The sequence below is a fragment of the Oryzias latipes genome, chromosome 2, assembly GCF_002234675.1.
Source record: "Oryzias latipes chromosome 2, ASM223467v1".
NCBI classification, from domain to species: Eukaryota; Metazoa; Chordata; class Actinopteri; order Beloniformes; family Adrianichthyidae; genus Oryzias; species Oryzias latipes.
In genome coordinates this window covers 2216640-2327305 of record NC_019860.2, presented here as the reverse complement: position 1 = coordinate 2327305, position 110666 = coordinate 2216640, and the positions used below count along the sequence as shown (strand labels likewise).

At 40.6% G+C, this 110666-nt stretch overlaps 5 protein-coding genes and 8 non-coding genes across 14 annotated transcripts; 4 read left to right on the top strand and 9 right to left on the bottom strand.

The window, feature by feature from the left end:
* Positions 1-13847: 13847 nt before the first annotated feature.
* On the bottom strand, positions 13848-39552 carry LOC101172057 (collagen alpha-2(V) chain). The gene is made up of 55 exons (XM_011481336.3): positions 39278-39552; positions 32971-33189; positions 28245-28469; positions 28147-28163; positions 28034-28066; positions 27932-27964; positions 27711-27764; positions 26315-26407; positions 26148-26222; positions 26027-26071; positions 25874-25927; positions 25731-25784; positions 25586-25639; positions 25458-25511; positions 25332-25385; positions 25104-25148; positions 24966-25019; positions 24829-24873; positions 24116-24169; positions 23088-23186; positions 22814-22858; positions 22597-22695; positions 22435-22488; positions 22240-22347; positions 22110-22163; positions 21932-22030; positions 21681-21734; positions 21519-21617; positions 21354-21407; positions 21208-21261; positions 21071-21124; positions 20079-20132; positions 19913-19957; positions 19724-19822; positions 19542-19649; positions 19411-19464; positions 19277-19330; positions 19089-19142; positions 18946-18999; positions 18753-18860; positions 18571-18624; positions 18415-18468; positions 17337-17498; positions 17150-17257; positions 16940-17047; positions 16630-16683; positions 16419-16526; positions 16288-16341; positions 16071-16178; positions 15867-15920; positions 15685-15792; positions 15169-15526; positions 14896-15086; positions 14582-14824; positions 13848-14504 (listed from the first exon to the last, which is right to left on the bottom strand). Exons 1-55 carry the CDS (start codon positions 39369-39371, stop codon positions 14358-14360), a joined length of 4770 nt encoding a protein of 1589 aa, XP_011479638.1. The 5' UTR covers positions 39372-39552; the 3' UTR covers positions 13848-14357.
* A 2748-nt stretch (positions 39553-42300) lies between these two features.
* Positions 42301-52148, top strand: pjvk (pejvakin). The gene is made up of 6 exons (XM_023963717.1): positions 42301-42892; positions 44320-44515; positions 44839-44980; positions 46076-46193; positions 51177-51227; positions 51344-52148. Exons 1-6 carry the CDS (start codon positions 42682-42684, stop codon positions 51700-51702), a joined length of 1077 nt encoding a protein of 358 aa, XP_023819485.1. The 5' UTR covers positions 42301-42681; the 3' UTR covers positions 51703-52148.
* A 670-nt stretch (positions 52149-52818) lies between these two features.
* LOC101167684 (periodic tryptophan protein 2 homolog) lies at positions 52819-63088 on the top strand. The gene is made up of 21 exons (XM_004066366.4): positions 52819-52836; positions 53107-53219; positions 53292-53386; positions 53461-53560; positions 53643-53786; positions 53865-54000; positions 54078-54298; positions 55183-55326; positions 55389-55459; positions 55539-55675; positions 55753-55901; positions 55977-56124; positions 58390-58540; positions 58619-58799; positions 58874-59021; positions 60425-60533; positions 60612-60677; positions 60758-60976; positions 61057-61207; positions 62684-62758; positions 62841-63088. Exons 1-21 carry the CDS (start codon positions 52819-52821, stop codon positions 62992-62994), a joined length of 2730 nt encoding a protein of 909 aa, XP_004066414.1. The 3' UTR covers positions 62995-63088.
* Positions 63089-64435: 1347 nt separating this feature from the next.
* eed (embryonic ectoderm development) lies at positions 64436-73471 on the top strand. Of its 2 annotated transcripts, none has more exons than XM_011481195.3 (12): positions 64436-64591; positions 65309-65461; positions 65550-65648; positions 66123-66188; positions 67307-67432; positions 67505-67586; positions 67691-67782; positions 69271-69404; positions 69469-69574; positions 69656-69814; positions 69893-69966; positions 72972-73392. In XM_011481195.3, the coding sequence occupies exons 1-12, from the start codon at positions 64469-64471 to the stop codon at positions 73096-73098; spliced, it is 1341 nt and encodes a 446-aa protein (XP_011479497.1). In that variant the 5' UTR covers positions 64436-64468; the 3' UTR covers positions 73099-73392.
* Positions 73472-73686: 215 nt separating this feature from the next.
* LOC101171807 (copper-transporting ATPase 2) lies at positions 73687-104310 on the top strand. Its single transcript, XM_004066382.4, has 21 exons — positions 73687-73939; positions 83083-83851; positions 92500-92712; positions 92780-92943; positions 93012-93173; positions 93244-93317; positions 94370-94553; positions 94655-94888; positions 94976-95067; positions 95133-95260; positions 95336-95490; positions 96300-96434; positions 98039-98233; positions 99119-99301; positions 99374-99548; positions 100528-100668; positions 102281-102423; positions 103035-103238; positions 103309-103426; positions 103606-103708; positions 103944-104310. The coding sequence occupies exons 1-21, from the start codon at positions 73775-73777 to the stop codon at positions 104131-104133; spliced, it is 3927 nt and encodes a 1308-aa protein (XP_004066430.1). The 5' UTR covers positions 73687-73774; the 3' UTR covers positions 104134-104310.
* Positions 77573-77645, bottom strand: trnar-ucu. The gene has a single exon. It is a non-coding gene; the product is annotated as a tRNA-Arg (tRNA).
* Positions 78644-78716, bottom strand: trnar-ccu. The gene has a single exon. It is a non-coding gene; the product is annotated as a tRNA-Arg (tRNA).
* On the bottom strand, positions 85941-86013 carry trnar-ccu. The gene has a single exon. It is a non-coding gene; the product is annotated as a tRNA-Arg (tRNA).
* On the bottom strand, positions 87126-87198 carry trnar-ccu. The gene has a single exon. It is a non-coding gene; the product is annotated as a tRNA-Arg (tRNA).
* Positions 88107-88179, bottom strand: trnar-ccu. The gene has a single exon. It is a non-coding gene; the product is annotated as a tRNA-Arg (tRNA).
* Positions 89669-89741, bottom strand: trnar-ccu. The gene has a single exon. It is a non-coding gene; the product is annotated as a tRNA-Arg (tRNA).
* On the bottom strand, positions 90343-90415 carry trnar-ccu. The gene has a single exon. It is a non-coding gene; the product is annotated as a tRNA-Arg (tRNA).
* Positions 94258-94330, bottom strand: trnar-ccu. Its single transcript has one exon. It is a non-coding gene; the product is annotated as a tRNA-Arg (tRNA).
* Positions 104311-110666: the final 6356 nt, after the last annotated feature.

The window sequence follows — 110666 nt, the reverse complement described above, 5'->3', positions numbered from 1 at the left end:
GCCTTTTCCCTTCTCTCTCTGGCCACGGGCCCTTCTGCCTCCCCTCTTTCTTCGACCAACAGTAGTCAAATTTCCACCGACACCCTGTAGGTTAACAGCATCGGTGGCGGTCGTTGTTAACCCGGGCCTCGACCGATCCGGTATGTCTAAAGTGTTGTGGATGATTCGCATGGTTATTTTGGCAATTTTTACGCCGGATGCCCTTCCTGACGCAACCCTCTCTATTTATCCGGGCTTGGGACCGGCACAGAGGCAACTGGCTTGCAACCCCTGTGGCTAACCTAACGAAACTGACCAATAGTTAAGCCGTTAAACTAAAAATTAATTCAACTCGGCTTGACAAAATGTAAAATAAACAAATACAAATGAGGACAAAATATCTTATTTCTAAGTCAAATTTCTTTGGAGACTTAAATTTGTATATGTTTGTACGATTGCGCGACGTTAGCATCAACCTTAACATAGCCTATGTACTATTGCACGAGGAGTAGAGGACTTTTTAATTATTTTTGCCAGTTTTTGGTTTTTGTTTTTTAATTCCCAATGCTGGAGAAACAAAAATGATTCTGGTTTGAATGTTACAGTGGGAAAGACCCGCCATCGCAGCCAATAAAAGTAACCGTGCAAACAAAGCTAAAGTAACTCTACAACTTATAAACAAAATAATGTCGCAACTAGAAAGAAGCGCTGCTGCAAATAAAAACAGCCAAATTCACATTCTTTCAGCTTATTGTTACCCACGCCTTGGATTATTGTTAGCATCATTATTAATGATAAATGGTAATCAGCTGCCATAGGCATTTAGTTGTTGGCTTTTCCAACCTGATGTGTTTTGGTTCTAGGCTCTCACGGAACAGTGTTTTACTCCGATATGCAGCAAAACAGGAAAAGTAGTTGTTTTGAATATCGTTAGCCACAGCTAACAATAAACCGGCATCTTCCAGTTTATCTTCAAGCCTGTGGCTACATGGCCGAACCAAATACACATTAAATAGTGACACTGAATACTAAAGACCGTGTGTCGCACATTTAGAGCATTTTCCATTTATGAAAATTAGGTCTTTTTCGATAAATGCGTGATTAGTGTTTCTTGCTTCTGTCATTCGCCAACGTCCGCAGATGTCCGTCGACGGTTTCGGCCGACGGATCTTTACATGAATTCGGTTTTGAGCTTTTCAAAAAAAAAATCGAAAATTACGCAGCTTAAGCATATTTTACGTAGTTAAACGCAGTCAAATTTGTGTCTTTCCACGACCGTTCCAACTATGTCTAACAGACTTTTCACGGATGTACCACCAATGTATAACTTTTATATCGCGTACACGGCGCACACATTGGTTAAAACTATGTATTTGATGCCCGAATCACTAATGAGTTGCATGTAAACAGCACAATAATCACTTACGGTTCATGTTCTACGTTTACATGTTCTTTGCGTGGTTTATTCGTGATACATCTGGGAAAATTTCACGGAAAGACCACAACTTTTCTGACTTTTTCTACAGAGATGCACGTATGATCAATTTGTGCAATATGCACAAATTTGCGCGATCATTCCTTTTATATTTGCAGTTTCTGTTTACACTGTTACTTTTTTTTTGCCGCTATTCACTGATTTATGTAAATACATAAATATATCTAATTGATTGTGTAAATATGTAAATGGATGAATTGTATGATTTTGTATATAATTTTATTTTATATTTTTCGTAGGTTTTTATCACCTACACTACATTACTAACACATAAACACACATAAGACATATAACAATAGTCCACTGTTATTTTGACCCACTCTTCCCCAAATTATTGATGCAAACTCTAAATGCAAAGTTATTTAATTTTGGAATAAAGTCAAATTGGGAATAAATTGCCTTTTAATGGCCAGCCTTTCTAACCTATAGCATTTTGTAGGTCTTCGGTTGTGTGTAGGGGTGTAAGCAAAGGAGAAAAGAAAATACAATATTAATAATATTAATAAAATGCAGTAATAATACATATAATGGTTTACATTGGGATTAAAAATTACTTTCTAAAGCCGGAAAGTGTCAGTCTGATCTTAATGTTAACCATTACGATCATAAAAGCTAATTGCTAGCCTTCATCCCAGATCCAGGGACCTTAAGCTAGCAACATGCTAAAAACTGTCATATCTTTTTCAACATATATTTATTAAAAATGTTTAGCTTAAGTAGGCTAATGACGCACTTCAAAGATATAGCTAGCAGGATAAGCTAACATAGATAGTGGATATTTGGAAATAACTGCTGTGTCTACATAAAAACATAATTTAAGGATAATTGTTTTATCAGATTTTTTCTAATGTGATGCAGCTATTGTTATGCTAAGCTAACACCAGCTAGCTTAAAATGTTTTTTTTCTAGAAAGTGGGTTTTTGCAAATAACTGCTGTCTCTAAATAAAAATTTCCTCTTGAGCTTTTAATTTTTTCCTTTTTATTCAGACTTTTTTAACATAAGATGTGGCCACCAGGTGTTATGTATAAATGCGATTTCCGCCTCTACAACTGCTTAAAAATCTACTACTGCTTAATCAAGATATTCATATTTTTGCAGAGATACGGCAGGAAGTTATGAAGGAAAGTCACGTCTAAATTCTCATTGTTTGGTAGTAAAATATTGTCAGAATCTCGTTTTTTTTTTTTGTCACAAAATTTTTAGGAACTGTTTTTTGAAAACACAAGTGATAAATTGCTAACTAATTAATCGATAGAAAATATGACTTTTTATTTTCTGTCTTTGGCTGTTCCCCCATGAGACAGGCTGTCTTCATTGTCTCTCCGACATATTTATGGTCATTTAGGGTGGGACTTCCTTCTCTGACCCGAGAAGTTGTTAGCCGGTGTAACGAGGCTAATTTCTACACAAAGCAGGGTGGGTTTGCTCGTCAGCCAGAATCTATATGCCTCTAAGAAGCAGGTACTGCTGGGAAATCCCACAGGAAAACAGCTATCTATATCAGTCAGTTCAAGAGGACGCCAATGAAACTGTTGGCGGATACCACGTGTGGCTTTTCTCCAACACATCTGCCACCAAAACTAATAAAAAATATGCAACGACTGCCATTGCAAGTTAACTTCCCTATCCACTTTTATGGTTTCCAGCCATAACCTCCATCTGCTTGGGACAGTCCTGTCCCCCGTTTTCCCCTTTGTCCTGCTTCATCTGTGTGACAGCTGGCGCCACTTCCTGTGAGGATCACAGTGGCACGGGTTTCCTTTCACAAAAAAGAAGTCGTTCAGCTATCGCAACACCGTCCATCGCCTGTTGTTTACCTCAGCCGAAACCTGGAGCAGTGGACGAATCGCAAGTTTCCTGTTTCTAAGAATACATTCCCATTGAACCCTTGGTCCGTGGACTCCAGTGCACCGGGTTGCAAACACTTCCTCAGCCTGGTGACTAACGTTTGTTTACTGCTTTAGCTTCCGCTGAAAGCCTAAAACGTTTAGCCGATGCCGCCATATCCCAGTGGATTTTAAACAGGCAAGCCGGTAGCAATTCTGTGAAATCTGTCAAGGCTATTTCCACAGGACGCCACAGAATAGGACCAGCCATGTACTCAGCTGCTCAGGGGCAGTCCTACAGATCCCACAAAGAAGTGATATTTTTGACTTTTTTGGAAAGGCTTTAGACACCAGGATGTTTCGTAGACAGATTTTAAGCATATTTATTTCAACTTATTGCTGAATAATAATAATGAGTATTGTGACTTTTTTGGATCAGACGTATAAATCATTATATCATCTACAAACATTTTGCGTTTTTAAGTTTTAAGATTTTGACACATGACATTCATGACATATATATATATATATATATTCGTGGATTTCTGGCTGGCTTGATCGTGTTACAGAAGCATAAAAGAGTTAATGTTAATTTATGAGGCAAACTATCAAAGAAGTTGGTTTTAGATGAAAGATACTTCCAAAGACACAATTAAAGCATAGCTAATTTACATTTCAATTTATGTGCACTAACTTTTGCTTAATTAGGGTATGTTTTGCAACGTAGGACATCTTTAGATCAGTAGAATAAATCATTATTTCATCTGCAAATGTTGACACTTTGAGATTTTTCTGTTCCTGTTACCTTGATGTTTGATACTTAACAAGTTCATCTGTCGCATTTCAAATCTTCATTTTTGTTGACAAATGACATTTATGGATTAGTAAATAAAAACATTTCTGGCTAGCTTGATCATTTTACGAGATCATAAAAGTTGCTTATGATAATTTGTGAGGTAAAATCTTATAGATGTTGGTTTAAGATCAAAGAAGCTTTAAAATAGTCCCAAAGATATATTTTGAGAATATTTAACTTATAAAAATGAATGTATGTGGATTGACATTTGCCGACTATTGACTATAGATCAGAATTATTGTCATATTGTCAGCAAACTTTGACACTTTGAAATTTGCTTGAAGTGTGTTACTTCTCAAATTGAACTATAACTTTTGTTAAGAAGTGACTTTTGTGACTTCGGAAGGAAAAAACCTAATAGATTTGAGTAAAAATAACAATTTTTTAGAGTGCCATTTCTGTATTTTTATTTTAAGTGTTAAAGATGTTGTCATTTCTGGCTAGCTTTATCCTGTTACAAGATCATAAAAGTAATCATAAAATGATAATATTGACTTTGGTTATTTATTGCTAAGTGAGTGTTGTGCTGTCTTTGGATCAGAGATAAATAACTATATCATCTGCAAATGTGGACACTTTGGGACTTTTCTGTTTGCTGAAAGTTTGTGATTTCGCAAATTAGACTTTATCCGTCACATTCGATTTTTTTTTTGTTTGTTTTCCTAACTAATGATATTCATGACTGTGATGAAAAAGGACTGATTTTTTTCATCTCAAACATTAAAGGCGCTTCAGAATTTCTTGATCGCATTACAAGATCATAAAAATGTTTACAACAGTTTACAGGCTAGTATATCAAAGAAGCTGGCTTCAGATGAAGTGGTGTTTGGGTTTGCGGCTCATTCCTTTTGCACTTTTGTATCCTGTGCAGGGAAACTCCCTTTTTCCCCTTTGTCTCTTTTTAGAGCATCCTCAGAAACCTCCTCCTTTTTGGTAGCAAACTCTGAGATCTGTGGACAAAAAGACAAAAATCTGTGATGTGTTCAAACTAATGTAGGAATAATGAGTTGAGCATCTATTTAGAACTGTAGTCAAAGCGAGAGTTTCAGTTCCATACCACATGTGTAGGAGGATCTCTTAGCATTCAGAACAATGGAATGAGCTCTTGGCCGCAGCTGAGGGTGTGGATGGCGAGCGGTTGAAGGGTTCTGCTTGGATTTGACACAGGCTTGGGTGGGACGAGGGGAAGTCTGCGATTCCCTGCACTGTATTTGTGGCCGCTGAGGGGTCGTGAACCATCTGGGCTGCTAATCGTCAACATTCAGCCGTCTGCCTTGGTGGTTTGGTGATGAAACCTGAGGATGCATCACGTGGGATTCAGCCAAAGCCAATACAGGAGAAAGTCCTCAACAGTCCTTCTAAGCTTTCAGTTTATTGCAAAACGTTTAAAAAAAAAAAGATACATTTTTGATGGCTCCTGTTTAGGATGTCTCAAAAAACAAAACGTGGACTTTTCTAAGGACCATGAGAGGATCCATGTATGGAGGGTTGACTAGTGCAGGTGCTTAGAGTTTTTTGGTGGTCCAGGCCTTTGGGGGGCTGTAGACAGGAGTGGCCACATTTTAAGGGGTCTTGCAATTCCCTGGAGGCATGCAGGGACACCTCAAGGGTCTTCACAAAAACGGAGTGTACCACTGTCGCGTGTGTGGTAGGTGTATCGCAAAGTATTCGTGAGGCTAATGAAGTAGTGCTTACTTAAGACATATGGGTGATGCTGTCGTACAGTGTCCTTACACCGCACTCTGGTGGTTAGTAATGATTTAGTCGCGTGGATCCACACGGTGGTTGACGGGGGTGCTGCAGGTTTTGTGGTATTAAGGGGCACACAGGTGTGCTTTGCGGTTCATCGTGAAAATGGAGCGTACCATTGTCGTACGTGTGGTAGGTCTATGGTAGGTATATGATAAAGGATTAGCAAGGCGTAATATAAGACTTATGATGTACGGGTGATGCTGTTGTAGGGTGCCCTTACGCCACACTCTAGTCCAGTGGTTCTCAAACTGGGAGGCGGATTTTTTTTTTTGTGGCGGAACATAAACATACCGCACTTTGCGGGTGTCTTGCGTCACTTACATAAACCTAATCCTAACTGTGACATTTAAAGACAAAATCATTGTTGTTAGGGGTGGTTTTAACGTCTTAAAAGAACGGTAATGCCGCCGTTAACAGCAATAATTAAGTCTTCAGACGGTAATCCCGTCCGGACGTTGACGCATGCGACCGGTACGGATTGGATACCTACACCTGCCTTTCTCTGCAACTGTGATCAGATTTGTTGAAGAATGGAGAAATGCATGTCTAATGGATGTAATGCCTCCCCCCACCCCCAGGGAGGCGTGCCCCACAATTTGAGAACATGTCAACTGAATGATCCTTTATTATTTAATTTATTTATACTTTACAAAGGATCCTTCCCTTTGCACATGTCTTCCCTGCGAGGATTCTTTCTCAAATATTTCCCAGACATCAGAGCTCAATACAACTGGCTGAGAGATCCATTTAATACAGCAGCATCTGCTGATGTGAGCTCTGCTGAGGAGGATCAGTTCATTGAAATCACGTCAGACTCCACCCTGAGGATGAGGTTTACAGCTCAGACACTCCCTGAATTCTGCTGAGAGTGGAGAGGGAGAATCCACTCATAGGGCAGAGGGCTGGGGGCATTCTGTTTCCATTCTACGTCCTATCTTTGTGAGATTTTCTGCCGTTGCCTCTTTGAAAACAAAGAACAGAGCCAGGCTCAGTATTGAGCAGGACTTGAGAGTTGCAGTAACAAACCTGCAACCTCGTTTGAAAAGATGTGCAGCACAAAACAGACACATAGCAGTCGTTAACACAATTTTGTGTTTCTTTTTGCACAACAAATCCTTTATTTAAATTTTTTCTAGTTTCGAGCAGCAGGAATGTTTAAGATTTGGTTTAGGGTTAGGGTTTGTAGCGTCTTTGGATCAGAGATATACATAACTATATCATCTGCAAATATCGACACTTTGAGATTTTTCTGTTTGCTGAAAAGTTTGTGATGTCGCAAAATAGGCGTCATCCGTCACACTTGAATTTTTTTTTTTTTTTTGCTAGCTAATGATATTCATGACTGTGATGAAAAAGGACTGATTTTTTTCATCTCAAACATTAAAGGCGCTTTAGAATATCTTGATCGCATTACAAGATCATAAAAATGTTTACAACAGTTTACAGGCTAGTATATCAAAGAAGCTGGCTTCAGATGAAGTGGTGTTTGGGTTTGCGGCTCATTTCTTTTGCACTTTTGTATCCTGTGCAGGGAAACTCCCCTTGTGTCTCTTTTTAGAGCATCCTCAGACACCTCCTCTTTTTTGATGGCAAACTCTGAGATCTGTGGACAAAAAGACAAAATCTGGAATGTGTTCAAAATAATGTAGGAATAATGAGTCGAGCATCTATTTGGAGCTAAACATTTTCCCGCTACGGGTGTGCCCCGTTCAGGTTTGACCATTATTCACCTGCAGACAGCCCGTATCCAACTTTAAGTGCAATTGTGACTTATGGTACGTTCCCACCCGCCTCGGCAGCGTGCGTATTGCATCATATTCCGCCTTCGGAACTCTTGTGCTTGCAGAAACGCAAAGTTTGTAAGTCCGTTTTGGGCTCTACGTACAAAACGCGTAACCATTAAACGCACTTCGAAAGTTGAACCAGTGAAACTTTGACCAATCAGGGACTTGAATTTGGTAGTGATCCATTGGCAGGGTTAGCCCTTGTGCTATCTTGTGGGGTCAAAATGACCCCACCCTTACATTGACGTGTTCTCCCTGACAAAGGTGGATAAAGGTGAAAAGATTTCATGTAATCCATGGACACCAGTGAGGTTCACAAATCATTGAAGAAAAAAAGTTCAGAGCGCTGTCTAGTGGGTCTGGATGACCCAACTCCCAACATTAAAGTGTCTTGGATAGCACAAGGATTATAACATTGATCGCTGAGGAGAAATTAACGATTTGAAAAGAAAAAGAAAAAACAATCATAACATTTAAGTGGTGGTGAGTGGATCAACCATTTATGCTCAGTTTGAAGCCAACTTAAATGTTTGACTTTAAAAAGTCAATGTCCTTTAGCCGTCTTCAAAACATGTCCAGTAAGAGGCCGCTGTACCAGTTCTGAAGTGCCCAGTTCCTCCTGGCGAGGGCGGCGGGCGGCTCTTCACTTGTTTGAGGCGCGCCGTGGCTCTCGTCTTCGGCGTCCTCCTGCCAACAGGAATTGACTCGCTCCTCTCCCAGTTTCCTGGCATTGTTCTGCTCGCTGCCAGCAGGCCCAGACCCCTCCCAGGATCTGGGGAAAGGTGGGATGTTAAAGTTCCGCGTTTCCCTTTGATCAGCCTCAGCCTCAACCGGCGGGGGAGGGGTGCGTGTGAAAGAGACGGGCAAAACTGTGTGATGCAATTCTGGGAGTCTTTATCCCATCTTGTGTGACACTCGGACAAGGAGAGGATGGTTACGTTAACAAAAACATACAAAAACAATTTTAAAAATTTCACTCCCTGTTATTTTACTGAATTGCTCATTCATTTACGGCTTTTCCAAAGAAAATTGTAGAAGAAAAAAAACAGTAAAGGACCAAATCAAATCCTGTCCCATCTTTCCCACGTTTGTGCATTTTATCTATTCTGTTCTTTATTCTGATTAGCATGTCTTTAACATTAGCTAGTTGAACACATAAAAAACTAAAAACAAAAAAACACCCCTCTCACCCTCTGCGGGTGGTTTCTCCTCCAAGATCGGGTCCTCTACCAGAGGCCTGGGAGTTTGAGGGTCCTGCAGTATCTTAGCTGTTCCTAGCACTGCGCTTTTCTGGACTGAGAGGTCTGAGGTCTTTCCAGGTATCTGTTGTAGCCACTCCTCCAGCTTGGGGGTTACTGCCCCGAGTGCTCCAATCACCACTGGCACCACTGTCACCTTCACTTTCCAGGCTTTCTCCAGTTCTTCTCTGAGTCCCTGGTATTTCTCCAGTTTCTCATGTTCCTTCTTCCTGATGTTCCCATCGCTTGGTACTGCCACATCCACCACAACGGCTTTCCTCTGTTCTTTATCCACCACTACAATGTCTGGTTGGTTTGCCATTACCATCCTATCAGTCTGGATCTGGAAGTCCCACAGGATCTTTGCCCTCTCATTCTCTACCACCTTCGGAGGTGTTTCCCATTTTGACCTTGGGGTTTCCAGTTTATATTCTGCACACATGTTCCTGTATATTATTCCAGCCACTTGATTGTGGCGCTCCATGTATGCTTTCCCTGCCAGCATCTTACATCCTGCAGTTATGTGCTGGATTGTTTCAGGGGCCTCTTTGCACAGCCTAAACCTTGGGTCTTGTCTGGTGTGGTAGATCTGAGCCTCTATCGCTCTGGTGCTCAGGGCATATATATATATATATATATGTAGTGACATGAAAAGTTGCAGAGGTCTATTATTTTCATATACCTCAAGTGGCCGGATTCACTGATCTGATTTTTATTGGTTGCACCACTGAAAAAGTTCCGTTGCTTTTGCTACTAAATTGGTTGCCCTCTCGAGCCAAGGATCAGAAATCAGGAGAGACTCTGAATAGTTTTTGGAACGGTCATTGTCGACATCCAATTGAATTGGTTGTTTTTTTTTATATCAGAATCAGAAAGCCTTTATTGTTATTGTTACACAAGAAACTTGTGACAACGAAATTCCGGTGCACTCCAGCTGCTTAAACAATATAAATAAGTAATGTACTAAAGAACAATAAAGAATTGTTTAACTGATACTAATATACATATGTACATAGCTACATAACTTTCTATATTGCACTACATTGCACATGGGAACTGTTTATATTGCATATTGACTTCAATATTGCATGAGTTACAGATTTTTGTGGGATTCACATTTGTTTAGGATATTATTCTTTCATTGAATTATCATTGTCATTATTGAGTTTTATTAATATTTGAATAATGGTGCTGTTAGTTCTCTCAAACAAAAACGTGTCAAAATTACTTTGAAAAACCCAAAAAGGCTATTGGTTTTGGGTTCTTTTAGGTTAACAGTTATTTTGTGTTTGGGTCAAAATGAGTAAAAACGGGTCAATTTTGACCCAAATGCTATATGAATGTTAAATTTTGTAGTTGTTACTTAACCATAAAGAACCAAGAGGGTCAAATTTGACTGTTGATTTTTTTATTTTTTTTTTATTTTGTTATATATTATTATGAATGTATTAATATTATTGTAATTGTTGTTATTAGTTAACCTTTTTAGCTGTTGTTAAGTCTGAAAAAGTCTGAAAACGGGTCAATTTGGACCCCAAACCCGTTTTCACACTCGAAACAGGTATTAGTATTATACTATTATTTATATTGTAGTATTGTTTAGTATTGTAGTATTATTTAGTTTTGTAGTATTGTATTGTATTGTAGTATTGTTTAGTATTTTAGTATTGTTTTGTAACCAGGTTACAATACTAACCTTTCCACACTTAAAAAATGGGTCAATTTGGACCCAAACCCGTTTTCATACTTGAAAACAGGTATAAATATTGTAGTATTGTTAGCATTGTAACCAGGTTAGCATGCTAACGCTTTCACACATGAAAACAGGTCAATTTGGACTCAAAAACAAAATAAGGCTTAAAATGGCAATACATTAACCCAAAGTTAGGGTACAAACAGTTAATCCACTGTGTCTTGATGAAGTGAGCGGCACCAGCGCATTAATCTGAGAACGAACAGATAAAAAATATAGGATAAGAAACCCAAACAACGTTTGTCACTTTCTGACACGATCCTCCACTCGAGTGTTTCTTTCCCAGCTTCAGGGATGATAATCCAGGCCAGCAGTTAGATCTTTTCTCATGATTGCCTGATCGTCTGCGTTCGTTAAGTGTTTTTCGAGGGCCCTCGTGAGGTGGGGTTGCAGGGTGCACAGGAAGGAAAAGGTGTAGCTGGGAAATCTAATGGAGGCTCCTCAGTGAACAAGAGACACCCCATTCAGGATCTGGGCGTCGCTGCCAAGTCATCTCAGGGTCGTAGACAGCTGTGGCACGGCTTTGTGTTCAGAACAACGAGCGCAACCCGTCTTAGAATGTTATAAAATATGCCAGGTTTGTGGAAGGCGCTAGCAAAGAGGACACAATTTTATGTTTGTTTTCTCAAACAAAGACGTTTTTTTAAACCGGAAATACTGAGAGGTAATTAAAGTGAAGAGCCCCCAGGCAGACCTCTTCTGTGTAGCAGCTCCCCCACATGTTCATCTGCAGCAACAACAACTTTGACACGTGTAGCTGTTAGCCACATCGACCAGGTCTTTGATCATTTTCCTTGACAAGTTTTCTTAAATCTCATTTTTTTTACAATAAATATGACCAAAAACCTTTATTATTATTATTTTAGCATGGTAACCAGTTTAGCATGCTAACACTACATGCTAGTACGTCAATGGCGCATATTAGTATGCTAACAAAGCTTGTTATACTGAAAATAGGTGACTAGCGTAATGCTATATGTATGATTCAAAAACAATTGCATGTTTTCAAACCGCACCAAAGATTTTGGGTTTTGTTTCATTTTTTTTTGCCACTCACTGCTTATTATGAAAATAATTTTAAATCAAACTATTAGTCACAGAGGGAAAAAATAAGTGACAATTGTTTTTTTTGCATTGTAATCACAATATGGTAGCATGCTACTAGCATGCTAACTATGTATATTATCACAAAGACATGAAGAAACTTGTTGCTCTTTCCATGATCATAGTAAGTAAATAAACAAATATCTCTATCTATATAAATATAGATATATATGTATCTATAGACAGATAATTTTAGGTCAAATCCCACAAAGATTTAGCGACACACGTTCTGTCCGTCTTGTAATTTTAAGCATTTGCAAACTTTTGAAATACAATTACTCACAGATTTGGACTTGAGGTTTGGTTTTAACCCTTATAATGTGTCGGAGTTAGGTATATTATTATTCCAATAATTCCATAAATGATAAGATTTTGAAATGGTGCAGAAAATAATTTTAAATAAAGGATCATTTTATCCAAATTATTGAATTTCCATTTTTTTAATGCCTGGACAGTCGAACCACATGATAATTTCACACTTGAAATAATAGAATAATTATAAATAATAATAATATAGCAAAAGAAAATGTCATTTATGTTTTTTATAGAATAATTGCTACATTCTTTGTTATCTCTTTATGTATTTAAACATTTATGAACTGTAATAAATGACGATGTACAGAAAAGAGGTGTCATGTCTATGTCCCACATATGTCAAACATTCATTTAATTATTTATCACTGTACTGTCAGGATTGTATCTTTTTTTTTTCAATATGGTCTTTAACAGGATAAACCAGATCCTAAACATTACTTGATAAATAGCACAAAATCCTTCATTTTTACAAGCACAAGCAATAAAGCTTTTTTATAGCTTTTTTTTTACCTGTATAAAGAGAACAAATACATGACACCGTCATAAATTTAAATAATATCCCTCGTGCTTTGGTTGTTCAATTTTTCCAGGTTCTAAAATAGAAGCGGCGGCTAAAAATGACACCACTCCACAGATGTGGGGCGAGCTCGGCCTGTAGGAAACGGCGAGAGTGTCACGTCTCTCAGCGAGCGGGGAGCGGGGCCGACCCAGAAACATGTGCTGCTTGAACTCTGACTCATTTTCTTCCTGAAGCGACTACAGCCTTTTCTTTTCTTTTTTTGGTTCAATCTCACACCCATCAGCTGCACTGAAACACACGATAATAATTAGTCAAATAAAAGAAAAAATGTCACGCAAATTTGATTTGATCATCTGCATAGTTTCTGTTTAACCCTTGTGCTATTCTAGGCACTCTAACATTGGGAGTTGGGTCATTTAGACCCACTAGACAGTGCTCTGAACCTTTTTTCTTCAATGATTTGTGATCTTCACTGGTGTCCATGGATTACATGAAATCTTTCCACCTTTATCCACCTTTGTCATGGCAGGGAGAACACGTCAATGTAAGGGGGGGGGTCATCTGAGATAGCACAAGGGTTAAGGCAACAACATCTCTTGTCCAAGAGCCACTGTGTACTTTTTTTGCATATTACACGGATGAAAATTGATCATACGTTAAAACCACGGAAGAAATAATAATCAAGCACGCAAGGAATCAACATATAACATGACCATGCGTGATTATTGCGCTGTTTATATGAATTTCATTAGTTATTTGTGTGTCAACTACTTGATTTGAATGTGATCTGTGCGCCGTAACCACGATCTAAAAGTGATTCATCTGTGGTTCGTGCGTCAGACATACCTAGAACGGTCGTGGAAAGCCACAAATTTGTGTATGCATCTCGCAAAAATCACATACAATTGAGTAACATTTCCTTAATAATTGCATATAACTATGTAAAATACATGTAAACTGCATAATTCTCACACTTTTGATCGGCTCAAAACCGAATTCACGTAAAGACCCGTCGACTAAAACCCTTGCAGACATCTGATATCACGCATGTGTCACGAAAGACTGACTTTTCAGACGTGGAAAACGTGCAAAACATATATAGTGGCCGTTTGACACGGCCTTAAGGTCATCTGACTTTAGTTGAAATGATTGGACACCTCAAATGAAGCACCTTGTCTCCCTCTAGTGGCGACGTTCGGTAAAGGAACTGTTAAAGCAAAATCTGGTTTGTAGAAGGAATTGTACCCAAGACAAACGTTTATTCCACAACAAACAAACAAACATTCAATTTACAGTCGTGTTTTTAATTTACAGTTTAAGCGTTAGAGGATACAAGGTCTTTATTTTATTAATAATTTAGGTTCAAGCTTGATGGTTTTTCATAAACTAACAACCACGGTCGCTTCTTTGTCTTCTTTTGCTCCGTCGACGTAAAAAAACAAGCTTCTATTTAATACATAACATTGAACACAAATGGTTGTGGTTTTTCTCCGGTTGACTAAAGTCCATCAAAAATGGGCAACTCTAGGCCCTGAGGGCAGCTGTGTCTGAATGATTTCCAGATACCCAGCCTCTACTCATGACTGATGACCTGTTTCAGGTGTTTTCAGCCGATTACAATACTCCAGCCAGAGCGGGGTTCATTGGCAAACATGCAGTCCTCGACGCCTGCAGTTGCCCATTCCTGCATGGGTGTACTCTGGTGTGGTTGTTCCGAGCTTTACTCTTAGATTTTATAAAAAGCAAACCGGCCCGATGTCAAGGCCGAACTCTTGATCTGCTTGTCCAATGTCCATGGGGGCCAAGTCCACGATGGGGAGCCTGGTAGAAGTTTGAGTCCTGTATTCGATCACTGTCTTGGCCCATTGTCCATTTGATTTCTGTAGAAAAGAAAAGTAACTAATTACAGCTATTAGTCTTTTATTAAACAAATCGGTTGGGCAGGTGGAGGACTTACCGAACAACCATCCTCGATGACGGTGTATCGCAGCCGGCTGTTGCCGTGCGCTTTAATTTCTTGGCCGTTATAGCCTTTAAGGACGAGAGCCTTCTTGAAGTTGCTGCTTTTCTCATCTTTGACGGCGACGCTGTTCTTGCAACGGTAGGTGACGTTCTGGTGCGACTCCCTGGACAAGAGCTGTAGCAGCTTCAGCTGCACCGTCACTGCGTTCTGTCGCTCCTCTTTGTTGCCGTAGAGGAACTGCACACGTCACAAACCAGGGTTAACGAGAAATGTTTGAGTCAATAAAAGTTTCCCGGACGGACTCTTACTTTAGTTCCGCCGTTAATGTCTGCGCCGAACCAGACTGGTTTGTTGGGGCTCGGGCTGGATTTTGTCCACCAGGCCTTCCCGGGAATGACGGCCTGACTGGCGGAAATGCATGTTTCATCAGATTCCATGTTGCAGAAAACCTTGATGGCATCTTTCGTGCTTCCTTGGTTTGGATCCAACCAGTACTCCCCTGTGTCAAAAACAAAAAGACGAGGTTGCAAACGTTTTACAAAAAGATGAGGCGTAAAGGAGGAACGGGAGGAGCAACAAACCGCTTTTCTTCTCGGGGTAGCACTGTTTGATGTCGCGGCATGTTTTGGCAGGGTTCTCCTTGCTTCCGTCTGGACTGCGCATGACTTGTAGGTTTCCGTTGAGAGCCTTCAAGGTGACCTTGATGCCCATGTCTGCGTTTAGAACTGCCAGGTTTTTGTTGGGCAGAGCCTCATCTCTGTTGAACTTTGGCGACGCAGGAGGATCAGCCGCCAGATCATATTCTACGTTCCCGTCTGATTCTGGATCAACAAGGTTCTCCTCGTAGTCGACTGAGTGACTAAAGAGGTCGTTCACGTTTGCTGAAGGTGGTCCTGGAGGACCGGGAGGGCCTGGAGGTCCAGGTTCACCAGATGGACCCTGATAAAGAAAAAGATTTGAATTTGTTGAGCTTTCTTCTGATCATTTCTACAAATTTTTCCTTGTCACAGTTGACCCTTTATGAATGAAAGGGCCCCACCAAGACGAACCAATCAATGGAAGTTGAGCAACTTAGACTTCAAAGAATACTAATTCACCTGTTCTCCGAGGTCTCCGCTGCTTCCTCTGCTCCCTGGAGGACCCATCGGTCCAGGTTGTCCAATGATGCCCTCATTTCCTGGAGGACCTGTGACTCCTGGGGGCCCCTGTGTGGAAATAAGAAAATGGATTTATTTGAAGATAAGTTTTTTGTGGGTTTTAGTTTTTTTTGATGAATTACCCTAAGTCCAGCTGGTCCGACTATTCCTTTTTCTCCTGTGTCTCCTGTAGCTCCCTGAAACAGAAAAGTTTCCATTTTGATACTTTGACACAATGTTCAAATGCACTAATCTAACCGCTCTGATCAAGAAGAGATGACCAATACAAAAAAGTAACTAAATTGAACATGTCTGATATTATGTGTCAGTTAAAAAAAACGTCTTACAGTTATTCCTGGCAGACCTTGAAGTCCAGTGAAGCCTCTGTGTCCTTTCTGACCTCTTTCTCCTTGCTCTCCCGCTCCTCCTTTCTCTCCCTGTGGTCCTTGAGGGCCCTAGAAGCAGACAGTTTGGTCAGAACAAGATCCTAGTTTAACCTTTAACTACAAAAAAGAAGGAATTGTCTTAGAAAATTTGTTTAGTTAGAAAAGAAAACTGACTTACCACTTTGCCCCGCACTCCTGGTTGCCCCTGGGATCCAGGAGGGCCTCTGGGACCCTAAATAAAAAAAAAACATGGAGATATTTAACTGACAGTTCACATGAATACACAAAAAAAGGGATTTGGAAACATACTTTTTCGCCTCTTGAACCTGGACCACCGGTAGTTCCCACTGGTCCCTCGTTACCTGGAGATCCTGGACCACCAGGAAGACCCTCTGGGCCAGGTTCCCCTCTTTGTCCCTACAAAAGTATCAATTATCAATACATGTAGGAGCAAACCTAGTGTTGGAAGGGAGTATTAAAGTGAAAGGAAAGGTATTTATAGATCACATGCAGGCCTCACCCTTTCTCCTACGAGACCGTCTTTACCAGGGGGTCCCTCTGCACCAGCAATACCCTGTATGAGCATAAACGCCATCCAAAATTTATCAGATGATCATCATCTAAAACATCACAGCACAATTATCTGTAAATTATAGATAAGAATCTTAACAGTAGAGTGCTGTGTCATCTGCAAAAAGGATTTTCTACATTTTTCAAGCTAACGTAGGTAAATGGGTCAATTGCTCCATGCATGGGTCACAGGTGTCCCCGAATTATGTGCTTTATACCTTCACCAAAGCCTAGGACCAAGCACATTTGAAATTTCAAACCTCAGAGCCAGCGTCTCCTCTTGGTCCACTAGCTCCAGGTAAGCCGATTCCACCAGCTGGGCCCTTACCTCCTGATGCCCCAGGAGTTCCTGGTTTTCCTGGAGGACCCTGACAGGCAGATAAACAGAAAAGTTTTCTCTCCTACTTAATTTCAATGATGAGTTGAGATTGAGATGTTTTCTGGAAAAAAATATTCGACAGAATACATACAGCAGGACCAGGCAGTCCCACTAGACCTTTCTCCCCTCTGGGTCCAGGTTGACCTACAACTCCTCGCTGACCTGTGGCACCAGGGGGACCTGGAGGCCCATCAGGGCCCTGACATAAATAGACATGAGCAGATGAGTAATGGAAAATGTACTTCCTGAATAAAAGTTGCTTCCTTTCTGTGTTTTACCGGAGGTCCATCTTCTCCAGACTCTGCTTTTTCTCCTGGGCTGCCCGGTAAACCTGGAGTTCCACTCTCTCCCTTACGTCCTGGAGCTCCATTTTCTCCTCGAACACCTGAAGGACCCCTTTTTCCTGGTTCACCGATTGGTCCTGCTGCACCAGCAGCACCCTAAAACACATAAATGCACAGAACTCAGCAGAGTTAATGATTGAGTTTGAACAAGAGTTGGTAGACGAAGATGCTCTTGGCAGCAATTTAGCTTTATGTCATAAACTGCACCAACACTCCTTGTGTGCATGACCTGTTTGTATTTACTATGATATAGATGTTTGTTTTTTACCAGTCATTTTTCAAGTCCAAACCCAAGTGTTTGGTTGTAAATTAAGTCTCTAGTTTGGGCTCAAGTCAACTACAACCAAATACCAAAAGAACTAGTATGGTTCCAGGAAGGTCTCAAGTCTTAGGTCCAAAGTTCAAATTAAGTCTGAAGTTGTGAATCTAAGTCAAGTCTCTGGGTTTTATGTCATAAGCCTAAGTCAAGTTTGATGTCCTTGGTTGTTAGTTCAAGGGAGGGGTCTTAAGTCTTGGGTCCAAGTCCAAACCAAGTCTCAAGTCCAGAGTGGTAATTGTAATTCCAGTCTGGGGTAATTGACATAAGATTGAATCTCAATTCTAAAGACTTTATTTGTTGGTGTAAAGTGGTCTCAAGTCTTGGTTCTCAAGTCCAAACCAAGTCTCAACACTTAAGTAATAATTCTTGAGTCATAGTTCTAGGTCATAAACTCAAGTCAGGTCTCACATCTTTAGTTGTTGGGTAAAAGAGGATCTCAAGTTTGAGCCACAAGTCATAACCAAGTCTAAAGCCTAGAGTCCTAATTTCAAGTCAAGTCTCCGGGTTTCTTTTTTTAAATAATAAACTCAAGTCACGTTTGAAGTCTTTAGTTGTATGTTCAAGGGGTCCCAAGTCCTAACCAAGTCTAAAGTCTACTTGCTGACACCAATTTTTTAGAAAATGTTCCTCTCCTAGAATAGTTCGAACATGAAAGGTAAGACATGTTCTGATCTAAGTTCCAAACCAACTCACAAGAGCACCGGGTGGCCCAACTCCTCCAGGCAACCCAGGGAAACCAGGAGATCCCTGTAGAAAGACCACACTTGTGTTAGAGTAGCCAGGACCATAACATTTGTTTGTGAAAATGTCCTAGAACTGGACTGTTCAGGGCTTCAGGTGGAAACTCACAGCTTGACCCTGCGTGCCTCTGCCCCCTTTTAGCCCCGTCACACCAACAGGTCCCTTAAAAAAAACAAAAGAACAGTTTCATTGGCAAAATTAACGTGTCTTTCCTTAATGTTTCTTTTAAACAATTTTCAACAACTTGTGATCCATAAGGGGAATTGGGTACTTTTGAGTTTTTGATCTACCTGAGTCCCTGGTTTCCCAGCCATCCCCTGTGGTCCAGGTGCTCCTGCTTCTCCCTTTAGACCAGGCTCTCCTGTTTCACCTTTCACACCAGGTTGACCATCCGGACCCTAAAAAAGGAATAGAGTAAGAACTTTTTCCAATCCTTTGGTTTATCTTTTTTATATTCCTTTGGATTCTTTGTCTTTTACTTACAGGAGGTCCAGGGAAGCCAGCTGGGCCAATTGGACCCGGTTCACCAGTAGAACCCTGTTTATTTCACACAAATGATGAGACTCAAGAAAAGGGTGGAGATAAGATAAGCCACTAATATTATTGCAAATTCATATTCTACTGACAGGAACTCCTCTTGTGCCTCGACGACCTGTAGGACCCGGTGGACCTGTTTCCCCCTAAAACAAAAAATGAAAAAACCCAATAATATGGTTTTAGTGTTTCAACCTCACCTAACGTGTTTCAATGAGATGAAAAATAACTGCTATGTCTTTGCGCTAACACTAGTTTTTACTCAGGGTTGAAGTCAAACCTTGTCTCCGTTTGGTCCACCAGGGCCAATAGGACCGACAGAACCAGGAAGACCCTATTTTAAGGAAACAAGTGCATGAATGTTATGACCAATTTGGAGAAATAGAAATGTCTTAATAGCAGGAGTCAACTCACTCTTGGACCATCAGCGCCTGCTTTTCCTTCAGGTCCCTTTTCTCCAATAGAACCCTGTTGGAGAGAAAATTATTTTAAGTCCCTATTTATCTTGTCCACCTATGAAAAAGCTGCTCTTTTCTCAAACGAACCGCATCTCCTTTTGGACCTGAGGATCCTGGTATCCCTCTTTCCCCTGACATCCCCTGAAGCCCCGGTGCTCCTGGCTCTCCATCAGCCCCCTTGGGACCTGGGTTACCCTGAAGTTGAAAGAAAACGTGTTACAAGACTCAAGTTTTCCTTTACTAAGTCAGTGGTATCATCGCTGTGACACCTTTGGACCATCTGGTCCTGGTCCCCCTGGACTCCCTTTGGGTCCCTGCAGTCCATTAGGTCCAGTTTCACCTCGTTCCCCTGATGGTCCTCTTTCTCCCTTTAAGGACAACCAAGATGTAAAGACAGAATTGCACAAGGAAGTTTTTCTATCCTGATGTGCAAAAACCATAAAGTTGAGTTGACTTACTCTTGGACCAGTGGCCCCTACAGCACCAGCTTCTCCAGCAAGACCCTAAAAAATAAACAAAATTTAGCGTAAGATGAACTTCAATCCATTGGAAGACAATTGGATGATCAGTGGGACCATTTAAATGAAAAGAAAGACAGGATTGATATGGGTTACTGCATTTTACCTGATCACCAGGTTTTCCAGACTCTCCAGGGGGTCCTGGTGGTCCAGGCAAACCCTAAAAAATATCAACCAAATTTTAGCGAAATAATTTGATCTTCGTATTAATCCCACTGATTTTTTTTTTTGACCATAGGATTGTAGAGCACGTTAAGCAAAACAACTGTCACAATATGTGTTATAACTACACTACCCAAAATATCAAGGGACCTCCTAACTCCTCAAACATCATTGGGAAGCTACTTGGGAAAAACTGTTGGTATTAGAAGTGTTAGATTTTGAAACGCATTAGCATCGCAAGCCCGCAAAAGTGACATTTCTCTGTGGTTTGTACATTTTTTAGCCAGAACATTGTGACAAATTAAATACATGAATGAAACGATATAACATATGATATGACTATATAAGGAAAATGGGCAGGGTTAACAAAACAGCCCCGTTGTCAAGGAAATTCAAAAATTTACTTTTGCTGATTGTTCTAATGGTGACACGGACCTGTTCGTTACCCCTAGGTGACCAAAATATAAAATGGTTGCTATGGAGATAAAACCAACAGAAAACTCGCCATTTTGAAAAAAGTACTTTTTTCATGAATTTGTGACATGCAGCTCTGACCAGGGTGGCAAAGGCAGGGGGGTAGAGTGAGGGGCCTTAAGCAGCCACTCAGCCGGTGAGGGTGTGGTAAAGGGGGGGTGGCAAAGGTGGGGACTGGGGCCATTTTTTTGTCTTTACTAAACAATTAATGTTATCATTCAATTCAGCTAATCTAATTGACGTTTTTTTTATCCTTTTTTCAGTTTCTTTAGGTTTTTCTGATTTAACTCTTTGATTATGCCTTATTTGACATGACTTGGGTTCTAGTTTAGTTCGAGTCAGTTAGTTCTGAGGCAAGATGATAGTCATTATTCAGTTTAACATCTCATTTGTTTGAAATATTCCTGAAAGGGTGATTCGAACTCCAATCGGCGACACCTTGAGCTCAAGAGGTACGTCTACCTGGAAACCGCTGATCCCTTGAGGTCCTTGTTCGCCTCTTTTTCCCGCAAGGCCCTGGCCAAAAATAAACATGGCATAATGTGAGCAGACCATTCCAAATTTATATTAAAGAGATGCTCTAGCTTGGTAGCACTTACAGCAGGACCAGGTGGACCAGCGGCACCTTCCTCTCCATCTTTTCCATTTGGTCCCTTAAGGAAATAATCGATATTCAGTACGTATTGGTATGTTTTTATGTTGGTAATAGGAGCAAGACTAAGAAAAACCACTGAATGTGAATCACCCTTTGACCTGGAGGTCCTGGACTTCCAGCTTCTCCAGCCTTTCCGGCGTCACCCTACATTAAAACAGGTTCATGGACACGGAAGTCTTTCTACAGCCTTTTTGAAAATATTACCCCCAAAAGGGAAATTTGAAAGAATCTTAAACAGTTATCCTGTATACTGACTGCAAAGCCCTTTGGTCCTGGCAGGCCCATCGTTCCAGCAGAACCTCTATTTCCAGCAGCTCCAGCCGGGCCTGGTTTACCATCTTCTCCTGCCAAACCCTGAAAGATGGGAGTCGGAATAAAGGACACTGAAAAAATCTCCTGGCAAATGTTTCTGCGTACCATTTGTCCTGGTCCTCCCTCTGCTCCCTGAGCTCCAATTGGGCCTGCCAGACCCTGTAGAATAGAAAGTATTAAAAATCAATGTAACCAAAACCTTTATTTAAAAAGGTTTGTCTTTTCTTATTAAAAGCAAGATAAAATGTCTTAAATAAAAACATAATTTACATTTGTGGCAATTTTAAGAGTTTGAGATTCTTATTTAAACTCGATCACTTTGTGTTGACAACTCTGAATTTCTCTGTCAGTTATACCCGAGCTCCAGTTAAACCTGGCTCTCCATTGCGTCCCGGGTCTCCAGACAGGCCTTTGGCACCACCAACTCCTGGCAGCCCTCTTTCACCCGGGGCTCCCTGTTTGTGGCAAAATCCAAACACTCAATACAGCACAGAGGGACCGCGACAAAAATTTGAACCACCGACCGTTCCCCACCTTCTGGCCTGGTAGACCATCGGAGCCGGGGAAGCCTCGATTTCCAGGTGCTCCCTGAAACAAACCAAATTACCTGGGTCCGGTTTGACGCTCATAGTCCATAAATACCTGTGAAAATCAGTTGACTCACAGTTTCTCCAGCTGGTCCTGGAGGTCCAATGGATCCAGCATCACCTCTAGGACCTCGTTTTCCATCTTCTCCCATTAGACCTATTGGACCAGGAGTACCATGCTCCCCCTACATCAAACGACCAATTCTTCAGTCATTTACCGAATAAATAGAACATGTATCGTAAGTTTTTGCTGGGGTTTTTTGCGTCCATACTCGTTCTCCCTTCATTCCTGGTTCTCCCTTCAATCCGGGAACTCCCCCATCACCCTATGAATAGAGATCAAAGATCCTGAACTTCAAGAACTAATAATATTTGAAATTCTTAGAAAAGTTTTTCCCACGGGAGAAAATACGTTAAAAGGAAACAATAACTACCAATTGTCCTTTTGCTCCTGGTGCTCCAGTGGATCCTTGAGGTCCAGGAAGCCCTGCAGCGCCCACCAATCCTGGTGGACCCTGGACACCTGCGATACCCTTTGTAAAAAATATCAAGCCCCTTTGTTAATATCAACTAAACACTTTAGTAAAACTCAATCGGCAACAGGTTTAGGAACTTGTTTGTGGGTTTTACTCAAAAGTGCCAAAGACTTACCGATGACCCACGTGGACCTGGAGATCCATCAGCCCCGGCAGCCCCCTGTGCAAAAGCAACAATATCAACCATTCATTCATTCATTCATTCATTCATTCATTCATTCATTCATTCATTCATCTTCTTAACCGTTTTATTCCCTTTCGGGGTCACGGGGTTGCCGGAGCCTATCCCGGCCACTTGGGCGTAGGCAAGGGCATCGCCTACGCCCATATCAACCAAATGAGCAAAAGTCCTCCATTTTGGCTGGTGAAATAATGAAACTGCTACACACTCGCTGCCCCGTTGGTCCTGATGGTCCGACCCGTCCAGCATCACCCCTGGGTCCCTGTGGTCCCAGAATTCCTCTGACTCCTGCAGGTCCTGGTTCACCCTGATGACAATGGGATCACATTTAAAAACCATCAAGTTTCCCTTCAAAATAAAAAAGGTTTCTGTTTTTTTGTACTTGTATGGTAACATTATGTGTATTACTACATTTGATGCTGTGGGTATGTCTGTTTATGATTATGAGAAATTATAATGTCAATAAGATAGCATACTTCCCTTTTGTTTATTTTCTAATCAATCTTTGAATACATATCTTAAATGAATCTGATATAAAATATATAATTATTTTGATAGAGACAATTGTGACAGTTATGGGTAGAACTGGGATGCTAATGTCTGTTAGCTAAAAAAGAAAAAGAAACCGTGGTTGGAATCTGGATGCTAATATTGGTTAGCTAAGAAAGAAAAAACTGTGCTTATGGCCAAAGCGGATGTTATTTAGCTTAAATGGTAAATGGTAAACAGCGTACACCTGTATAGCGCTTTCTACTTTCCTCAAATAAATAAAACAGTCCATTGCTACTAATGAGGATGGAGCAAGCATAGCACAAGGAACTTTAACTAGATTTTAGTCAATTTTGGTTTAGTACGTATGCCCACAGTTAATAAAAAAAAACGTGAAGATAAAATAATGTCGCAAAAGGAATTAGCTTGAAGGTTAGCTAACTGCTAACACCAAGTTGAACAAAAATGCCAAAGCGCTGGACGTTTTTAGTCTACCTGCCAGACATGTTTACTGGACATCTTGGCTATGATGCAAAACAAAGACTCTAACAGACTGGTGTCTTTCCTAGATGTAGAGTTTTTTGGTTCCAACAGTTTACTGTGTTAGCACAGCTGGTACCACAAGTCAACAGAACCAAACTTGTGCCAGTTGGGTTGAGCAAATGTTTTACAGCTATGAAGAAATTGTTTAAGCCTGTATTGTAAACCCAGAGTACAATAACTTTGAATCAAAGTGTAAACTCTCACCTTCATTCCGGGGTTACCGGGATATCCTGGCAGACCTGGGATTCCAATTGGACCCTGGAATTAAATTGACTTTAAGGAAATATAATACATTCTTGATAGTTCCTGGGTGTGGCACACAGAGTCCTGTAGGCATCGGGACTCTGTGTGTTGAGCCTGGGGACCGTGCACTGGAGTTGCAGGGATTGTGTCCAGGTTCTGACATGACCCATCCATTACTTATTCGTGGTGTTACAATGCTGTTTTAACCCTTTTGCTATCTTATGGGGTCCAGATGACCCCACCCTTACATTGACGTGTTCTCCCTAGCATGACACAGGTGTATAAAGGTGAAGAGGATTTCATGTAATCCATGTAAACCAGTGAAGATCACAAATCATTGAAGAGAAAAGGTTCAGCACACTGTCTAGTGGGTCTAGATGACCCAACTCCCAATGTTAAAATGCCTAGGATAGCACAAGGGCTAATTGGCCAGACACACCTGAACCATGTAATCAGTCATGGATATCTGGAGATCATGCAGACACAGCAGTCCTCGAGGCCTGTAGTTGCCCATCCCTAGTCTTAAGGGACATTTGTCCCAAATTTAGTACCTTTTCTTGGACAATCAGAGAGAACATAAGACCTTTGCTAATAACTTGTTTTTTATTTTGGTTTCCGACAAAAATGAACACACTTGTTGTCTGTTACATAGAAACTTTAAACAAAGTTCTTACCATTGGGCCTGGTTTGCCAACATCGCCTGGTGTTCCTTGTTTACCCTGAGAGACGAGTACAAAAAGTATCTTCATTCCAACAAATGTTTGGACATTTTTTTGCTTTTCTTTCTCCTGTATTATAATTTCTTTCATACCACATGACCAGTTGGTCCGATTCTCCCTCTTTCTCCCTGTAACCCAGGTGGTCCCTAAACAAGAAGGCAAATTTATATCATCTATGAGGCTAAATAACAGCTTTGTCATAAGTGACTGGTCCTCGGGCGGTTCCTTACCTGTGGACCAGGGGCTCCCATTGTCCCAGGGGCACCAGATTTGCCCTACAAATCGTGAAAATATAAGTCTATAAATGGACGTTTTCATAGGTTTGTAGATCTTGTCAAGCCCTTTGATTCTTTTATAAAAGAAAATCACTTGACGTCAATGGAGGATCTTTGCGTTAACATAACTTTGAGTACTGAGAGTCAACAAAACTTCATGACATGAAGAGACCAGCTCCATACCTTCAATCCCACCACTCCAAGTTCACCTTTTGGCCCTTGAGGTCCAGCATTTCCCTGTTGGTTTTAGTTGAATTCAGATCGTGGTGTTTCTCCGTGTAGCTCTATTCTTGACAAATCTGGACTTACCTTAGGCCCTTTCAGACCTCTGTTGCCTGGAAGTCCTGGGAAGCCTCTAGGACCCTGCGTTCACACGAAGAAATCGTGTTGGGGTTTGTTTGATTTGACTAAAAAGTCCACAATTACCACACAAAAACCTGGGATCCGGGATTTCCTGGTTCTCCTGGTGCACCATCAGGTCCAGGCTCTCCCTGACCAACAAAAATGAACATTTTTGGTTGTCAAAGATTCTCTTTTCATATGTAAATGAGGCTTGACTGTGTAGATGAGGTTCAGACTCACATCTCGTCCAGGTTTTCCTGGTGCACCATCAGGTCCTCGATGGCCTGGTTCCCCCTACAAAAGGAAAATAGTAAAATGACTTTAAGTTTTTCCTTTGTTGAGAGGTAAAGAGGCACATTTCTGGCACAAAATAACCATTGTACCATTGGTCCAGGTTCGCCAGCTTCTCCAGGAATTCCCTGACCCCCAGTTGGACCCTAACCAAAGGTATCAACAATATTTCAATTGAAGTTTAAGAGCTCAATGTTAAAAGATCCTGGGAAACTTTGGGGAAACTGAGAATTTTTCATACTTACAGATGAACCGGGTTCACCTGGAGGACCTCTTGGTCCCGCCTCACCCTGCAACGCAACGCTGTTGGTTATGAAGAAACACACAAGCTTTGAAGGTGGGAAATTTGTTTGTGGCTCAACTCACTCTTGTATCAGTTAGCATCCCAATTGGACCTGACTTCTCACTGAAGCCCGACACCATCTGCATCGCAACGTTACCCTTGTAGAAAGACATTATCGGAAACCAGCTTAAGTCTTCCCTTTTTACTTCTTTGGAGGGTATTTGTTGAACAGACAGTAAAAGTAACTCACTCCAGGAGGCACATGTTCACCAGGGGATCCTGGTCTTCCCGGATTTCCTGGCACACCGGGCTCACCATCAAAACCAGGGGGTCCTTGAAATCCCTGCAGTTTTCAAACAAATCCAACAAAGATGAGTGGGGAAAAAAAGAAATTTGCTGAAAAATGGTAGGTAATTCACAATTTAGCACCGCCCTTTTTTTGAAATTGAGGTTTGAATTTTAAAATATTGAGTAAATCGGTTTATTTTTCTATTTTAAATATTTGGCCTTTTGATAACTACCTTTTAAAACCAGCTAAGTAGATTGTGGGTTCAAATCCTTGTTTTTGACAAAGAATTTCTCAGAAGACCACTGGAGGCTTTTATGACAAGGAAGAAATTTCCCCCTTAAATCATGCTTTCAAAAATGTTACGCTGTTTTTGTTCGTTTTTTATAAATTTTACGTGTGTACTCTCTGATGTCACAACTTTTGATTATTTTTTTTCTAGTTATTTGTTTTTTGGTTGCAAATTTTGCATTTTTTTATAGACAGGTAGGTGGACCCATGAGCAAATCCAACAAACACCAACTTCACAAATGTTTTTAAGTCCCGCCCATTTTACAGTGCAGATTCCAAAGAGTGATGTTGACAATGTCCAGTTTACATAGTGGGTGTCTGTGGATCAGACTATGTTGTCAATATTAAGTAAATACATTTTATTTTACTATATTTGTAAAGTTGTTGTTTTTTAATTTAAGAATATACTTTCCAAAATATGCAGTGGGGGATTTTGTAAAGTATGCAAAGACCTAACTAAACCAGATTGCTGCAAAGGTCAAATAAACCAGATTTTTACTGAGCACATTGTATTTGTAAAGGTTTTTTTGTGTGTGTGTGTGGAAAATTTAGAAAAATTCTCCAAAACATTTAGAGAACAAAATTTTGTAATGTTTTTATTCATTTTTTAAATTGACGCACATTGGTATAAAGGTCAAATGAAGCACAATTCGGTTAAGTCTGATGTTTGTGAATATTTTTGTTATTTTTTGTAAAATTAAAGAATATTCTCAAAAAGTTTTTTTTTTATTGCTATAAAGGTACAAAGAGGGTTTGCTGTTTTTTTGTTATTTTGTTTACTTTGGCATGGTTAGCAGCAGAGGCGGAGTTTCGGAGAGGCAAGGGAGACAGCTGCCCCCCCCTCCCCCACTTGTCAGCCTACCGGTTGAGTAAAACTTAATAAAATTAATGTCAGATTTAAAAAAAAGGCATTTTTTAAAGCATTTTACAGATAACAAAAGCAATATTCATAAATCAAATCTTGAGCCCCTCTAACCTTTGGCTCCGCCCCTGTGTTGCTTTAGCCAGCCGATCTGGGCCGTCAGCGCCACGGCCTTAGCCAAAATCCGCACTGTTGTTCTAAACTCACCCGTCTGCCTTTGAAGCCTCTTGGTCCGGGGTGTCCCTGAGATCCCGGAGGACCCTGAACAGTGAAAGAAATCCTTTCAAAATAAAAGCCTAAAAATTTAAACCCATTTTAAATCTGTAAAATGATTAAGCAAAGTTCAATTTAGTCCAATCTTAAAGAGTTCTTTTAAATATATATATATACAAAATTAAACCACATGAACAAAAGAATTGGTGACTAACCTGAGGTCCTGGAGACCCGGGGTTCCCCTCCACCTACAAAATAAAGTTGTTTATTTCTGGACTATGAGCCTCAAAATACTTTCCTGCATAAGATATACTTACATATGGGATATCACCGGGTTCTCCTTTTTGCCCCTACAAATACAACGATCAATTTAGTGATCAATTATCTGGTTTCACATCTAAAAATGTTGTTGTGAAAATCAGCCGCTTACCTTAAAACCCATTAATTCTGGGACAACAGAAGGACAAAAAGTTCAAAATGGGTTTGGTTGAACTCAAAATGTTCCAAAGTTACTTATATTTATCGTACCGATCCTCCTGCTAGCGCTGGCAAAGTTCTCACACACCGGGCAGCACTCGCCCTCCGGCGTGACGACCTTTTCGCAGCCCATCACCCCTTCACACTGGATTTCATCGCAGATCGCGACGCCGTGGTCACAGATGCAGACGCGACAGGGCGACGGCTTCCAGATATCGTTGTGACTGAAGACTTCCCCGTCGACGGTGCAGCTTTCCTCTCCCCTCTCATCTGCACCTAAAAAATACGGTGAAATTCATAAAGAGGGTCCTTTGCTGCTCAGTTTAACTATGTTAATACACAGAAGGGGTTCTATTTTAACGTAATGTAAGTGAATCTTTTAAATACAAAAACATTTATTGTACATTTTTTTGTCTTTAAGGGGCCGTGTCTGGGTCTCCCTGTGCCTGTCCCCAGCCCGGATAAATGTGTCAAGAAGGACATCCGCAGTAAAAATCCGGCCACCTTTCAGCTTTTCTGATTCGCTGCGGCGATCCCTGAAGGGACAAGCCAAATGACGAAAATGTGTATTTTTTGTTTTTTTGGATTGCCATACATCGTCAAAAAATCTTTTTGCACCTTTTTGTTATTGTTAATTGCAATATTAATAATAAATTTGGTGTTAAAAGATTCTATAAAAATTATAAAATTGAACTCCACCGATACACAAAAGCCACTTTTTTTTTTTAAAATAAGAATAACAAAAATTGATCAAAATAAAATAAAAGTGTTAATCTGTCTCCTTTAAGTTTGAATTTATTCTAATTTGGAAAATATTTTGTCAGTTTTTTTCAACGTTTTTCTTAAAATGTTAAATTTGTGCAAATGGTTTAAAGAAAATAGCCCTAAATTTGATTTGCTTTAAACCTTTAACACCTGAGACGTCGCCGGCGACGCCTAAATACCACACTTTGACGTGGCCGATATGCAACACAAATGTCCTGTAAAGTGTTGCACAAAGACACAAAGCCTCTTCCCTCTACGACAAATCCACTTGAATTACGTTAATTGCATCAATGGTTGTAGAGTTACGGTAGCTGAAAGAAAGTAAACACTGAAGCTAAAGCTCTGGTGTAAAAGGGTTTAAAACCTGTGGGCTGAGAATTTCATGAAATCATCTTAATTTTTCTCAAGATTTATATTTTAACAATAGTTTTTGTTTTTGATGAGATGGTAAAGTAGTGAAGCAGTGATTCAAAGAAACAGTAACTGTGTTTCCATCACACATATGAGCAAAACTTTATGGAAATTCCAGAAAAGTGGCAAAAACACAATTTCACTATTACACTGTTTCCAATATTAATAATAATAATTCACTTTATTTCAGACTCAGATGCGGTCCATAAAAGAAGACACATAGATAGTTAAAAAAGGAATAAATAGATAAACAAATAAAATTAAAATAAATACAGTTTACACCATTAAAAAATAGTAAAATCTCTGTGCCCAGTATTTCCTCAAGGTGGAGGTTTGGCAGCAGGAGCTTCTTTTGAGATCAGACAAAGACCATGATCAACATTTTCTTTAGTCACAAGAGGTGGTATATTTGCCTCATCTAAAGAGAAGACGGCTGGTATGTGATCTGAAGTAGTCAGATTACACAGAATATCTATATTTCTCAGAGAAGCACGAGCATCCGCAGTACAGATACAGCGGTCCAGCCATGAGGTGGAATGCCAGGCATCAAGGATATAAGTAAAGCTTGTATCAGGGAGAAGTATTCTGCTTGATAAAGTGAGATTATTTTCTTCACCAAAGAGACTAAATGATTACCAAATATTGATGAGTTATCTGAGAGATCAGCATTAAAATCTCCCATAACAAACACACATGCAGAGCTACTTTCCTCAATAAATGATTCTGTAAATGCTATTTGTGGAAGAATTCATCTTTCAATAGATTACACTCACAGGACATGTCAACATTTAGTGTTGTACATTTCATACCATCCATGTTCATTTCCAAGCCAGCAGCCCAATCAACATTAAGTCTCACAACATTAACAACAGAGTCATACTTAACATTCCAGAGGATAGCCACGCCCCCAGGAATTCTACCACGAACAATTCTTGTGCTCAGATCAGTGGTGGATTCACCAGCACCATGAAAATCAGCAATTCAGTGAAGCAGTGATTCAGTGAAGCAGTGATTCAGTGAAGCAGTGATTCAGTGAAGCAGTGATTCAGTGAAGCATTGGTTTAGTGAAGCAGTGATTCAGTGAAGCAGTGATTCAGTGAAGCAGTGATTCAGTGAAGCAGTGATTCAGTGAAGCAGTAATTCAGTGAAGCAGTGATTCAGTGAACCAGTAATTCAGTGAAGCAGTGATTCAGTGAAGCAGTAATTCAGTGAAGCAGTGATTCAGTAATTCAGTGAAGCAGTGATTCAGTGAAGCAGTAATTCAGTGAAGCAGTGATTCAGTGAAGCAGTAATTCAGTGAAGCAGTGATTCAGTGAAGCAGTAATTCAGTGAAGCAGTGATTCAGTGAAGCAGTGATTCAGTGAAGCAGTGATTCAGTGAAGAAGTGATTCAGTGAAGCAGTAATTCAGTGAAGCAGTGATTCAGTGAAGCAGTAATTCAGTGAAGCAGTGATTCAGTGAAGCAGTAATTCAGTGAAGCAGTGATTCAGTGAAGCAGTAATTCAGTGAAGCAGTGATTCAGTGAAGTAGTAATTCAGTGAAGCAGTGATTCAGTGAAGCAGTGATTCAGTGAAGCAGTGATTCAGTGAAGAAGTGATTCAGTGAAGCATTGGTTTAGTGAAGCAGTGATTCAGTGAAGCAGTGATTCAGTGAAGCAGTGATTCAGTGAAGCAGTGATTCAGTGACGCATTGGTTTAGTGAAGCAGTGATTCAGTGAAGCAGTGATTCAGTGAAGCAGTGATTCAGTGAAGCAGTAATTCAGTGAAGCAGTGATTCAGTAATTCAGTGAAGCAGTGATTCAGTGAAGCAGTAATTCAGTGAAGCAGTGATTCAGTGAAGCAGTAATTCAGTGAAGCAGTGATTCAGTGAAGCAGTAATTCAGTGAAGCAGTGATTCAGTGAAGCAGTGATTCAGTGAAGCAGTGATTCAGTGAAGAAGTGATTCAGTGAAGCAGTGATTCAGTGAAGCAGTGATTCAGTGAAGCAGTAATTCAGTGAAGCAGTGATTCAGTGAAGCATTGGTTTAGTGAAGCAGTGATTCAGTGAAGCAGTGATTCAGTGAAGCAGTGATTCAGTGAAGCAGTGATTCAGTGACGCATTGGTTTAGTGAAGCAGTGATTCAGTGAAGCAGTGATTCAGTGAAGCAGTGATTCAGTGAAGCAGTGATTCAGTGAAGCAGTAATTCAGTGAAGCAGTGATTCAGTGAACCAGTAATTCAGTGAAGCAGTGATTCAGTGAAGCAGTAATTCAGTGAAGCAGTGATTCAGTAATTCAGTGAAGCAGTAATTCAGTGAAGCAGTAATTCAGTGAAGCAGTGATTCAGTGAAGCAGTAATTCAGTGAAGCAGTGATTCAGTGAAGCAGTAATTCAGTGAAGCAGTGATTCAGTGAAGCAGTAATTCAGTGAAGCAGTGATTCAGTAATTCAGTGAAGCAGTGATTCAGTGAAGCAGTGATTCAGTGAAGAAGTGATTCAGTGAAGCAGTGATTCAGTGAAGCAGTGATTCAGTGAAGCATTAATTCAGTGAAGCAGTGATTCAGTGAAGCATTGGTTTAGTGAAGCAGTGATTCAGTGAAGCAGTGATTCAGTGAAGCAGTGATTCAGTGAAGCAGTGATTCAGTGTCCATTTCAAACACTTAAAGTGCAAAATGGTTGTATCGATAGCTTTGGCAAAGTATTTTAAACTGTTGATTGTCCATTTTTATGCCTTTTCTGACAATACTGACAACTGGACATAAACTCACAACTTGTTGATTATGTGTGCACTGCTCACTGCTTCACTGAATCACTGCTTCACTGAATTAATATTTAATTGAATTACTGCTTCACTGAATTACTGCTTCACTAAACCAATGCTTTGCTGAATCACTGCTTCACTGAATCACTGCTTCACTAAATTAGTGGCAAAAGATGATATTAACACAGAATACAATAAAAAATCAATGTGAATGTATAAGAAAAACCAGCTTCAGTAAAATATTCACCTCCAAATTCAGCCAATCTTCAAAAGTCAGGTTGCTCAAATAGAAAGGATTTAAAAAACAGAAATTATGACCGAAAAGGCTTTGATCTTGACAAAAACACCCTTTTCATTTAATGTTCTTGGCTTTCCAAATTTTTAATGTTGACCTAATCCTGGACATAAATATTAACCCACTCAAGTAATGGCTATTTGAGATACTTCCAACACAAAGGTTTAATTCACACATTTAAACTTGTTTAACTAACCTCATAAGGACATTGTCTTTTGTGAACTTTTTGTTTTTTCTCAAAGGTTTACAATTTAATTTCTAAATATCAGTCAGTGCTCTAGAGTATTGTTTTTCTATCTACTATTGATCCTTGTGTGTGTGTGTGTGTTTTAGGTTCCCATAAGGTCAGTTAACCCAGAACACGGCACACTGGCAATCCTCCACCTGATCCAGTGTGAAACCAGCTCAGTCTCAGGACCAGTTAATGTTTCCTTCTAGCTTTGGATTTTTATGATTAAAAATTAATGTTTTTATTTAGTTCACTTTGTTTTGTGACAGTACATTGCATTTTTATCAATACCACTAAGCCATCATTGTTGGGGTCAAAATATCCAAGTGACGTAGCGGATTACCTCCCGTTGGTTCCACGCTGGGAGGAGACGTGGGGGCACCAGCCGTGCACACAGGACAACACTCGCCATCTGGTACCACCGTGTTCTCGCAGTCCCCGAGGTCATCACACACCACATCCTTACACACCGCCGTCCCCTTATCGCAGTAACACAGCTTACACGGCTCTGGACTCCACGTTTCAAGGTCGGAGTAGACGTTTCCATTGTCTGTGCAGACGTCTGACAGAAAACAGAAACATGTTAGGTTCGTTCACAGAATGTAGAAAGTTTCAACCCTAAATCAGATAGTTCATAGTTGGGTTGGGTCGGTAGATTTCAAATCTAATGCCTTAGTCACGAGCATCCGTACAGGTACTGTGGGTTTTTGGCTTGTCTGGGCCCATAGACGGTTGTACACAGGTGCACAGGTCTGTCTTGCATTTCCCTTTAGAGTTCTACAGATGCCTAAAGAGACGTCATAAAAATGGAACATACCCTTGTTGTGTTTTTGGTGAATGTATCAGAAATTATTGGATCACTGAGCGTCATGCAGGTGGGCCGTATCCACCCACAGAGACAGTTGTGACTAGGGCATACATGTTTTGGTTTCTTTGCAAGTGAACCCTGGTACAGATTGCTACAGTGTGTGTATGTAGCGGACCAAAGAGTTCTAACAAGCATGAATCACAAAAGGTTTGGCAGTGAGATTTAGATGCTTATTAACCATTCAACTCCGAAACTTTAGCTCAAGTGTTGACATTCTTTTAACTGACGACCATTTTTAACTGATAATTTTTTTATTTTTAAATGTAAAAAATGTTTTTAATAAAAAATTGAAATGAAAATGAAAATATCTAATTTTTGACAAGAAGAAAAAATGTGCTGATTGGGCTTTTTTTTGGTTAATATTTACAATACGAGTTAAGTTTCCATCATTAGATTTAAGCTAATTTACTATCTTACCATTACACTAATTCACTAGCTTAACTTTGTGCTATTTTACCTGCTTCACTTTATGCTAATTCAATGTTTTACCTTTGAACTAACTCACAATCTTAATTTTAGGCAAATAACTAGCTTAACTACATGCAAATTAAGTTGCTTCGAATTTGAAGAAATCATTACTAATGGTGGAAACTTCACTTGTACGGTAAATAATTTAGCAATGAAAATTAAAAATAAAGATTTCCCAGGGCTGTCATACAGCCTGAGGCCAAACAAGGGGTCACTCAGTTCTCATCCAGGCATCAACAGAGTTCAATCTCAGTAGATCAGAAGTCGGAGACCCCTTTACTTAAGTGTCTGTCAGAGACCAGACTGCGGTTAAACTCGACAGCTCCTGGCTGTCCGTTTATCTGTCGAAGTGTCTGTTTCCAAGTTTGCAAATCATTCCTACAAAATAAAAGCGTGCCGGTTATTGCCTGACAGGAAAAGTAGACTAGGATCCAGCATTCGTGACCGCCTGCCTGTGCTACGGTAGGCACTGATTATGTAGCAGCAGTTATTTCCGGGGAAACCGCGGCAGCTGAATTATATGTTGGGTTTGGGAAGAAATTGTGGTTTGACTTTGTTGGGTAGAGCGCTTTGGGGCCACACCCCGAGGCGGGGGGCGTACCTACTGACTGCTGCTTTTTCAAGTGCCAGCCTGTGAAGCAGGTCATTTCAGCTTCAATTCACATTTATAGCGCTCTATTATCTCCACGGTAACGAGACCACTCAGAACATTATCAGATAGATGTGGTCTAAAAAAAACATTAACTATATTTATAGTGCGACTAATAATATTTTTAGCCTTAACACAAAAAAACACTAAATCCTGCTGAATAAAGAAAAAAAGGTACAGGGAACTATTTGGACCACCAAAAAAGAAAGTAGATATATGAGAGTAAAGTCATCAAATGATGAGAAAAATTCCATAAAAAATATCTTGTTCAACCCTTGTGCTATCTTAGATGACCCCACCCTTACATTGACGTGTTCTCTCTACCATGACAAAGGTGGATAAAGGTGGAAAGATTTCATGTAATCCATGGACACCAGTGAAGATCACAAATCATTGAAGAATAAAGGTTCAGAGCACTGTCTAGTGGGTCTAGATGACCCAACTCCCAATGGTAAAGTGCCTAGGATAGCACAAGGGTTAAACACAAAACATAAAACATTTATTTTCTACGTCTATTTCCTTGTGAATTTATGACATTTTGAAGCATATTCTTGTATTTTGTTAAAATTGTCAATTTTCCGTCTAATTATATACTCATAAACATTTACTTATTACTCATAATTTTGCGACTTTATTAATGAAAAATTGACTTTTTCAAGCAGTTATACAGCTTTATTCTTAAAGAACTCTGATTTTACGACTTTATGTACAAAAAAATGTCTTTCTCTCATATTTTTTCCAACTGTATTCTCAAAAAAATGTTGCCTTTTTTCTTATGATTTCACAATTTTGTTTTTTTCGAAAACCATTGACTTTTTTCGCATAATTTTACGACACAACTTAACTCTAGGAAATGTCTGTTTGTTTTTTACTGTTTTTTAATCATATTTTACAGATTTACTCATTTTCATGCATATTTATTCAAAAATACAAACAATTATTAAAAGTGATTCTGCGCTTTAATTCTCAAAGAAATTTGACTTTGTTATCACAAACTTTACATTTAAAAAATTTGACTTCTTTAACACATTTATGACTTTACTTACGGAAAACCTCAAATCTCCTGATCTGAAGATTGTATTTATGAAAGGCTTAGAATTTTTTATACATAGTTTTACTACTTTATTCTCGAACAAAGTTAACAATTTTATTAGATTTTACAAATTTGTTCACAAAAAACAGAATTTCTTTCATAATCTTACTAAGAATTGAAACTTTTTCTCATATTTGTAGACTTTATACTAAAAATAACTTTAATGAATGACTTTTTAATCACATTTTATGATTTATTTTCTTAATTTTACTATTTCAGCTTTTATTCAAGGAAAAATGTAATTTTTTTATCATACTTTTAAAACTTTATTCTCAAAAAACCTTTTTTAATAGTTGATGAATTCATTCACGGAAAACTTGGCATTTACAAAAACAATCATTTTACGCTTTTATTCTAAAACAATTTAGACTTTTTCCTCATAATGACTTTATTCAAAGTGGCTTTGGCTAAAATACTTTGTTTAAAAAATTAAATTAAATAAAAAAAAACTTGGAATATATTATCCTAATTTTACAATTTTATTAATGAAATGCTTAGAATTTTTTTCACATAGCTTTACTACTTTATTCTGGAATAACGTTAACCCTTTTATTACATTTTATAAATTTAATCATGAAAAAACGGAAATTTTCATAGTTTTACGCCAATGTTCTTGAAGAACTTTGACTTTTTTCTTATATTTTAGGACTTTATTCTAAAAAAAACTTTGACTTGTTAAGCGTATGTTACAATTTATTTACGAAGACTTGGAATGTATTCGCCTAATTTTACGAATAAGAATTTTCATTCATGAAAATCGTAGAATTTTTTTGTCATAGTTTTAAAAATGTATTCACGAAAAATTTTACGCTTTTATTTTTACATTTTTTTGACTTCTTTTATATAATTTCCTGACTTTATTATGAAAAAACTGGACTTTTTTTCTCATAATTCACGACTTTATTCTGATATATTCGTTGTTTAATATTTAAACAATATAATATATATATATAATATAGAGAAAAGTGTCATAAGTTATTTTGTAGGTTTGTCATACTTTGTTTTTCAAAAGCACAGCAATCAAACAAACACTTGAACAAAAGAAAGAAGTGAAACTACTAGATTCTGACTATGTTGTTTTAGACTTTCGACATACCCTGTTATCAAAACAGTGGGAACTGCTGGCTTATAGTGGGATAGTGGCGGTTTTCTGAGGGGATGAAACCTTTTTCACTAAAAGGTATCATAATATGGTTCTACAAAAGGATTAGTTATGCAAATGTATTCTCATTATGCAAAAAATTTAAAGAAGCAGAACCTATCCTAACTGTATTCAAAACTCTATGGAACATCAAAGACGATTGCATTTCCTTTCTTTCGATCTGAACAGTGTTTTTTTAATTACATAGAATGATTTGAAATGGCCCCATGTGTAAAGCTAATTATTAATGTTAAAATTAAGCTTCTGTGTTGAAAAAATTTAATTCAACAAGAAAATGCCACAAAAGCTTATTTTAAAATAGTATTTAAAGATAAAAGGAAAACCATTCATCTATCTTATAGAGAAAATAATTAAAGTAGTTTCCTTTTTAAATAAATTACAACAAATAAAATATATATATATTTCAGCGACATGTCAAATAAAATAACTTACATTTTTTAATACAATTGTTGACGGTTGATTTTGCTAAGCTTAGCTAAAAGCTATGCCGTCTTGTAAAGTTAATTTTATAATGCTGCCTGTAATCATATGGTAAAAATACATACAGTTGAAAAACTGTAAGCGCCTTAATAAAAACAATGACGCTGCATTTATCCATCTAAATCAACTAAACTAAATGAAATAAATTAACTCAACGTTAGCAACAATTAACATGTTAGCGTCATACATTTTTAAACCACCAAAAATGTATGCATCTCTCCTGTTGAAAAACTAAACAATTGAAAAAAATTATTATAGAAGTAGTGATTTAAATATAAATAAATCATAACATATGATCACCAAAAGGTATACGTTTGGGTAATGGTTAATTTTGTTTGTTAAGGTAATTCAAAGCTATTAGCTATCTACTATTGTAAAAAGAAAATGTATGCTTTATTTAGGAGTATTTTACATAATAAACAATAAGGGATCATTAAAAAAAGAGTTCTGCTGTAATTATCTTTTTAAATCATGCACTTAAACGTTGGCTCAGCATATGCTTGGAATTAGCTTGCTAGGTCAGACTTTTTTTAAATCATTCCTATTTTTATTAATAAATTTTGCCCAATCAGAAAAGACAATGCAAGGTTACAATTAGTGAGTGAATCACAAATGCATAATTTTCACTAGCAGACAAGCAGAATTCCCTTGTTTTTAAACTAAACAACTAAGCTAACCACTTTTGCTCATCAAAGGCCTGAAATTAGTTTGTTAGCTTCTTATATTTTTCCAACGATTCAGTTTCTGTTCTTAAATTCATCCAATCAAAAAATGATGTCAACAAAGAATTTTTACAATTAGTAAATGAATTACGAATGTATCATCACTTTTACTTTTATTAGATTAGCTGGCAGACTAGCAGATTTTTCTAGTTTTTAGAATGACAATCTAAGCTAACAACATTAGCATGATGCTCATTAGCCCATTAAAAGCTTGAGATTATCTTTTCATACATTTTTTACCGATACCTTTTTTTTATATTCTATCCAACGCAATCTAAACAAAGAAATATTACAATTAGTAAAAAAGCTATGAATGTATTATAACTTCTAGACCACGACTTTTCTCACTTTTTCCACGTATATTCACGTATGACCAATTTTCATCTGTGATGTATGCACAAAAACTTTGTAGGGGCTGTAGGACACGACCTTTTGAAATAACACAGTTTGATATTCTTTTAATATTTTGTTTCTTTATTGTATAAATGTCTTTTTATTCCATTTTTTATTGCCAGTAAACTTGAAAAACTGCATGTTTTGGCCCAATCAAATATCAGATTGGGAGCCAGATGCTGCCGCGTTTGAGGGCTCCGGCTGGATGAAAGCCTTCCACATCCAGCATCCTCTTCCCTCTGGGTGTGTCTTGTCTGCCTCTGGCCCAAAGTACGACCAAAATTAGTGGCCTGCTTTTGTCCATCCCATCCACAATGCCACATCATTATAGCCGTGGCACACAGAACCCCTTCATTCAGTCCCTGAAATAGACCGAACCGACCTCGCTTCTTCGTCACACTGAGCTGAAGCTCGCAGTGGAAAAAGTATTTTTGACTTCCGTCCTCCAGGATGCTTGAAAAAAATGTTTAGAATTTTTTTTTTTAGTCCGACCCTTTCGAATTGGGCACTTTAGGGTTTTTTTTTTAGCGTAAATATGCAATGCGAAATTAACCTTCACTTTTTCGCTGCTGCAGAAACTGGAAAGTAGGCTGTAATGAGGCCATAATAAAGCTCTGTTGGAGTGATTTTTATCTTTCTGGGCTGAACCACAAGGCTGGAGAATGTGGTTCTGTTAGAAAAAGGAGGTTTTTTTCTCTATTTGCATAAAAGTAGCATAAATTTTAGCAATAAAAATGACTTTTATTGCCAAGAAAAATGATTTTAAGAGCTGATTCCAGCAGGCCAATCCTGGACTGGATGGGTCGGACACTCACCGTTTTTGGTATCTTCTTGGCAGGTCACAGCAATCACCTGAGCCAAGGTGAGGGCCAGACATAAAGCCATCCTGGAGCTGATAGAGGGGCCCATGTCTGCACGCCAGATGTGCAGCGTCCTCAGGCGCAGCCGCCGAGAACAAAAAAAATCACAGATCCACCGACTCTGAGCTACAGCATCCAGGCTGAGGGGAGCTATCCTAGATGTAGAAGACGATGAAGTAAAACCAGGTCCCGCTTTGAGCTCCTCCGCCAAACCTCTCCCTCCTCCCTGACTCCCTCCTTCTCTGCTGTATTTGTTTTTTTTATTTTTTTTACCTCCTCCTCTGGCTCCTTTGGCTCAGAAGATGAGGCTAATTAGAGGCTGCGCGAAATAGACTGATGTAAAGTGGGAAGGAGCTTTTTTTTTTTTGCATATTCAAGGCGTCCTGTGGACAAACGTTTAATCGTAGCTCCACCTTTTCAGGTATTTTTGTGGTCTTTTTGTCACTTCGAGCAAAAAACAAGCAAATCTACGGAGCTCCGTTTCGACCAAAACTCAACACCTCTGCTGTTGGCGGTTGAAGAAGATCTGCCGAAAACCTAAAAAGTAAAAGCTTAAAAAGGGTCCAACCTATCATTTTTAAGGACTATTAAAATACATTTGGAGCCTACCTGATGTAGAGACTCTCATTTAAGTGACTTGCAAATTTTATAGGTTTAGTTTATTGCCACAAGTCGAAAGAATTTAACTTGTCGACCCATATTAGGTGTGTATCCGTTTGATGTGTTTTCCAGGCCAGACTTCTGCTGGGTCCATATTTCAGAAAGACCCCAAAATCCCGAAGGGGCTGCCCTCACAGAAGTTGACAAATGAACAGAAAAAAGCGCCAGAACTGGTCTTTCGTGGTTACGTTTCGGAGAATGCTGAGTCATTTTAGCCTCAGTTGGGTTTTTTTTTAATCAATCCCCTGTTTGAGTGAACATTTGTCTCTGTGGATGGCCTGGATTTGCCTCGCCGAACACGACAGGAAGTGTTTCAGGTGCTTCAGCAACAGACGGTGTTGTCATTAAGGAGTCAGAGAGCCATCTGGGGACGGGGCAGATGGGAAGGCAGTTCAAACAGCACTTCAACTTTTAGGGACTGCGGGGAAGAGAATGCTGGAGAACAGAGTTTGAACCACAGATCCTAAAAAAAACAACAACAAAAAACAGTGTTTCCTCGTTTATCGCACTAGTTACACTCTAAAAATAATTCTCGACAGATCCCATCTTAGGGCTAGGGGCTACAATGCACAAAAAATAAATACACATATGAGGACAAGGTCTTTTTTTTATTAAAGACTTAATTAGATTTAACAATTTACAAGAATAAATGGGTAAATTTATGCTTTGGAAAGTTGAAATTTTGCAAAAACAAGTAAAAATTTAAGAGGAAAAGTTTAATTTTGTCTAAACTAAAGTTGTACAATTTTACGTGATTAAAATCATTTGAGAAAAAAGTCTAAATCTTATTTAAGAAATCTGCACATTAATTTTCTTTATAGTCAAAATATTCTTTAACAATTTAAAAGCACGAAAATTTTTATTTTAAAAATTTTAGAGCATAATTTTAAAATTTTAGTCTTGTAAATTGTTACTGTACAGTATCTGTATAACTTTATTCTCAGTTCATACATTTTTGAATTTATTCACATGCGATTTTGACTTTTTCTTTCCATAGTTTAATGACTTTATTCCCACTACACTTTCCCCCATAACTGACTTATTTGAGTAAATGTTTCAACTTTTTTCTCATTTTTTTAGAACTACTTTTTGCAAAATTGTAACTTTTTAAAACATAAATTTCCAATTTAATTCTAAAAAATTGTTTAAAATGTTTATTCTGGAAACGTTTTTTGTTTGTTTTTGTTCGTTTGTGTTATTTCTTCATTTCTTCTATTTTACGCTGGCTAGAAATGTTCCGTTGTAAAACAAGGATCTTATCGCGATCAAAGTTTTTAGGTGGATTTGGTGTACTGAACTCCGCAACAGGAGACAAAGTCAACAGCCAATCAGGATACAGAGCACATCGTTAAAAAGTGCACTGAAAAAAAATAGCAAAAGAGTTAGACGGTGTGAGACTGCAATATAGCGAGGGACCACTGTATGCTGGGGGCAAAACAGTTGAGTCTTTGGACACAAATGTAGCACTTTTTAAGCGGAATTAGCTGGGTGCTTATTAAAGCTAACAAGCTTTATCCCCCGTAAATGTGAATTTTTATCGGAAACCATGTCAGTGTGATTTTATGCTGATGAAAAGTCAAGAATTCATATGTTTTCTTTTAATTTATTATATTTAATTTATTGTTTTTTTGGACCATGAAAGACACTTTAAATCCTTAAAATTTCTTAAATTGTGACGATGAGTCTTATTTTGATTCCGTTTACTGACCCATCACCGATTTAAAAATCTATGAAAATCTTTTGGTACGACTTTGGTCGACTCTGAAGCCACAACACTCGATGGATTGTTGGAGCATTGTGGGTACTGTAGTACGGACCTTGGCGGAGTCACACGTATCGTTTTGACATTATGAGGTGTAAAAGTGAGAGTGTTGTTTTGGACTTTATGTGTTACAACCAAACAATATTGAGCATCATTGTCAATGAAGTTGGACTTTTCTGTACCATTGTATTCTTTGCAAAGGCTGATTAAAAGGTGGCATCACAGTTCACTAGTAAAACTTCCCATCAACCCTTCTGACCAATCACCTGCCTCTTGGCCCCTCTAGGCATTCTGATTAGTGTAGTCATACCAATTATTACATGCGCCTTATGATCCGATGATAATGGATATGATATAAAAATAATAAGGGAATAATGCGGCACAAAGATATTGTCCCATGTGACGACTTGAGCCAAAACTCAGGGCACTTAAGACACGGAGAGCCATTTTTAGAAGCTCAAAAGAAACAGACCTTCAAAAATGGTCTATTTCTGGTTGTAAGAACTAGGTGGCGGCGTAACCACAAGACACAAGCAAGATATGCTTAGGCCGTGACTCAGAATGGTGGATTAGGTCCAAAGTAAACCATAGAGGCTTCCCCCAAAACAGAAATCCAGACTTCTAAAGGGAGGTTCATGTCAAACCAGATGTTTTGTGGATCAGAGTCACATGTGTACATGTTCTGTCCAGGACAAAGACTCTCCCAGACTAACTCTCTGCAATTTTGTGAATGGGATCATAACAGATTCTCATTGTGTCCTTAAAAACCTGCCAAACGGCAAGTGGCGGGCCTCGTCTGTGGAGCGTGCCTTCCCCTCCATATTGGCTTACACAGAATCTGCATTATTTATCACCTCACGGGTTTCACAGAACGCTCCAGAATCAGCCTCCCCATTGAGACAAGCGACAAAAGGGAGGCACAGGAGTAGAGGTCAAAATGTTCGCCGCCGCCACGAAAAACTTTGTGAAACAGGTTGGAGACACGGGGAGGCTGATCCCTGTTCCCAGCCTGAGCGAGGCCGACCACTACCAGCCCCTCAGCCTGGTCACCAGGAAGAGGAAGAAGCACTTTTGGCAGAAGAACAAGTTCTCCTCCACATCTTTCTCACTCAAAGATATCCTCGTTGGGGAAAAGGAGATTACCGCAGGTATAACTCCTATTTATATTTTAACAAAAGTTGTTGTTTTTTTATATATTCTGTTATTTGACTTAGTGTTATGTTTGCGACTTTTACATTGACGTATTCCTTTTGTTTAGATAAAGAACATTGAAGCTACATTTCTCATGCTTCTCACAACAGCTGTTGAGTGTCTATTATTAGTTATAGGCAGGGGCAGTGCTAAGGGGGGCCAAGGGGGGTAGCTGCTCCCCTAGAAAAAAAATAACCCCTAAACAAAAAATAAACAATAACACTAAAACTTTTATGAATCCATACTTTTGGATCCTTTCATTTGTGTTAGCCTTCCTCTTTGCTGTTCTTATTTGCAACCCAACCTCTGCCCCCCAGATAAAATATTCTAGCTGTGCCCCTCACCATACAGCGGTCCTTCGCGGTTGACATTTTAAAGCCCTCGCTGTGAATTTCTTTGCGCAATGTTCCTTTAGTGTTTTACAGTACATTGTGTTCTGCGTCCTGATTGGCCGGAGAACCTGTCTATCAATCTCAGTGTCGCGTCTGCTGTGCAGAACACGTTCAGCTTTCCAAATCTATATAAGTCTACATTATTTTGAAAATATAATTAGCATATTTGTGATTAGACTTCTGCAATAAATGAGGGACAACTGCAATCTCTTTATCAGTATTTACGTTTTGTAGGCTTACTCGTGCACATTGTTTTCCTAAAAATAGGATCCTAAATTAAGTAACTAAAATGGTGACTTGTCCAGGGTGTACTCTACCTTCAGTCAACGCCAACCACATGACCCAGATTTTTTTTTGCTTTAGCTTTTTAACTTACCTAAAAGCTAGCTACTTAAATGCTAACTATGCAGGCTTGGAAAATGTCACTATAATCTTTCAATAAATAGTTTTAGAAAACATTTTATTATATTTTTGAAGTCTTGAAACTTTTTTTTCTGTTGCTGTTTCATCCAAAATTGAACTATTTAACTGTTGCTAATGTTTTTTATGCTAGCTTTAAAGTTTCCTCTTGTCTCTGTACAAGAATCGCACAATATGCTGCAGCTTATAGCATGTCATTTACAGTTTTAGAAGTGGTACAACTTTAAATTGTACGAGATATAAATATGGATGTCTGGGCAATAAAATACTTGAAAAGCATGTTAGCCAATTAGCTAACTAGCTCATATGTTTTAGGAATACTTCATCGCTTCCAATATTTTTACTGAGTTAAAAGCAATCAATGAAAGGTAAGCACGTAAAAAGTATAATGTTAGGGTTGTAAAATGTAAAAAAGTGATACCAAACCACCACCAGTGTGTGAAAATATGTGTTTGGGGGAAAAGGACAGGAAAGACTTAAAATAGTCTAATAAAAAAGTGGAAAATGTGATCATTTGTCACTTAAGTTGAATTGGTAATTTTGATAAAACGCCATCGTTTCTATTTCTTCAGGGGTTTCTTCTTATCAGCTTCTCAACTATGAGGACAAATCGGACGTGGCGCTCAACGGCCGATTGGGAAACCACCTTATGAACGACGTGGGGTTCAACATCAGCGGTTCAGACTCGGTGGCAGTCAAAGCCTCGTTCGGCATCGTGACCAAACATGAGCTGGAGGTGCCGACTTTACTGCGGGAACTGAATTCCAGGTATCCAAACACGAAATACGAGTCAAACGTTTTTTTTATGATTCGCTGTCTTTTGATTGAGTAGTTGCTGTACAATCCAGGCAACACATTTTTTCTCCGAGTTAGTTCATATTTTTTATCATTTATTAAATTTTAGCCTCATATTCTAATGTTAATACTTGATCTGGATGATGAACGAAAGGTGAGAAGAGGGTTTCCTCGTAAGGATGAATAAATGATCGTGTTTGTCTATCCTTACATTCATGCTAGACGCAAGAGTACAATGCATACAAACAGCCAATAACAGCCCTTTTCTACTTTTTTTTTGTTTGTTTGTTTTTTAGAAAAGTGGACCTGGATCACTGCCTCGTTCGTCAGTCCAGAGGAAGTGGACGTAGTGTTCTGTGTGTGGTTGTTGAGAGCATTCGTACCACACGTCAGTGTTCTCTGACTGTCCATGCTGGCATGAGAGGGACGACCATGAGGGTAAAAAAAAAACATTCTCCATCTGACCATTTTTATTAATTTCGCTCCATTTTTTTTACTTTTTGACATAGAGATGCAGCTCTAGTCTTGAGGTTCTTTTTGTACAAATCTTCAACCGTTTACACTATTAACGTAACTCCAGGGGATTCCGATGCTGAGGAGGCGCATTGTGTCGCAGTGTGTCGTACTTCCGCGTTCAAAACTATCGCATTCATGGACAACTTTTTATAACAGTTTTTGGCTCTACGTACGAAACACATGACCACTGAACACGCATTTAAAGTTAAACCAGGTCAAATTGACCAATAAGGGACTCTGATTTGGTAGCGACACACGGATGGTGTCCTTTTTCATTCACAAAAGTGCCAACCGGAATTTTATGACACCAAGTCTTGCATCTATCGGAATAGAGTTGTGACAGAAAAGCAACTTTTCGACCTTACGGACCAAGCTTCTTCCAACTTTGGAGAGGCATTAGTAGTCGACAGGCGCTAGTATCCAGTGGCGACAGTCCAGTGTAGATCCCTCCATATGCTTAACAAGTCACATCAGTATCAGGTGGAGCATGTGAACGTAGCATTAGAGCAGTGAAGGGCCTACGGAATCAATGTAAATCTGTTGATACTGACACTTTGCCACTTTTCTCTGCATCAGTGTCAGCTGATATCAGTGTATTGCGTAAACGGTCAAAGACGTAGGGTAGTTCAATGTGCAAATGATATTTAGGTGTCATCTCCTGGGATAATTCTTTCTACATCTACATATGTATGTAACTCTTCAACCGTATATGCAATTGACGTAATTCCATCGGATTCTGTCTCGAAGAAATGCAGCCCATATGCCACTTTTCCCCACATCAGAATTAGCCTATTTGTGTTGATCACGTGAACAAAGACTTTAGATATTTCAAAGTGCGTGTCTTATGTAGTTGTTGCCGGCGACATCACCAGGGCTAAACTGTTTTTATCTAATTTTTCCAATGAAAATCCAAAAAGGAAAAAAAGTTTTAAACATCTGAAGACATTGAGCGGATAGATGTATAAAAGTGTTGAGTACATCGTTTACCACCAAGTCAAGTGTCGTTTTGTCCGTCAGTTTCAGATCGACGATGGCAGAATCCCTAAAGGTCGTGACAAAGCTATCATCATTCCAGCTCACACCACCATCGCCTTCAGCATCTGTGAGCTGTTCTTTCGTCTGGATGGACGTCTTGGTGAGAACACCACCCATCCGTGATGTTTTGGAGTGCCAATCGGTTCCGTTTGCTGCAAAAGAGCAATATTCCTGTTGCCAGTATACTGATCCAGATCCAACTAGTCCTCACAATACAGTAACCGTCAAGTCATAAGTCTTCCTTTTTGTGTTTAAAGTTGATTTAAGACTTAAGACTTAAGTGAATCCTGTACTGGGGTTCACTTGAAAGCAAAATACACCCCAACATCTTTCTGCACTTTTTGTCCCACCAGCAACACAATGTTGTTATGAAGGCTGCCTAGACTGTAGAGAGCTGGAAAAGAAAAAAAATACAACTTCTGTACAGAGGAACAGGATCCAGACACAAAAATGAGTCTAGCTAGAACCCAAAACTTTGACTATTTCAGCTAAATAACTAAAAAACAAATAATATCTTAAAAAGATCCTATTTTAAAAAAAACTATATCACCTAATATTGTTGTTAATACTACAAACATCTGAAAATATGTGTCTCAAAAATATTTATCAATAGAGCATACAGTGTTCAACCTTAAAAAGTTCATTAATTTATTTATTTTACAGATAACTTGTTAGCTACAATTAGGCAAGGCAAGGCAAGGCAAGGCAAGTTTATTTGTATAGCACAATTCGTACACAAAGTAATTCAAGGTGCTTCACAAAACAGAAAAATGCATTAAAATCACAATACATCATAGAAATAATCAACATAAAATTTACTTTAAAAGAAAAGGAGAAAAAAAAAAAAAGATTTAAAAAGAAAGGAAGGAAAGAAAAGTGCAGATAGGACCTTTCAGTCATATACACGGCTAAACAGAAATGTTTTAAGTCTAGATTTGAACATGAACACAGAAGAGGCCTGTCTTACGCCTTCAGGGAGGCTGTTCCAGATTTTAGCTGCAGAATATTGAAACGCTGATTCCCCTTGTTTAGTTCTGACTCTGGGAATCAACAGGAGGCCGGTCCCTGAGGTCCTCAGAGTACGAGATGGTTCATATGGCACTAACATGTCAGAGATGTACTTTGGTGCGTGGCCATGGAGAGACTTGTACACAAGCAGAGCTGCTTTGAAGTCTATTCTTTGAGGTACAGGGAGCCAGTGCAAAGACCTGAGCACAGGACTAATGTGATCATACTTCCTGGTTTTGGTCAGGACTCGAGCAGCAGCATTCTGGATGTACTGAAGCTGTTTTACAGCTCGTTTGGACAGGCCGGTGAGCAGGCCGTTACAGTAGTCTAACCTACTGGAGACAAATGCATGAATAAGTATCTCCAGGTCTGGCTTTGACACTATGTTTTTGATTTTGGCAATGTTTTTCAGATGGTAAAATGCCGCTGATGTTACTGACTTGATATGGCTTTTAAAGTTCAGGTCAGAGTCCATGATTACCCCTAGATTTCTGACTTGATTTGAGGGTTTAAGAGACAGAGAATGAAGGTAGCTGCTGACAATTTCTCTTTGTTTCTGTGGGCCAAAAATAATAACTTCGGTCTTGTCTGAGTTTAGCTGGAGAAAGTTGTTCTGCATCCACGCGCTGATCTGTTGGAGGCAGTGGTTGAGAGAATCCACCGGCCCATATTCACCTGTTGTCAGTGACACATAGATCTGAGTATCATCTGCATAGTTGTGATAAGATATGTTATTACTGCGTATTAACTGCCCTAGTGGCAGCATGTAGAGGTTGAACAGAAGGGGTCCCAGGATCGATCCCTGGGGCACACCACAATTCAAGCCCATGTAGTCTGAGACACAACTCCCAATTTCAACAAAATATTTCCTGTCTTCTAGATAAGACTTGAGCCAACTTAGGGCAGATCCAGAGATGCCAACCCAGTCTTGGAGTCTGTGCAAAAGGATCCCATGATCAACAGTATCAAAGGCAGCGCTCAGGTCTAGCAGGATTAAGACAGAGACTTTTCCATCATCAGTGTTCAGGCGGATGTCATTGGTTACCTTGATAAGAGCAGTTTCTGTGCTATGATGGGGTCTAAAACCTGACTGGAAAACATCAAACGAATTGTTTAATAAGAGAAAGTCAGTGAGCTGTTGGTAGACAACTTTTTCAAGGACTTTTCCTAAAAATGGCAGATTAGAGATAGGTCTGTAATTATTTAGTACAGTGGGATCAAGACCGCTCTTTTTCAGGAGGGGTTTAATGACTGCAGTTTTTAAGGCCTCTGGAAATATTCCAGATTGAAGAGACATGTTAACTATTTGAGTAATTGATGGCAACACACTGTTCAAGACAGACTTTAGAAATCTAGTGGGTAACACATCAAGGCAGCATGTAGACGAGCTCAGACGGGTGATGGTCTCTTGGACAGTTTGGTCAGTGACAGGTATAAAGTGAGTCAGCTTAGAGTGAGTAGGTGGCCGTTCGATAGTTATATGTGTTGTGGAGTTGATGGCTTTTTTAATGCCCTGAACCTTGTCATTGAAAAATACAGCAAACTCATTACATTTAGGTGTACAAACCAATTCTATTGGTAGCTGGGTTGGAGGGTTAGTTAATCTGTTAACTGTTGTGAACAGGATACGAGAGTTGCTGCTGCAACTTCCAATTATTTCAGAGAAGTACCTTTCCCTTGTTCTGCATAAGATCTGGTTATAAGCGTACAACTCCGCCTTATATATTCCATAATGAACCTGGAGTTTTGACTTGCGCCACTTTCGCTCGGCTCTGCGGCACTGTTGTTTCTGTGCCCTGACTAGATCATCATTCCTCCAGGGAGCTTTCTGTCTATGTTTTCTCAATTGAACTTTCATAGGGGCAATGGCATCCAGAACATTCAAGATGCTAGAAGTAACAGAATTCAGCATTTCATCAACATTGGCACCAGAGACGTTTTCAGGGTTTATCATTTCTACAAACTGTGCCCTAGTGCTCTCATTTATTTGTCTCCTTTGGACAACTGCAGGGCCAGGCGGTGGTTTGGGAGCAACAGACAGGTCAAAGAATACACAGAAATGATCAGAGAGGGCGACATCAACCACACTGACATTGTAAATAGTAACCCCCCTTGTGATGAGCAGGTCCAGAGTGTGCCCTCTGCTGTGGGTGGGGCAACTCACATGCTGAATTAGACTAAAGGTTTCAAGGACAGCATTGAGCTCTTTTGCATTTCTGTCATTGACATTATCAACATGAACATTAAAATCACCTGTAATGACTAGACCATCAAAGTCTGTGCACACAACTGAGAGCATTTCAGTGAAATCATCAATAAAACTTTGGCTGTGCTGAGGAGGTTTGTACATAACTATGCAAAGTAAGGGAGGAGTTTGTTTTAACTCAATCTTAAAGGACACATACTCAAATGATGAAAACACACCAAATGATAGTCTGCGGGTTGCAATATTATCTCTAAACAGTGCAGAAACGCCTCCACCCTTTTTATTTTCTCGTATTTCCGATTCATGTTTGTAGTTGGGGGGAGTTGATTCGACTAGAACTATGTTTCCTGTGTTTTTGTCAAGCCATGTTTCAGTTAAAAACATAAAATCAAGATTAAAAGAAGAGATGAGATTATTGATTAAAAATGATTTGTTGCATAAAGATCTGACATTGAGTGCAGCAAGTTTGAGATTAGTTTCCTTGGGACTGGTCAAAACCTTCTTGCAAGGGATGTGAACTAGATTTCTTTGATTGGACAGTCTAACTGCCCTTTTTTGCATTCTACGTGGTGCAACTACAGGTATAGCACCAGAAGGAAGCTGTTCATCACAGGCCCTCAGTTTGACATAACCTTTCCTAGGACACTGGGGGCCCGTTTCATCCTAGCTCTGGGGGATAGCACGTCTAGAGGCGCGCAGGGGAGGTCGAGTTGAGGGTAGTTTGGGTGATGGACCGGGAGGAGTGGGAGCTGGACGGGATTTGGGTGAACGACGGAGGGGGCGTGTTGGAGGGGGTTTGGATGAAGGCCGTGTTGGAGGGACTTTGGGTGAAGGATGAGGAGGGGGCGCTGGAGGGGTAGGAGAGCTCCTGTGTGGTGTGAGGCTCACAGGTGTTAGGGGAGCCATATTAATTCCTGACTTAATGAGGCTATCAAAATGGCTAGGTAGGGCCATGGGTGAAAGTGGGGGGGACGAAAAGGAAAGTGAGTCTTCACTGGGAGTAGATGTAGCAGGGGGCGCCCACAGCTGGTCAGATGGTGGAATTTCTGGGGCCAAATCTGGTGGTTGTTGTTGTGGTTCTGCAGCTGGGTCCTTAGCTGGCGGTAGTTGTTGTGGTGCTGGTGCAGGTGAGTCCTTAGATGGAGGTGGTTGCTGTAATGCTGGTGGAGCTGAGTCCTTAGGTGGAGGTGGTTGTGGCATTTCTGTTAGATGCATAAATAGCTCAAAGTCCAATTAATTTTTTTGTCATTTAAATCTAACAATTTTAAGAGAGAGAAGATTCGTTTGAACCCAACGGGTATTAGTAAACACAGAGTTTATTGCGTTTTTTAAATATAAAAAGCAGGAACTGGGCTTTGCTAGCGACATTCCTAACTGGCTAAGCTAAACGCTAATGGAAAAATCTGTTTGGAAACCGTTTTTTTGTGAAGGAGTCCATCAGGGCGAAATATTAACCTATTGATACCCAACAAAACAGCCTTTTCTCGCATGTACCACCGATGCATAACTTTTATATTGCGAATACCGCGCACATGCCACGTTCAAATGGCGTAAAATGACAATGACAGACAAATCACTTATCATATTCTATTTTGTTTTACGTGTTCTTTGCGTGGCTTCTTCGATCTTCTCTGGTTTTCATGGGGTTTATTTGTGATACATTTATGATACATTTGTGAAATTTTCACGTAAAGACCACGACTTTTTTCACTTTTCACGTATGACCAATTTTTATCCGTGAAATATGTGCAAAATGTGCTGTGTGACACGGCCTTTGCGAGCAAAGATGTAACGTTTGAGGTATATTTTGGTGAAAATTGTTTGATACGTTTCTCAAACTGACTTGTTTTTTTTTGTCGTGTCTTTCAGATATTTGTGTAGCCCCAGAGTCTCAGGGGGGGTTTGAGCGCGAGCAGATCCGTGAGCAGCTGGGTGGCTTCATTGGCCGCTTCTCCGTGGGCCGCCTTCGTCGGTTCCTGTCTGGGATCATTTATGGCAACCCCTTCAGGGCGGGTACCAACCAGTCTAACAACCAGTTTTCTTCTTATATTTTCACAATTTGTCCTCGACTCACCCCAAACTTTCCTGTTTAGACGATCGGACCTTCGAGGAGCTCACGCACTCGGACACCTACATGGACGACATGGTGACCGACTACTATGAAAAAGCCGCCAGCATGACGGATGTGTCCACGGCCTACCTGAGGGAAAGCTCTCACACGCGGGTGAACCTCCTCAAGCACAACATCCCCAAAGGGCCCTGCGCGCTGTGCGGCATGGGCAACCAGAAGAGGGAGACGGTCTACGGCTGTCTGGAGTGCTCCTCCGGCGCCCAGAAATACGTCCGGTTGCACGTGGTGCCCTGTTTTGACCTTTGGCATAAAACCCTGAGGTGAAAAAGACTTGAAAAAGTCGGCTGAGCGAACGACTACGCATCGTCACGCCACACCACGACTCTGACAGCTGAATTTTTCACAATTAAAAAGTGCTGCCGTCTGTTTGAGGCATTGAGGCGGATAGTCTTGGGTTTACTTTTGGCAGGACGCCATTTTCCACACGTGCTGCCCTGTGAACTGTAGCTACTAGGTCATAAATGATTCAAAAGGGGGAACTTTGACGAATGACGGGCTCCTCACCGTTCCAAATGGGTCACTAAAGCAAGGAAGTCCTTTTCACTGAGTCTGAATGAAGTTTTTTAACTTTTTGAATATTTAGTGAAATCACATCTGACATGAAGAGTTGTCTATTTAACATATTGAAAAGGTAAAGTTTACAAAAAGTTTTTTTTTAAGCAAACGTCACATAACATTAAAAAACAACTTGTACTAGCCTTAACATTTATGGTTTAAATTTAAAAAGTTCTTGAAGGATTTTGTTTTTGTTATGTATATTTTGAAAAGAGACAAAACATGAAAATTAATTATAAAAAATAATTTGTTTGGTTTTAGGGATGTTTAAAATGTCAACGTTGTAACAAATAATACAAGATAAAAATTATTTTGAAAAATTAATTAAAACATTTTTTTAATCTGATTTTTGTGTGAAAAAAATGTTAACAGAAACTATAACTAATTATAAAAAAAAAGAAAAATTGTATAAATTTAAGAAATGAAACAAAAAATGTAAAGAATTTTTTTCCTGTTTTGATGAAACAACACAGCAGAAAAAAGACTACAGAAAAAATGCTGTATGTATTTTGTTGAATTAATTGTGTTATTTATTTTTGTAAATATTCCTATGTTGTAATAGATATATTTCTTTTGTAAAAAAAAATCATAATAAAATGCATTTTTTTTAAGTTTTTGCCTCCCCCCCCCCCAATAAGTTCGGTCATCCAGCCGCAAGATGGCGCTCTGCTTCCTTCCTCCACCGGATGTCAGCTGCTTTGACAACATGAAGACGCGCGTGGAGGACGGAGAAGCATGTGTGGCCTCACTCTGTTCATTCTATTAGGATGTTTATGTAAATAAATACCATCGACGTCGTTTGAATTTTACATTTAGTCCATAAAGATGAAATTCGCGTACAAGGTAAGTTAAACACAACCAACGGAAGCCCAGCACGTGTGTCGCGTTAGTTAACCAAACTCCGTTTAAAATTAAAACGTTTACGAAGTTTATAAATGTTAAGCTGTAGAAAGGATTTGATTAAATATTTAGTGAACTGCATTTAAAGTCTTTGCTGTTAAGTTGGCGTGCTTTTATTGCAGTATTTAGTTAATGTTGCGTAGGGATTTTTATCCAACTTGTCTTGAGTTGTTTTATTTTGAAAGACCCCCCTTTTTTAAATGTCTTCTGTAGTTTTCCAACCTGCTGGGCGCCGTCTATCGCCAGGGAAATCTGAATTTCTCCACCGACGGCAACGCTGTGATCAGTCCGGTGGGAAACCGAATCTCAGTTTTCAACCTGAAAAAGTAAGTCCGCGGCGTAAAGTAGACCCTTTCTGTTGGGTGTGTGGTTAGATGTTTATTAATAATTATTTGCAGCAACACATCAGAGACGTTACCTGTTTCTACAACCAAGAACATCACCTGCGTCGGCGTCTCTCCTGATGGCAGCTTGGCGATTGTGGTGGACGAAGGTAAGAGGAGGGGTTTGTTGTTCTGTGCGAAATGTTGGCCATATTTCACCAGTACGTTTTCGTGAACACAACAGACGGCGCAGCGCTGCTGGTCAGCCTCGTCACCAGAGCCGTCCTGCATCACTTCCACTTCCACAAACCCGTCAGCAGCGTCCGCTTCTCGCCCGACGGCAGGTGAGTACCAACCGATCCGTTGCAGTTGGGTTGGATGGAGACGTTCGGCGTTCACTCGTTTGTCTTGTTTGTTTATTTCCAGGAAGTTCGTCGTGACGAAGGAAAACGTGGCGCTGATGTACCACGCTCCGGGGAAGCGGCGGGAGTTCAATGCCTTTGTTCTGGACAAAAGCTACTACGGTCCGTACGATGAGACCACCTGCATCGACTGGACCGACGACTCCAAGTGAGCGCCGAGCGAGACGCACCGCGAAGGAACCAACGGAACCGAATAAACGCTAGCCTATTTATTTTGCACCTCCAGGTGTTTCGTGGTCGGAAGCAAAGACATGTCCACGTGGGTTTTTGGTGCCGAGCGCTGGGCCAACCTGATCTACTACTCCCTGGGGGGACACAAAGACGTGGTGGTGGGGTGCTTCTTCGAGAAGGATAGCTTGGATGTATGTCGTCGCCGCCGCCGCCGATTCACGTAGCAAAATACAAACTGTTTCCAAGTGTGGCGGTTGTGCGTTCACAGCTCTACACCGTCAGCCAGGACGGGACGCTGTGCGTCTGGGAGAGCGACACCGACCTCGACGGCCTGGTTCTGAAGAAAAAGGGCGCCGACGGCGGCGTCAGGAACGAGGACGACGAGGAAGAGCGGGTGGAGGGGGAGGAGGGAGAGGTCATCAGAGGGAAGGCCGATATGCCCGAGGATGACAAGAAGATAAAAAACGTTCGATTCAAGCAAGCTAGCAAGTAGGAGGCTTTTATTTTGATAGTTCATTGAGGGCTTTTCAGAATAAAATACCTTCTAGGACCTTTTTGGAACGGTCTTGTTAACCTCGGGTCTCCAAACTTCACCAAAATTTGCTGGAATGTAATCCGCTCAAAAAAAAAGAAAAGATGACATCACATTGGGCGATTACCATCCAACAAATGAACAGGGGCAATGTGTTAAAAAAAAATCAAAATTGACTAACAAAACCATAAAACAACCATGTCCAGGATGTTTTAAGGAAGTTTTTTAAAACTATTACGCGATATTCAAGGACCTATGTTAGCCATTTTGTGCCAAATTGTGAAACAATCATTTTTCCACAAATTTTCATCTCGAAATATTACACAAACGCGCCACAAAGCTGCGTCTACAACCAAAATCAAACTTAAATTGACCGTTGACCTCAACAAGATCTTGAATCTTTAAAGAAAATACGTTTAGTACTTTTTTTTTAGCATGTTGAGCTAGCAAACGAAGCGCAGCCCTGTTGATCGCACATTCTTTATCGGAATATTGTCAAAATTCAACACATGAATCCCTGCCTCAAGCTGAAAGAAACATGACATACAAAATAAACGTGTTAGGAATGTGGGCGTGGTTAAAAAAAACTCTGTTGCTAAGGAAATTTACAATTTTAATTTGCAGATTCTTCTAATAGTGACATCTATCTGTCTGTCACTCACAGACGAACAAAAATGAAAACGGTTGCTATGGAGATAAAAATAATGGAAAGCCTCCATTTTGGAAAGAAAGTTTGGGTCATGAATTAGTCACATGCAGCTCTGATTAGGGTGGGAGGGGCAAAGGGGAGAGTGGAGGGGGTGCGGCTCACGCCTTTAATCTCACTGCTGTTTTATTTTAGACACTTTTTCAACAAAGACGGAGATTTCAACAACCTGACCGCCGCTGCATTTCACAAGCAGACCCACATCTTGGTCACTGGGTTCGCCTCGGGCGTTTTCCACCTCCACGAACTCCCAGAATTCAACTTGGTCCACTCTCTCAGGTGAGTTGGCTCGTTTTTTTGACTCACCCCTTCGGTTGTTTTAACCGCCTCCTCCTCTGCAGTATTTCCCAGCAGAGGATCGCGTCGGTGGCCGTCAACGCCTCCGGCGACTGGATCGCCTTCGGGTGCTCGCGTAAGAGTCTGTGCGCTTGCATTGCATGCTGGGTAAGGGCCGCGTCTGATTAGAGGCGGGTCTTCTTTTTTTTTTCCAGGGATGGGCCAGCTTCTAGTGTGGGAGTGGCAGAGTGAGTCGTACGTCTTCAAGCAGCAAGGCCACTTCAACAACATGGCGGCGCTGGCGTACTCGCCGGACGGGCAGTACATCGTGACGGGCGGGGACGACAGCAAAGTAAGCCCCCCCTCCTCTGCCGCGGCTGCTTGGAGTAGTCGAGGGCGCCGCTCACCTGGCTGCTTCTGTCTCCACAGGTGAAGGCTTGGAACACCAGCAGCGGCCTGTGCTTCGTCACGTTCACCGAGCACACCAGCAGCGTCACCAGCGTGGCCTTCACCGCCAGCGGCTTCGTCATCGTCAGCGCCTCGCTGGACGGCACCGTCCGGGCCTTCGACCTGCACAGGTGAGGTCGCGGCGGGGTTTTCACACGGCCGCTGTGATCTCGCGCACAGAAACCAGAGCTCCTCTGTGTCGGCAGGTACCGCAACTTCAGGACCTTCACGTCTCCTCGCCCGGCGCAGTTCTCCTCCCTGGCTGTAGATGTCAGCGGCGAGCTGGTGAGCGCCGGAGCCCAGGACTCCTTCGAGATCTTTCTGTGGTCCATGCAGACTGGCCGTCTGCTGGAGGTGAGATTTGGATTTAGAACCAGAAATAAACTAAAATTTACTCCATTTCTCCCAGAATTCATTCTGGTTTTTTTGGCCAAACTCTTATTTCTTGTTTTTAAGACTTACAGGTTCTATAATGAAAATGTTACAATTCAGTGACGTCCAAACTAAATCATCAGATTGTAAGACCTTTCTCGTTTAAATAAAGTTTTTCTTAAAAAAAAAGACGGATCCCTACAAATTTATCAATAAAAAATATTTAGAAAAACAAAAAAATTGACACCAATCTTATGGAGTGATATTTCTGCCACCACGTTGCACACAAAACTTTCTAAGTTGAACACAAAACTTTCTACGTTTTTTGCTCAAAAACTGTTTTTTTTTTGCTTTCAAAAACGTTTTTTTTTTTTGCGTGCTTTGTGTCAAATCTCGCTTTTGTCCTATCTTTGATTTTGCTGACTACTTTGAGCGCGACTTAGCGTGATATGACTGCCACTGATATCGCCAAAAAGAAATTCGCAAGCGTTGTGTGTCATCCCACTTTTTTCCTATCTTTGCCGAGTTAAGTTTCGGTTTGACGTGACCAAGCTGCCATCAAACAGCTGCTGATTGGTCCAGATTCTAACCAATCAAATCGCCATATGACTCTAACATGGTTTCTGCTGCCGAGGCTGAACCAGCTCTTTTTACCCTCATTTTTGTATTTTAAGATGAAGACGTTTTCATTTTTTTTAAATATAATTTTAACAATAATTCATACTTTCTTTTTTTAGCATTAGTTCATTTTTATTCAGTCAAATTTTTAAATTTATAGCTGAGGATCTCCTGAAACTGTAAAGTTTATCTGCTGACATTACATCAACAGGTCTGTGTGATCTGTGAATCCTGCAGAGCAAATTATTAGTGAAAAGTGTGATTTTCTTTAAGGTCTGTTTGTTAAAAAAAACCAATAAAAGTTTCAAAGCACATATTATTTAATGCTGCACGCGTGTTTGGGATCAGATGAACAACAATAATAAGCATTTGAATGATGGCTCACCACAGGAAACTCAATGTATTTAACACAGAAGAGGCATTTTTTGACCTTTATTATCATTTATGTTTTAGAACTTGTGAGTACAAAGTTAAAAAATATTAGTCATAAAAAATGCTATTTTCTCTTAATATTTCAACAATTTTGACTAAAATAAAACAATAGTTCAGATACAAATCTTAAAAAGTGTTGCTTCCCTGCTGGACGGAGTCAGAGCTCGGACGTTTTTTTCTGCTGCAGACATTTTAAACACGTTCATCACTACACTGACATGAATACATACTAAACTCTGTTTGATTTTAGCTGCTTTGCTGCTCCTTCTGGGTTTTACTCTGAGAGAAACGGGCCAGAATCGTTGAAAACGGTGAAACCCTGTATGAACAGAACCGACACAAAGTCCATGTCTGCCTCGGCGTACCGTCAATATCCGTCAACAACCCTCAGAGACACTTCATATGGCGATTTGATTGGTTAGAATCTGGACCAATCAGCAGCTGTTTGATGGCAGCTTGGTCACGTCAAAACGAAACTTAACTCAGCAAAGATAGGAAAAAAGTGGGATGACACACAACGCTTGCGAATTTCTTTTTGGCGATGCCAGTCGCCAAAAAGAAATGATGGCAATGATGGCAGTCATATCAGTCATATCACGCTAAGTCGCGCTCAAAGTAGTCAGCAAAATCAAAGAGAAGACAAAAGCGAGATTTGACACAACGCACGCGAAAAAAAGTGTTTTGCAAACGCAAAACACGTTTTTGAAAGCAAAAAAAAAAATTTTGGGCAAAACACTTTGAAAGTTTTGAGTTCAACTTAGAAAGTTTTGTGTGCAACGTGGTAGCAGAAATATCACTCCATACAATCTGAGGCGCTTTTGTGACGTTTGTAGAAAACTTAACGGATTTGTTGTCGACGTGCAATTGATGGCTGCACTGAAGTGTGTTTTATTTTTGTTTTATGTACTTAAAAAAAAGACTGTATAAAAACTTTAGAACCCACAAAAAGGATATTTTAAAAATAATTCTCCAGTGTCAATGATGCGTTTATGGAGTGGGGGGAAAATGGAGGAAAGGTGCATTTTTCAGCATTTTTGTGTCACTTACACACACTACATGCTTTTGTTTGTAATAAAAAAAATATAGGAAATATGAAAATTTCTACCAGCACAGTTATTATATATGTTGTGTATTTTTGTTAAAGGGGCTGAAAAGGCCCCAAAAATGGCACTTGTTGACACTGGTGACCCCCTTTAGGTCCTCGGGGGACACGAGGGCCCAGTCAGCGGCCTGTGCTTCAGCCCGGTTCAGTCCATTCTGGCCAGCTCCTCGTGGGACCGCACAGTGCGGTTGTGGGACATGATGGACAGCTGGCAGGTCAAGGAGACGCTGGCCCTCACTTCTGATGGTAAAAAAAAAAAAATAGTTCTTGTTTGAGTCCACAAGATGGCGCCAAATACTCTACATCTTTTTGGGTTCTGTTCAGGGCTGGCGGTGACCTATCGACCCGACGGGCAGGAGTTGGCTGTTGCCACTCTGAACGGTGAGATCATGTTCTGGAACCCCAACACCGCCACGCAAACCGGCTCCATCTCTGGACGCCACGACCTAGAAGTGGGGCGCAAAGACACAGATAAGGTCACAGCCAAGCAGCTCGCCAAGGGCAAGTGAGTGGCCACACCCCCTCGTCTGCCCCAAATCACAGGGCTTTGGTCTAACAGACGGTTCCCGTGTCCCGCAGGTCCTTCACGTCGGTGTGCTACTCTGCGGACGGGGAGTCCGTCCTGGCTGGAGGACAGTCCAAGTTCGTCTGCATTTACAACGTCAGGGAGCAGATGCTCATGAAGAAGTTTGAGATCTCCTGCAACCTGTCGTTTGATGCCATGGAGGTACGAAGCAGAAAAAGAAATACCCTTCCGATAGGTTCAAGGACTTCAGGAAACGCCAGCATTCTGTTCAGTGCATGAAGTCGTCACTGGACTTGAGGGAAATCTAGCAGCGAAAGAAAACCAAGCAAGGACGTTTGGCCAAGTTTTGTCCTGTTTTTGACCAAATCAGTTGATAGAGTAGAAGTTTCTCTCTTAGAATTTTCTCTATTTTGGCTTCAGGACCAATAACCCAAATTTCCCCTTTTCTCCTGGTTGAGCTGCAAAAAAGGATTTGCTGTCCGCGTGTTACCATCTAAAATACAGTTAAGAAGTGCCACTATTGTTCATTGTCATCAGGAGACATAGCTATGTACAGCAGGGTGTCATCAGCATAGCTATAAAAGCTGACCTTATAGCTTCCGATGACAATCCCCAGAGGAAGAAAGTAAATGTTAAAAGCAAGAAGCCAAGGATGGAACCTTGAGGTACATCACATTTCATTTCATGGACCCCAGAAAAGTTTCCATGCCTATCATAAAGTTGCTCTCCATTTGATCCACCTGGGAACAGTGCATGAAATACTTTTTGATCAACTTCAAAGCTTCTTTTTTTTAATAAGATCTGTAGTTGAGTCTATGACAAACAAATACATTGACTCCCATCTCGAGTTTAGTTCTTTTTTTTGTCACCTTGTTAAAGTAAAAATTACCAACGCACTATTTCTCCCAGACATTCCATTCCATTTTTAAATTGAAATACGTTTTCCAATAACCAAGTGAAAAGTTTTGGGAGGGTAAAGTAAAGAGTAGCTAACATGCCCCAGCCTTATACTGTTGGAGTTAGCATCATAACAGTAGAAGAAAAGCTCAGATTTAAGGATTTCAATCATAAAAGATGGCCTTTATAAAGGTCTCAAGTCCTTAGCAACCATTGAACTTTTTTCACATCCTGGCCTGATAAATACTTGCACCAAATTTCGTGTCTCCACCTCAAAGTAAAATTTTCATTTTCCATAGCAACCAGTGTTTACATTCTCCAAACGCAGATTGTTACCTCTAGAATCGTAAATGCCACACTAAATGTTCTTTTTCAAGAGTGGCTCTAAGCGTGTAGAGTGAGTCGGAAGTTTTTGAATTTACAAATACTCATGTTAGCTTAAACAAGAACACTTCTAGATAAAGCTAATGCCAAAGACAAGTCTGCATGTGTAGTGCAGATCTTTCAGGGCAGTAGAAGCTACATCTTGACTTGTGGTGTTTGTCACATGCGCTAGAAAGAGTTCGTCCCTATCAGTTATATATATATGTTAGGACATAGCCTGGAGACGTAGCAAATTTTAAGTTCTTAGCTAGTCGATTTTCCTCAAATTAGCTAACTTTGAAATCGTCTGAATGGGAATTTTGGTTGCTCTGCTCCACTTGTAGGAGTTCCTAGATAGGCGGAAGATGACAGAGTTCGGCAGCTTGGCTCTGGTGGACGAAGGACCCGGGGACGGAGATGGGGTCAACATTAGCCTGCCAGGAGTCAGGAGAGGTACGAGATAAGGTCCAACATCCAGACCAACAGATGGAGAGTTTCCTCCTCTCACTGGGTTTTGCTTTCCTTTTCAAGGTGACATGAGTTCCCGTCACTTCAAGCCGGAGATCAGAGTCAGCTCACTGAGATTCTCTCCTACTGGTAAGTGTCGGGCGCTAGCTTGTTTTTGAGTCCGACTGCATTTACTGTTTCTGTGACCGTTGACTGCTGGCACATCTCAGGTCGTAGTTGGGCGGCCACCACCACCGAGGGCCTGCTGGTCTACTCCCTTGACGGATCGATGGTTTTTGACCCGTATGACCTCGACCTGGACGTGACGCCGGCCAGCATTCGCAAGCAGCTGCGCCTGCAGGAGTGGACATCGGCCATCGTCCTGGCGTTCCGGCTGAACGAAAGCGCCCTGAAGCAGGAGGCGCTGGAGACTGTACCTCACGAACAGAGTGGGTGATTCCTCCGTTGGGTTTTACGAGAACTTTGGAAGTGGCCATCGTGTAGCTTGTCTGCTGTTGTGTCCCCGCAGTCCCGTTGGTTTGCAGATCCCTGCCGGACATCTACGTGGAAAAGCTGCTGGGATTTTTGGCCACATGTTTGGAAAAGTCCAGCCATTTGCAGTTTTACATGACCTGGGCCCAAAACCTACTCATGCTGCACGGACAGAAACTGAAGAATCGGTAGGTAACTTTGGGCCTAGTCACAGAACACTTCAGTGCGGCTAGCTAGTTAGCTCTGGTTCAGAGGTGTGCTAAGGACTGTAGAGCAGTATGGTTGTGACGCAGTATAGACGAAGGTCACATTAGCAACCTTACGATTGCTAGTTGACAAGGTCATGGTCTGTAATCCTTACGCCATCATATCTGAACGTCTGTGGGACCCACAAGCGAAACAAAGATCCTTCAATGTTCTTTTAACGGCGAAGCTTTAGCATCACATTCTTTCATCTGTTGTAACTCTTCAACGTTTTTTTTACGGTTTTATTACAAAAAGAAAAGCAGCTTTTCTCTTAGTTAGCCGATTTACGTTGATTGCGGAAATGGTTGAAGAGTGAAGGCCGTGTCACACAGCTACGACGTACGTATGTTTTGCGCATATTGTATGGATGAAAAGTCGTTATAGGTGGAAAAAGTGAGTTTTGGTCTATCCGTGAAATTTTCACAGATGTATCACGAATGAACCACATTAAAACTACAAAAGAAGTATGAATAAACCACGCTAAGAGCACATCAGTGTAGAACATGAACCGTGCATGATTAATGTGCTGTTTATATGCAACTCATTAGTGATTTGTGCATCAAGTACCTAATTTTTGTTCATACATGCGCCATAAATGCGATATAAAAGCTATACATCGGTGGTACACACGTAAAAAGTCCGTTGTAGATAGCCACGAATTTTCATATGCGTCTCACAAAAATCACGCACAATAGCCTAAGTTTTACATAAAAGTTGCATGTAAACTACGTAAAATACGCCATAACTGCGTATTTCTCAACTGGCCAAAAATTCTGAACAGCTTTAAACCAAATTCACGGACAGACCTGTCAGCAAAAACCCTCAACGGACATCTGAGCACATCGACAAATGACAAAGGCAAGAAAAAATTACGAATTCGGCATATCACGAAACACTCAAATTTTATCCTTGGAAAATTCGCAAAATGTATATAGTGGCTGTGTGTCGCGGGAGGTCTAATGCGACGTTCACACCGGACTTCAAAACACGCATTCCAGGAACCGCTTCCAATAAAAAGTCTATATAAATGCACGTTTTGGGCTTCCAAATTCAAAACTGTTGCGTTCATGCGTCTGTTTTTGGGCTCTACAGGACTCAGATTTGGTAGTGACTAATGTGTAGTACCAACAGTTACCCACAGGTCAGCGCGTTCTTCACACATGGCTGGTGTGTGTACATAGCTTGAATTGCGTGTTAAGTATGTGTCGCCGGCGACAACTCCAGCGTCAACGGGTTATGGTCAAGAACACGGGTTCTACACCACTGATGCTACAGGACAACAAAGTTGCTTGATTTAAAAAAATAAAAAACGAATTGATTAAAACCTTTGATCTGAATCATTTAAACTTAACCGATGTAGAAATATAACTCGGTAGAAAAGTTCAATTATCAAGATACATTTTCTGTTTGGTTTGCAGGTCGGGCTCCATTCTGGCCACGCTGCAGTCACTGCAGAAGAGCATTCAGAGGCACTTTGACAATCTGTCCAAACTGTAAGTCTCTCTTCAGCTTCACAGCCTCATTCAAAACTATGATGGCCCCCCTTTTTTTTTTAAGTGTCGATTCTCCTTCCAGGTGCGACTTCAACATGTACAGCATCCGCTACGCTGCTGCCTTGTCCAAACAGAGAGGGATGAAGAGGCCAGCGGCACAGGAGGACGAGGAAGATGAAGGACCGTCAGAGGAGATGAGCCAAGCCTCTTTGGATGACGATGACATGAGGCTTTAGCCGCTTGAAAGTCTCTTAGAAGCAACATTTTATAATAATAGAATCTTGTTTTGTACCTCTTTTAAAAATAAATGTATATATGTGGTGTTAAAAAGTTTGGTTTTGCTTCTCCGATCATTTTTTAAACTATTTTAACATGTTCTTAATGGTTTTTTTAGTGAAAAGTCTGCTGTTTTTAGCTAGTCGTTTTCTAGGACATAGTTTCTGGGAGAGCGGCTAGCTCACTGCCTTTTAAAATCTCCATGTTAGTGCCATTATGCGGCACGTTAACCAATCAGGGACCCAGCTTTGGGTACGTGATGTTTTCAGTGACTCTATCAGTGGATGGAAAAAAATATCTGGTTTGACTGGAGCAATCAAGCCAGCTACGCTACCGGACAGAGTAGTGACCTCCGATGCCCAGGGTCCAGCAGAGCTAGTGGAGCTCTCTATGTCACAGGACATTATTTAGGCCCTTCTGCAAATCTATTTATGCAGTTTATTATTCTGTGCTACAGGCATTGGACTGTGACTACACGATCCGACCTATCCGTTGCATTGAAGTTTTCGCATTTCCTCTGTTTAGGGGATTTTAGCCACCTCATACCTTTGACAAAGCTGTGACATCGACTCAAAGTCATTAGACTTGGCTCACAAATGACTGGTAAGTCCACTGTGCTTTGTTCCGAATTGAAATTTAAGGCTGTGTACAAATTCCTTCGCTATTCACGACTTAGTGCACTACATAGTGCGTTCGCTGCCGTTTGTACTGTCCGGATGTACAATTCCCAAATCGAGTGCCCTAGAAATCTGCCAGAAGTCTGCGAAAAACCAGTGTAGATCAATATTCACTAGATTGGCAAATATAAACATTGCATTTAATTTTTTTTGCGAAAAACAGTTTAAATGTATGTTTTTAATAAACCAACATTTTCATCATTGAACATGTGCGAAGGCTATGCGCAATTGCATGCTTTGCTGTCTTTATATTTTCTGTCACTACTACAAACTTTGTCAAATGGCAGTTTTTCGTGAGCTCCCGATTCACTATTTGAATAAAGAAATACTCAAATGCTATTTTAAACTATATTTAATTTCCTTTTTGACTACTACATTATCAGAAAAATCCTACAAAAACATGTTGAGAACAACATTTTTATCAGAGTGGGTCTTTCAAGGAAAAGAAGTGATAAGTGCGTAAATAAATTTCTGTCAAATGCTCAATATTGTGTTTTTTTTCTTTCCAAAATTTATAAGTTTTTGTCATCAAAATGCCAGCCAACTTTTATTTAGCTCATTCACGTCGTGTAAATTACGTCATTTTAAAAAACATTTTTTTGAACACAAATGTAACCATAACATTGATAAATCACAGGAAAAATTACATTTCTTTTTCTTTGTTTCCCGCTTATTGACGGGAAGGTCCATTAAAAACCCCCATTCCCAGCAGCCCTTGCGGCAGCGCACCGGAAGAGGCGGGACCCTGTGCCGAAAAATGAGGGAAAATAAGAGCATGTCCGAGTCCCCGTCGCAAGCGGCGAAAGAAACACCGGCGGCGAAAAAGCAAAAACTAAGCAGTGACGAAAACAGCAACCCCGACTTATCGGGAGACGAGAATGTGAGCAGCCGGTACCGGACTGTGTGTGTGTGGTTTTTTTTTAAAAACGACGAATGTTTAATCGCGCCGTTCACGTTAGCTTCCTGCTAAATTAGCAGCTAAAGCTAGCATCTTTGTCCGTTTTGGTTAAACACCTGTAGATGTGAAACTCCGTTGATTACAAAAAGCAGCTTCATGGTCACAAAAACAACAAACAAAACTAAAAGGTTACGTACATTTCAGCTTTGGACACGAACATGCTTTACTTTGAAATTAATTTTGTAGCTAGCTTGCCTTAGCACGAGCATCCTAGTGTTTTTCGGCCATTTTATAAAAAAAAAAGATTTCTTCAAGTAAACCTAAGTGATTTCGTCTTCAAATAAGGCTCACACAAACCGTTGTCCTAATTTTTTAGTTAGATTTGAAGTCCTCAACGTAACTAAAAGGCTAAAGCGAAAATTATTTTATATTGCTTGTATTTTTGTTGCATATTGTGTCCTATTTACATGTATTTAGAACTTTAAATCAATACAATTACCTGTAAATTTGAGAAGAGCAACGGAAATTTTGAAACAAACTGTGAAAGATGGAAAATTTTCAATTTCGTTTTGCAGCTTTTATTTTGAAAATTTTCAAATATTGTGCTTTTATTATGAAAAGTGAAATGCATGATGGAATGGATTTGTTTGAGGACTTGTATGTTTCTGAACAAAAAAAACCCTGACATTGCGTGTACAGGACGATGCCGTTAGCGTGGAAAGCGGGACGAACGCGGAGCGCCCGGACACGCCCACCAACACAACCAACGCCCCGGGCAAGAAGAGCTGGGGCAAGGGCAAGTGGAAGTCAAAGAAGTGTCGGTACTCCTTTAAATGTGTCAACAGTCTGAAGGTGAGTCCACCCCCTGCTGGCCAATCCGACGTTTGCAACGCTTTAAAAAACGAACTGACAATAAAATGGCGATTTTCCTCTGACCGAGGTTCAGGAGGATCACGGACAGCCGCTGTTTGGCGTCCAGTTCAACTGGCACAGCAAGGAAGGAGACCCACTTGTGTTTGCCACCGTTGGGAGTAACAGGGTAATTTCTCCCTCATGTTGATCCAATGTTTGTTTTAATCACGCAAATCTGTGCTAGCATTTTGAATCCAAAGATCGTAAAATTGACCGTATATTAGAACTGAACCGAGTCCATGTCCGAACAATTAACAAAAAATTATATAGTGCAGGACTGTCCAGTGCCTTGGATTTTAACGAAATCCGAACACTTGCTAGCTACTTATTAAAAAAAATTATTAAGTACGACGTCACCTATTTCCTCAAGTAAAAAACAAATAAGGATGAACGTTTTACGATTGTTCTGAAGACGAAATCATCGTCCAATGAAAAAATGTACTTTCTCAAATCCAGTTTGTGCAATTTCATAGTAAATGGAAAGGCAGCTAGTGATGTCTTATATAATATAGCAAATAATCATTACAGTTTTGTTTGAATGTTATGCCAAAGCTTGATCAGTTTTTCGGGACCCTAAAGTTGTTTGTTTGTTTTTGTGCAGGTGACTCTGTACGAGTGTCACTCTCAGGGAGAGATCCGACTCCTACAGTCCTACGTTGATGCGGACGTATCCTTCCACCTTCTGCGGTACAAACTAGTCCTTGGTGGGCTCCGGAGCTGGTCGGGGTGCGTGTTGCTGTTTTTATATGAAGCATTGTCGTTTACGACACACTTTGAAGCTTTGCGGGACTATTTTATGTCAAATGTGGCAAACAAGCATGGAGGAAGATGATCACATGCAGCATCAATGTCAGCAAGATGACCAGCCAATTCAATTACGGAAGCTCGTACCTTAAAATTGAATATTTATCTGTAGAAAAGCAACTTTTGTCACTTTCTTTTGGGACCAGCAGATGCGCTTGATGTTCTTGTTTTTTAACGCGACAGTGCCCCCTGGTGTCTGGTTCATCCTAAATATGAATTCTTGCTGTGTTTACTGATCTAGAGCCTATTTTCTGTAGTCGGTCAATGCTTTAGTTCCACTTTGGGGAACTAGGATTGTTGGGCATTATGGGTAGTGTAGTCAGGAGCCTGACGGAGTGATACGTGCACATTAAATAGACAAAGTGCACATGGATAACCACACAATTGACTAGAAAAACATCCCATCAACACCTTTGACCAATCGCCTTCTTCCTGCCCTTTCTACGCATTCTGGGTTGTGTAGTTGTGTCGTTTTTTATTCCTGACAAATGTCTTTCGTTACCTACACAAGAACCACAACTAAAATTAGAGAACATTAATGAGTTAAAGTCGTCCATTGTGATGTCATAGCACTCATGGACCACAGGGCATGGAAGCGTCCTCCACTGACATAAAACTACAAGAAAGGTTGTGGCGGTCTTACTGTTACCGAAGTTAGCCACTGTTACGTGTTAGTAAAGTATTAATAACAGATAATTACATGAATTAACCGGATGAAATACCATGGGCATGTTTTTAAATAAAACTAATACATAATTAATAACTAATTTATAATATTTCCATGTTAAAGTTTCATAAAACTATTGAGTTAATTAACTAAATTGCTGAGTCATTTTTTATCTGTTGTCGGGGTGTATCGCCCTAATCGGACCACACAGACTCTGCAATCCCATCCTAAACTGTAAGCACCTCCCAGCTCCAGAAACTTTCATTGGAATTGCAACGTTGCTATCGGTTTTCCTTGACTAACGCGCTCCCGAGGCGGACGAGAACTTCTACACGTGCGCTTGGACCTACGACACCAACACCAGCCACCCCCTCTTGGCCGTCGCCGGCTCCCGAGGCATCATCAGAGTGATCAACCACATCACAATGCAGTGCATCAAGGTAAACCCGCCCGTTACGACCGCTTAACAGGTGTTTTGGATGGAGGATTTCAGAGGTTCTGTTGGTTGACAGCATTACGTGGGCCACGGGAACGCCATCAACGAGCTCAAGTTTCACCCGAGGGACCCCAACCTCCTTCTGTCTGTCAGTAAAGGTAAGACGGTTCGTCAGGAGTTTATTGAACCAAACCCCTTCTGAGTCTTTGATGAAGGATCCTTGGGGTCCTTGATGCCAACGGGCGGGTCTCTATCTCTGCAGATCACGCTCTCCGGCTGTGGAACATCCAGACCGACACGTTGGTGGCGATCTTTGGAGGCGTGGAGGGGCATCGAGATGAAGTCCTGAGCGCCGTAAGCTTTGCTGTTTTAAAAACTCCCAGAAGAAAGCAGCAAAGGGAAAATAAAAACTGTTCTGGGATATTTATGTTATAGTTTTGTCAAACATAATCTGTTTAGAAATAAATGCAATTTTTGCTCTGTCTCCTATTAGCACTAGCAAGCCCCGCCCTTTGTGTGACTGTTTGTTACAGCGCTACCTCATGCAGCAGTACCCCATGTAAAGGAGCGTTAAAAACTGTAAAAATGAAACCAGAGCAATCGCAGCAAAATACAAATCCTAAAAAGTAAAAGGCAGAGCTTAGATCCCTGTGGTACACCATGATGTATACATTCCAAATGGCATTAAGCACTACTTATAGGACTAAACATGGTGAATTAGCTCATGACTAATCTGAGTTGTGATTAGCGCTTTTTTATATGTTGTTTATGGATTTAAACATATTTAGCTGAGTATCATCTGCAAAAAAACAAATGACATTTTTTTTCTGTGCTTCCCATTTGTGCTAGCAAGCCTCGCCTGCGCCTGTTTTGACTGTTGGTTACGGCACCACCTCGTGCAGTAAATGACCGTTAAAAACTAAAAATAAAATGAACGAGAGCAATCGATAATATACATATCCTAAAAAGTAAAAGGGCAGAGCTTAGATCCCTGTGGTACACCACGATAGACAAAGTCCAACTTGCATTAACCATTAAAAACATATGGAAGTAAGCATGGAGAGTTAGCTTATGAGTCTCTGAGACTTGCTTGTTATTAGCTGGTGGTTGTAACTCATCTTTTGGCGGCTCCTCTTAGTGGTCGCCACAGCGAATCACCTCTTTGCACAGGTAGTTTTGGCAGAGATTTCCAGACGGGCTTCCAGACACGACCCTGGATTTTATCCAGGCTGTGGACCGGCACAGGGAGACTCCTCATTGTTACATAAATTAGAAACTAGCATAAAGGGTCATTCCTAAGGACCCGCAATTGATAAAACTGTATTCATATTTATTTCTAGGTTCTAACATCATGTTAGTTTCGCATCATCTGCATAGAAATGAACAGACTTGCTGTTCCACCACCTATTGGCACTAGAAAACCTCTCACCCTGTGACTGAGCATTAAAAACTGTGAAAATCAAAGCAAAGAGAGCGAACAAATCATATAAGCAGGGGTCAGCGCATAGAGCCCTGTGGAACACCTATTTTACGTCTTAAAAAAATGAATGAAAACTTACGGGAGTTAGCATGACATTAGCTTCTACTGAGTTCTCCCTCGCAGTCTTAAAATGGTCCATAGAACTTTTCCAAGACTTAGACGTGTCACCGGGTTTAACGTGATAAGAGCTCACAGTCCAAAGCGTGGGAAAGTAGCTTCTCGCCAAAAAAAGGCAATTATCTGAGATTAGTAGACCTTTGTGTCTGGATCCGGATTATGATTTTAGAACTTTCAGAACCGTTAATCGGATTAAAAGGAGATCAGTCTGCTTTGGAAGTGAAAAAGTGCCCCCTTTTCTGCAGGATTTTGACCTTCTGGGTGAGAAGATCATGTCCTGCGGGATGGACCACTCGCTAAAGCTCTGGAGAATCAACTCGGAGAGGCTCCAGAAGGCCATCCGGGGTTCCTACGAGTACAACCCTTCAAAGACCAACAGGTGACGCTCCTCTTCATCGTCGCCGAGATGCTTTGGTCCCAGCTAAAACAAATCCCGCCCACAGGCCTTTTGTCTCCCAGAAGATCCACTTCCCGGATTTCTCCACCCGCGACATCCACAGGAACTACGTGGACTGTGTCCGGTGGTTGGGAGACCTCATTCTGTCCAAGGTTACGGTCCAAACTGCTGGTTCTGTTCACCTAATATTGTCCAAAAAATAGTTTGAAAATACCTTTTTTTTTTTCTTGCAGTCCTGCGAAAACGCTATTGTCTGCTGGAAACCGGGGAAGATGGAGGACGACATCGACCACATCAAGCCCAACGAGTCCAACGTGACCATTCTGGGCCGCTTCGATTACAGCCAGTGTGACATTTGGTACATGCGCTTCTCCATGGACTTCTGGCAGAAGGTCAGTCTAAGAACTTTTCACGAAGGTTAGCTCAGCGTCGTCTGCATAGAATGACGGCGTTCTTGTGTGCCCGTCCAGATGCTGGCTCTGGGGAACCAGGTGGGGAAGCTGTACGTCTGGGACCTGGAGGTGGAAGACCCGCACAAGGCCAAGTGAGTCACGGTTTTAGATTAAATACAAAAAAAAAGTGGAGGTTCTGTGTTTGCTGCTTCCTTAAAACCCACAGATTCATTAAATCCATTGCCAGGATTGAATGAAAAACAAAACTATTGAGAGAATCTGAGCCTAAATCGAGGTTTCTGAACGTCATTGTTTTCTGACAGGACCTGGAATCAGACAAATTAAAAACACTTTATTTTAGTTTACTTTTTGCCAACTTTTTTGTATTGGATCTTAAGTCTTGGTGAAACATCCACAGAAAAATCCATTTTTTTACTCTAAATTACTTTAAATTTGATTAGAACAATTCCCTTTAACATTTAAGGGAAATGTTAAGGGGAATTGTGTACAACATGAAAACGTATTTACATGAAATTTAACATAAAAAGGCTGTTTGAAATTGTTTTTAGTTTTCCGTAAAGCTCAAAGAGCCACTCTGGTCAAAAGAAAACAAAAACATTTAAGTAAAACGTTAAGGGGAAAATTATTTACTGCATTAAAATGTACTTATAGAAATCTAATATAAAGAAATCAGTTTTAATTAGTTTCCTTTTGCTTGTAGTTTTCTTTAAAGCTTACTCTTATAAACACAGGTAAAGAAAAAAACCCTTAACCTTTAAGTGAAAAGTTAAGGGACAACAATTTACTAATAAATGTAACTATAGGAAATCTAAAATCAGCTTTAATTGGTTCCTTGTGCTTTTAGTTTTCTTTAAAACTTACTCTGGTAAACTGTTTAAAAAAAAAAACTTAACGTTTAAGTGAAAAGTTAATGGAAAATCATTTACTACATTAAAATGTACTTGTAGGAAATCGAATATAAAAAATCAGTTTTAGGTAGTTTCCTTTTGCCTTAAGTTTTTTCAAAGCTTACTCTGGTATAAAAGAAATCCCTTAATGCTTAAGTGAAAAGTTAAGGGAAATTATTTACCACATAAAAATGTATTTATATGAAATCTAATATAAAAACACAGGTTGAAGTTCTATTCTTCTGCTTTTCGTTTCCCTTAAAGACAGACAAAAGATGTTCTAAAGATGTTCTTGTAGCATTTTTCTCATGATATATTTAAAAGAATGTAATTTCATTTATGAGTATTTCTTAATTCAAATCATTGTGAATTAGGAGCAGATTGAATCAACAAATTGTTGATGTTTCTTGTCATTACTGTCAGGTTTATATGTATGATAAATCTGAAAGTCCATGATAAACTGATGAACAGATTTCCCCTTAATTCTCCCCTTAAAGGTTAAGGGGAAAAATGTTTTTTGTTTTTTTAAATATCTTAGTCTGTAAAATATCTGCACAGTTTAACTACTTTTCATGTTGGATCAACATATTGTAATAATTAGGTTTACCCTAACTTTTCCCTCTACAGTTGAGGGAAACCTCAAGCAAACAATTGGTGGCTAAATTCATCATCACACATTGAAATGGTTAACAAATTAAGAGGTTTTCCCTTAAAGGGTGAGGAAAAGCTAAAAACAAAGAGGAAGAGGTTGGGTCCCATGACTGTTTTCAATAGTGAAAACTCTTAATTAATGAATTGAACGAATGAATCGCACTTCATACTATTTCTATTGAATCCCCTCCAATAAACGGTCGTGAATATATGGTTTTTGAAATCTAATATAAAATGGCAGTTTTACATTTTTTCTTGTTTTCCTTGAAGTTTTCCTTAAAGTTTAAAGTGATTCTGGTAAAAAAAAAATAGTTTCCCTTAAGGTTTAAGTGAAAGGTTAAGGGGAAAACACAATAAAACATTTTTAGATGAAATCTATTATAACACGACGTCTTCAAATTCTTTCTGTTTGCTTGTAGTTTCCCTTTAGAGCTTAAAGAGCCACTCTGGTAAAAAGGAAAAAAAATGGTTTCCCTTAAAATTTAAGTTAAAAGTTAAGGGAAACTTATTTACTACATTAAATATATTTTTTAGGAAATTTAATATTTAAAAAACTCAGTTTGAAGGAGTTTTATTTTGCTTCTAGTTCTCTTTAAAGCTTAAGAGCCACTCTGGTAAAAAAAAAAAAAAAAAACAACTTAACTTTTAAGTGAAATTTTAAGGGAAATTGTTTACCACATTAAAAAGTATTTATATGAAATCAAATATAAGAAAATGCAGGTTGAAGTTGCAAATCTTCAAGCTGTGCGTGAACGGTCAAAATGTGTTTGCACTGAGCAGCAAAACATGAACAGGATACGAAGGAAAAGACAGAGAAGGTGCCACGGCAACAAACGACATCAAAACAAAAACATGGAGAAACGGAGCGAGACCGGAAAGAGAAAAAGAAGGGTCTGCAGGGAAATAATTCCATCTATGAGCGCCTCAACGACAAACCTGGACCGGAACCGGATGAAGAGCCTCAGTCATCGACTCACAAGAAATGGATAAAGAGGAAGATTCATCTGCTGATGCTCTTATTCCTGCAGGACGACATTTCTCTCTACTGGGGTCATCGTGAGACCAAAAGGTCATTCGGGGTTTCACACTTTCTGTTCACTGAAAGCACAACGATGGTTGTTGACGCCGATTTTCTGCTGCACACATCACAATAAAGACCGCTGGAAGATGAGAATGTGAAGTTTACTTCAGAAGTTTCAAAATAAAATGTAAGGAACGTGGCAACTTTTGTTGCCACTTCTCCCCTTACAGCTGATTTAATCCAACTTGTGACCCCAAAAAAGCGCTTTAAATGTTAGCCAAGGCTAGAAATTGTTTCCTAAACCGGAGCGTTGGTTCAGTTGATGTTTAGATGAGAAACTTTGACAGAATCCGGAAAATTCCACAATCAGTGAAGGAAACAAACACCAGACGTGTAATAAATCCAAAAATATTTAGTACTTTTCTTCTCCGAAATGTCAGAAATTATGTCAAAATGAAAAACTAAAGTTGCAGCTCATCCACTTTTTGTTGATATGCGCCAAGCCACGCCTCTTTTTCTATAGACACGTTATCCTTCTACGCTGATGATGTTGTCTTTCTGATCTCGCCGTCCGCAGGTGCACCACGCTGACTCTACCCAAATGCACATCGGCCATCCGGCAGACCAGCTTCAGCCGCGACAGCAGCATCCTGATCGCCGTCTGCGACGACGCCTCCATCTGGCGTTGGGACCGACAGCGTTGACACGAAAAAACGAAAAACGTTTCATTAAAAACCTGTGAAATGGTTGACTTTTTATCAAAAAACATTTTTTTTATTATTTTAACCCAAGAACACTGGAATAAGCTCCCAAATGTCAATATTGTTTAAAAACCAGAAAGAGATGTGCTTTGTGTGCCTTCCTGTTTCCTATGCTGTCTATTAAAAACACAGACGAGAAGGAAACTGGTGCTCAAGGAGGAACCGTTTTGTCTGTCAATCTGTCTGGAAATTGCATTTCAAGCTGGTCAATAAAGTTTTGTAAATAAGACCCCAAAATTCGGTTTTATAGAAAACATTGAATTTTATTTTGAAGGGAACAAAAAAAAATTTGATTTTTTTTTTAACTTAATAAAACTACTAAAGATAAAATCTGCATTTGTGGTTTATTTAGTTTTCAAATAAGAAAAAAATGTTTTAAACTTTATTGCTATTGTTTTTGTGGTTTATTTGGTTTTCAATTGAGTAAAAAACTTTTTAAAGAAGGTTTTTAAACTTGTATTTTGAATTTTATTGACGGGAGTCACGTGACCTGAAACTTTGTCCCCTCGCCACGTTTTCTTTTTTTTTTTGAAGTGACGTCACAGCCGAACTCGGCGGACTTTCGCCTTTGACGCGTCCGCCGGACCGACAGAAGTCGACCAAACTCTTTCTCCCCGCCATGTCGCTCATAAATCCGTTTCAGTTCGGGCCCAAGCCGGGTTCCGGTGTCGGGGAGCAAATCTGCATGGTGGAGTGCGGCTGTACGCCGGTGTGTGGATGCCGGCCGGACTGCGCGTGCACGGCGGGAACCCTGCGGGCAGCTGCGGAGGAACATCTGCCGAAGGTAAAAGGGCTCGGAGGGAGCAGGGGCGTCTCTAACGAAGTTCCCGCGGGGGGGTCAAAGGGAGATTTGTGGGTGCCCTCACTGTCTTTGTTTGAATCACTAAAATGTGTTTTATTTACACAAGATTAAAAACAAAAAACATTTATAGATAGATTCTAGCTATTAACTCTTTAATTCCTGTAGCCGTCGCCAGGGACCAAAAAAAAAAAACATGTATTCCTCGTACTACTGTAACTTTTAACTTGTTATTCCAACATATTCTGATGCATAAAAAAACCCGCAACTCTCTACTTTTTTCCACATTAGAACCACTTGGTTTACGAAAATTTTGTACGTATTTTACGTTCGTAATGTTACGTCAACACTAGAGAAGACATCTGAATGCACAATCTGTGGATTATCGTAATTTTTAAACCGTTTATGCCAGAGGGGTGTGAAATGTAGAAGTTTTCATTTTTTTCTTGTTTTCCTTGAAGTTTTACTTAAAGTATAAAGTACTTCTGGTAAAAAATTTGTTCCCCTTAAGGTTTAAGTGAAAGGTTAAGGGGAAATAAAAAAACATTTTTAGATGAAATCTATTATAACACGACGTCTTTAAATTATTTCCTTTTGCTTGTAGTTTCCCTTTAGAGCTTAAAGAGCCACTCTGGTAAAAAGGGAAAAAAAATGGTTTCCCTTAACATTTAAGTCAAAAGTTAAGGGAAACTTATTTACTACATTAAAATAGTATTATAAATATTTTTTAGGAAATCTTATTTTAAAATTACTCAGTTTGAAGGAGTTTCAGTTTGCTTCTAGTTTTCTTTCAAGCTTAAGAGCCACTCTGGTTAAAAAAAAAAAAAAGAAATCCCTTAACTACTAAGTGAAATTTTAAGGGGCATAATTTACCACATTAAAAAGTATTTATATGAAATCTAATATTAAAAAAATGCAGGTTGAAGTCTCAAATCTTCAAGCTGGGGTGTGCCCCACTCATGAAGGGTAAAAATTATAAGAATGTTAAAAAAAAAAAAAGTTTTTAGTCCGTTCCTGTGGCGAGTTATGTTCTTTTATGCGCAACTCTGCCACTAGGGGGAGCAAAGGAAAATCAAAACAGGTGAAACAGCAAATCTGCCAAAAGCGAAACCTAACAGCTCTGCGAATAAGATGTAGTTTGGTTCCCTGTGAGCCTCACTGCTGTTATATTGCTATAAGAATAATCAGAATGAACCAAAATGTGGTCACAAAAAAAGTTGGTTGGTTGGAAGTGGAGTGCAGAGCTTTCCAGAAATAATTGAGTTTTATTTGTTCATGGAGTTGAATGCAACACTTGCATGCTTGGTATGTCATCAACAGGTCTGTGTGCTCAAAGAATACAACATTCAGCACCACTAAGAGACTCACCATAAAGAAAAGTTTCACCATTTGCAGTTAAGCAAAGAGAAGATTTATTTATTATCTGGACTGAAGAACAACCGTCTGCATTTACTGCAGCTGTGACGTCAGTGATGCAGCAGTGACACCTAGTTACATTATTGCAGACAAGTTGGAGCAAACATCCAAACCCTTTTCAGATGGTTTCAGAACTTATGGAAAAATGCTGCAGAAGTCTTGTGCCCCAAACAGCAGTCGACCTTTACCAACACCTTTACGACCACTTGTCGAGGATTACGATTCCAGAAACATCTCTGAGGAGACTTGGACGCCAAATGAAGGAATCCAGTCATTTATTGCATTTGCCGTTGCTGTTGATGAAGGCACAGACATCACAGAAGATGCACATCTGTGCATATTTATTAGAGGTGTTGAACAGACCCTCACAGCTGAGTTTCTTGAGTTGATGGACACAACAACAGCTGATGACATAGTCAGCTCTCTAGTTACTAAAAGTGTAGAAATCAATAAAGTAGGTACTTAGAACAAGTTTCTTTAAAAAATGTGTGTTTTCTTTTTTAAGACACTGTAAACCTTGTGCTATCCTAGACACTTTACCATTAGGAGTTGGGTCATCTGGACCCACTAGACCAGGGGTCACCAACCTTTTCGAGACTGAGGGCTATTTCATGTGCACTAAGCGGTATTAAGGGCGCCACAGGACCTGTTTACTAAAAACCGCCTTCCCCACTTCCCATGAGTCGTAAAAGCTGAGGGCGGGGCTAACCCCCAGATCGCCACGATATATTGATTTGCTACATGAGCAGTGCTAATTTTGGAGCTTTCCCGTTAAATGATATTTACCCTACCAATCATTTTTTACATTCTGGCTTGGGATATTGATCTTTGTGTCTTTTGTGGAAATGATGTAGAAACTGGAACATTCTTTCTTTGAATGGCTGTGGATCCTGTCTCCGGCTCGAATTCCCGCCCCCAGCCGTCCCCCCAACTGGACTTTATATGTGTAGTTGTAGATTTAGATAAGTTTATTCTTCTCTAAGAGTTCTGGTAAATTGCCTGTCCGTCCTGGGGGAGGATTCCTCCTTCACGTGGACACCCCTGAGGTTTCTTCGTTTTTTTCCGGAATCCGTTTTTTTTATTAGGAGTTTTCCTTACCGAGAAAGGAGGGGTCTAAGGGCCGGGATGCCAGTATAGCTTAGACAGTTTGTTAGTTCATTTTAGTATTTTCCTATTGAATTCTATGAATTCATGATCTTTTTGATTTTATGTTTAACTTTTTTCAATTACCGATACGAAGCCCATCGAGACGACTGTTGTTGTGAATTTGGGCTACACAAAAAAAATGGAATTGAATTGAATGTTTTCAGTTTTGGTCTTCTTTTCATAATTGGCTCAAATCCAAAAACATCATCATTAACCCTTTAAATTGGAATACCATTAAAATTCGATTACAACTAATTGACAAAAATCTGGACTTTCTGATTAATGCACTGATTATGATTTCGAAGGATTTTATTCATACTTGTAAATTCTTAACCCTTGTGCTATCTTAGATGACCCCACCCTTACATTGACGTGTTCTCCCTACCATGACAAAGGTGGATAAAGGTGGAAAGATTTCATGTAATCCATGGACACCAGTGAAGATCACAAATCATTGAAGAAAAAAGGTTCAGAGCACTGTCTAGTGGGTCTAGATGACCCAACTCCCAAGGTTAAAGTGCCCAGGATAGCACAAGGGTTACAGAAAGGGATGCCCAGTTTAGTTTAGTCTGTTTAGCTAGTTCAGCTTGGAATTTACCTTTTGAACTGTAGGACTTCATGATCCTTTTGATTTTGTGTTTACTCTACTGGTTTGAAGACCATTGAGACAACTATTGTGAGATTGGGCTACACAAGTACAAGTTAATTGAGTTGAAATGGAATTCATTTGAGGTGTTGGATTTGAAACGATTTCCTCGTCTGTATTTATTCTGCACCTGCTGAAATGTCAATTAGCCTTTAAAAGCTAGTCTGCCCTGAGGTTTACTCCATGTTGGAGCCCCACCCACATGGGAGAAGTTCCCAATCGGGTTTATTGAGATTTTACATGTGCGACGTATTAGTAGAAGGTAACGTTGAGTAAAATGCAAAGTGAAGCTTCCTGGGTAAAGCTCAAGTACACCAGCTAGCATGTAAGATAGGTACGTGTTGGAATTGATTCATCCGATACAAAGACCACTTACAGTAATATTTGTGGTTGAGTAGGTGACAGCTCATCACCCCAGGTGGGACTCGAACCCACAATCCCTGGCTTAGAAGGCCAGTGCCTTATCCATTAGGCCACTGGGGTGTGAGTTAATGACTCCCAGGGACTTCTTACAGCAATCAATTTAATTGATTGATTCCAATTTGTTGTGTTAGATGATTTAATTTTGGGAAAATTGAGATTTTACTTGCCCAGCTCTCTCCCTCTGCTCTCTTGTGCTTCCATTGTTCGGACTAAAGTCAGTCGGAAAACAGCAGCAAGCAAAGAGGAGCTACTTCCGCAAGGCGGAGAAACTAAACAAAAGCTAGCTAGAGATCACAAAATATCATTTTTGTTCTACAAACATTCTTACAGCTGGTATGTAGGTAAACTTTGTGTTTGAGACAATTTCCAAAGAAATGTGTAAAAACAGTTTTTGTCAACAATAAACTATCTTTTGTTATTTTTGTTAAAGAAAATAAAAAGCAGGGAGAGGCAAAAAAATCGATTTTGGAATATAAAAAATCATAGATTATATTTTTTGGCCATATCGCTGAGCTCTACAGCAACCATGTCTGGTTTGTACAGTTTTTCTATTCCATTCATTGTCTAAACCCTGCTTAGTCCCATTTGGGACTAATCACTCTGTTGCTGGAGCCTATCCCACCCACTGTAGGGCAAAGGGAGGGTTTATACTAGATGATCAGTCAGTCCATGGAGAGGCAGTTCAATATGGTCAGTACCACACTTGGTAACTAGTGACTAAATAGATTAGACACTATAGCAAGCTAGCTATTTATTTTAGGACTTCAATCCGGAAGTCTAAGATTTCCTGCTGGATAAAAGCTCATACATGTTCCTGACTGATGACTTTACCCGCTGTTTTAGGTATATGGAACTTTCGACACTTGAGGATTGGCACGGATAAAATCAGCATCAGTCAGCTATAGGAGCTAGAATCACTGATAGGATCGTGTTCGCGTGTGATGGGTCACCAACATATCAGACGTTGATTGGTTTGGTCAAGAATGACAAAAGAACAAGATCAGGTTATAAAAACAGATTGTAGGCTTTGTTTATGCCCTGAAAGGTTGTGAATGTTTCACCCCAGATGGGACTCGAACGCACAATCCCTGGCTTAGGAGGCCAGTGCCTTATCCATTAGGCCACTGGGGCTCTTCATGTTAGTTGTCCGTATCTCACTATCTCACTTGAGTTGTTTTTTATTGGTGGAGGACGTCTCTGGCCCTGATCCATGGGGTCATTGGGGCCCCACTCTTGTTGCATAGGGGCCCTACGGTTTTCTGATAATGTAGCACATTGCAACAGGCATGGATGTAGGTCATACTACTGTCACATCAACCAGGATGTACCAAGGTGGTCTAAATCGGTATGGTATAGCCCTTGTGCTATCTTAGATGACCCTACCCTTCCATTGAGGTGTTCTCCCTACCATGACAAAGGTGGATAAAGGTGGAAAGATTTCATGTAATCCATGGACACCAGTGAAGATCACAAATCATTGAAGAAAAAAGGTTCAGAGCACTGTCTAGTGGGTCTAGATGACCCAACTCCCAACGTTAAAGTGGCTAGGATAACACAAGGGTTAAGTAAGAGAATCAATGCTTTGTCAGATTGAGTTCTAACTGGGATCACAGGTTTTTATCTAATCTTTTGTGGCTTTTTCACCTTATATGGGTAAATCAGTAAAAGAAACGAAATTCTAAAATTCTGTATATATTTTTTAAATTAAATTTTATCCTCAGATTGGAGAGGTTGAACTGGACCAGTAAAACGCATCGAGCGTCTTTACAGCACTTTTGTATCAAAGGTCTTCTCTTTTTTGATGGATGGACCGCTTGTAAATGATTAGCAATCTGATAAAACACCCTTTGGATGATTGTGCAATTGAAAAAAAAAAATCCCACGGTGCTGTTGAAAGGTTGTAAAATAAGAGAGTGGTTCAAGAGTTTACACTTCCTTTTTTTAGTGATTTATCAGCGACACGTTACATTACGAAAGACCAAGCAAGTCAGTCAAGCTGCTTTATTTATTTATTTTTGTGCTATCTTAGATGACCCCACCCTTCCATTGACGTGTTCTCCCTACCATGACAAAGGTGGATAAAGGTGGAAAGATTTCATGTAATCCATGGACACCAGTGAAGATCACAAATCATTGAAGAAAAAAGGTTTAGCGCACTGTCTAGTGGGTCTAGATGACCCAACTCCCAATGTTAAAGTGCCTAGGATAGCACAAGGGTTATCCACCTTTGTCATGGTAGGAAGAACACGTCAATGTAAGGGTGGGGTCATCTAAGAAAGCACAAGGGTTAAGGGATATAAACAGAGTAGGAACATACAGTAGCAACCATGACAATGTTACACAGAAGCTCATCAAAATTTTGTCGCCTTAACTTGATAAAAATTGCTTCTCACTGTTTTCTCAACAATCTATGTCATAAACATTTATCAGTGTATCTTCTTCGTCGACTCCTCAGAAACGGCTGTGCTTCCACCAAGTACAAAGTGTTTTATCTGATGTGATACGGACTTTCAAAATTGGTCATTGAAATAGAAAGTTTGAATAAGTGAACTATCCGGACAAGGATCGCAAAGCACAGGACTCCCATTATCCTTTCTCTCGTTGCTTTGCCCCGCCCCCATAATTCCTGACAAATGACTGAAGAGATTTTTAGTCACATAGTTTTTGTTTACAAGCTTTGGTTTGAAACAGAAACGTCTGCTTGACGGGAGACCAAATACAAGGTTCAGAACTCAACCCGGACCTGGTCTGGACCAACAGACTTTTTTAGTCTGAATTTAGCCTCCAGGTAAGCTAAATTTGTTTTAATTTTAGGATAAGCCTGAACTAGCATTACACTTCTTTGCTAAGGCTAGCCATCTATAGCGTTACACGTGAATATTTTTAATCTTTGTGCAAACAGTTCACTTACAAATGCAACATTAGTTAACCGGTGAACATAGTTGGCCTTCCTCACTTTAGTTTCGCAGCTAGCTTTAAACATAAAGCAAAAATGCTGCGCCCTAATCACTACGCTCGAGCCTGATAGTTGTGCCCAATGTCAGGACTTAAGAGACATTACCTGGAGGATGGTTGTTACAGTACTGTAAAGATATTACCTGTACTGCCACCTAGTGTGCGGTGGGAGGAAAACACAATAATGCACTTCAGCATAAACACATGTACATGGTATAGCTTTCACTACTATAGACCACTCGGCTAATGCTAGCCAGCAATAGCACAACATGTGTAACATGGCCTATTATCAATTAACCAGTGAATCTAGTTGGCCTTTACCAGTGTTGCATCCAAAATCGCTTCACTACATCTAGACTAGCATGATAGCTGTGTCTCACAACACATAAGATTTGAAAGAAATTAGGCATCGGTTCGTCTACAACAACTGCACAACTGCGATTGGTCAAATTGTTGGGTCTAGAAATCTAGACTGATGTCTGTAAACAAATTTGTACAAACCATTTTTGGCACGCGAGACTAGCATGGCTTTAGCCACCAAACTGAGGGATGGTTTTTACTTTTATCTTTAGCCTTTTAAACATTTTCGGGATTGTACGGATTTCCTGTTGACAGTAAGAAGTGTATCATTGTGAAACTTTGATAAAAGTGGGCTAACATGGTAAAGTCCAGTGAGTGTGTCAGCCTAAAGTTCATTGAGGTTCATTTAAGCAGAGTCACACTGGGAGGCTTAGATGAAGGTCCGGTCATGTGGCCTTCATGGTTCAGTCGGACTCTGCTTGGTTAAAAAAAAAGTTTTCTGTACAAAAACTTGACCTAACGTTAGAAGAAATTAAACGTTTTTAATAAATTGACTTCAGCACAAACTGGAACGATGCGTGAGAACAGAGATCAGTGCAGAGAACAGTTCTGTGCTTGAGGAAAGAACCCGTGGAGGCAGCAGGGATTAAACTCACTGGGCCCAGTTACTTCACATGGGATTAAAACTCCACTCCAAGTTAATCTTCACAGAAAACTTGACCCGTTGACAACTTGACATTTTAAACAAATAAACCGATCAAGTGACACAAATACACGGTTCATTATTTCCATTGAAATTTGACTAAGAAACAAGCAAATCAAAAATTGAGATTGAAATTATTTCAGTTTTATGGACAAAAAATATGAATGTTGTAAAATGTGTTTGGAAAAAAATGAACACATAAAGCCCTCAGGGTGTTCACTCCACTCATCGTCAGCGAAAATCGCCTGGGTGTGAACACAAAAAACGTGTTGAAAAACGCTGGCGAATAACGCCTGGCGAATATTCGTCCCGGTGTGTACATTACCTCAGTCTGTTGTTTTTTCGTTTTACAAATAAGGTCGGGAGTGACAGGTGTGTATATGCTTTATGGATTAATGCTCCTAACATGGCAGTTTCAGACAGTGTTTTTTTGTTATTTTTTACTAACAAGGTTGGGAGTAAGCGTAGTCACAGTAACGGTTGTTTTAGCTGTTATCAGTCTGTTGTTGGTTTTTACAAGTTGCGAACAAAGTTAGGTGTTACTTTGAATGTGCTAACGCTACTAATGTGTAGCGGTGTGGAACCGATGTTTTTTCACTTGCTACTAACAAAGTTGAGAGTTAGCAAAGTCACAGTAACGTTTGTTTTAGCAGTACCAGTCTGTATTTTTACATGTTGTAAACACAGTCGGGAATTACAGGAGTGTATATGCTAATGCAGCTAATGCAGCTAATGCTCCTAACATAGCTAACATGTAGCATGTAAAAAAAAAAGGTCTACAATTACTGTGAACAAAGTTAATAAAGTCTGACTGACTTTTGTCTCGCTTAATGTGCCTTATAATTCAGTGCGCCTTTTATAACAAAAGTAAACCATTCATTGACAACACGCCTTATAATCTGGTGCAACCCTTTAGAGTGGCAAATACTGGTACTGAAGGACTGTCAAGTTATCAGAACTATGATTGAATGAAAAGTTTCTTATTTCATTATGTGATTTAAAAGTGTCATATGCAGTATTTGATAATAACTAGGGGTGTAGAGATAATAGATTCAGTAAAACATATCAATTGATTTTACGTGTATCGATTTAAAATGCTGTCAAGACGATATTTACTTAATTATTTATGAGCGTGCTTCAGCGTCTGACTCTTGTTTTCTACTTAACCCTTGTGCTATCTAAGATGACCCCACCCTTACATTGACGTGTTCTCCCTACCATGACAAAGGTGGATAAAGGTGGAAAGATTTCATGTAATTCGTGGACACCAGTGAAGATCACAAATCATTGAAGAAAAAAGGTTCAGCGCACTGTCTAGTGGGTCTAGTTGACCCAACTCCCAATGTTAAAGTGCCTAGGATAGCACAAGGGGTATTGTTCAACGTCAAATTTACTGTTGGTGAAAATCGAAGAACCATACCCATGATGTCATTTTGAGATGTCATGGTGTTCCTCACATTGATGTGAAGTTTGTATGTTCAGCACTTTCTTGACATTTTCTATTATGAGACCTTTACTTGATACTGTTTTCTCCTGTAGCTACAGAAGAACGGCCTGGACAGAAAAACACAAGGGTTCGACAACTTCGCCTATGAGTTCAGCAGCCAGAGTGAGCTCTGCACTTCACCCAAAGCAGCCTCCACCGCAACATTTAAACTCTTTGGACTCTCTACTGCACTGGAGGCCGTGGAAACGACTCTCCCCGCTTTAGATGGAGTCCTTGCCGTCACCTGGCTGGTCCCTGATGCTTTGGTACAGGTGGATTATGACTCCTCAGCTACCACAACCAAAGAGATCGCCATGCAGCTGCAGGCACTGGGGTGCACCGTGGAGGCGGCGGTGCAGATGAAGGTGGATGGCATGCACTGCCGGTCCTGTGTGGAGTCCATAGAGCGACGTATCCGAGAGCTTCCAGGGGTTGTACAGATTCGGGTGTCGCTTGAGGAAGCCAAAGCAGAGGTTATGTTTCAGCCACTTGTCATAACTCAACAAGAGCTGCAGGACCAAATTGAGGACATGGGGTTCAGCGCCACTTTGATGCTAAAGGAAACATCCAGTGGAGATCTGACCTTCGTGCAGAGGGACCTGAACATGTCCATACAGAATACAACCATCTGGATCGCTGGGATGAGTTGCAGCTCTTGTGTGCAGTCCATAGAGGGCAGAATCTCTCAAACGAGGGGAGTGAAGTCTATAGTTGTGTCCCTGAAGGAGGAAAAAGCAACGATAAGCTTTGATCCCGGGCTGACGGAGCCAGAGCAGCTAAGGGCAGCGATCGAGGACATGGGCTTTGACGCATCACTCAAAGGTAAGGGTCGTCCCATCTTTAAATTCAGGTCCACATCACAACCAATGCCGTCGCAACAAACCGGTTCAATCGGTTGAAGCAATCTTGTCCCGAACAATTCACTTTAGCCAAATGTCACTTGTCAATTTTATTATGACCAACAGCCCTTTTCGGTAAAGGTGGTGTAACACAGCTGCTACGTACAATTTGGGCATTTTCCGCGTAAAAAAGTTTTGGTTTATCATGATATATGCATTATATTCATAAGTGTTTTTTGCATTTGTCATGCATCATTGTGCTCAGTTGATCGTTAAAAAATTCAGCCAACGGGTGTACTCGATCTGTTCCGGCTACCTGATCTGCACCGGCTACCCGATAAGTACCGGGTACCCGATCAGTACCGGCTACTTGATCTGTACCCGCTACCCGATCTGTTCCGGCTACTCAATCTGTACCGGCTACTGGTCTGTACCGGCTACTCGATCTGTACTGGATACTCGATCAGTACCGCCTACCCAATCAGCACCGGCTACCCGATTTGTACCCGCTACCTGATCTGTTCCGGCTACTCGATCTGTACTGGATACTCGATCAGTACCGCCTACCCAATCAGCACCGGCTACCCGATTTGTACCCGCTACCTGATCTGTTCCGGCTACTCGATCTGTTCCGGCTACGCAATCTGTTCTGGCAACTGGATCTTCATTGTGGTCATCTAAGATAGCACAAGGATTAACAACAACAAAATGCGATTATACCGTATTGCATTTGGACGGCATTCTTTTATTTTATAACACTGTATCACAGTCGGGGGAAGCTCTATGTTGTTGTATAGGGGGTTAGCCATTGTTTAACCCTTGTGCTATCCTAAGCACTTTAACAGTGGGAGTTGGGTCATCTAGACCCACTAGACAGTGCTCTGAACCTTTTTTCTTCAATGATTTATGATCTTCACTGGTGTCCATGGATTACATGAAATCTTTCCACCTTTATCCACCTTTGTCATGGTAGGGAGAACACGTCAATGTAAGGGTGGGGTCATCTAAGATAGCACAAGGGATACAAGGCTCAGACAGTTGTAAAGGAAAACTCGCGAGAAAAAGTACCGCAAGATAATCCTATTCAAATTGTGTAACTGTTGGAATGTTGGTTACAGGAGGAAGTGACATGGGATTTGCACATTTAGGGTGAAGATCAGGAAGAGCTAAAGATCGTGATTTTTGGCCGTGTTTTGTTGAATTTCAGCCCAAAAGATTTTGTGATTAGTTTTGGTTTGGGAGGCAACAATAACTCACGCCAGATGGGAATCGAACCCGCAATCGTTGGTCTTAGGCCACTGGAGCTTGTGGGATTTCTGTGGCCATTCTGTGTCAGATGTTGCAGCAACCATATGTAAGCTCTAACGTTCCTCATTCCATCCATTGTCTCAACTCGCTCAATCCCTTCCTGTCTTGGATCTTGGATCTTGGAGTCTTGTGGTCCGGCCACTTTTGGGTACACCCTGGATGATTGGTCAGTCTACTGTATTCCAGGACAGTTCCTGAATGCTCTGACACAATCAATCCACAATGTCTTAACCCTTGTGTTATCTTAGATGACCCCACCCTCACATTGGCGTGTTCTCCCTACCATGACAAAGGTGGATAAAGGTGGAAAGATTTCATGTAATCCATGGACACCAGTGAAGATCACAAATCATTGAAGAAAAAAGGTTCAGAGCACTGTCTAGTGGGTCTAGATGACCCAACTCCCAATGGTAAAGTGCCTAGGATAGCACAAGGGTTAATGATCTAGATACCAACAAGTCAACAATTGGTTGACTCCAGTGCCTTTTATAGTAACGTGTCTTCAACCTGGAAATCAAAGTATTCCTGTTTGGTTTTGTTGGCTGGTTTTACATGGAAAAGTTTTCCGACTGATGACTTTACTTACTATTCTAGGTTCTACTAACTTTCTGTATTACAGATTGGGACGGCCAATGCGCATAAGTCATGTAAAAGTTGACTATTTAAGGACAGATCTGTCTGTGATATGTTGCCAAAACAGTATATTTTGATCGATTGGATTCGCCTGAAACTTCAAGGCAGATTTGGTCATGGCCAAAAGGTTTCACCCCAGATGGGACTCGAACCCACAATCCCTGGCTTAGGAGGCCAGTGCCTTATCCATTAGGCCACTGGGGCTTGTGACTGTCTTTCCTGTGGCCATTGTTCATTTGGCCAGTCTGTTGCAATTGTTGCAACATACATATGGGGGGGGTTGACGTTTACAAAGTGCTGCTTAACCACGGCTGAGCGAACAGCAGCCCCTTCTCTGTGGACAGGGCTCCAGAAGCGCGTGCCTCAGTTTGGGCAAAGTTGCTGCCTGAGGGGGCTTGGATCCCTCCGCCGGGAAACATGGACCCAGCAGCAGGCGCAGTGGCAGGACAGCTGGGTCAGACGGAGTGTCTTGGACTAACCTCCAATCGAGGAAATATGCGGGCTGGCCCGGGCCTCGCTGAACGGTTCTGTAGGCCAGAGAAGTCCTCCACTGGGGCCCCGGCGACCAGCAACAGATAGAGAAAAAAGAAAGGGCACTTAGTGTAGGTATATTTGTACTTCTTCCGTGGTTTTAAAGTGGTTCATTTGTGATACATCTGTGAAAATTGCACTTAAAGAACCACAACTTTTCTCACTTTTTCCACATATATATATTCATATATGACCAATTTATGACATTGTAGATGTGGTACCACCCCTCTTTTTGCCCTCCCTGGTTAATAAACCAAGCCAAAATTTTGCGGAGAGGCCTCAGTGAGAGCAGTAGATTCATCCATGCTCAGCCATATTTCTGTTAAAAAGAAACTATCAATGTTATAATCTGGGATAAAATCATTTAGTTGGTTGTTGAAGCTGCTTCCTCAGGTTTTGGTGCTTCCTTGAATGCCTACTTAAGGCAGTGGATGTTTGCTTATCTCTCATTGAAGACCTGACTGTAATAAGAGGTTCTATGGGATAGACTGGGGGGGACAGCAGGTTCTCTGAAGACCTTTTTTTTCTGAAACATAAAGGAATTTGGACTGGTGTGGACATGATGGGGGCAGGTAATGTCTGGACAGAGTGTCTCATGTTGGCAGATGAGGGGTCCCGTGTGTCCTGGTGCGCGTTGCTAAGTGCTTAGACTGGGCGAAGGAGACATCCACGAAACTGGACAGGAGAGCGTCCTTCATCTCCATTTCGGCTTTTAAATGACAGATATTTTCTTGAAACCTTTTCTGAAACCTAATTTGGGTATAGCCCCAATTGTGAAAAGGTTCCACCCCAGATGGGACTTGAACCCACAATCCCTGGCTTAGGAGGCCAGTGCCTTATCCATTAGGCCACTGGGGCTTGTAGCTGTTAGTCCTGTGGCCTGTTTCAATTGTTGCAGCATCCATGTCTGTATGTTCTACAGCAGGGTTGGGTAATGCCGGCGTGTCTGCATGATTTCCAGATAGTCTTGCCCTACTCATGGCTGATTATCTGGTTCAGGTGTGTCCAGCCAATCAGAACATGCCAAAGCAAGGTATGTTGGAAAACATGCAGGAATGCAGCTCTCAGTGCCCACCTCTGGACTACAGTTCTTCATTCCATCCCAAGTTTAACCCTTGTGCTATCCTAGGCACTTTAACATTGGGAGTTGGGTCATCTAGACCCACTAGACAGTGCTCTGAACCTTTTTTCTTCAATGATTTTTGATCTTCACTGGTGTCTGTTGCAATTGTTGCAACGTACACATACATGTGACCATGAATGTTTGTTCAGCCATGTAACCATGGTTGAATGAACGGTAGCCTCTTCTCTGTGGACAGGGCTCGAGAAGTGCGTGCCTCGCTATGGGCAATACCGCTGCCTGAGGGGGTTTGGGTCCCTCCGTCAGGAACCGCAGACACGGCAGCAGGTCCTATGGTAGGACGACTGGGTCAGACCGGGCGTCTCTGACCAATCAAGGAGATATACGGACCGGCCTGAGCACTCCTGCCGGCTGGAGTGGTCCTCCGCTGGGTACCCAGCACACAGGGGGACCAGCAGAAGAAAGAGAAAACAGTGTGCTCAGTGTAGTCAAAGACAGTAATATATAATACAGAAGATGATAGACTGGCCGTTCTTCATGTCAATCAACTGACTACACTGTGAGGATGAATGATTGATTTTTTTATTTTGATGGCCCATGATTCAATCGCGATGGATGTAATAGACAACCCATGTCTACATGAAAGGATTCTGTTTGCCTGAAACCTTATTTCATGATAAGGTTCCACCCCAGATGGGACTTGAACCCACAATCCCTGGCTTAGGAGGCCAGTGCCTTATCCATTAGGCCACTGGGGCTGTCATTTACTCTCGGTTGAGACATCTTCATCCGTCCTGTATTAATGACTGGTTCTAAGCAATTTAAAGACAGACACTCGCAGACGACACTAAATTTCAACGCACCGCCAGTCAACAGTTGCTCTACTCTTTGTAAACCTCAGACGCAACATCCATGTTTTGTTTTCCATCCTGCCCGTTAGAAAAATTGATATTTTTGTTTATCTAGCTTTTTTTTTTTTTTTTTTTTTTACTTGGATTAAAGCAGGTGTCAGGCTAGTCATCTTAAAGTTTGCTAAATTACGCATCTGACACAAGGACGAGTTTTTGAAAGTCTGTTTTTCAGCCTAGCTAGATCGAACTTCACCCTTGTGCTATCCTAGGCACTTTAATATTGAGAGTTGGGTCATCTAGACCCACTAGACAATCTGCTGAACCTTTTTTCTTCATAGATTTGTGATCTATTATATTTTTTCTGTTGTTCAAGTTATTCAAGGTGTAAACTGACCATTAAAGTAGGCCATGTTGTGTCTAACATTCGAACAGATTGCGTGTAGCCCACTAGGCCTTCCGACAAGCTCAGTCCTGATTGGCAAGAGTGGTTGTCATAGAAACGTTCACTCAGACCAAATGGGACCAATTGTTGCTTACTGACGATGTCTGGTTCCAACATGGCGGTGTCAGTATCGCAAAAAAATGGCAAATGAGTTGGTTGGAGACAGTAGTAAACCAACCTTTACATGACAAACCAAACAAGACTAGAACTGATTAAAGCAAGGAGGCATGGTCGGACGAAAAATGCATTTTTCACAGAATCCAAATCTGAACAGTTTTTTTTGTTTTTTTAGGTAGCACTGTTGCATTTGTGTTTCTGAGAGACACATATCTCAAGTTCTTCATTTGGTCCTAGTTTTTTACTTTCTTGAAAGTAGATTTTGCGTTTTGGTGCATTTTTATTTTGATGGACTAAACTGACGACTAATATGTTTTCACCTTACCGAAAACAAACATTATTATTTGTAGGTATAGTCCCGGAATGGGCAGCACCGGGCCTCGAGGGCCGGTGTGTATACATGATTTCCAGAAAACTATTACCTGGATCAGGTGTGTCCAGCCAATTAAAACATACCCAGAGCAGAGTGTGTTGGAAAACATACAGGAAAGCGGCCCTTGAGGCCTGCAGTTGCCCAAGTAGTATTGTAAAGAGCAATGGATTACTTTATATGAACAAGTCTGTAGTGACTAGCAGTTCTCTGAGAGTTGGAAAGGGAAGTGTTCACTAGAGTTTGTAGAGTTTTTGCTCCTCTCGAGTGTGATATGTCGTAAGAAGAGCAGATCTTGATTGGTTACAACTTGGCACAGTAGGGTTCTATCGTGAGTGTACACCACCTTTACTCAGAAGTGGTCTGGCCTGGATCTGGTGACACAATGACGCAGAAAGGGATCTAGTGGGTTACGGTGCCTGAAGCCCAAAGGCAGATGTGGTCATGGCTCAAAAGAGAAAAGGTTCCACCCCAGATGGGACTTGAACCCACAATCCCTGGCTTAGGAGGCCAGTGCCTTATCCATTAGGCCACTGGGGCTTGTGACTGTTGGTCCAATAGCCAATCCATTGCCATTGTTCGTGTGGCCGGTCTGTTGCAATTGTTGCAACGTACACACATACATGTGACCATGTATGTTTGTTCAGCCATGTAACCATGGTTGAATGAACGGTAGCCTCTTCTCTGTGGACAGGGCTCGAGAAGTGCGTGCCTCGCTATGGGCAATACCGCTGCCTGAGGGGGTTTGGGTCCCTCCGTCAGGAACCGCAGACACAGCAGCAGGTCCTATGGTAGGACGACTGGGTCAGACCGGGCGTCTCTGACCAATCAAGGAGATATACGGACCGGCCTGAGCACTCCTGCCGGCTGGAGTGGTCCTCCGCTGGGTACCCAGCACACAGGGGGACCAGCAGAAGAAAGAGAAAACAGTGTGCTCAGTGTAGTCAAAGACAGTAATATATAATACAGAAGATGATAGACTGGCCGTTCTTCATGTCAATCAACTGACTACACTGTGAGGATGAATGATGGATTTTTTTATTTTGATGGCCCATGATTCAATCGCGATGGATGTAATAGACAACCCATGTCTACATGAAAGGATTCTGTTTGCCTGAAACCTTATTTCATGATAAGGTTCCACCCCAGATGGGACTTGAACCCACAATCCCTGGCTTAGGAGGCCAGTGCCTTATCCATTATGCCACTGGGGCTGTCATTTACTCTCGGTTGAGACATCTTCATCCGTCCTGTATTAATGACTGGTTCTAAGCAATTTAAAGACAGACACTCGCAGACGACACTAAATTTCAACGCACCGCCAGTCAACAGTTGCTCTACTCTTTGTAAACCTCAGACGCAACATCCATGTTTTGTTTTCCATCCTGCCCGATAAAAAATTGATATTTTTGTTTATCTAGCTTTTTTTTTTTTTTTTACTTGGATTAAAGCAGGTGTCAGGCTAGTCATCTTAAAGTTTGCTAAATTACGCATCTGACACAAGGAAGAGTTTTTGAAAGTTTCTTTTTCAGCCTAGCTAGATCGAACTTAAATAGATTTTGTTAAAGCCTAGAAAAGACGTGGAAGATTCGATCAGACGTCGTTCTCTTCATATCAAAATTAACGCATTATGTAGAACATTTATCTCATTTGGAAAATGATGCTTCCTGGAAAGATTTATATAAGTCAGTTGAAAGTCAGAAAAACTTGTATATTTCGCAGACTAAGCCGAACACACATCGTTCAACGTGTCTAACAGCTAAAGAGAAACAAATCTGTTTCAACATCAATGCTAATGTGAAAACCACCAAATGACCAAAAATGTTTGCTATGGGTATATTTTGTAGGACTGATTGCAAAAGTAATGTTTTTTGTGTTAGGCTTTACTAATAAGTTTTGATTGGTAAAGTTTGTGTATTAAATCAATAGACGGTAAAAGAGAACTAGACTAAGTGGCTCCTCCCCCTGGCATTCCAAACAGGAAGTACCCGCTGGCTCCAAGAAGCCAAAATCACATAGACTTCTATAGAGAAATAAACATTCTTGCACAATTACTTTTTTATTATATTTTTTCTGTTGTACAAGTTATTCAAGGTGTAAACTGACCATTAAAGTAGGCCATGTTGTGTCTAACATTCGAACAGATTGCGTGTAGCCCACTAGGCCTTCCAACAAGCTCAGTCCTGATTGGCAAGAGTGGTTGTCATAGAAACGTTCACTCAGACCAACTGGGACCAATTGTTGCTTACTGACGATGTCTGGTTCCAACATGGCGGTGTCAGTATCGCAAAAAAATGGCAAATGAGTTGGTTGGAGACAGTAGTAAACCAACCTTTACGTGACAAACCAAACAAGACTAGAACTGATTAAAGCAAGGAGGCATGGTCGAACGAAAAATGCATTTTTCACAGAATCCAAATCTGAACAGTTTTTTTTTTAGGTAGCACTGTTGCATTTCTGTTTCTGAGAGACACATGTCTCGAGTTCTTCATTTGGTCCTAGTTTTTTACTTTCTTGAAAGTAGATTTTGCGTTTTGGTGCATTTTTATTTTGATGGACTAAACTGACGACTAATATGTTTTCACCTTACCGAAAACAAACATTATTATTTGTATGTATAGTCCCGGAATGGGCAGCACCGGGCCTCGAGGGCCGGTGTGTATACATGATTTCCAGATATCTATTACCTGGATCAGGTGTGTCCAGCCAATTAGAACATACCAGAGCAGGGTATGTTGGAAAACATGCAGGAATGTGGCCCTCAAGGCCTGGAGTCGCCCTCGAGGGCAAGTGTTTGTCCACATGATTTCCAGATATTCAAGCCCTATTCCTGGTTCAGTGGTGTCCAACCAATTACGAAAACATGCAGGAAAGTGGCCCTGGAGGCCTGCAGTTGCCCAATACAGTAGTATTGTAAAGCAATGGATTACTTTGCATGAACAAGTCTGTAGTGAGTGGTAGTTCACTGAGAGTTGGAAACGGAAGCATTCACTAGAGTCTGTAGAGTTTTTGCTCCTCTCGAGTTAGCAATCATTCCTTTCGGTGTCATTTGCAGATTAAACGCCTTGACCAGCTTTCAGGCGACCCCTTGAATTCCAGAACTTATTTGGGTTGCGCGTTTAATTTGAATTCAGCACATTGACCTTGGTTTAATCTGGGTGCCATGGAAACCACAAGTCTTGACTCAGGAATGGGGTTCTCAGAGGGTTTCCATGAGAAAAGCAGCCAAAACGTTCCACTTGTTTTTTTTTAACAAAGTGCCTTTTGTTTTGAAGTTGTTTGGTGTTGTTGTTCTCAGAGCCTGAAAGAAGCATCCAGAACCAGGAGAAGTCCAGGTCTGTAGATTTTTACCAGCAGCCACAAAGCACAGCGGCCTTCAACCATCCCTCTGGAGCACAGCCAAAGCCCGACAGTCCTAAGACGGAAATCAAGAAGTGTTTTGTTCTTGTGGCGGGAATGACCTGCACCTCCTGCGTGGCGAACATTGAGAAGAACATCCTAAAACACCGAGGTGAGTTGGAGGGAACCATCGGTGAAGCCATTGAGGTGTGTTTGACGGTGCCCATTTGACCCCGCAGGGATCGTCTCAGTCCTGGTGTCGTTGATGGCCGGAAAGGCAGAGGTGAAGTACGACGCGGGAGTCCTGAGCGCTCCTGCTGTCGCTCAGCTCATCCAGGACTTAGGCTTCGGGGCCAAACTCATAGAGGACCACGCCGGAGAACACGGGAAGCTGGACCTCACAGTGAGCTGGATACCTCTGGACCTTTATGTAACAAAAAAAGCAGAACTGATGTTTGTTTGCACCTACAGATCACGGGGATGACGTGCGCATCATGCGTGCACAAAATCGAGTCAAAGCTCGTCGCAACTAAAGGGATCCTAGTGGCTTCGGTCGCCCTGGCAACCAGGAAGGCACACATCCAGTTTGACAGTGAGATTCTCGGCCCACGGGACATAATCCGGATTATCCAGGTGTCCGTAATCGAACTGACATCTCTTCGAGTGTTTAGACGTGGTGCCGTAACTTTGCTTCTCTTTGAAGAGTCTCGGATTTGAGGCGAGTTTGGAGAAAAAGGGCTTCAAAAACAACGTGGATCACACAGAAGAGATCAGACAGCAAGTATTCGTTTCACAATCTCCAAAAACTCCCACAGTTCTTTGCTCTGTGTAGCCTCACAGACGAGGCACTCGCCTCCAAAGAAAGGGATTAAAGTTCAGATTCTATTCATCAGATGGTTGACATTTTTATCAATTACCAATAAGGTAGTTTGTTAATCACCCCAAAAAGATAAATTTAAATAACTCATAATCAAATGAAAAAAAGGAGATGAGAACCCTTTATTGGGCATTAATAATTTTCATATCGAAAAAGGTTTTTTTGTGCTAAAACTTCAAAGGTTCATTCATCAAGCTTATTGATGTACAGTAGACACCAGTATCAAAGTCTGGTGGACATAGTACTTGATATGGGACAGGCTGTCTTGTAATTTAGTAGTAGTAATCATAATGAGTATTTTGCTAGTCCAAATGTTGGTTGCCATGGAAAATTTAGAAAATTATTTAAACTTAGAGGTGTGAAACAAAAGAAAATATTTTTATCAAGTGTAGACGTAAAAAAAGGGAATGGTTGCTGTGGCCTACGACATTTGTGAAGGAAGCTACCAAATGTCAAAAGGCTTAGCAGTCGATAGATTTAAGTGCTGTATCGGCGACATAAAAGTTATATGGTGGTACATACGTGAAAAGCAAGTCCTTGAAAGCCACAAATTTGCGTATGCATCTTGCAATAATCATGCAATATTGCGAAAGATTTATGGAATAGTTCACGTAAAGTCCTGACTGACATCTGCGCACGTGGGCAAATAATAAACGCAAGAATTACTTATGAATTATCATGTTTTGTGAAACACCGAAATTTCATACGTTGAAAGTGTGCACAATTTCTATGTGTATTCTACAATTATTAACTTACATGGCTTGGGATTTGGCTATAACTTTACCCCAGATGGAGTACCTGATTGTAGGCTTTGTTTATGGCCTAAAAGTGGAAAATGTTCACCCCAGATGGGACTTGAACCCACAATCCCTGGCTTAGGAGGCCAGTGCCTTATCCATTAGGCCACTGGGGCTTCATAATTGTGTGAACATGTTGAGTTTCTACTCTGCAGATGGAGGAATTCCTTCCTGTTCAGTCTAGTCTTTGGTCTTCCTGTCATGGGTCTAATGGTTTACATGATGGTGATGGACACCCTGCACCAGGAACACGGGGGTTCAATGCCTGAGGACCAAAACGTGGCGCCAGGTCTCTCCCTCCTAAACCTGATCTTTTTCCTGCTCTGTACACCGGTACAGGTGACCAGAAAACATTTATCTCCTGGTTTTTCCTTGAGTCCGTTGGACTCAGGTTCTCACAAAAGACATGGTTTCTGACCTTCTGCCTCTCTACCCTTTAGATTTTCGGTGGCCGTTACTTCTACATACAAGCGTATCGCTCCTTAAAACACCACACGGCCAACATGGACGTCCTGATAGTTTTGGCAACCACCATCGCCTACGTCTACTCCTGCTTGGTCCTTGTCATCGCCATGGTGGAACGAGCCAGCCAGAGCCCGGTTACATTTTTTGACACTCCCCCAATGCTCTTTGTCTTTATTTCTTTGGGACGGTGGCTGGAACATGTCGCAAAGGTAGAATCCCAACAACAATAAAAAAACCATTCACCCTCATCAGGTCGGCCATGTAAATCCAACCGGGAACTGTCTTGACTATTTTAGAGGAAGACCTCGGAAGCTTTGGCCAAATTAATGTCACTGCAAGCCACCGACGCTACAGTGGTCACTGTGGGACCGGACCACTCCATCATCAGGTGAGTCTCAGAACCCTGTAGAGAAACGCCAGCTTCCAACGGCTCACGCTTACTATATGTCTTAGTGAGGAGCAGGTGATGGTGGAGCTGGTGCAGCGGGGCGACGTGGTGAAGATTGTCCCAGGAGGAAAATTTCCCATCGACGGAAAGGTCATCGAGGGAAGCTCTATGGCTGACGAGTCCTTAATCACAGGTAACGACCGGTTTACTGATGCAGTAGAGGCCCATTTTTGTTGATTTTAGTCTTTGCGGTGAATTTGGGTTCCAGGTGAGCCGATGCCAGTCAGTAAGACGGTGGGCAGCCTGGTGATCGCCGGCTCCATCAACGCTCACGGTTCCCTCTTGGTGGAGGCCACGCACGTCGGTGCTGAAACCACTCTGTCTCAGATAGTGAAACTGGTGGAGGAGGCACAAACGTCGAAGGTGAGTGGCATCGCCGGAATCCCAGCTCTCAAAATCGTTTAAAGGCCGCGTCACACAGCGACTACGTGAGCATTTTTCACGATTGTAATTTTGGTCTTATGCGTGATAATTCATGAGTGTTTCTTGCGTTTGTCGATGAGCGCAGATGTCAGTCAAGCATTTCAGGCGACGGCTCTTTACGTAAATTCAGTTTTGGGTTGTTCAACATTTTTGGTCGGTTGAGAATTACACAGTTTACGTTGTTTATGTGTAATTATTACATAAATGTTACGCAATTGTGTGTGATTTTTGCCAGATGCATGCGCAAATTTGTGGCTGTCCATGACCGTTCCACGTATGTCTAACAGACTTTTCACGCATAAACCAGGGGTGTTTAATTTTTATATCACGTGAAAATTACTTAATTGGTACACAAATCAATAATGCACTGCAAATGGACAGTGCAGTTATCACGCATGGCTCATGCAGCATTGGCGTGTTGTGTGACGGGTATATAAATCGACAGATTTTTTTCCCTTGTCCCTTGTCTCAGCAAAGCTGACATGATGTGATTTCTGCTCAGTGCTCTGAATGTCAAACAAGAAATTCAACGCAGACCACGTTTGCGTGTTCTTTGCGTGGTTTGTTCGTACTTCGTTTTGGCTTAATTTATTCGTGAGACATCTGTGAAAATTTCATGTGAAGACTCCCTTTTTCCACTCATTTTCACGTCATCCGTGCAATAGGCGCAGAATATACGTAGTGGCTGTGTGACTCTGCCTTTAGAATGGTCTTTAAGGAATACTAAAAAACCCTTTGCTCTCCTTCAGGCCCCCATCCAACAGTTTGCTGACAGAATCAGTGGTTACTTTGTGCCCTTTATTGTTTTTGTCTCCCTGGCGACGCTGGTAGCCTGGTTGGTCATCGGGTTTGTCAACTTTACGATCGTGACGGAGAACTTCCCGGTACGTGTCATTTTTGATGTGCCGTATTTCCATTGGCCTTAGACTAGGTTGTGGGGTTAATTCCCCCGGATGATATCCTTGTTTTCCAATTTCCAACTCTTGAGTTCTGACAAACAAAACTAGTTGCTTTAAAGGCCTTGTGTTGGACTTCCCTGTTGTAGAAACATTTATAGCAGTGGTTTCTGTGAAACTGGTGGTTTCTAGATTTGATTCTATGTAAACAACCAGGTACAACTGCTCTGACGTAAACAGTTCATTCTACGCAGTGCAATCCCTTAACAATGTCCTGCCTCTGGTAGCCCAAATGCTCTGTATTAGTGGCACACAATCCGTGGGGGGAGGGGTTACTCAATGCAGTTGTTACATACAGTCAATGGGCCAAACTGCAGTCCGTCCCAGCCGCACACCTGGGATCCATCAGCAGGTGGTATTTGTATTTATTTATTTTTTAATTGACTGTGCAGGAAGCTTTATTTTGAAAAACTCCCGGATTCCGTCCACTACATCTGTCTATGATTTACTCTTAACTCCTGTCCAGTCGTTCTCCTTGGTCATGTGTCTTAAATACGTTTGTTACCTTCTTAAAGGGGCAGCTCCAACCACTAAATTGATCCAATCCAACCACATTTTTTTCTTCTTTTTTTTTTCTACTTGTCCTGTCCAGCAGATAAGCAAACAGCTGGAGGCCTCTTATGTTGGACATATTTTACTGTTAAAATCTTCTGACACACAAGGTGCATATTTGAATGAACCCATTTTGCAATTTAGGCCAAACTTTATTTAGATCCCAAAAGACAGGGAGAAAAAAAGCGGGGGTTAAGGAAATAGAAGGATATAATAGAGGGGAGGGGTAGAATCATAAAGAAAGAAGTTCCTAGAAGTTAAAAATTCATTACTGTCTGGTGTACATGTTGGTCTAAAAGGGGCGGGGCCTGTCCACACACACACTCATGTTACAAACAAACCTTCACCTTTACAAACATTAAATTAAGCTTACATACAAAAAACTAAAGTAAGCTAAAGCTAGCAAAGCGGCTGCTTCAACCCCTTAATTAAACTAAAGCTAGCTAAAGCGGCTGCTTCAACCCGTAAATTAAGCTAAAGCTAGCTAAAACGGCTGCTTAAACCCCTAAATTGAGATAGCCCGGCCAGGAAAGTAAAAAAGAAAAGAGGGAACAGGAGGGGAAAAAAACAACAAAACCTTATTTTTCACTAATAACATAGATCTATTGTTATTCCACAATGACGCTGCTTATAATGTTTTATACACTTTGATTCATGTTTTTTATTTTCAGAAAAATACAATGTTTATGACGGTTTTATGATTTTATTTAGTTGTTTTTATTTGCCACACCTTAAAAGTCAGACGAGACTGAAGTTGGGTTTCTGACTTTGAGCTTCCACTTTAAGAGTTTTGGGGAAAGTTAAGGGAAAATTTATATCTAAATTTATATGGGTCCACTATTGGACCAATGACCTATGGTACAGCCACACTAAGCAATGCTACCACACCTGAGCTAGTTTGACATATAGTCTTTGACTTGAATTGGTTGTCAATTTTTTGGTCAATGGTCAACGACCTAAAGGACATACATCCTTCCCAGGGTTACAACCAGAACATCTCCAAGGCGGAAGTTATCATTCGCTTCGCCTTCCAGGCGTCCATCACGGTTCTGTCCATCGCCTGCCCCTGCTCTTTGGGGCTGGCGACCCCGACGGCTGTGATGGTGGGCACGGGGGTCGGCGCTCAGAATGGGATTCTCATCAAAGGAGGCGAGCCGCTGGAGATGGCGCACAAGGCAAGGAACTCGCCCTGGAGCGTGTTTAGATGCAACTTTATGACCAATTTTGTCATTGGAGTTAGAAGTCATTGGGTCGGTAACCCTTTAGGGATGGTACTAAACATGAGTGAAGAATTTTAACCTTTAACACAGAAGGTCTTGCCATCAACAGCTAAATAACTCTTTGACATACTGTAACTCTTCGTCTTTGTTAATGTAAATACCTTAAATCCGCTGATTCTGAGGTGAAGAGCATACTTACGCTGATGGCACAAACACTTCACTACCATAAAATCTATCACGTATCTTTCCTTTACATCCTAATCAGTGTATCGATTTCAATTGTGTAAATATTTCTCTACCGTAAAGTGGAGCAAACTGCCTTTCTTGCGTCAGAAATAACCGATTTACGTTAATAGCGTAAACACTTGACAGTAAACACTCACTGACGCAAAGTCTCTCTTGTCCGCATCAGAATTGACTGCATCTTAGCTGCTTTTCTCACCAACAGAATTAGCTAATTTACGTTAATTGCGTAAACAATTCAGTACCGTTAGTTGCGTGAAATCTTTTGTTATTGTTAGCTATTTTTACATCTGTAAAGTGTGGCATATTAGCGCAAAGCTAATTTTTTCTGCACCAGAATCAGCATAGTTACGTTAATTGGATAAACAATTAAAGAGTTACGATCATTCAAAGAACTTTAACACTGGAGCTAAAGCTAACGAGTAAAATAAATATTTTTCACAAAATTAAAAGCAAAGACTTCCAGTTCTCTTTTCCTGTATCACATTTTCCCGTCTGCTGACGCCCCCTAGTGGCAGCTCATGAAACTGCTAGTTTACAGAAATAATATCTGATCTGCCTCTAAGGAGAGTGAAACCTGAGGAACGTCTTCTTCAGATCAACGTGGTGATGTTTGATAAGACTGGAACGATCACCAACGGCGTGCCGCAGGTGACCCGGGTTCTGGTGCTGTGGGAAACGGCCCGCATGCCTCTGAGGCAGATCCTGGCTGTTGTGGGAACGGCGGAGGCCAGCAGCGAGCACCCGCTGGGCGTGGCGGTCACCAAACACTGCAAAGACGTGAGCCCCCCCGCCTTTCTATGCCACCTGGCGAGCACGGACAGCGAGTGAAACCGGTGTGGGTTTCCGCAGGAGCTGGGCTCGGACGCGATGGGGTTCTGCCAGGACTTTCAGGCGGTGCCGGGATGTGGGATCAGCTGCCGGGTCTCCAATGTGGACCATCTGCTGCAGCAGCAGAGCTTCCTGCTGCCGGGAGCCACCACGGATGAAAGCAGCCTGCTGGCTGCCCAAGAGGCGCCCCCTACAGGTACAACTGCAGAGAAATCAGTACTTAGTAGACAGGTGCGGACATACCATTGGTCATAGATAAGCCTGGGACCCCCAAATCAGTAGGAGCTCCGAGCTGAACACTTCATTAAAATGTCTAAAGTAAATGTATCATTATTAAATTATTTAATTAAAAAGTTGCTCAATTGGCATAAAGTTGATCATGTGTTTGGTCCTCTTTTCCAAGTAAAAATAATGTTTACAAGAAAAACCAAAACATTTTTTTCATAAAAATGTGATTTCAGTTTTTAAATTCTTCTTAAAACACTTGGATTTTGACATTGTCTAAAACTGGACCAGTGAGGAAGTTATTTAATGTTTCACCCTGTTGGTAAGAATTACATCTGCCACAGAGGGCCCCACTGTTTTATTCACCCGGCTCCTAAAACTGCTCAACCCACTATTCATAGTAGACTCTTATTGTAAAAAGTTTAAATCTCACAGGTCCGCCTTTCTTTCTATTTTTTATGTTTTGCAACCAAAATGACATTTAAAACTCAGAAATGGCACCACTAGGGGGCAGTGAAAATACATTTAGGTTTGTTTTTGAACATAAAAGAAACTTTATTGTCTTTAATCAGAGAAAAACAAAAATGATGAATAAAATAACACCCAAATCATAAAAATATTGTTTTTTTTTAATAGCATCATCAGGTTACATTTTGTCAGCAAATTACAAAACACCTTAAGGTGAAATATATTGAACGACCAATTCTTAGATAAAAAATTAAGATTCCGTCAAAAGATTTTCCATTTAAAATCCTAATTTTGACAAATTTGGAAAATTAGTATTAAGATTCATTTATTTATTTACTCACAAATAGTAAATCCGTTGCCAAGTTTGGAAAAATCTTTGTTTTAGTACAGTATTAGTGTGTTATAAACACAAATCAAAGGTGTAAATCCTGAAAAGGAGAAATGTTTTCGTTTGTTGTCATAGTTTTGGTTTTCTCGCGCAGTGGGCGGAGCCTCCTACTCGGTCCTGATCGGTAACCGGGAGTGGATGAGGAGGAACGGCCTCCACATCAAGGCAGACGTGGATGCGGCCATGTCGAGCCACGAAACCAAAGGCCAGACGGCCGTGCTGGTGGCCATAGACGGTGAGAAGGTTACCGGTCCGTCGTCGTGGAAACGTGTCCTTTGTTTTAGTTTGGCATGCCATCCATGGATCCAACACTCATCCATCTTCCAAACCCGCATAATCTCTGTTGGGGGGGGGTCCGCAGGGTTGCTGGAGCCTATCCTGATGTGGAACAGCAGGGACAGGACGTCAGGTCATCTCAGAGACAGACATCCAGAAACTTTCACGTTCACAACTTAGGGACAATTTAGAACAAGCAATTAAGCTAAAAAGTTTTAAGACTGTGAGACAAAGCTGGAGAAAATCCAAACTCCACACAGAAAGGACCTAGATGGGATTCAAACCTTGCTGTTATGTGACCACTAGCCACTACTCCATCATGCAGCCCACTTTCTAAAGCTGGTATACCTGATGGTTATCTTATATCTTTCCCTATAGACAAGAAGGTCAGGGTTAGGGTTAGTCTTAGCAGTGACCAAGCAGTGATTGGTCTGAGGCAGTCACCGTTTCTATGCCAACCACTCTCACCAATCAGGAGTGACCTTGTTGGGGGGCCACACCCCTACCACTTGAAAACAGGCTACAAGCCATCTGCCAACAACAGGTTTGGGACATTGGGGACAGCAGTTTACGAACAGAACTACCAATAATAGTTAGTCTTTGGGTTCTTGGAGCCACGTCTGTTTGGAACGCCAGGGGGGAGGGGTTACTCAGTCCAGTTCACATATACAGTCAGAACCAGTTTATGTTGTCGCGCGCTTAGAGCCTTCCAAAACGTCTTTGGTTTGTTCGGATCCCTGTCTCTGCTGGAGTCTGAAAGTTCGTCAAACCATGTAGGACTGGGGCAGGTTGGGTCACTAGGTTGACTGTACGAAGGCGCGGCTTCCTCCAGGGGCCATTGTCGTTTAACCCCTTGTGCTATCCAAGGCATGTTAATGTGGGAGTTGGGTCATCTAGACCCCACTAGACGAATTACATGAAATCCTCTCCACCTTTATCCACCTTTGTCATGGTAGGGATAACACCTCAATGTAAGGGTGGGGTCATCTGGACCCCATAGGCTAGCACAAGGGATAAATGGCCCAAAGAAAGGCAAGTGAACTTTGTTTTCGTAACACACAGACGGCCTGCGTGAAGACCCAAACTATTCAGTTCCTGCTACGCCTCTTAGGTCAAAACATTTACTGCTAGGACGTTCTACCTACCCAATCCCTCCTGGAACACTGTGACGGTGTGATATCGTCAGCTGGTGGCTACACCCACACTGTTTATTTATGTCTTGCTAAACAATGTAAGACTGTTTTCTTTGGTTTAATGAAGAGCAATGCCCAGTAGGAGGGGCTTATGATTTAAAAGGAAGTGTCACAGGAAATGTAAAGAGAGAGTTGGAGGGTGTCATATGTTTATGGCCCTACGTGGAGCAGTTGTAGTGGTCAGGTTCTTGAATTAAAGAAAGAACACTCTCACCTTTCCCTGAGGGACCCAGGACAAACACACAACATGTCACGCATTTATTATGACAACATGTTGATAGCAGACGAAAACGAACGAGCACCTGTTCACCCACCTGTTCATTGTGTCATGTTCTCGTGTTTTAGCTAAAATGCGAATTGCTTGTTTGTTCTCGACAGGTGTTCTGTGTGCGATGATAGCCATCGCAGACACGGTGAAGCCAGAGTCGGCGCTGGCGGTGCACACACTCAACAGCATGGGTGTGGAGGTGGTCATGGTGACCGGGGATAACAGGTGTACCGCCAAAGCCATTGCAGCGCAGGTGAGACACTGATGGGAAAGGGGGGCGGGACGCTTTACAGGACCAGGTACAGGCACAGACACTGGATGGACGTGTGGCAAAAACGATGCCTACAGACGGATCCAAATAATGGCAAGTGGGCGGGACTAAGCGAAGCGTTGGTTCCACCCAACTGCCAATCAAAATTCCACGCCTCAAAAAATGTTTTAAAAAGGGTCGTCTAAAGTAAATATACTTTTTTAAACTAAACTCGCCTTCAATTACCCATCCAGCTTTCTAAACATGCGTCTATGACTGTACCTGGGCGTCCCGCCCCCTTTCCCATCAGTTTAATGTATTTAACTTCAAAAACTAAAACATGATCCTTTTTAAAACGTTTTATGTCATGGAACCATCCTGAACAAGTTAGTCTTCAGAGATATTTGCCCAAACATGGAGATATTTAAAATTTGGTCATTTTTTGGTGTTTTTGACTTGGGAGCCAATGGAGAAATGCTCTTTTCTTGACACCGGCCTCTATTGGTCATCACTGGAACTGCAAAATTCATTAAAAAAAACATTTTGTAAGATTTGGGCCACATTTTCGTACCTAAGGCAGTAGGTTTGGGTAAAAACGGTTCATGTGATTCCAGGTGGGCATAAGGAAGGTTTTTGCAGAGGTTTTGCCGTCGCACAAAGTGGCGAAAGTGCAGGAGCTGCAGGAGCGAGGCTTGAGAGTGGCCATGGTGGGAGACGGCATCAACGACTCGCCCGCCCTGGCCTGCGCCGACGTCGGCATCGCCATCGGAACCGGCACCGACGTGGCCATCGAGGCGGCCGACATCGTCCTGATCCGGGTGGGTAACGAACCGTGAAAAGGACGCGGCAAAGTCTTTGACGGTCTGAGCAGCCTGACTTTTCCTGCAGAACAACCTGCTGGACGTGGTGGCTAGCATCGAACTGTCCAAGAAGACGGTGCGCCGGATTCGGATCAACTTCGTCTTTGCCCTCATCTACAACCTTCTAGGGATTCCCATCGCTGCAGGTGAAACTAGATTTCCATCATAAAACATCTGACCGTTATATGTGCCAAAAATTTTCTCATGCTAAGCTAGCTTAATACCTTGATGAAGAAACTTTCAAAATGCAATCAACCAAACGTCTGTTGTTGGCACTGACATGTGGGCGGAGCAAGCCGTCTCAGAGGTTCTGTCCCGTCCTCAGGTGTCTTCATGCCCGTCGGGCTGGTGCTTCAACCGTGGATGGGCTCGGCGGCAATGGCCGCCTCGTCGGTCTCGGTGGTTCTGTCTTCTCTTCTGCTGAGGACGTGCGTTTATTTTCTTTTTTACAAATTTTTTTAATTCATCATTTCAATGAAGAAGAAGGGATTTTTTTTTTAAATTGTATCGGTTCTGTGTGGCAATTTTGTTAGAAAGCTTAAAGTAATGGGAATTATTTTTATAATTTTTTGTCGTGAAACACAATTGAATTAAGTAATTTGATGAAAACGTCTTAAAGACTCTGGTCTAGACCGGAGAGGTTACGGACTCGCCTTCTTGCAGGTATCGCAAAACCTCGGCGGAGTCGTACCAGTCCAGGAGTCACATGAGGAGGAGCCTGCGCTCCTCCCAGATCAGCGCGCATTTGGGTCTGGACGGCCGGCGGGAGCCCCCGTGGGAACAGGAACAGCCGGACCTCGAGGCCCCCAAACCAAACCGCCACCAAACCAAAGACAACCTGGAGGTGTTGTGACAGGAATGGGAACAAAACCGTCACAAAGCTGCTGTGCAGTTTTGGTTTGGTTTTCTTTCCGATTGATCCGTCCAAAGGAGTTTCCAGGTGACAACAAGTAAAAATAAAAATAAAAAACGTTTTTGCGTTTTTGATCCTTCCCGTTTGAACTCTGAATAAAAACCGAAGAGGGCAGAATTCCTGTTTTTTTTTGCATTAGTAGCCCTGTCAGGGGTAATTAATGGGGCACATTAATCAACGCGCCTCACACTAGCGATCCACCAAGAACAAGGTTATTCATTCCTGAAGACATGTATAGACTAAAGCCTCAGGAGTGTGACTCGTCTGCCATGTCCTTTTTATTTTTACAGTCATCAGACATTATTAATAGGATTCATTTGACATGTTCTGACAGGTCAGTTAAAGAGTCATTATTTTCAGGGAATAAGACTTTTATTGTGAAAAATGACCCTAAAGACCACTTTGGTGCTCTTTTACTTTCTAAACTTTAGGATTTCTTTTTTTATTTTATTTAGAAAAAGACCGTTTTTAATTTCTTTTTTAAAGGTAAATGTTAAATAATAGTTAAATAATAGTAGTATGGCCCGTAGGCACTACCTCTCCCCGCCGTTCCCTACACACCCCCTCACTCTGCCACCCCGGTCGGATTAATTCATTTTAAGAAACACACAATGGCTGCTTTCTATTGGTTTTATCTCCATAGCAACCATTTTAATTTTTTGGTCGTCTGAGGGTGACGAACAGGTCTACGTCATTTTTACAGGAATTGGCCTGTAAAATGAATTAAATTTTTGGATTTCCTTGGCAACAGAGGTTTTTCCGATTATTTCTGAATGAAACGTTTTTTGTTTTTTTTTAAGTTAACAAAGTAACTTATTACGCTAAACAAATAAACTGGCGTGTTGTCTGAAAAAAAAGTTTCTATGCTGTTATCTTTAGAAAAAAGATGTTTTGTTATTTTGAGACAAACAAATTCAATTTGTAGCTTGTTTCTTTATTTATCTAACGATTAATCGAAAGGAATTTCAGAGAAAATTTTACCTTTTTTTGATTCATGAAGATAATGACAGAGTAACTAAAAAGTTTTGTCTCAAGAACCAGAATAAGACCGTAACTATTTTTGTTTATATGGTGAAACCTTGAGAATTTTTGAAAATCTTTTTCTCAAATTAACAAAACTAACAATCGAGATAACCAAATAAAACAGTAAATTGTTTTCTTGAAAAAAATTGTCTTTAAGTCGATATTATTAGAAAAACATATTTTTGTTTTTCTCAAGTTAACCAAATAAAATTAATATTATTATTTTTGTATTTGTCAGAAGATATTTTTTTATTTGATTATTGTTGAATTAACAGCTATTGTCTTGAGAAAACAGAATAAGATCATAGCTTGTTTTCTTCAAAGATTAGTCATTAGGGCGAAACCTCAAAGAGTTCTAAAAATTTTACTAATTACCAAAAAACTTTTCATGGTAGCTTGTTTTCTTGAAAAAAAAGTCCTTATCTCTAGATAAAATATTTGTGTTTTCTTGTGCAAACCAAAATACAATTTTCAGCTTTTTGTTATTTTTCTTAATTTTTTAAATCCGACTATAAAGACCTAAAAAAAGTTTCCTTTATATCACAGATTAAGAACATCTTGTTTTCTTGGGAAAATAACAAAGTTGTAAATGCAAAAATTAGTTTAAATCTTCTCAACAGAAGAACTAATTTGGAATAAGGGAGGTCAATTTTTTCTCGAAAAAGCCAAATAAAAATATTTATAGTTTTGGAAGAAAAAAACAAATGTTTGTTTAGACGAGATAAAGATTCTGCTGAACATCTGCAAAGTTCTTTATAGATGACACCACCTTATTTCCACAACTACAGTAATTAGCATCCAATATTGATGATTGTGTGAAGCCATTTTGTTTTCTACTGATCTCAAAAAAAGGGAAAAAAATTCTCAAAATTAGGATTTGATTATTCGTTTAATTAGAAAACTAACTTTAATTTTTATTGATAATCTCTAGTAAAAAGGTGATTTATCTCTTGCTAACGAATTATTTTGTGGTCGAAAGAATACATCAGCTACCGTGGGCTAGTTTGACTTTCGTAGACTATGATTTTGTTTCGGAATAATTTTTGGAATATTTTTTTAACACATACTACAGTCTATTTAGGTGAAAACAAATGGAAAACAAAGTAAATACATATATTTATCTTTCATTTTTCAACTTAATTTGAACAAAAAACTGAACTTAAATTAGATTTTTTGTTTAATCCAACTAATATTTTAAATGAATTTTTATAAATAATATAATCATCCTTTTTATTATTATTGTTATTAATTTTTTTATAAATCTTAAGCTAAATATTTGTAATAAACCTTAAATTGTGTTTGGAACGGGTCAATTTTGACCCGAACACAATATAAGTGTTAAGACTTTCCGGGGTCAAATTCATAAAAAGTTTGTATTTTAGATAAATATATTCATAAATCCATCAGTTTTTGAAAGGAAAAAGGTTTTTAAGCTTCTTGAAAACTTTAGGAACATCGGCAGATTTTAAAAACCCCAAAACGTCTTCCTCTTTTATCTGACCTGCCCTCATCTTCCTTTTCCCTCACAGAAACACATTTCCAGTGATTTATTTTTCTGGTTTTCTGCTGCATCATTTCTCTTGGTTTCTCCCAGGACTGAATCAATCCTGTTTTCTCCTCTGCCTGAATCCAAACATTAAATTTAAAGACAAAAAATGTTTAAAAAAAAAAAAAAGAAAATAGCAGGGAAGTCTGTCTTTCATTTGTCTTTCAGGATGTCTCATTGCCATTCACTTCCTGTGCGGTTTGGGAAAACAAACTGTCACCACTACAGATTGTGTGATCAATGAACAGTCCAGAGGACCATTGCATTTGCATTCATCACGTTTGGGTTGTGTCTCTATTTGTGTGTTGTTGTGCGTCTGGCCGCTTGATCTATTGTCAATCTTGGAAGGAAAAATGCTTTCGAAGAAGCGTTTTTGTTTTTCAACCCGTGGGACCAGAAAGCCATGGATTTAAAAAAAAAAATAGAAATAAATACATATAATTATATAATATAATTAAAAGAAAGCCTGATAAGCACAGCTGTTCCGTTGACTCAGTATTGACTTTTTATGAAATAAAATATTCAAAATAAAGATAGAGATTATATGTATAACAAAAAATAAACACATTGTTTTAGCGCTTCCTTTAGCAATAGTGACAATGTGGCTAGCTAGCTAAAAGAAGAAATAATAGCAAATAACATCCTGATAGTCCAAAAACCTAAACTATTTCTAATGATTTATAATGATAACGATATACTACAGTATTTCATTATATCGGAGAGGCCGCCGGCAACACCTACCAAAACCGATGTTAAATTGTTTTTAGTGGTCACATTGTTTAAAAAAGAAAAGATCGCTAAACGCACAAGCTAATAGTAACAACAACACAAGCTGATGGTATAAAGCTCTTTGAAAGCTCAGGCATAATTTTTGTATTGTAATAAATATAGTTATTTATAATATTAGTTTTCTTTTTAATAAAATCAATGAAACTACAAGTTAAGGATGAACAAACTGAAAAGAAAAGCTAATGATAGAAAAGCTAAAAGCACAAGTTCGTGGTAAATATTCTCTATGCAGAAACAGATTTATCTTTGCAACCGCGCACAAAATTCTTTAGCTTGTAGCTTTTTCAGCTTTTGTTTTCCAGCGTGTAAAAAAGCTGCAGAATTGTATGTTTCATTGCTCGTTTGTTATATTTTTCTATCCTTTTTTACAAAATATTTGAATTAAACTGAAATGTTTTGGTTGAGTTAACCCTTGTGCTATCTTAGACAATAATAATGGATTAGATTTTTCTGCGCTTTTCCAGACGCTCAAAGTATTTACATTGTGTCCATTGTTCATTCACTCCTCATTCATACTTGGTGATGGTAAGCTTTGGTTGTAGCCACAGCTGAGGCGTGGCTGCCAGTTCACGCCTACAGCCCCTCTGACCATCACCGGGATCATTCATACACCAGTGGAGCCACACTGGAGGCAAGGAGGATGAAGTGTCTTGCCCAAGGACACAACGACAGTTGGCTGGAGGGAGTGGGGATCGAACCGCCGACCCTTCGATCTTTGGAAGACCCTTACATTGACGTGTTCTCTCTACCATGACAAAGGTGGATAAAGGTGGAAAGATTTCATGTAATCCATGGACACCAGTGAAGATCACAAATCATTGAAGAAAAAAGGTTCAGCGCACTGTCTAGTGGGTCTAGATGACCCAACTCCCAATGTTAAAGTGCCTAGGATAGTACAAGGGTTAAGATTCTGCCCAGTTGAGAAGCTGTCTAGGACCTTTCTAGTGTCAGATGGAGAATTGACTGAGGTGTTACAGCAAATGATTCTAAACAACTCATTTTACTAAATCAACATAAACCAACTGATTCTAATGCAGAGAAAAGGAGCTACGCAGTTATACGCAACACTCTACATTAGCAAAGTGTTCACACAAGTAATGTAAGATTCTAACATGGTGAAAAGTATACATTGTGGAGACATTGTTTAAGCAATTAGCGTAATTCCAATGAATTCAAAAGCTGTAAAAGTAAGCTTTGTGCTGATATGCAGCACTTTGCAGCAGTAAAATCTACACGATTAACGTAGACCAACGAATTTTGACATGGAGGAAGTGGCTCTTCACCGATATGCTTTGGCTCACATTAGCTTTGTGTTGGTTCATGTTATGTTAGTAAAGCGTAAAGTTTTTAATCGGCTCAAAACATATTTTTTCTGCTTCCAAATCCAAAGAGTTATGGTAGGTTTTCCGATGTTTAAGGGTTAAGTCAGTTCGGATAAAAAATGTCATTTTTTGATAAAAGGCCCAATTTCCTTGCAAGTAATCGTCTTGTTCAGAAAAGCCTTGAAAGTCTTTGACAATTTTGTTGCACCTAATGCAGTTTTGAATTTCCACAGTGTGCGAGGTGCTCCAAAGCAATCATTTAGGAAAAGATAAAAGCCACCAGCTTTCAATGTTTTGAATTTCTACATTCCTCCCAAATCTTTAGCAACCACAGGTTAATTACTAAGTTTGAATTACATTCAGAAAATATAATGGTAGAAATGTGGAGATGCGACTCAACCTAGATTGCTTCCTGGAAAGGTAGCAAAAAAGAAAATGACCTCGGGGGAGAAAATTGCAAACTTCCGATGGTTTTTTTTGGTGGTTCTTTCTTCCATAAAGTGAACACAGATGTTGCAGCTTTGGCTTTAGAGAACACTGACACACAGAAGGCAGTAGACTCTCTGGAGAAAAGGTCAAGTGAAAGGCTGCTCATTTGCAGACAATGACATGGACTGCATTAACCTTCTGACAACAAAGCCACTGGAGAAATCTTCAGCATTGAAGTGGGAGAGGCCTCGGAGAGCCGCAGAAAACGCAGAAAATTGTCATTGAGCCAAAGTTAATTTTCAAAGTTGAAACTTGCTGGAGGTGACGTGAACATTTCGGTGCCTGTATGTAAATCCTGGATCCATGGGATCACACCAAAAACATCTCATGTAGCGATCACCCATTCTTGTAGAAACTTTGGCCACATTTTTACCTAAACACTCAAACAACACAGATGTTTGCAAGTGTGTCCCTTTGGGCTTTTGGACAGCGAATACATTCAAAAATCACATTCTAGCAGCACAGGACCAGGAAGAAGGTACACTTGTCACAGGTTGTCACTTCCCTGATCTCTTGTTGCTAGCACTCGTTTTCCTGTAAAAAAGTGAGAATGTAATACATGAATCCCTGGCTGGCTGAACCAAACAATGACATACGATATGAACATATTAGGAATGTGGGCGTGGTTAAGGAAAATCCTACGTTGCTAAGGAAATCTGTAAATTTACTTTTGACGATTCTTCTAAAAATCACACAAACCTGTTCATCACCCCCATCCGACCAAAAAATAAAATGGTTGCTATGGAGATTAAACCAGCAGAAAGGCCGTGTGACGGATTTTTAACCCTTGTGCCATCCTACTTTAACATTGGGAGTTGGGTCATCTAGACCCACTAGACAGTGCGCTGAACCTTTTTTCTTCAATGATTTGTGATCTTCACACCTTTCTTTTGGTAGGGAGACCACGTCAATGTAAGGGCGGGGGTCATAGGATAGCACAAAGGTTAAGAGGATGGCCCCCTGGACCATTCCTCTTCACGTTCCCTGTTCCTGACCATTTGGACATCTCCTCTCCATGATCCCTGTCCCAGAGGATGGGTGCCTGGACCATTCCTCTTCACATGTCTTGTCCCTGGGGAAAGTTGCCTTTGCACCAGAGGAAGACAATCTGGACCATTCCTCTTCATGTGTTCAGTCCATTAGGAAAGGACAGTCCTTTTCGTTTTTTCTACTCCCAAGCATGACCACCTCGATCACTCCTCTATGTGTTCCCTGTTCCTGAAGATGGACACCCAGGCCTCTTTTCTTTGCATGTCTTGTCCCTCGGGAATGTTGCCGGACCCACTCCTCTTCACGTGTCTTGT

What these genes read in the sequence shown, in the direction of transcription:
- LOC101171807 (XM_004066382.4), top strand. Translation starts at nt 73,775, where the DNA reads ATGTCGCTCATAAATCCGTTTCAGTTCGGGCCCAAGCCGGGTTCCGGT. An exon ending in CTTTGACGCATCACTCAAAG is followed by an intron (nt 83,852 to 92,499) that starts GTAAGGGTCGTC and finishes TGTTGTTCTCAG; the next exon opens with AGCCTGAAAGAAGCATCCAG. An exon ending in CACACAGAAGAGATCAGACA is followed by an intron (nt 93,318 to 94,369) that starts GCAAGTATTCGT and finishes TCTACTCTGCAG; the next exon opens with ATGGAGGAATTCCTTCCTGT.
- pjvk (XM_023963717.1), top strand. Translation starts at nt 42,682, where the DNA reads ATGTTCGCCGCCGCCACGAAAAACTTTGTGAAACAGGTTGGAGACACG. An exon ending in GGAAAAGGAGATTACCGCAG is followed by an intron (nt 42,893 to 44,319) that starts GTATAACTCCTA and finishes CTATTTCTTCAG; the next exon opens with GGGTTTCTTCTTATCAGCTT. An exon ending in TCGTCTGGATGGACGTCTTG is followed by an intron (nt 46,194 to 51,176) that starts GTGAGAACACCA and finishes CGTGTCTTTCAG; the next exon opens with ATATTTGTGTAGCCCCAGAG.
- eed (XM_011481195.3), top strand. Translation starts at nt 64,469, where the DNA reads ATGAGGGAAAATAAGAGCATGTCCGAGTCCCCGTCGCAAGCGGCGAAA. An exon ending in ACTTATCGGGAGACGAGAAT is followed by an intron (nt 64,592 to 65,308) that starts GTGAGCAGCCGG and finishes TTGCGTGTACAG; the next exon opens with GACGATGCCGTTAGCGTGGA. An exon ending in GAGACCTCATTCTGTCCAAG is followed by an intron (nt 69,575 to 69,655) that starts GTTACGGTCCAA and finishes TTTTTCTTGCAG; the next exon opens with TCCTGCGAAAACGCTATTGT.
- LOC101172057 (XM_011481336.3), bottom strand. Translation starts at nt 39,371, where the DNA reads ATGGGCCCCTCTATCAGCTCCAGGATGGCTTTATGTCTGGCCCTCACC. An exon ending in CCGGGTCTCCAGGACCTCAG is followed by an intron (nt 27,765 to 27,931) that starts GTTAGTCACCAA and finishes TTCACTGTTCAG; the next exon opens with GGTCCTCCGGGATCTCAGGG. An exon ending in CAGGTGAACCCGGTTCATCT is followed by an intron (nt 25,928 to 26,026) that starts GTAAGTATGAAA and finishes ACCTTTGGTTAG; the next exon opens with GGTCCAACTGGGGGTCAGGG.
- LOC101167684 (XM_004066366.4), top strand. An exon ending in GATCGCCTTCGGGTGCTCGC is followed by an intron (nt 55,460 to 55,538) that starts GTAAGAGTCTGT and finishes TTTTTTTTCCAG; the next exon opens with GGATGGGCCAGCTTCTAGTG. An exon ending in CGGGCCTTCGACCTGCACAG is followed by an intron (nt 55,902 to 55,976) that starts GTGAGGTCGCGG and finishes CTGTGTCGGCAG; the next exon opens with GTACCGCAACTTCAGGACCT.